Source organism: Chlamydotis macqueenii, chromosome 2 (assembly GCF_036417535.1).
Source record: "Chlamydotis macqueenii isolate bChlMac1 chromosome 2, bChlMac1.mat, whole genome shotgun sequence".
NCBI classification, from domain to species: Eukaryota; Metazoa; Chordata; class Aves; order Otidiformes; family Otididae; genus Chlamydotis; species Chlamydotis macqueenii.
Genome location: NC_141557.1, coordinates 8386991 through 8531169, shown reverse-complemented (window position 1 = coordinate 8531169; position 144179 = coordinate 8386991). Strand labels below are relative to the sequence as shown.

Here is a 144179-nt window from a genome sequence, read left to right as displayed (position 1 = left end):
TCTGTTTAGTTTATAAATATATATATATTTTTATTTGTTCTTTTGTTTTGTTGTTTTATTTGTTGTTGGTTTTTTTTTTCCTCCTCTCCTGGATATTTATTTCTTTGGTATTTTGAATAGATGTTTTAAATGATATGAACCGGACCTTCAAGAGCCTTAAATAGTTTCTTTGATAATTTATTATCATGTGAACTGTTCTCACAGGGGAAAAAATTATTTTGTGAGGCCAAGCAAAACTGCGCAGAGTCTATTTTTCTACATGTCATGTGTGTCCTGACTTTCAGAAAGAAATTCTGTACTTTCCCATCTCTCCATTGTGTTGCTCCTTCATTTCAGCAAGTCTAAAAAACAAGCGAACACACAAAAAAAGACAAACTTCGTGGGGGTCCGTAAATTATATTTTTATACACAGAATTGTAAATTAGATTTTTTTGAGAGATCAATACTTAACTGAATCACATTTCGTTTTTTGAAATAGTGTAAAATATGAGAATATATTATTTTAATTTAAATAGTTTCAAATGTAACGTCATTTCCTGTATTGTTTTCCATGTTTTGCTTTGTAAAGACACCATTTGGCCACGTTCATGGAAGTCAAGACTGTTACACAAACTTTTTATTTGCAAAAACCGTAAGAAACCTTGTTATTTTTAACTTCAAAAAAATTTATTAGAAAATAATATTTTTTAAAAAGCGCACGTGGCGGCAATTCTGTGACGATGGAGACAGTAGTTTGTACAGAGGGGAGAAAAGGATGTTTTGCATTAATAAATTGAGAAATAACTGCTGTAAATTTACTAAAATGTATTTTTGAATATTTTGTAATAGTTTTAATAGTTTTATAGAAATAAAATGTGCCATGCACAGTCTGGTTAGTATATAATAACTAAGAGTTCCTGGTGCATCCCATTTTTTTTTTCCTTTTTGCTTATTGGTTTAGGAAACATGATGCTTAAAGGAATGCCCATTATTTTATTTAGATGTGTTGCTTATAACTTTTAATTTTGGTACTTTAATTAAGGAAATGAATCCATCACATCCACACGTAACCTGGAATCTCTTGTACTAACAGTAGAACCTCACTTATTCGCACAAGTGACAGGGAGATGCAGTTTCCCTTCGCTGGAGCCCCGTCTCCCCGTCCGCGCTCAGACGATGTTCCCCTCTTCCAGCTCCAGCCCCGGCTTCCTGTTCATCTCCTGGTCTGGTCCAGAGACTGCAGATATCTCTTAAAATTGATTTCTGAAGGCATTAAATGTAGTTTGCCCTTTGAAGCATGTTAATCTGAAGACAGGCAGGTGCCTTCACCTTGTGGGAGCAACACTAACTTTGGTGAATTAACTGAGATTCATTTGGCTGAAGCTGGAAGAAGGACATGACCATCAGATTTCACTGGCCACCTCGCCGGAGTAACAATGTGGGGCATGGGGCCACTGAGAAAAGAACAAAACACCCTTTGCCAAAAAAAAAAAAAAAAAGGGATAAAAATTTGTTCTTTTATTCTGAGAGACGTTCCTTAGCTGTAACGCATTAGAGCCCATCCGGAGACACTGACGGGTGAACATATTGGAGATGTGTTTTAGAAGATGGATGGTGGGACCAGTGCTGCGTCCTCTGCCTGGTCCCAGCTCCAAGCCCCATTGAGGGGCTCGTCCTCACCGGGTGCTGATGAGTGAGGTTCTGCTGCACCGTGTGCTCCTCCCCGGAGGGTTTCCAGGATCCCTTTAAAAATTTTGCAAAACATTGTGTGTGCGTGTGTGTGCACGTCTGTGACAGGATCGTGCCGGAAGGGAGCTTTCCTTGAATGTCTTCTCATCTTTTCTTCGGTTTTCATTACTCGCTGGTCTAGGATGTTCATCCATCGGGCAGCCTTTTGCTCCAGAGATGCAGCCGCTTCCTCCATTGGGATAGACAGCAGCTCCAGGTCTCCTTCTGGGATGTTCCTGCCTGGGACCACCACTGGAGAGTGCAGACCATGCCCTTCCACACTCAAAGCCTGGGACCTTCCAGAGCAGTGCCAGCAGTTGGTGACTGAGTCCTGGAAGCGGGTACCCCCGTGTCAAACCCTAACGGATGGATGTGATCTCTCCTTCACAGCAGCTTCTAGTCCAGGGCCACCTCCACCCTATGAAGTTTGGTCATGGCTGGGATGGTGAGACTTCAGTGTCACAGCTGGCATGCTGCAGCATTGGTGTGGACCGCCAGGATGGGAACTGAGTCACCCTACTGCCCACCTGGTGTGGCGCATTACGAGGGACTGTGAACTGCCTGGTGGGTGCCGGGGACCCACCATCCGCCCCGGCTCGGACTCCGCCATCTCTGTCTCTAGGGTCTGCTGGTGCATTGGGCTGTCAATGTAGTTGGTTTGAGGCATGCGAAAACATGATTGAGGAACAAAAGAGTTTCTATTGTAAGAGTTTGATATTTGTATGGTGGTGTCTGAGCACCTGAGCTCTCTTACCCCTGTCTCTGAACAACAGCTGGCATTTTGTAAAGCCTTTATACTCAAAAACCAACCGTATTGGAGCCTACCTTCTCCAGAGGTCAGGCAATGGAGGTCTTTAGGGATGCCAGTGATCAAACTTAAAGCTGTTGGCTTGGGGGCTTTGGTCTAAATCATAACTGAGATGAAAAAGAGCCCAAGTTTGTGTCAGGGTAGGGTACGTGTCCTGGTAAGGGACCATATATCAGACATTGCCATGTTTAATCTTCACTAAAAGGCCGAGACGACCTCAGAGATTGGTGGCGTGAGAAAAGTTAAGATGCTGTCTTATAGTAGGATCGACCTGTTTTGCCAAGTAAACAAACGCCATGCTGTGCTCTCCATCGCACGTGTTTCGAGTGACTATATGCCTCCCTCACCGTACATTTATTACATCTCTTTCTTGGGCGCCTCATGTCTGTGTCACCCCTCTGTGGTATGCATTTGTTAGATGGACCCATCCAACCTATAGCTACAGCTCTCGTATGAAGGATTTACTGTCATACCATTGTGCAAAACTTCTAGAAGTTGTCACCATCCATTTTCAGGGTCCAAGTACGGCAATAGTTTGTATAAAATGTACACATAGCGGTGGCTACAGAATAGTTTATGACTAAATATCTATTACTGTTAAAATAATGTATAAGAATGTACTTGAAACTATTATACTTGTGCTCTGTTGTCTGAATAATTAAAGAAATTACAGAGACTTCCTGAAATGTCTGTTATGTGATGGCATTCTTATCGCACATTCTCAGCTCTGCGGTTTTTCCCACTTTTGAACGGGATGTGGAAAGCCCAGCACTGAGTCCCATGAGATATGGCACGGGATCCTTCAAGCATGGCAGGAATTGTGCCCATGCTGCTTCACGTGATGGTGGCAAGCTCACTTTTTCCTGCCTAGAGCCATATAGACCATCTAGCATTCACCTGCCAAATACAGCGTGGCTCTGCAAGCCAACTCATTTGGCAGGGTTTTGTGGGGAGACAGAAATGCCCTGAAGGTCAGCCCATCTGTCCTCCCCGCCTTCCCCATCCAAGCCAACGTGAGAAGTGACCCTAATGAGACTGGGGCTACTTCATATTTATCTGACCGATCTTTCACACAGTGCCCTGGTGCTCAGACACCAGGTAAACCCACCAAAGGGAAGCATGGGTACCCCAGTAAAAAGGGGACCATGTCCACTGTGCAATGAAAATCCAAGCCGATCTCTGAAGTAAGCCAGGTCTTTCACATCCAGGTAGCCATGCTGTGCCACAGCCAGCAGCTCTTTCTGCCCTCACATAGGAAAGTTTTCTTAGCTGTATCTTTTTACATATACACGCACATACATGTGTACATATATCATATTATTATCCCTATATTAAGAGCTCTGCATATCCTACTGGGCTATAAATATGTTTACATTGGCCCTCCCAAGTATTTCACATCAAGATGAGGTTGAGCCGGTGATGTAAATCAGCCCAGTTGGGTGATAATTGGGCAGCAGTTTGGCAGCTCCAGTATAACATCTATTTCAATTACAGGGGGAAGGCAATCAGCAAGAGCGTTTTATTTTACTCATTACCCCAAGCCATAAGGGACCACTAGATTTCCTAAGCTTTTGAAATTCTCTCTTCAGCAGTTTCTGCCTTAAAACTAGTGCAAACTTTACCAGAAACAAAGGTCAATTTTCCATCTGTAGAACATTTCAGAGCTTTCAGTGGAGCAGTGTTAATGTGATCCTTGGCCTACACAGGCTGAAAGGGAAAAAATAATCTTTAAAAAGTGCATCTTTACAAGTGATGTGATTGTCTCAGATTTTGATGGGAGCAGGATGAGGCCTGTAGGCACTGTTTATGCTGAGACTGTTAAATATAATTTTTAACACTTTGCATTTGGGTTGTTTAGGCTTACATATTTAAATAATTTCGGGGTTTAGGACCAAAAAGAAGAGAGCAAACCCAGGATATATGAGTTTAATAATCCTGTCCTGCTTCCAGTAAAATCAAAAGGGGCATCCAGAACCGATCTGGGTGCACAGGGAGTTGTGCTGTCACCTTAAAGCCCAGTGCAGGACCCTATATAACTTCTTTTCCTTCTATTTTTAAGTGAGAGCAAGCCAGATCTTCAGGCAAATATTTCTGCAAATCAGGAGTGAAACCACAAGGTCGGAAATCTGTTTGGGGTAAAAATATTTGTTTTGATGTCCTGTGACCTAAATGTGAAATAAATATTAGATTTGCTCAGTTTAGTGTAAACAAATGTCTGTTCGTATTACCAAGGAGGAGAGGTGACAAGGGATGCTCTGCGTGGTGTGACTGCAGAGGGTCCCTTGGCCACCAAACTCGCATCCGGCTGCTGCCCAGGGGCAGAAGGGCTCGGACATGGGTAGGGGAGCAGGGATGCTGCAGGAGCACCGTGCGCTTTGTGCGGCTCTGTCCAGCTCGCTCGGCTCCAGGGACGGCATGGAGATCCCATCCTCTCCCAGCTCATCCCATCGCTGGGGCGATGCTTGCCTGGACCATCTCCCTGGGACACCATGATGTGTCCCTTGAACAGCAGATGTTCTCACAGGAACAATATACTTGGGAACACCGTATCATTCCAAGCCTTGAGTCTTTGGATGGCATTTGCTACAAGGGAACGGATGATAAATCTGTGTGCAATTACAGCAACATCCTTTTGGTATCATCACACACAGGCACTATGTCGCAGGCCTTTCACAGGGTTTCGCTGGGTGGAGGGAGTTTATTTTACACACAGGGTACAGCTCAGGCTTTGACTACTTTGGAGCACTAAAATATTTCATGCGTTTTTTTTCCAACAGTTCAGGTTGGAAGGGGTCTCTGGTGGTCCTGGGCCCCATATGGGGTTGGCTTAGAGCAGGCTCCTGGAGGCCCTCTCCTGTCTGGTCCCATGCATCTCCAAGGATGGAGAGCTACCACCCCTCTGGGTAACTGGTGTTGTTAAGTATGCTAACATTTTGCCTAAATATTGCAGTATGACATTCTATCTACTGAGAATCTCCCTTTATATTCTCTTTGTATTTCTTCTGAGGGGAAAGAAACCCAAGGGTTAAAACAAGAATAGTTTTAAGAAACCCCAGGTTCAGAATCTGGGACATTCAGAGGTCTGCTGAGCTCTGCTGCTGCTCCTGCAGCCTGCCCCAAGCAGAGGCAGCCAAAACACTGCGCCCAGCTAACCTCTGCTCTGTAAGTCAGCCCCATCCTTTTCTCTACAGCAGTAAGCACTGTTTTTAATTATTAGACTGTGATGAGTGCAAATAAATACTAGTCTCAGGATTGCTCATGAACAATTCCCTTGGAATAGTCACCGGTTTGGTGTAAGCTTTGTTGGCTTTGCCAGGTGATGCCCTGTCTACTCCACAGAGGTTTTCTAGAGAAGCAGGAGCCTCATAAATGTACAGTATCAAACAAGTCTGTTCTGGCACAGTATTTGTATGAATAACCATTTTGTGCTAAAACCGGTGGAAGCTACGGGGTTCACAGGCATCAGAAAGTCCAACTGCCATTCAAATATTTGCAAATAATGAATCATGTGATCCCACAAATAACAACAAACCAACCTGGTTGCTTTCATTGAGGAAAATGATTATGAATCACTGTGTACTGTGGGCTCAATCCAACAACCACCAGCGTCAAAAGGAGTCTTTCCACAACTTCAGACAGGCAGGGAGCTGAGCTGTGTTTGCTCAGCTTTGCTCGGTGTACCCCTCGCTTTCATATTGCACGACTAAATAATAGAATTTATCAGGCAAGCAGGAATTCCCTAGAGCAGCCAAGAGTGGGCAAATGTCATCTCCTGCCTGCATGTGTGCAGCTCCCACTGATGTCAGCAGGGTTATGTATGGGCAAAATGAGGTCAGGCTGTGTTGTCCTACTTTACGTGCCCTGTGGTATTACACTCAATTAAGTTTTGTCTCCCAGGACGCAGCCTCCCTCCCACTTAAGTCACCAGGAACTTTGTCACTACACAACAGTGCAGGAGGAGGCATGAAATACTGGTCTTTGACCTGAAGAGCAGTAAGGTTTAACTCATGCCTTTAGGAGCATGCAGCTGCTCTTTGAAAAGAGGGGCTAAATTCAGTAGGGAAAAAAAAGAAAAAGATAATCCATGAAACCCTATGTGGGACATCTTCAGGAGAAGATAACAGCTCTGTAAGCTCACACACAGACTTGCAGAGCACGGTGGCTTCAGCAAGACCTTCTTCCCAAGGCAGCGGGGCATCTTTCCTCTGCCAACAGCTCCCTGCAGTCCCTTGCAAAAAGATCCTGAGTATTTTGGGCAACACTTCTTCAGCAGCGCAGGAGAATCAGCCACATCTTCTGTGTGGGTGACCACAGGCTAAGGCTACTTTGAAAATATTAACCACTGGTTATGAAGTGAAACTATAAATAGCCGTAGGAATGGCAGCTGAAGGAGAAAGCAGTAAAAATTCCCTCATTACAGACAAACAAGTTGCCAGGATGATACTGTGCTTTGAGTGAATTGGGTTTGGTCTTCGCTCCTTTGATGGGGTTTCTTCTGATTTTGAGCAAGTAGCTTGTTGTCTCTCTGCCTTCATCAGAGAAGTGCAGAAAAACATCTCTGAGGGTAGTCTTTTGTGGTCTATGTGGTCTGCATGATGAGAAACACCGTGACTCAGATACCATCTACTGCTTGCTTGTCACTCTGAGGGATCTCCTCTCTGTGTACATGGTGAAACCCAAGGATGATGCTTTACATGGTGGCTTATTTGAAAACCCTCTTATTTAAATATTTGTTAATAAATTGCCTTTAATTTTTAAATCTCTCACAACTGCCAGTACTAGGCATCTTTAGATATAAAATAAGCATGTTTCCTGAGGGATTTTTAAGTCCATTCTAAATACCTTTGGAAAAGAGGCCAGCTGGTTCTTACACGGTGTTAAGCTCTGCACCACACACAGAAGTCACAAGAAGGATCCACAAGGCAGTAGTCAGCTCAAGGCTAAGACACAAGTTTGGCTTCTGATTGTGTTTCCATGTGTCTCGTAGTGCAGTCAGTGGGGCACGGAGGGCAGTTGGGGTCCCCCTGAAGTAGGTACCCACTGGTTGGCTGGAGAGGTTTCAGAGGTCAAGATCTCCATGGACTGATGAGAGAGCTGAGACACCAAGAGCTCACATAAACACCTGCCACTGTGTGTTTGGATGTAGGTGTCCTAACGTAGAACTGAATCCAAAATGTCACTTCAGCCCTCTATTTTCTGCAGATGGTCCCCATGGGGTGCTGGGTTACATTTAGGGCCTCCTTGACTCATCCAGCGGTTCTGTTGTGGGGCACCTGTTGACTTCCCCCAGCTCTGCAGAGTGACAGAGCTCTGGGTGTCGACATATTCACTCCCCCTCTGTGTCCATGCTGGGGTAAGCCCAGTGCAGTCCAAAGCCAGAGCTTTCTCTGGGGCTGGTCCTCCACTGTGGGACGAGCTCAGGACTTCAGAGCAGCCGCAAACCTCATCGTCTCTCTTTCCAAGAGCGAAGTACACTTGTTCAGCCTTGCCTGTGTTGGTATAAACACCGTGCACGTACTGTGCAGTTAATTAAAACTATTCCCACTCAATTTTCCCCTGGGGGAAGGAAAGGAGAAGAGATAGATGCTCATGGGAGAGGTGCTCATCACATTGCTTAATGTAATCTGGAGGGGGGATAGGCAGCGCTGTGGGGATAAAAAAACCATGGAGGCCTGAGGCAGCACCATGGAGTGCATGGGGAGCTGTCCCTGGAAAGACATTTCCCTTAATGCAGCTACTGTTGAAAGGAAGCAGTGGTGTGTTTCTTGGAGAGAAAACAAAAGACTAAGACCACTCGCTTTCCAAGGCGAGGAGGTGTGAATGGAGGCTTGCCTGACACCCACCCAACACTGACTTTTTGCTCAGGACCTTTGGGATGTCAGGAACCTCCCATGGTCCAAAGCCCAGTTTTTGGCCAACTCGTGGAAAGGACAGGAGAAGGCACCAGCGGCTGGGCGTGGGCATGACACAGCTGGATCTGCGCACCGGTGCTCTGTCTCGGTGACTCACCCCGATGCCCCAGGAGCCGTCCAAGGCGTCTGACACAGAACAAGAACAGCCTACAGCTCTCCTGCCTGCTGCCCCCTGGCCTACTCATGGAGACACCAGGGAGTCTCTTGGAACTCTATTTTGTGGTCTGTGGATGCAAAAGGGCTCGTTCAGGGAAAGTGAGCGCGTTAGCCCGTGCAACCAATGCCATGACACACAGAGCTGTTCTCCACCTCTGGGAGAGGCTTGATTCCCAAGCACAAAGACAGGCATCCTCTGCCCTGAGCACAGGACATGGGATGAGCCCTTCTGAAGCATTTTCATTTTGAATCAGCTCCAGTGTCTTGCTTTTGTCAGTGCTTGTGGCACTGAGCTGGTGGTGCTGCCGTGGGAGGAATGTAGCTGGTACCCACGAGCATGTGGGGCTGTTCTGTTTCATCAGGTCCCCCAGTTCCTTCCAGTAGCTGTTGAACACTACTGGGTGCAGAAGAAAAGGTGAAGTTTTGCGGGATCTTGCTGGTGGGCCCTGGCTAACGCTGCAGCAGAAGCTGATATATGCACAGCAAGAAGGACCTAGGCACCACCAAGGGATTTCCACCTCCCTGGCTCAGATCCCAGAGGTGCAGGGAGGACTTAGTTTTTCCAAAACAGGAATAAACCAACTACACTTAGCGATAGGCAGGATGCTGCCACTCATCAAGGCAGGGGGGTGTTTCTTTGCAGTCCCTTGTCCCATCAGGGGCTGAATGGGCGGGTGGTTGGGGTCAGCAATGCCAATTCGGAGGGAGTTGTGGCACGGCATCCTCATCTGGGCCTCAAGCGCTTGTGACTCCACAACAAGAGGAGCCAGCAGGGTAGGGCGCTATAAAACCCAGATGTCCAAAATGAAAGAAAAGTCAGATTTCATGCTATAGGTTCCCAAGGAGGCAAATTGTCACTTTACAAATTTAAAAGAAGTCCAGTTTGGGCTCCCCTTGGAGTTGCTGTTTGCAGCAGAAAAATGTTTCAAGTGAGCGTAAAGCGTTCGGTTTTAGGGTTGGTTTTTTTTTCTCTCATTGAGGAAATGTCTGCGCTTTGGTTATGAATTGAAGCTGAGAATGAAACACAAGCAAATATTATTTCACCTTTGGGTATAACAGAATAAGCAGCAATATTAGAACATCTTCTTGCAGATTTATAAATCAGAGCTACTCTTTTCCTGTTTATAGAGATCCTGACAGGACAGAAGTATTTATTGAGAGTTAAATGATAACATCTGTTATTGAGAATATCAAATTCAATGGAAGATGTTTCATATTAAAAAGAAACTCAGGGCCAACTTTCCTCTTGATGAGCCCAGCTTTATAAACTTTTTTAAAGTTTCACTCTTTACATCAGAATAAAATTAAGCCCAAGAAGCTTCCATAAACAAGTATTACACACATGTGCAAAAAGAGTTTTCTTTTAAAGAATGTCTCAGTGAAAAAGAAGAAGAAGAAAGCAGAAACCAAACCCCAGACCTTTTAGGATTTGTTCCTTTAGGTGGAATCAAAGTGACCTCTAGTGATTCCCTGTTAACCATGCAGCTCGGCAGCCGCTGGCTCAGAGCACGAGCGGTGCAATGGTGCGATGCTCTCTCATCTGCTATAAATGCAGTCGATACCCAATTAAAGCTAAATTATAGCAATTAATGACTGTTACAATGACCATTCCAACAACTCAAGCAGAAAATATTTTCCCAAACTCTACCGTTTCTTCATCTGCAAGTCGTGCACTGTTAAAAGAAGAGGATTGTTTTTATTAGCCCATTAAAAATAAGCCACATGATGAATTTGTTAGTAACTGATCATCCATGTGTCTTGTGGCACTGCTGACGTGCTGTTCTTTGGGAATAGGCAGGGTAGGGTGCGCTAGATTTGCGATTTGGTTCGTTTGTTCCTACTTTTTGGAACAGACACAGGCTGATTGCAAAATGATTACCAGTTGTGCAGCCAGGATGGGGTGCTCCTGCAGGGTGAGGCCATACCCATCCCTGGGTTCAACCAGGCTGGACAAGAGGAGAGAGAGTTTCACCTCTCCAATGTCATCCTTTCTCTCCCAAACTATCAAGTTTTGTTGTTTTTTTTTTTTTTAAAGAGCTCAGAGAGATGATGTTACGGTAGGGGAAATTAAAAATATGTATCAGCCAAATTATGTTGGTTTACCATGAAAATCAATAAAAAACTGGGTTAGAAATGGGGGGTGATGCAGGGGAAGCTCAGCCAGGAGCAAGACTGTTGCATGCTCTGGCCTAATATCCCCCAGGGTTATTTCAGGGTTGAGGAAGGCAGCAAAAATCATTGATTCTTTTGGCACAGGAGATGGAGACAGGCACAAAGGAGATGTTGAGCTCTGCTGAGACTCAAAACACATATTTTTTTAAAAAAATATATCTTCCTTAGGTTAGATGTGTCAATCTCTGAACTGGACCTGAGTGAAAAACAGAAGACTATTCCTGTCAGAAAAAAAATCACCCAACTGCTTTAGTTTAATATGTATTTTGAAGAAGTTAATCTCCAACCTTCTCTTTGATTCTTTCCCTCCCTATCTCCATTAAAGACCACGAGATTTGGCATTTGCTGGAAGAAGGACAAGAATGTTGCTTCCCTCTTGCTCTCTTTCCCTGTTACCGGCTCTCTGCGATGGTCACGCTGAGAACAAATTGCTGTTTGAATCCTTTCCAGGGCTGCTTTAGCATTCCCTGTAATTTTCGCGGAGGCTCTGCTGCGGCCGCCGTAATGAAACGTGCTCCCTTGTTGTGGTCAGTGCTATTTTCGTCACCCATTTGCAATAAAGCTTGATTTTTTTTTTTGCACAGATTTGTCAGCACTTTCCTCTCCCACCAGCAAGTATTATTTAGGACATTCCTAAGACACTTTTCAGAAGGACTTCTCATGGAGATGAGAAATTTTGCAGCTGGTGTCATTTGACTTGCCGGCTCGACCCAACACTCTGCCTGGCTCACCAGCCCTGCGAGGGATGCCGGGGGACCCTCCTGCCTCTCTGGGGGGTGTCCATGGTGTAAAACTGGGCTGTATTCCTGATAATTACTACTCTTCGCCCCCCAAAATGCCCAGGTTGGACCCAGATGCTGGGCTGTTACTAATCGTCAACCGATGGTTTCACCTGCTGCTGCTCAGGAGCATCTTCTGGATTCAGCCTCCTCCATCCCAGGGCATGAAGAAACTTGAATGAGTGAAATTATACACATGTTTGTGCAGGGCTTAAAAACTAGCCAGAGAAGATGGATTTGTCATCAAACAATGAATGCAGCTCCCAGAGAGACCTACTCCAGGCTCTCTGCTCTGCCTGGATAAGCCTTCTTCAGAGCCACGGCTGGGGGTCCAAGTAACAGGTCCTTTTCACGTGTCCCTGTTAAGTCAAATATGACTTGACCTGTGTTTGCTTTTAAGACTTAGAGACTGAAGGAAAACATTTTTATTTGTTGCGAGAAGCAAAGCAAATAAAAGCAGGTAGGTAAGAAGAAGCAGGGTGCTCAACGCAGGGTGATCTGGCACTAACTCTGAATTTTCTTTTAGACCTAGATATCTTTATTGATGTTAAACCAAACCAACCTCTTTCTGTATTTTGGTTCATTTCTTTCCAAAAAAAAAAACAAACCTTGCACATTTTATTAAGATCCTTATTAATTTTATTTTCATTTTGGATAAAAAGATACAATTTTAATGAAACGCGAAAGCTAGAAAAAAGCATTTTATCTTGAAAGAGCCACTTTTTGGTAAAGAACCATTTCCTTATTTTTAAAACCAGGGTTGTGAGAATCCAAAATACTTGCACAGCTTTTGAGTCCCAAACCTGAAAGATGTAAAAATATAATTTATTTTATAGATGCATGCTGTGAGTTTGTTTTTCCAGCTAAGGAATGAGAATACAGAAGCTGGTTTCACTTTTGTGGTCTAATAGGTCAGTGCAGATTTACTGTTTTGAACATCTGCAGCCATAAATACACAACAAAACAAATTGTTGCTGCTGCTGTGATCCAAACCCCAAATTAAAAACAAATACAAATTAGAAATCCCCTTTAGAAATCCCATCTGTCTAGAGCTGCTGAAATATCATCGTGATGACAGAACTTCTCAGATAACAACAGTGAATAATAGTTGGACTTTTAAGAGTATTTTTACCAAACCTCTTTTTTGTTTGTTTTGAACAACTGAACACTTAGAAACATTTTTAAATTTCTGACTCTGAACCGTGTGATTGTATGTGAATTTCTGATTATGTTGGGTTTTTTTTCAGGTTAGCTTCCAGCCTTCATGTTAAGAAGGTGAACCTGAAATTTTGGTGACCTGGAGGAAAAAAAAAAAAAAAAAAAGGAAATTAAAATAAAACTTGAGTTTAAAATGATCTTGTATTTGTATCACGGTAAAGTTTGCACAGTTGACGTTGACATCGGGAGATGAGTTAAAAGTAGCACAGTGGAATATTTAAACACTTCTTTGATGCTGGAAGCTACAGAAAAGTATAAACCAGCCAGCTGGAAACCAGCCCTCCCAGCTCAGCCTGTCTACAGGAGCATAGGTCACCCTGGTCCTCCACGGGCACTCGTTGGAAGGAAGTGAAACATGATGGTATTGCATGTTTTATAAAAGGTTCACCACTGTTTGAAGGAAAGTTTTCTTAAGGAAAGTAAGTTTGACAATCTGTTCCTTAGAAAAGGTCCCATTGGATTTGTTGGAAACTAAAGCAATGGTGGAGTACAGAAACTAGTCAAACAAAATAACAGTGCATAACGTGCTCCTGCAGACCTTTCACAGCTATCTGTGGAGTTTTGTTTTTACGGCCCTGGCACCCAAGAGTGGACTTACTTAGAAACGCCGGAGGAGGCAGTGAGTGGGAGGAAGGGCTAACACTGGGGCTGGGGAGGCCCCTCTGCTCCCACTTCCCCACCATCTCCCGACATGGGTTTCCAAACGGAGCCAGTCTCCCTGACTTCTCTTGTACCAGAGGAGAATGAGTCAGATGGAACCCTGGCTCCAGATGGGGCTGCCCAAGCTGCCAAGCACATTTCGGGGCCAAAAGCAAAAAAAAAAAAAAAAGTTTGCCAACAAAATCTTGTGTTAACTGAAGAGACAATGTCCTGACGTGTTGCCTGAACATATCATGAAGCCTTTGGATGTGTTGAAAGTAATGACTGTTCTCCCTGCATCTTCCTGGGCTCTTGTCTGTGTTTTAACCAATTTTGTGATGCCAATGAAGTGTTGAAAATGCATTTCTAGTCCTATTTAGGTGTTATTGCACAAAGCAGAACCAGACACTAACGTAACTGCAGGCAGATCACACTCCCGGAAACAAGCTGGCAAGTCACTGCCCAGCAAAGAAACCCATCTTTCTGAAGGTTTACAGGGAAAAATTGCCAAAAGTCAGGTTCTGTAGCTTGGCTTTGCATAGGAAAAAGCTAAAGGTTCTTGAAATATCCAGATAAAGATGAAGCTGAGCAAGGATAACTTTGTTCACCCTGCAGAGAGGAAGAAATCAAAGTAACTGAGGTATGAGTATGGCTTGAAAAGTTCCTTGCCATGGTTTGCAGGAGAATGCTGATGTTGAACACGAGAGCAACAGAAAAACGGCTAATGATAATGAGGGTATGTATGGAAAACGGCTGCATCCACCATGGAAATGACTTGTTCTTTGATACCCTTAAAACAAGAAGTCTTGCTGCTCTCCATCCAAGAGCAGGAGGGAACCAACATGTGAGATGGTGCACCCAGGAATGACAATGTTAAATAAATCCATCAGGCTGTCTGTGTTGGCAGGTGACTGGACAACTGTGAAAGTAAAAACTCTAATTTGTGGTAGGGACAAAGGGGCCTGAGTAATCACAAAGCAAATATCTTGACCCTAGCATTGCACAAGAAACAGAACAGGTTTTAGACTAAAGAAGGATCAAAGATAGAGAGCCAAACAGAAAATGGGATACATAGTAATGGATTGATTGGGTCAGTTAATGTAGAATGGTTCTTTGATAAAGTCAGCATTTTTATTTTATTTTTAGACAGAACAATTGATCTAAGAAGAATTCGCAATGATGTTACGTTAGTGCATGCTACCTAAGCCTGGGAAGATAAAAACAAGTATGCAAGCTGAAGGGTTGGCATTGAGGGGCTGTGGAGGGTTCACTGCGAAAATGGAAGGAGTAGATAAATGGATTTCCTCAAGCATTGATTATTTCACTCATCTATTCTAATACCCATGGCAGAAATTTAGGAGTGCGCTGTGGTGGGTGACAAGACAAGAGATACGATGGTCAATAAAGTGACCAAAATGCTTGTCAGGAAGCATGAGATGACCTTGACTAGAAAATAGAAATGGCGTGAAAATGAATAATCAAAAGTGCTCCTTCTGCTCATAAGGAGTAAAACCAGTCATTTCTATTAGAAACTGGAGGTAAGGGAGGAGAAATGGGTCCTACAGGCGTTAGCCACCTCTGTGTAACTACCATGAATGTGGCACACCCATGCAAAAAGCTAAGACAATGCTAGAAGTTATCAGGTAAGTTATTTCTGCCAGTTAGGGGAAAAGCTTTGGGAACCAGCACATACACATAGGAAGGAAGAGTTTTTGAAGCTGAAGTTTTTGCTCTGGATTAGAGTGAGTTTGATGATGGCAGAAATGTAGGAAGAAACCCAGGGGGTAGTGAACTCTGAAAGATGAAGTCTTAGAGATGAGTCCTCTGCTGAAAGGTCGTCCATCCTTCATGTATGGGTGCAGGGCCCCAGTGCAGGGTCCAATTTTGGGCTGTTCCCACGTGAGGAAACAGAGTATACCGGTCAGAGCAAAGACTGGTTTCTCTCCAGTATGGTGAAGGGACCTTTGCCTGGCCAAACCTTCAAGTGCAAAAAAACCATCCCAAATATCTGCCCCCAGCCCTGCGGGCCTGACCCGTGGGCCTGCCCAAGCCGCGGCCTGCTGCAGGACCCACCAAGCCTAGGCAATGCTCCGAAGTGGCTGACAGAGAGAGCTGAGATTGCAAACCTGTAATTATTTAAGATGAACTTGCATGCCATGTTGGCGCTTCATTTTCCGTTAGATTTGCTGGCTTCGTGCTTTGATCAATGGGCAGGGTGCTTCCAGGGCAAGCGCAGGCCCTGTATTTGAGCTCTGTATTCTTTAATATACCCACAGTTGTTATTGAACCAAAACCTTCCCATTTTCAGCTTCACACTGGGTAAAGAAAATGACAATTAACCTGATTTAGTTGTGAGTTAATTCATTTAATCTCCAGGTGACCCCAGTCTTGAAATTAATACCTCTAAAACACCGCTAAATAGCATTCAAATCTCTTCCTTTAATTACGTGTATAATGAAGCTCATTTAGAAAACAGCCAGAAGGATGGAGACCACACTGCAGGCTTTACGCCTCTTTCCCACTACCATGCCAGTCACTTTTTTCCAGGTTAAATTGACACTCAAGACTTTGCTCTCCTGCCCTGGATGCGGCTGTGCTGGCAGCCCAGGGATGCTCTGCCACCCTGCACAGCCTCCCAGCACCATCTGGTCCTAAAACCAGCCTTGTACAGCAGCAGGGCCTGGGAATTTTCATCTCTGCCAAATAAGGATAAGAAATGGCCTCGGTGGACTCAGTTTGTGGTCTGTTGTGGTTTTCCTTGCCATCCACCAGCAGGTAAAGATATTTCACTGGCAGCAACAGCTTCTCATCCCTCCCACCCCTCCCAGCATCAACTTCCTCTCTGCCACACATCAGCCAGACTCCTGCATCCCGCAAACACTGTAACTCAGCAACAAAACTGAGATAAACTATTGTTTTCCATATGATCTCTGTAACTCTGGAGAAAAGGAAGCTGAGGGGAAACCTCATCACTCTCTACAACTACCTGAGAGTAGGTTGTAGGGAGGTGGGTGTTGGTCTCTTCTCCCAAGTAACCAGTGATAGGACAAGAGGAAATGGCCTCAAGCTGCAGCAGGGGAGGTTTAGTTTGGATATTAGGAAAAAATTCTTTACTGAAAGAGGGGTCAAGCATTAGAACAGGCTGCCCAGGGAGGTGGTGGAGTCACCATCCTTGGAGGCATTTGAAAAACATGTAGAGGTGGCACTTAGGGAACTGGTTTAGTGGTGGACTTGGCAGGATTAGTTTTATGGTTGGACTCGATGTTCTTAAAGGTTTTTTTTCCAACCTAAATGATTCTATGATACTTTGGCTTCCTTCCCGGAGGGGGGCTGTGAGCTGGATGGTGTTTCCATCAGCAAGGATGACACTACAGCTTGGGGAACCTTCTCCCCTGAGGCTAAAACCCAAGAAAAGGACTGAGGACACACAAATCTTGCTATGGCCTCCTTTGGCCACAACAGTGATGGTGACAGAGGAGGCTGAACACCCAGAATGGGCTGCAGCCCCACAGTGGTGGGCAGTGAAGACAGCATGGGGGGGAGCAAGGCTGAGTCTGGACGTCCCAGTGCTGGGGGGTTTGAGCTCTTCTGCCATCGTGGGGTGGCATGCATGGGGCACCTGGGCTCACATGTCCTTGTGTAATACGTAGCTTTTTACTCATTCGGGGTTTTGGCAAGATTAATGTTTTCTTCCCGGATTACTTTGGATGAGCATCTCAAGCTGGCCAGCTCTCATGCACAGGTCACCAGGTGCCAGCTGGCTGCCATCTCCAGCACCAGGAGCCGAGTAACCGGCTTCCCTGGGTGTTTTGCTTGGTCACAGGTCACAGCTTTCTGGGTCCTGGCATGGGGCATGAGTGTGGCTGGCTCGTGGCCACCCCACAGCATGGAGATGTGTCCTGCAAGGAGCATCCTCGCTGCACTCCATGCTGCAGTGGGCTGTGTTTCCAGAGCTGGTTGCCTCCTCACCTGTTTGTTACACTTCTGTCTGAAGACTGCTGAGGATGACGGGGGTGGGTGGGGGGAAGAACAACACCTAAACCCCTTGTAATTAGTTCCTGAAAACGAGTTTCAAGCCTGGTTACATCTCTGGCTCAGTCTGACCTAAGGTTTTTTTCACACCCTTTCCAAAATCACGTGTTAAAACTGGTTCTCAGAGAATATTCTGGGGTGTTTGGTGTAAACAATGCTGGTTTAAAACTGCAACAAGGGGTTCTTTGGGTTTTGTTTTCTTTTTTCTGTATTTCCCTGGGGTGTTTCTAATAATGGCATAAGGACCATATTCCTGTGGGAAATGTGGTCTCGCTTTCCCTGCCAGCCCCCAGCAAGCTTGGCAGTGTCCGGCTGGGCAGTGCATCCACCCACCGCCCACCTCTCAGCACACCAGCCCCTGCCCAGACCCCTCTCCCAGCACCTCTGGGCTTGGCACGAGCACGCAGAACTCCAGCAAGACCAATACCACATTCAGCATCGCTCCTCCCTGGAGGCCTAGCATGACTTCTGCCCACCCCATTGCTCCGTGTGGGTCCATGTCCCTCCAACATGAAACCTTATTGTTGAGACAGGAGGAGGAAGGAGAAGGTGAGCACTTAAAATGCAAGATGGATTAGAGATGGTTCTTCCAAGAACCTTCTCCCAAGGTTCTTCCTGGGATGGTGGACTCCTTTCCAGGTGGGCTTGGTCTCCCTCCATCCCACCACCCATGCTGGGAGAAGCAGCACGAAGAGGGCAGAGGGTTTGGGAGGGGAGTAGGGAGGTGCCGTCCTGGAGGCAGAATTTCTCCCCACGCCTATGGGAATTGCATCAGGAATTGCTGGCCTGGGGATGGGCGAAGGTGTGGTCGAAGGACATACACCAGACTTAAATAATTAACTTTACAAGGTTGAGGAAGAAGAAAAGCCCTTGTACCATCATGCCCAGCATGAGTCCTTGCAACCAGGGCCAAAAATCACCTTTCTTAAGACTTTCCAGACAGTTGGCAGCAGCCATTCGCTCTGTCTCTCACACTGGCACATCATCCCTTAAGATACACTCACCAACATACGGCAACCTAAAAAAAACCCGACGACTTTTGTGAAGCTTGGTTTTCATGTTTCTTGTCACGGGCAACTTCACATCTTCACTCAGGAAGCAACCCCAAATAGCTTGGAACTAAATATCAAGGTTCCCTTTCCTTCTGTCACCCACTCCACACTTGCAAAACCCCAGGGGATTTGAATAGAGCATGCCGGGATTTTTTAATTTCCTGCCAGGTTTTAGATGCTTGAAAACACTTGCCTTCAAGACCTTGACGCCAGGGAGGGGAGCTGGTAAGGAGGTGGGTGCTGAAGGCTCCTGGAGATAGGGATTTAAGGACATTTTGGAATGCGGTGAGAACGGGACCCACGTTTCCCCACGGGCGGAGCCTCTACGGTGTGGCGCAGCCCAAACCTTGACCGGGGCCGTGTGCTGGGGGTCCTATCACCCCAACCACTTCTGCTGTGCAAAGAGATTTTTAGAAAGAGCAGAAGCAGCCAAGTACACAGGAAAAAGCCTGAAGGGAAATAAACCCTGAACTACTCACTTTTTCCAGGAGGGAGGAAAACTCATTTCTTTCTGGTTGTCTCTGCACCAGAGTGTTTTGTCACTTGAATCATGCTCCAGCATTGAAGGCTCCTCCTCACCTTCCCTCAGGTCTCCTCCTGATCCCTGGCTTGAGGGACACCTTCACCTGACTCCTCACCCTTGGCTGGCAGTCCTGGGTCTGAGCCATCTCAATGCTCATTTTTCAGCAGACATGTGAGGCTGGGAGAGCCACAGGGCAACCACTGGTGACCAGGACCACGTGCTTGAAGGGCACTGGTCGTGGACAGAAGGACAGAAGACCCTTCCTGGTTAGGTTTTTTAATTTGGTGGGATGGCTGGTTTTGCAGATGGGATTTTTGGGGTTCTTTGGGAGTATTTTAGGCTTTGGGAGGTATTTATTTATGCTCTTTGGATAAACCAAGTATTTCTCTGCTCAGTAAATCATCCTGTTTTGTTTAATCATTCCGACAGAAGGAGAGAGAAAAGCGATGATGCAGCAGCTCCCAGGTACATTTTTTAACCCATCTCTTTCCCAGCAAAGAAAAATGAGTGGCTCCTTTCCTGCTGTGAAAGAGAGACACCGCCACCACAGCAAGGAGAGGATGCTGCAGCTGCTTCCCTCCAGCTCAGTGGAGATGCACCCTCTCTCATGAAGACCACCAGTGTTGGTCAGGGGCTGTCACTGGGGTGGCCATGAGGCTCGGTGGTCTCTAACACGCTGCCTTGTCTCCCGTGCCCACCTCATCTCCTTCCGAAAAAGCTAAGGAGGCACCTCAGGAGGGAGCTAAAACGGTGACACGTTGCATGTGCACTAAATGGCTTGTTACAACCCAGGGGACCTCAGCCATTTCATTGGTGAAATTCTTGTCTCAAAATGCAGAGTCTCATCAGAAACAGCAGCTTGAGAGAGGAGTAATAGAAAGGAGATTGATGCAGAGCCTCCCTGAGTTGATCCTCCTCTGCTGAGGCTTCTCCAAGCCCTGTTTGCACCATGGTGTGTCATGGCAGCTATCTGGTGACCACAGCTGTCATCTTTTAAATAAACTAGATGAGTGATGGTGACAGTGTTGCCAGGCTGTGGCCAGAGCATCCTCCCACCCTCCTGAGCTGACCTGTGATGGTACCTGCTTTTGCTTGGGCAGTACACAGCACAACCCTGGATGGGCTCTTGCTCAATAACAATTAATTTCGTCACTTGTTTCATTGCATCCAAAGTGTTTGCACCCTCATCGGTGCAGTAACATAATAAAGCCAGAGAAACATGGTGGGATTCAAATCACCACCATCATGCTTATTTTTGTGTCTCATTCCATATTTTTTGCATTATCAAAATGTTCAGGGTTTGATTTTTGTTTTAAAAAAAATAATAATATGATTTTGCTTCAGTGTGATCTGCGAGGATGCGGGTTTTGCACCGGAGCACTGCAAGTCTTCTCCTTCCCAGACCTAAGTCAAAGCATTCACCCTCTCCAGCCTGCAAACAAATGCACGCATCATATTTGTTCCCTGCAATTGATCAGAAAAGAAGAAAAAAAAAAAAAGGTGCTTTTAGATCCTAATGCACATCTTGGCAATAAGAAATACAAGAGCTTTTGCTTTGAAATAAAAAGGGCTAAGAGACACCCACCAGTTTTAATCAATAATGCAGGGAATATTTCGGCTCTCGGGTCATCCCTGCAAGAAGATGTTGTGTCAAGGTTTTGAACATCCCTGGGAGCAGAAAGATGGGGGAGATGCCCCAAATCACCAAAGGGCATCACCATATACAAGAAAAACCTTAGCGCAAGATGCTCACGAGGGGTTTAAGCAACCAACATGTAGGCACAGAAGCTGTCGGAAAGGATCCTGCCTTCTCCCAGGCCAGCCCCTTCATCAGCAGCATTCAGTGTGAGGAGCCATTTCACCTCTCTGAGAGGGGGTAATTATTTCTTGTCAGTTAGACTCAATCACTGAACTCTAAACAGCTGGCGGTAGAGAACCATTTAGCCTCATTTACCACCCTGATAGCCTTTTAGCTCTTCCACATTTCACACCGTCCCTGCCATTTTGCCTGTAAATTCTCCCTTTAAAAAAAAAAAAAAAATCATAAAAATTTATGAGGGGGAAAAAAAAAAAAGGGATAAAATGAAGGCGGCTAAAAGAAAAGGTACTAAAATTTTCAAATGAAGATGAGGTTACGTACCCCCCGCTGTTTGAAGTGCAGTGATTGAGGGTCTCACTGATGAGGGATGATTACATTCCTCCTGCTCCTCACCCCCATTAGATGCGACGTGCGTCCTCCCTCTGGATATGGCTGATTAGCTGGAACGCAGGGAAGACCTAGGAACAACTGCATCTTCCCTGTTTTGATGCGATCCATGAATTTTCCTGACCTTAATGAGTGAAGACAAGCCCTTTCCAATAAGCTGGCACCTTCTAACAGGTTTAGAGCAGTAGGAACTGGGGAGGTATCACTTTGCAGAGAGGTCAGTCTGTGGCAGTCTTTAAGATGGAGAATATAGAAAGAAATGATCTCTTCATTAAATTAAACAGGGTTTGGCTTCCAGGACTGGTTTTGTTACTCAAAAAATCCAGGCTAGAAATAGAAAAGGACATATTTGCAGCACAGGGGTTCTCAAACAGCACTCTGGGCTCCACTGACCAAATCCCAGTTATCTCCCTGGGACCCAGATTTCGCCATTGTTTGCAGAAGCCCCGGTTTCAATAAGGTTAATAACGATAATAATAAAAAAAGAAAAGCAAATGGTAGGAAGCGACAAAGAATAGAGAGATATCAGGGCCACTGAATATCTGCAGAGAAATTTGAAATCCACCCTGGAGCAGCCCCTCTGTTCTATTAAAGACCTACCTAAGCACAAATTGTAAGGATTCAGATGGCAAGCGTTCAAAGTGTTATTTGTAATTTAATTTTCTACCAGCTCTCCTTAAGGTGTTAGATTCCAGAAAGATATCACGCACCTTTAACAATTAGATCACCCTTGTGAACTATGTTTTGCCTGTGTGCAAAATACTTGATGCCGGTCAACTCTGCTAACGCAGCTATTACGTGGAGAGCATCATACGCTCTTGAGTATCCCGCGCAGGACTGCTTTGCTCTGCGCAGCGCTAAACAGACACTCCATACCTGAGAAGGTGCCCAAACTCCCTGTGATGTATCTTGGAAAAAACAGCTTGAAGACCCAAGCCTCCTCTGTGATGAGGGCTGCAAGCAGCCAGCCCCCTGAATACCTTTTTACCACCATCAAAACAAATGTAATGTCTCCCTTTGACCTTTTTCTTCGACGCCGTTAGGTATTTCCATAGCCCTCAAGCCCCACCAAGTGGGATCCACATTAACTGAGGCCGTGGAAAGCACACACCTGACCCTCTGCATAGATGCACAGAGGAAAAATCCTGCAAAAACACTCTCCCGCCACTCTTAGCGGCTTTGCTGCAAGTGCGATTGTGTGATGCTGTACAGGAATACCCAAGTTTCAGAAGACACAGCCCAATTTGTTAGCGACCCAAGAAAATAAGATTAGAAAAGGCGGGTGGACTATTCATTTCACTGTTGTGAAAAAAAATCCTTCTCATGGAAGTAGAACCCTCTCATCAGTAGTTTAATGAAAAGTGGTCGTTAACTAGCTAGCAATTAGTGAAATACAGGACTAGTGGAAATGCTCAGCTCCCAAGTCCTCTCCAAAGCACCTCGAACGCTGACTGCATCTCCACAGAACCAATTTCCTGGGTCAGCATCTTTAATTTTTCACCAGTTGAAGGTATCTCTTCCCCTGGGATCTCTTCAAAACAGCACGGATGGGTGAAAATATTTAATGTACATTCAGCAGTTACCAGAATTGACATTTGAAACCAAGGAGCAGTGGCACCGTGTGACCAGTCAATTCTCATTGAACCTGTCCAAGGATGTTTTCTGTAGCTTAAGCCCTGGTCTTTGAAAGGCTGAATGTGTAGAGCAAAAGCAGAGAAAAATCTTTGATAGCTGAAACATTCAAAAACCCTCCCTGAAATAAATACTCACAAGGGGGTTTTGACTTAGTGCAGTAGGGATGTGGTGGATTGGGCTGCTATTTTGAAGTCTAGCACTAAATCTGCATACTGCACATGCTAACAGTTCAATTCCTTAAGTGCCTGACCCATCCCTCCTAAAAGGCAGTCGTATCCAGCTGTCTGCAATTAATTCACTGCTCTCTTTTCTCACCAATTTTTATAGCAAAAATCCGTATTTATTAATACCACAGTGCATGCTCTTGCACTTTGCAAGATTAAATTTAATCTCACCTCTATTCTAATTCTGTAGCTCATCTCTAAGATGCTCCAATCCTCCTGCTCACCCAAGCTCTCCCTCATGCATTTTCCAGCACGCTTGGTGAGCACACTCCAACTCTTCCTGCCCAAATCATTACAAACTAATTAAGGTCAATCAAGACCAATTTTGAAGCACTTCATTAGCATTCTAACATTTGATTTTAAAGGTTGATTTGTACCTTCCTTGGTCACTCCCTTTCCATCCCTCCAATAACTAGTTTTTAGCCCCACTGATTTCCTCCATCACTTTGCAGTTGTCAGCCTTCTAATTCTCAAAACACACCCCGGTGTGAATCCTGCACACAGCGTCTCACAGAACATCAAGAGCATCAGCAGGATGCTTTAGCTTCTGAAGACCACACAGACTCATACTCCCCATCCCGATCTGTGCTCTCAAAAAGAGCTTGTTTTTCCCCCGTGCTGTGCAATGGTTAACATTGCAATAGTGCACCCATGAGTCGGTGCTCGGCAGTGTACCAGCTTCACTGAAACACAATTTGTGCCCCAAGACTGCAGACCAGCAGAGGCAGGGGAAGAAGGTACAAACAAGCAAGGAGATGTAACTCATGAGGCTTGAATTGTGAAGGTTTTTGGCGAGGTTTACATTTGCTTTGAGCTTTCTGTAGAGGAAGAGATGCGGAAGAGGCAATGCTGCAGTCAGATGGATATTTACAGTGTGCTCATACTGTTAATTCAAAATAAACACACACGCTGAAAACTCAGTTGGAACTTTGTAAGCAAAGATGACTATTCTTACATTGCTCACTACTAAAATTGCTGCATCAGAGGTATTTTTTTTACCTCAATGAGTGTCACCACATCGTAGGTCACTAGTATGTCCTCTGTGTAGGTACTCACAGAAACAACCAACTTGGAGTGTCCTCAGTCTGCCCCCAGATAATGATGTTCTCTTGAGATCTACCCCCAGCAGTGACGTGACACTTCAGCAGTGCTTCACTGATAACAGACCTGCTGGATCACAGCCAGCCACTCCCAGAGACAGCAGGGCAGTAGTGGGATTTCTTAATTCAATTTTATGAATAACTTTAACAAACTACTAAAAAAAACCCTATGAAGTGCAAGGCAGTCGATTCCGACCTCTTTTCTTGATACACAATACGTCGGTGGAATTAGCTTTCATTTATGTTGACATAATTGTGTTCAGAGTATAATTGATGGTGACCACACTGAGCTTGCTGAGAGCTCCTCCTTACGTCATAAACTAAGATGGGCAATATCTGAATGTAGAGATCTTTTATTAGACATGTCAGTATGGCTGAAGAGAAGCAGAAAAGCTTCTACACTCACAAGCTTTCCTCCTATATCCATGTTACGAGATCCTTCTTAGCCTCCGAACCCTTGGAGTACTCACAGAAGCACAAGCCTCCTTTACCACCCCTCGGTCACTTGTTTCTCCACCTTTGCACAGCTCTGAAAGCACGCCACGCTACAATGTTGATGTAAAAGTAGGGGCTCAGAGATGCTACCATAATAAAAATGGTAAAATAATACGGTATGTGAAGCTTCTTCTGATAAGCTGAAGTTCAAGTTGTACATCAAGCGACAACAGAGGAAACAGGATAAAAATCAAGTTTTATTGACATATTTTAGGTACAATAAATATATTTACATGTTGACATTTTAAACATAGAATTACATGTAAAAAGCTTGTACATGAGATCATCTTTGTGTTTCCATTTTTACATTCACTTAAATAGGTACGACAAAGATCTCGTATGCAAGCAGAGGATTTGGCATAGTTCAGTACTACATTTAGGAAATTAGTAGTAAACACCTTGTGCAGATGATGTTGTAGAAAACATGAGGCAGACGAACCCCCAGTGGAGTCAGTATGATACAGTCGGCTGCTGAATTTATATCCTGAACTGCTAATAAACAAACTCTGTAATCCAGATTAGAGCAACACATTTGAAGTGATTCTCAAAACTCCTACACATACACAGTGTTTCACACTTTACAGGTTAGGAAGGATCACATTCAGTAATAGTAATAGGAGGTAGAATTGTGTCGACAGTGTTCATATTTCTACGTGGCAATAAAAAAAAAAAAAGTGCTATTACTATCACTGAATTCAAGAACAGAACTCCTGGAAAAGTGAAAAGGATAAAAGAGTTGTTAATCCTGTTCACTTGGCTTGCTGCAAATGCTAGAGCATGCACACAAAATGTTTTAACTCTCCAACACGGGTACAACTGCAAAGCAAAAGGGTTAAGGGTTAAGCGACGCTCCTCCAGGGCTTTGGGATGGGCAGCATCTCCTAAGGTGTGACGCCTGTAAAAGCAACCTGAACTTTATGTATCAAAGTCTGCAAAGAGGAGTACAGTACGATGTGCTGTCAGGGTGGGAGGCAGAGGCTTCGGGCATCCTCAAAAGAGCCAAAAGATCAGAAAATAGGGCAGAAGACTGAATGTTATGCATTCAGATAGGAAAAGCTACAGAGAGATGCATAGATAGTCAAAAGAGTAGGAAAGTAACAAGGATACAAATATCCTTGTGGGAATGGAAAAATGAGGGCAGATGAGATGGAAGTGAGGTAAAGCACAGGGTAGAGGCAAAGGGTACCACAGGAAAAAAACAAGCTGACTTATTCTAAGGGCACTTTGTATCAGCAAAAATTGTATGCAGCGGTACAGAAGATCAGCTGTGAATAAATGAGCGTTACCATCTTGTCTCTGCTGTATCTGTAAGTGAAAATGTGTATTAATTAGAGATTAAACCATTGAAAGATGTTTCACCGCCTGCAAAATAAATCCTGAAAAAAAAAAAAAGTTTTTTTATTATAAAAAAAAAAAAGACCTGTAAGGTTCCAAAGCCAGCCCGAGAGACACTAGGAAAAAATACAATGCATATTAAAAAAATCATTAGGTGCACACAAAGCAAATCCTGAATCACTGAACAACCATAACATTAATACAGCAGTGTTCGTTTTAAATTATGATCTTCCAGCTGACTACACACAACATTGCAACACAGCCACGTTTAACTGTACACAGCTTCTTCTACAAAACTATTCTTAAACTGTAGTACCGTTTAAAATTTTTTAAATGGTAAAAATCACTTAACCCAAGTGCTGTTACATTAAATAAAAGCAGTGTAACCTGTTGAAAACCAGTGTATATACAAAGCCCATTTCCAGTTAGTTAGAAAAAATCAGTGCATCCAACCAAGAAGTGAGAAAGCAACACAGGTACCTAAAAGACCCAGTGAGATTAACTTTCCCCATGAGGTTTTTTTTTTAGTGCAGTAAGGACCATACTTCCCACCAAAATAAGCACAGAAGTAGAAAATTGAGGTGTGCTTTAATAAAAAGCCCAACCTTGCAAAAAGTAGCATTATAAAGAACAAAATGATCCTTCCCAACCATGTTATACCAGAAGATGGTATACGTGAGGATCCAATATGAATCAGTGTTTTTGTACACACGACCCTGTGCTTATGTAAATAAGTCATCTGTATGATTAAAAATCAGGTTATAAAAAACCTTACATAAAATCCTTAGGATTTGATACTCATTGTAGATAAAATACTTTCAAGCATTATCTTTATAAATTAATTAGAGGTTAAGGCATGATTTAAGGTAACACTGAAACAAAAGCCCTATGTTACCCTAAATGACCTTTTCTGCAATCTGCTCAGTATTGGTTTCCTTCACATTCAATTTCTCAATCAACATGCTGCTAAAAAAGAAAAAATAAAAAAAAATAAAAAGCACAGAAAAATAATTTTTAAAAAGGTTTGTATCCCTCTGAACAAAAATGCCTTTTTGACAGCGAACAGGTGAAGCCAGATTTCTGCCTTCAAGTATCACGACCCACATTACAAACAGTGCTACGCAAAGGACAAGAACGACACAATACTACACTAGAGAACAAATCCAGATATGCCTCAAGAAAGACAAAAAACAAGTGAAAAAAATCCCCAATAAATGAAACCCTGCACCCCCCTGCCCACCCCCTCATCCCAGCTACACGGGCACCACACCCACACACACACAGACACGCAGTTACTGTGCGCAACAACAGGAACTGCCTACAGCAGCTTCTGGGAAAAGTGCACAATTTCAAGCTAAACAGAGAAAAAATACTATGTTCAAAAAATATATTAAAAATTCAGCACCAAGTAAAAGGATTTTTTCTCATTCCAAGTAGCTACATAACGTTAAGAGAAAATAATGAAGACCCTCAAGGTTATTCTGAAATAACCTACAGTTTTATAAAAAACATCTCTCATCTATATCCTTGCAGTGGAAACCTAACATCAAAGAAGTAAAATGCTCAGTCTGCTTGGCATATTAATGGTTGGAAAGATTTTTTTTTTTTTTTTTAACAGAAATTTGGACATCTGAAGTGAATTTTCAGAATTAATCTGGGGAATAAAGAAGGTATCTGAAGATACTTTACAGAGGGGGTGCCAGTATTTACTTTTCTTTCCCAAAGTCCCATTAGAGATGTATGTGGGCCAAGAACAATATCCCTGTCTAAATTTATTCTCTGCCACTGCTTAAACATTTGCATGGCAGCTCCTTCAGCTATGAAGATGCTACAGACCCATCCTCCTCCTGCCTAGCACCAGTTACACCCAGCTATTCAAACGCTGCCCAGTGTTCCATCATACAGCATACGTGCCACATCAGTTGCTAATATTCTGATGAACCAACGTGTTACATGACCAACTCGAATCACGTGTAAAACCAAAATATCCCAAACTTTTGAGAACAATATTACACGACAGACCTAATTCGTACTTGTACAGCACAATGGAACAAACCCATAAACCCCATGCCTTGGTCTGACAGTGCACTGTATTTCCCCTCAAAAGTTAAAGGACATAGATTTTTTTTTTTTTATTAAAAAAAGTAAAACATTTTACTAAAATACCACAGATCATAGGGTCAATCCAATTTTTTTTTAGTCAAGGCAAAATATGACTAGTTATAAAGTGAATTTTTCAATGCTACAAGATGAAAACAAAATAATTTGAAAAAAGCTGACTCCATATAATCACCTACTGGAGTTGCCTATTAAAATAATTCTAAAATTAGGCTAATAAAAGCTGTGAACAAATAATACACAGATCAGGATATACGTATTGACTTACTAGCATCTTTATAAAAATTTGAAGATATACACAAAAACACATCAACATTTATGGAACTGTATCCATTAAACTTAGATTTAGAGTTTAAGACAACACAAAAAACTAACAAGGAGCTAGGATGTGGTTGACTGTAAGCACTTTGAATAACATTTTAATTTTCAAAGGTCAATATTTACATACTACATTAAACTTCTTTTTTTTTTTGCATTTTGCATCGTATTTTGAATGCACGATACAGAAAGAACAAGATAATGGTTGCAACAGATCTTCCAAGTTAACTTAAGATGCTCAGATTTAACTATGTGCTGAAAGAGAACACGGCAAGAACACATCCATCTGGCTTTACCTCTACTTCCTTTGGGGTTTTTGGGAGGAGACAAGTGGATCTGAAAGAGCTGTATTGTCCAAGCTGATAATTGCCAAAAGACTCACTTTTAAGTTAGGATTTGAGAACTAATGGAACACAAACACTGTAAGAAATGACTCACCTAACTGCTACTTTTGCTACTGAGTTTAAGATATTAGAACGAGATGGTGACACACAGGGTGTACGTATGTATGTATGTGTATAATAAAATGCATACAGACATACATACATAGTGTGTTTACATACAGTAAGATACCCAGGTACCACAGTAAGCAGCTAAAATTACCAGTGATCCGCCAGTACTCTCTGCCTACGCACAAGCAATAATCTACCGCAACCGCCTTCAAAGAGGATGCAGCTAGTCATTAAACAGGCATTGCTTACGTTGCCTCCTACATTTACGCAGAGCTGAGGCAACTTCACGTCTTTATTCTAAAGCCACATATTTGTTAAAAAAAATTTAAAAAAAAACCCAACTGAATAAAAATTCTTAAAACTTAAGTTGGCTGAACTTCAGCCTCTTTGGGATGGATCCAAAACCCAAAGCAGGAGCATTTCTACAAACTACTTTGACTTTTGAATCAAACCCATATTGTTAGGCTCCAAGAAACCCTCTATCCCCAATAGCATTTGCTTCTGACAGGACAGCTGATCAACTGCAGATGTTCCTACTGCTGAACTCAGCTGCTGGCCTGTCTGGCGTTTGCCTCTAACTCAGATTTCCAGACACGCACTATTATTGCTCCACTCCGAGATGTCTTCCCATCCTTCTCATTACAGAGAAGTTGGTCCCTAACAGTGGGATGAATAACTGTTTAATGACTCATTTTAAAGATAAGCATTTATTTCTTAAAAATAAAAATTACATAACCTGAGGAGGCAGCGCAGGGCTCCTAGTGCTCATGGTGTGAGGAGATGAACAGCACAGGGTAGATCACCTCGTGTGAGTCTTCAGGGTCAGCTCCCACCAGCCGCTTCCTACCTGCAGCTCATTCTCTGTCCTGGGCTTGGGTCTGCCCTGAAGCACTAACAGCACTTACGTGCAGTAATTGTGCTGGATGTCATCAAGTATTATGCATAAATGGGGAACTATATAGATGTATATAAAACTCACTTCCACGCAAAAGTTCATGATGTTATTGTGTCTTGTCACTAAGTTGTAAATGGGCTTAGAGTATTCTTTCCATTTTTTCCCTAGTGCAATTATTTACAAAGCACCACGTTATTCTGTATTATTTCAGTGAACAAAGAGCAGTTTTACCTACATGACTTTTGACAGTACTTATTATTCAATCATTCTTTTTAGTAACTTCTACCTAATTGAAAATCTGGACCAAAACTGTAAGAAAGTCAATTAAGTCTTTGCAATTTGGCTACCACTAAATCTTAAAAAAAAAAAAAAAAAAAAAAAAAAAGTGCTACTATAAATGTGCTTATTTCATCCTTCCATGCTTGGCATGCCTGCTTTGGACCCCCTTCACAGCTGCTGCATTACATACCAATAGTGTTCTTCTGCAGTCACTCAGGTAACAAACCTATAAGGTTTCTGTAAGTCCCCCCGTTCAAATCGTAGGTGGAGTACTTAAGAGCACTCCTAAAATAAAAGATGAAGCAAAAGCTCACAGTCTAAAAGCTAAGGAAATGTTCATAAAAACTGGAATCCAATATAAAGATGGCATTTTAATCAGTTTATTCAGAAGTAACGGAAAAAAAAATTGTTCCTTTGGCAACACCATCTAGATGGTTCTAACCAAAAGGAAATATTATGGATTTTACTTAGATTAAAACAAGCTCCTTAATGATTGCACGTAATTTTGGGGAACTGCCACGTTCATCAGTGGATTCACAATGTCCTTATAGTCCTGTATTTATTGGGAACAACACATCAAACCAAGTCCTTTTAGTTACGGGTTTCTTATGGTTCAGCATTAATCACAAAATAAATCTCAAAGGAAAAAAATACTAATCAAAATAAAGCATAAGGCAATCATGAAACACTAGCCCAAAAGAACTAGGAATGCACCACTCTTCCTGCGTAACATTTTTGAAGTGAGCCACTAAATATTTCTTTTTCCTTGTATCTGGCAACATCATTTAAAATAACCTAGTTACAACTTGGGAGTTCACTACCCCACAATGCTACTGAAGGGCAAAGATACTTGTTTTTAAAAAACAAGGGAAAATACAGCAATGTTATTCCTACACAGGGTTTTATGGAATAAGTGGAGTTGGAAGGAGAAGATGGAGGTCTGTGTTCGAATAGAAAAATGCAAAGATAGACTTAACATATTTACAAAGATCAAAACCACAATTTTCCAGTGTCACCTCCAAAGCTTCTCAGCATACTGCTATTCACTGAAGTAGACCACGTTTAAATCTACACAAGAATACCTTCTGTGCTCTCAGATACACAACATAGGTAATGTGTTTTGTTTAGAAAAGTGAGTTTTCATTCCAATACCTTGCACTGAAGATAAGAGCAACCATTATCAAATATTCTTTGCTATGAAGAAAGTTTTTAAATCTTTCGATGTAAACGTTCTCTCTCAAGTCACTGTGGCCACACAGTAGGATCTTGAAGAACAGTGTCTACATGCACTGAAAGCATTTTGAGAAAAAATATCTGTAGTTCCACGTGGTTACAACAGAACGTGAACAAACCGAACAGAAATTCCACCTTTGCAGACCCTCTCAAGTTCAGCTCTTCTGGAGGACATCTTGCTGCTTTCTGTAGTTCAGCACAGCAATGAAAGATTAAGTGGAAAGGTTTCACAACCTGATGGTTTTGCCACTGTGCCTCGTGTAGCTCCACAGTATGCTTCTGTTAGTGTCGGGATTTCTCTCAGTAGGCATCACTCAACTATCAGTGCCACATTTATGTGGGACAGATCTATCATGTGCCTGTTAAAAGAAATTTAAACCTGGTAGTCAAACTGATTCTAGGAGTGGAGAACAGACAAGGAGGTTCTATGAAGGTCACTAAAAACAGATGTGTGATTAGATTAAGAGGAACATTGAGCAGAGGAGAATGATTTAATTTTTCAAAGGGAGGGAAGGAACCGAGGCGGCAGCAGTGCTTAATTATTTACCTGTGGAATTTCTGTTGAAAGGCTAAAGCATGTGCTGGCTCCTTGAATTTTGCTATGGCTTTCCGCTGTTGAGGAAGCATCTGTAAACTCTGCAGAGACAAAAAGCCAAAATATATTTTTAATATTCATTTAAAGTTCCATTTAAAAACAAACTCAGTTTGCACCAAACTGATTTAAGCTTTGCCATATTTATTTTCACAGAAATATATTCCGTTATTGGTGTCCAGGGAATGGGAAGAGACTTCTAAGACTGCAGTCAGGGACCCAGCTGAAGGTGTTTAAGCTGGAGCATTAAGCAACTGCACCAACTGGAAAACCCAGACCATCAGTCATTAAGGAAAGGTCACAGTTCTTCAATTCAATCCATACAGATGAACCAAACCCTGCAGCCAAACTCCCACCAAATGAATGAGAAACATTCAACTGGGCAGGGCTCAGCTTCCCACACAAACAACTGGGGTCATTCACCTGTTGTACATTAAGGATCAGGGCTTTCCACAGGGTTAATAGGACAGAAACAGGAAAAAAGTGGTAGGTTTTGATCTCCAGACTGCATATCCTCACACTGTTAACAAAAACAACTGGCTAGCTTTTGGCAGACACTAACCACCACACAATCCTCATAAGATGGCTTAGGTCACCACTTCCAAGTCCTCCTAGCAATGGAAAACCACATAACACATCTACCCAGACAAGTCCATCCAATATGTGCTTCCCATACCATGAGAGCAGCATTTCACAATGCTGTAACTATCAAAAAAAACCCCTATGTAGTATTGAGGTCTCCCAAAACTATAGCATGCCTCAGCCACTACTTCGGAGAACTCACGTCCTTGCTCCCTGCTGCAATGAGGAAAGGAAATGCAAAAAGGAAGTCCAGGCAATGCCAAGATGATCCCAGAGAATAGTCCTGTGACCTTGGTAACAACAAGTTATCAGACTTCCCAAGACTGAAGTTGATGCTTTGAGTTAGCACTTTAGTTATTATAACATATTTTTCAAAAAGACATCTGAGAAATTTGAGATAATGAAGTTTTACACGTTGAATAGACACACACCCAACAATCAATGACAACATGCAACAAGTATTCACCATCACAGAATATTCAGGGTGGAAAGATTACGATCCTGTCATCCCACTGCCTGTGAATGCAGGCCACAGAGATTTCACAGGAATGAGGTTAAAACAGATCATCTGAATGTTTCCATTGTAATTTTAAAGCTCAATGATTTGAGTATCTCACAACAAGTTTTGGATGCTTAGCAGCCTATGCTGCAGTAAAGCAGAATTGCTCTGATTCAGCTTCCAGTTTCCAATTGTTCTTACGGCATTGGATGCAGAATTAAAGAATTACTAACATTCTTTTCTGTCATAAGTTACTACATAAAGGCAATCCTGTCTTATACTAAGCTTTATATATTTTAATATATATACAAACATAAATATACACAACCATATGTACGTACACACGCACCTTAAAATTTCTCTAAATTTCATTATAACCTGCTGAAGTACAAACATAATTCCCTGCTCCTGCATCTTGCCTGGAACTCAGCAGCCTCCCCCCATATTTGGGTCATTCCAGCACTTTGATGGTTAGTCTCCAGGATTTTAAACTTCACCTGCAAAAACTCTGTAACGTCACCTAGACTATCAAAAAAATACCACATATCTTTAGACAAACTATTCCTTGAGAAACCACATACAACCTCACTCATTGATACATTTTAAGGGTGATATACTTTGAGATCTCTCGGTGAAAGAATTTTTAATCAACTAATGTGTTGCCTGTTCATTCAGCATTTTAAGCAAGATGTCAAATGCCTAGATGAAATTTGCTACTAAATCTTGACAAGAGAGATATTTCTTTGTATCTAAGCCTGAAATTCAGCTCTAGGCTCTTTCTTTAACTTATCTATCTGTGATTTCGAAGTAATTAATTTTGTCAGCAGCTACCTTGCACCTTCTTGTAATTGACAGGAAACTTCCCTCTCACCAGGAAAAAATCGCAGAAGCTGTGATTCACTTCAGTCACTCCTGGGATTTCAAAGCGAAAGCTGAGGAAAAGGTAAAAGCTTCGGCAAACCTGATAAACATCGGTGGGTTAATTTGCACTGTATAGTTTTTGGAAAGCTGCTACAATGGAAAGATTTAGCTAACTCACTGCAACTTCTTAGTTTCTGAGCTGGTAAGAATAGCATTTAGCTTTAAAAAAATAAAACAAAATAAAGCAAATGATTTTTGGTTTTTAATCAGAAAGCTCTTGACAAGCTTAAGCACATTTTACCAATGAGAATACAGTCTGCAGAAAGTGCCAACAAAAGACCTTTGACAAAGCTCAGTTCTCCTGGAGGTTTTATCTGCTGGAGTGGGTGAGGAGGTGCTGAAGTTTATGTTCTCCTCCTTGACTGATGCCACTTCTATTATCATTTATAGAACTGTATCTATACATTCTCCTGACACCACTTTTCTGGCTAGAAAAGAACTGAGGACTAAGCAAGTCCTATCACTAAGGACCTAAGTTTGAAAACTAAGAATTAATCACAGACTTTAAATAAGATTTAGAAACAAGAGACTTGTAAAAGTTGAAAAAAAAAATCTCTGAATTGCAATTAAAAAAAGAGAAGTAAATCTCTTCCTTTCAAAGAACTTGACACTTTCAATATGACAAAATCTTCTCTGAATCACTGAAAGGACTAATATTTCAGAGAGTAGTCAAAGAGGAGCTGGGAAAGAACCCAAGGATGCATCTCTTCAGTTGTACCCTGCATGTCCTGCTGTCACCTGCTTCTCTCTCCTCTCCTGAACCACCTCCAGCTCTCGTGCTGACAAACAATCCTCACAATGTCAGGTTTCACTCAACTACCACAGGAGATTCTCCCGTTATGCTCCAGACCCCTGGTGTGATCAACTGAACAAGAGAAGCTGCTGTGACTTTTTACACAAGAATTGAGCTATTATTGCATTAATACTCTAAAGATGCACAAAAGCAAAATGTGATTTTGCAGTTTATACACCCATAACGATAAATTATTAAGAAGTTACTCAGTAATTAGTATATAAAAAATTGATTAAAGGAAGACATTCTGGTATAGTGCAGACTTATTAGCGAAATTAAGCAAAGTATCTAAATCTTACTAAAGACAACTTATTTGTAGTTTCATATGAATTAATAAAGTTTATTGACTGAGTAGTTGGGTATTATGTCACACACTTTTTCTGTTGTACTACTGTGTTGTTTTCCATAGAAAAAAGTCCCAAACAATTAAAACACTAAATATGTTTTAATACTCAATTGCTTTGGTAACAGGGCATCAGTTCTTGGACATGTCTATTGAAAAGCACCTTTACTAGATTTAATTTCATTTTTCAATACAGCTAACTGTGGAAACAAAAAGTCAGTCCATCTGATTCTTCGCTGAACTGCCTAAACACCACCCAGGGTAAAGGCAGTAAGCCTATGCTTTAACAAGAGAGAGAACAAAGGACTAAAATAAACAAACAAACAAACTAATGCTACACAAACAGTACTTCTCCAGTTGGAAACTGTCCAAAAATCTTTAATTCAAATAGTTTTAACACAAATTCTCAGCCCTCTCTGTGCTCAAACTATGGTAGTGAAAATTATGCAGAATCACGTCATGTTTGTTTAGGTGTATTAGGTATATACACCTTACTAAGGTATTTTAAAAGTTCTGGTTTTGTTTTAACAATAAATAAATAAGGCAATTACTAAGTAAGTTACTTTGATGAGATGAACACCACAGCCTGAAATACTGGAGCTTGGAATACCATAAATCTTTGCTGGCAAACACTTAACATCTCAACATGAATCATGATCTACATTGTGTTTTCAAACAAATCCTCATCTACCATAACGTGCAAATATTAACATGATTCATCCTACTGATCTCTTGAAAATTTCTGTTCTGATTGTGGGATAGTATCTACTTACTTGCACTACTATTTAAACTGAGTTTTACACTTAACAATACAGATTGGCAGGCACAGAACAGGTAGGTACAACTGTGCTGGAGCACATAGATCCTGAGCTGCTGCTCTCCCACTGTGAGCAGACGGGTTATCAGCTGGGAATACAAACTAGTGTTCCACTGCAGTGGAAACCTTCAGGAAAATAACTGCATACTCATCCTACTGGATTATTTCTGTCGTCTTGAATTCGGGATGATGCACAGTTTAGAGCTGATTCTGCATTTAGATGATGTTAACAGCGACAGTCATAGAATCATAGTCTGAAGAAAACACATTTTTTTTAGTGTAACTTGTAGAATTTTATTAGCTGAAAACGTGGTTCAAAGCATTAAAGACATCACCAGCTTCTGATTTTTTTTTTATTTCAAATGCACCTCCTAAGAAAATACATATGAAATTAATTGGTTCTGCGTATCATTCTGCTACTTCATTACTTTAACACTCTTCGTTTTTTTCCATTTTTTAGAATAATTTGGCAGTCATTATTTTCAGTGCTAAAATTCAGTATTTCTAGCATCCATAACACTCTCAGGATATCTTGGGTGCTCACATGTTCATTACAAGGTGATCTTGAAATAACCTCCTAGAAAGCTGTTATTTTTAATCATACTTTTTCATCAGACTATCCACTGTATTAGCCAGCAAATCTGTAAAGAATGCTCTAATAATTTTCCAGAATTATTGGTACCACTAACATATTTCATTAATGTAAAAAGCCATATACGTGCAAGCATTCATCTTTTATTTCTAAATAAAACCCAAAGTACTGCATTAGCTATCGTAGAGCTTGCACGAAAACAGATACTCACCTATAATGTTTCAGTATTACTTTTGTTTCCCCACAACATATCTAACTTGTAGTTCCAACACACTGTACATCAGGACAGAGTTAAGCTTTTGTGATTTCTTTTCATACTGCCTAACTACTTGCGGAGAAGACGTTACAACAAGCGAAACAGAAGTTTCACTTAACAAAAGCTCTTCTTTTGCATGATTCTCTACATAACCAGATCAACTAATCTAGTATTTGTACATTTTTACCTATTGACCTTGTTTACTTCTGAAATTCACGACGTTTATTTGAAATTACTACATGTTTAAAGATGAGGGTTTTTTTTTTTATTTAGAATCTAACAACATGAACAGAAACTACTTTATTTTAAAGTATGCAGTTAAGTCTTATTTTTGGACTACTGACCTCAATGACTGCTATAACTCTCACGTGAGGCATGAAATGACAGATGTCTCTCCTAATAAATCACCATATGAGAAGTCTTGAAGCAAGAGCTAATAGGAAACACAACAGTTCTTAATCCCTAAGAAAATATTTCTGCTTGACAATGTTTAATATGGATGAGATGTACAAAATTCTAGCTTGCTCAGAAAAGGTTTTGTCCATCATTTGAACCAACAAAGCTAAATGGACCTACAGCAAGTCTCTGCAAAAACATCCGTGCTTCCTGAGAAGTGCTAGCCCTCTTGCAATACCACAATTCCAAAAATGCCACAAGGATTGCCACAGGGGACCATGCCAGTTCAAGGCATGGTTCCAGGTTCAAGTCCTTATAAGCTAGTGCTATGGCTGATACCTCAGTGCCACAACACAAATCTCTTGCATACTACCGGTAGTAAGTTGGGGCTTTTTTTCCTTACAAAATGTAGAATGACTTCTAGTTTGTACTCTAACTCTTGAGTAATACCCTACTAAAGGCATAACCGTATGTTAGAGACAGACGTATTCAAACATCTATTGAATACTTCTTTCAATAACTTTCAGATACAGTGAGCACAACAGATTAATGGCATTTTCTGACCTTGACTGGATGCCAGGTACCCACCAAAGCTGCTCTATCACTCCCCCTCCTCAGTTGGACAGGGGAAGAGAAGATACAATGAAAGGCTCACGGGTTGAGATACGGACATGGAGAGATCACTCAGCAATTACTGCCACAGGCAAAACAAACTCAGCTCAGAGAAATTAACTTAATTTATTGCCAATTAAATTAGAGCAGGATAATAAGAAATAAACCCAAATCTTAAAAAACACCTTCCCCACACTGCTCTCTTCTTCCCAGGCTTAACTTTACTTCCAATTCTCCACCTTCTCCCCACCCACGGTGCAGGGGGATCGGGAATGGGGGGGCTGCAGTCAGTTCGTCATGTGCTGTCTCTGCTGCTCCTTCCTCCTCGGGAGGAGGACTCCTTACACTCTCCCCTTGCTTCCGCATGGGGTCCCTCCCACAGGAGACAGTTCTCCATGAACTTCTCCAACACGAGTCCTTCCCACGGGCTGCAGTTCTTCACAAACTGCTCCAGTGTGGGTCCCTTCTACGAGGTGCAGTCCCTCAGGAACAGACTGCTCCAGCCCAGGTCCCCCATGGGGTCACAGCTCCTGCCAGCAAACCTGCTCCAGTGTGGGCTCCTCTCTCCGTGACGCCACAGGTCCTGCCAGGAGCCTGCTCCAGCACGGGCTTCCCACAGGGCCACAGCCTCTTTCACCATGGTCTGCACCACAGGCTGCAGGGTAATCTCTGCTCCAGTGCCTGGAGCAAATCCTCCCCCTCCTTCTTCATCAGCCTTAATGTCTGCAGAGTTGTTCCTCTCACCCACTCCTCTCTCCAGCTACTGTTCCCCAGCAGGTTTTTTTTTTTTCCTCTTAAATACATTGTCCCAGAGGTGCTACCACCATCACTGATGGGGTCAGCCTTGGCCAGCGGCACATCCACCTTGGAGCAAGCTGGCATTGACTCTGACACAGGGGAAACTTCTCACAGAAGTCACTCCTCTAGCCCCTCTGCTACCAAAACCTTGCCACAGAAACCCAAGACACACCTCTGAAAAAGTAATTCTGTGTGCTGGTTTTAGACCTGAGGCAGTATCACAAAGAACCTAAGAGCACTGGACAGGTCTTCATACAGTATTAATGACAGTTGTTCTCTCCTTTTCAAAGAATAAATAATACTAAATAATCCTTAGTCTTTTGATCTCCATTATAATGACAAAAATATGAGTCTATCTTTCCTGAAGTGACATGTCTCATTAGGAATTTGACCTGAATTTAGTATTATTCTGTTACCTACTGATTTTGAAAGGCCAGTCGGGGGAGGCAGGGAATGACTGGTCATGCAGCACTGCCTCTGGAGTCAGGCTGGTCCTACCAAGTACCACTTCACCTCCCATGTAACAGTGGGACGCTCATGTTTCCTCCACAGGAGATTCCTTGTTGCCACACTGTGCTCGACTAGAACCTCCTGCTATCATGAATTCCTAGGCTGAAATACCACAATCCTTCCAAACGTCACAGCTCTCAGAAAACAACTTCATTCACATCTTCCCTTTAAGTTGACCTAGTCAGACATTCACTAGAGGATAAAAATCCCTTCCTGGATCCACTCAGGTGTAAAGGATTGACAATACACACAATAACTCCCAAGGGATTTCAAATGACTGGTTACTTTACGGATTTGGGTGTACAGATCTACGGTACAGCACTTCCTGAGACCAAGCTGAGATCAGAGATATTCTGGGCATCTTCCCGTTTGATTCTGGAGAAGGGAGATTGCATTCTGACATACTCCCAGCATTAAAAATAAAAAAACTGTTTTAGGCTAAGGAGGAGTATTTTACACGGAAAGGACTTAGGCAGCACAGAGCTCATACTGATCTCGAGTATCTCCTTTTTCTGCTTCCTTTGGCCCTGCAATGGGAAGATGCAGATCTTGTGCTGAATGGAAAATGCAACAACCATCCAGCATTTCATGATCACTCATGCTTTTGATTGAGAGTTTGCTTTCAGCTGTCTTAAAACATACTATCTAATTCAACAATTTAAAAAAAAAAAAAATCAGAAATTCTGGCTTTTTCTGCAACTGAACTATTACCAATGACTAAAGCAGGAGTATCATATAAGGACCATTCACTCTGCAGACATTTCTCTAAGCCTGCAGACCTACACCGCCCTCAAATTTCTCCTTTACACACACTCTGTAATTAAATTTACACTTCCAAAATGTTAGTGAAAATAATATTTAAATAGCCTGTATGACAATAGCAGCAGAACGATCTCTAGCTAAGCTTCACTGTAAAACAAAGAGCCTTGAGATAAGCAGCCAGATATCCATGAGGAGAAAGCAAGAGATGTCTTGCGGAAAGCAAACATCTTAGACTCCAGAACTCTCAGAGGTTACACAAAGAGGAAGATGTTAAAAAGGAGGTAACAGCTCTGGGAGATGGCAATCAAGCTGGCAGGACTGAGACCAGAGCAAGCACTCACTTCAGTTACAGGAGACACGTGGGGAAAAAAAGTTTCCTCCTTTACTCGATTTCTTTCCCTGAAGTAAATGTACTACCTAATAGACTGCACATTCAGTTCATCAGTAAGTTTGGGACCAGGAGGGGCAGTCCATACAGCTGCTAAAAAAAAGGGTCTATGTAAAGAGAAAGTGTAAAATTTCATAACCAACATGATCTGCGTGATCCAACCTGCTCTGCAACAAGTCGAACAGCAGCACGGCAGGCATGTGCTAAAAAGAAAGATCAGATTCTATTTATTCTTACCTCCCATCAACAAATGCAAATGCATTTTTGTTGTCCTCACAGCGTCCTGAAACATCTTTCCTGGGGCACTTCCTAGCCACTACCCACAGGCACAGAGGCTGGGACATAATATATTTATTTTATTCTCAGCTGTTGCAACTGATCTCTTCAACCTCCTGTCCCTCTCCTTCCTGCTTCTCTGTCACCTTTGACTTCCTAGTATCTGCCTTTAAAAGTGCTCAACTTTCTATCTCCGTATGCAAGATGAGATGAGAAGAAAGGATCTTTTGACATTGAGATGAGCATCTCCACGTCACGTACTGCTCTACAGCAGAGCTGAACTGGACAGGGTCATTACAGAGCCCCTCTTCTCTTCCCCCAGCCCCAAGGATGGAGCAGGACTGCCCATGTCTTCTCCCACAGCTTCTATACCAGCTGAAAATGTTTTTATAGGCAAGGAAGACCACACAGGTCACCACGCCAGCCCCACGCACCTTGTGTGCAGTGTCACATGGAGGACTGCCCTGCTGACCCTGCAAGAGCACTCATGTTCTGGGCACGCTCATCCACGTGCGCTTGCCATCTCCACCGATCAACCTTTAAACCAAATTGATTGATTTTGAATGCAGTGTCAGTGGAGACAGCTGCCTTTACCCTAACTGAGCACTAGGTAGCACCCTCACTCTAAGAAAGCGAAGAGAAGCACATCAATACAGCAATTGTTTTTCCCTTCTGAGACCAGAAATTACTACATTATCAGAGTAAAACTTGTATTTGTAAAACTGCTCCAAGTACAACTACAGTTGCAACATCCTCATCACCTCTGATACAAACCAGTAGAAATCTTAGAGTATTTTTCCTTTTTTTTTAACATTAGAATTTATGATCTTAAACCTTCACAATAGTGAGATTTTGCACCGATCGTTTACGTTTGCAAACATTTGATATAAGACAGTATGATTAAAGATGATTAGGGAATACTTCCATGGAACAATCACTCAGTATTCAAAATAAAGATCTAGCAAATGGTCCCCTCTATCTACTACCAAATAAAAAAAAAACATTAGTAACTACTAATAACTAGCCTCTTTAGACAGTATAGACATTAAACCCAGATCCAGGAGCACAAAAAGAGTGCAGAGTTTTTCCTGACCCTTCCAACTTGTTAGTAATCTACTTTTGCAAGCAGTTCTGGATGGATGTGTCCTGAACGTCACTGCTCCAGCACAGTCCCCAGAAGGCTCTACTTTGGTGGTGTGCTCAGAAATCTTCTGTACTTTCCAACACTTTGGAATGCATAATTTTATTTATAGTACATTATTGTTTTAGATTCAGCACTCAGGTTTTACTGCAAGTACATTATTCGTATCTGAAAGCTTATCCCCTCTAGAAAGAGTCTGACAGCAAACCATATGTTGAAAGGAAGTACTTCTCCTGCTAATTTAATCCTGTTTGAGCTGTAAAATGCAGCTATAACTAATGGGCTGTTCCTGAAGCCCCAAAGATTTTCTTCTACTCAGTATCTTGAGAATCTTAATGGTATTTTTTTTCTCCTATGTTAATAACAGAGCAGTTTTAATGAAGCAAGGATGAGAATTAAAGTTTTCAGTGATTAGGCAATAGAGGGTATTTCAAAGCTCATATATGGGAAAATAGAATTTTCCCCATTTCTAGGTATGGAAGGGAAAAAATTGTGAATTTCCAGCTTCCACTGTACAAGTCTCCTTCGTCTTCCCTTACGTATGCCCAGCTATTCCCAAACCCTGACTCACAGAACCGCCACCTCAATGTCAGCTGACGGCAAAGCTAGGAGCATTGAACATCATCAAATCGAAGGAAGTTTTCAACTTCCCTTCTCCAGATTTGTGCAAGGTTCTTGTACCTCAATAATGATACTGACATGAAAAAGATAAAAATAAAAATCCAACGCTTTTGTACCCAGAAAAACAAAGTAATCTCTTCCTCTTCAATGATAAATTATAGATTTTTTCTTTTCTGTAAATATGTTAAAACACTATGTTATGTCAGGGAAGATTCTCCTCCTAAGAAAACACATGCAGGATAAGCACACTGCAACAAAGTCAGGAGCTAAACTACGTGTTTGAAAATAGGTGCTGGTACAGGACCAATTGCTCTACAGATGCACTAGCACAGAAGGTGCAGATTAAGCAGAATTCCTGCACTAGGTGGGACAAGTGGTCATGATCTAGTCTTTTTCTAAAAGTGCAAAGAGATCACTGGGAAGTATGTCTTCTTCTCTGGGAGCTATGAAGGAGCCCCAGTGTGGCCATTCCCATGTCTTGACTGCAGCAAAATCGATTCACAGAAGGCAACAGTGATTACTGTGAACAGGGACAATGCATTTTCAAACATTTTGTTTTCAGTTCTTGCCTTACAAGGTACTTAGAATTACTGCTGCCTCTTCCTCACCTGATGCATTAACACTTCTGTGGTAAATCATGGTACCGTGAAAGAAAAACCAAAAAGAGCTAAATACTGCATATCTCACTATCCACACTTGGGAAACATCACTCATTCTCAAACAAGCCAGGAAATTTTTAGCCTTCTAGAAGTCAGACTTGAAATTCAAATGCAGAATTAGAAGAAAAGCCTTCTGCATTGTTAGCATCTCTTTCAAGTGATACTTCTAGATCTCTGATAAGGTGAAAACAGAAGTTTATTTAGAAATCACAATTTCCAAAGGCACAGCTGATGCTGCTGCAAGAACACAACTTCTGTAGGGCACAGGGATGTATCAAATCCCACTGGAAACTTAAGTTATCAATTTTTTTTTCCTATAAGCACATCCTTCTAAATTGGTCTGTGACACTGAATTGAAAGACCAGCGTCTGGAGTCTGCTATGAAACAGCAAACACTGAATAATTTTTTTAGCACATTCTCAGTAACTTCTGTCAGCTGTGAGTATTTCCTAGCAGGGTTTCTATTCATCTCCTTCTGATACTCTCATGGAAGTGAAGTATACACTGAATAAATGTGCTTTGGAACTGTATGAATAATTTCCTAGAGTACTACAGAACATGAAGGGACAAAGTATTTTGTGAGAGTATTTTTGCTTTCACAAACAAATTAAACCTCTTTGAATTGATGACATAAATAATTCAGCATGATTCTGTTTACTATATTGGGAAGAAGTGAGGCAGAGTGTACATCTTTATGAGAGCAGTGTGTTCTGCAACAGAGAGATGATCCCACTCATAAAGAAGTCTCACAGAATAACTCCAATTCATGCATTGCATTTGTCTGAAAGCGTTTGTCCTGTCAAAAGGAGGACCCAAAACTGAAAAATCCACGGAAAAAAAATTCTCATGTGTATGTTCCATTATTCATTGACTAATACTTTCAAAATGTACTAACGACGAGTCAGACAGGGCCTCCTAAATCCTTCAGTGCTTTGAAAACCTCCTGTTTTCCTAAAGTCAGTTTAACTGATGTATCAGTTCCAGAAGGGAGTTTACAAACAGAAGCTTCACAATATATGTGTGTGTGTGTGTGTGTGTGTTACAACCTTGCTCACAGGCCCCTCCAGAAGAGAACCTTCTGAAAAAATAAAAGATAAAGAAAATCCTTCAAAAGAGCCTGTGTTTTCATCTGAAAAAGTAGATGGAGCTACGTGGTACAAAATCTCCACTGGGTAGTGGTCAATAAGCACTCTTACCCTAGGACTGCAATGACAGGAATGGGTAAATGTCAAAAAAAGACGGTAGGTGCAAGTCATCAAGAAAAGAAAAGGTAACCAAAAATACATTGGCTTTGATATGATTGTTTGGCTTTAACAAGCTCACAGAATGGACATGCTCATATCATCTAAGAAAATAACACAGATAGTACAAGAACTCCAAAATGAAGGAGACTCTCTTGCAGCAGGAATGTGTTGATTAGCAAAATCCTACCACACCTCCCGTGCCGCAGTATCATCACGTGCTTGTCTTTGCTACCAGGTGTAGCATGTGTGGGTGGGGGTGCCTTCAAACATAAAATACCAATAAACACACATTGTATTTAGTGTCAGGGAATTAATTGAGCTTTCTGGAATGAAAGCCTTTTGGCACAAAAATGATAAACCGAGGTTGACCTACCTGAATGGGTCCCACTGACATCAGCAGGTTTTTCAGTTGGACATCAGTAGTTGATGAAGAAAGCCCTTCAACTGACACAATACAGGGCTGAGGTTTGCACTCCACCACTCGCAGGTTCTGTTTATTTGGCATCAAGCGTCCTCGGCCCATCTGGCCTGCTACTCCTCTGCCTCTGCCATGCATAATGACCTGCCAACAACAAAAGTAACGGTATTCTGATTTACTTACCTACTGCTTCTGCTCACTGCATCTGACAAACAATATAAAAAGTTGGCGATTTACTTAAAGATTTGATTAAAGTACGCATTGATTTAAACCAGCTTGTTGCTGTTTGCTGATTTGAAAGGCCACTCATTAACATATTCATCCACTGCTTATACAAATCTGTTTTAGAAGGACAGCTAGTTGTACGTTGAGTTACATATACTGCATTGAGGCTAAAAGCCTCAGCTTTAGCACAGACCAACCAAGCAGTGGAGGGTCTCAGACCAAAATATATAACCTAGTTTTCAACACTGCTCACATTAGCAGCATCTGTTCAGCTCCCATATTTTGAATCTGGCCAAAAATACCAACCAGTGATCTCTTCCCATTTTTATCTTCTCAACCTACAGGTGAATTTAATGTAGCTACAAGATCAGCAAACTGCTTCAAAGGACATCCAGTCTCTATTGCTACCAACTCTTGGTCTGTTATCAGGACAGGGTACTCATATATAGTAAATAACTTTAAAACAACTTTTTCAAAGTTCCCTTTCCACAAATCCTGTAGAATCTGGCACCACTAAAGGTTCAACTAAAGGTTGAACAGTTGGAGAGAGGAAAAATAACAATGAAACAGAGTAACAAACATTAAACAGAGTTAACACTTAACATTGAGTTAACACTCAACATAGTTTCTCAATTCCTACTTGAAAAACCTATGGAGGGTAACAACTTTTCACATCTTTCTGCATCAGCAAGGAATCTTTATCCTTATATGAAGCAGGAAGATTATGGCCAACCGTTCAAAACCAAGAAATAACTGAAAAGTCAAAACACCAGCTATTTTCAGGGATCATGCCTGTTTGCAAACACAGAGAAGACATGCAGAAGACTGCCACCTGAATCCTCTCCCTGCCTCCTCCAGGGTAAGATCAGTGCAAAAATCAAGTTACAAGATCACCAACTGTTTTGAATGATACTAACTTTGAGGATTGACCAAAGAGCATACTGAAACAGTCACTGTGCACTCCTAACACGTGCAGGAAACAGCTGGAATAAAAGCTTAAGCACAACTTCAGAAAAACTCTTGGTTTTAAAGACAGAAAGCACATTGGGTACCATCTCCTACAGTAGCTATCTTGGGGTGCACGCTTTTCCCCCAGGGAGTACTGTGCTGGCCAGAAAGTCAGCAGATGAAACAACCTCCAGGCATTTCCAGTCTGTGCTGGGTACAAACAGGCCTCTTTAGATTAAAAACTTTATATGCAATTATGCATCTCCTGGGTCACGCAGCCCTGCACTAGCGATTGACAAACAGAATGCTAGTTATTAATAGAGCTACCCAGCTAGAGAGTAAGACTTCTAGCAGCAATATGGATCTAAAAAAAAAAAAAAAAAAAAAAAAAATCACCTTTTTAGGTTGATGGATTCCCTGGATGTTTTTGACTCCTTGAGGAGGTGGTGAATGGATCTGTGCCTGCTGCTGCTGTTGGTGCTGCTGCTGCTGCATTCCCTTTGTCAATGTGACCTTCCGCACTGGCGGCTGTTTCGGCTCCGGGGACTGTTGAGGCCGCTGGGGCTGGCCTTCTGGGTGAAAAAAGCCAGCATCCTCTCCCCCCTGCTGAAATCAACAACACAACAGGCGGCTCAATGTCCAGGCACTGCAAACTCTCGCCCTGAGCAACCTCCTGCCACGTCCAGCTTGCTCAGTGCACAGAGAACACCCGGCGGTTTGACTGCTAACACAAATCGGCGGCTGTGGCAGGTGTGTGCAAGGGCTCAGCCTGGAAATTAGGCTTTAGTCTAAAATAAAACCATGGTATCTGATGTCCAGTTTACTTCATTCAGACTTTATTATAATTACAATGTTCAGGAATGTCTTTTCATATACAAAGAAGCAAGGTGTCTTCATTTCTCTTTCCAAATAATTCTTCCTTTTTTTTTTTTCCTTTCCTCAAGATAGATACACACACTGCAGAAAGAGGAGCAAAGAACTGTGACGGCTGGAAGAACCAGGCAAATACTCTGCTCACCTTGAAAACTCTACCTCTCTTTAGTTATGAACTAGTATTTATTTTGAAGTTCATATTTATTTTGCCACCTTCTATACCAGCAGCTTTTTAAGCAGCCTTCTCCCTCAAACACTGTCGGTACTTGGAACAGTTCTTTCCCAAGGATTGTTTGTTTGATAAAGCTCCTATGACACATATTTATAACCATAAGCACAATGAAACATCATCTCAGTCCCTCTCTCATCCAATTTAGCTCCTTCCACTACATCACTCGGTGCAATCAAGCACAGTTAAAGCATCAGCTGAAAGCACTAAGAGAGAAATTACTCCCTTCCACTGCCTCTACCCAAACAGTTAAGCAGCTTCTACAAACAGAAAGGTGATTCTTGACTTTGTGTCCTGCTATCCAGATCAGCTCAGCCCCTGAAAAACATCCCATGCAGCAAGTGTCAGCAGAGCCCAACAGAAAATCAGGTATTTCTGCATCTATGAAGTGCTGCACAGTTTCAACAGCAGCATCTATACCTTAACTAGACTCCAATTTTGTAACTGAAGTGCTTGCAAACATCACATCTGCACACAGAAGGCTTCGTTAAAGTCCCTAACTCACCTCAGGTAAACCTGTAAAAGCTCTCAAATAGAAGGCATGTCTGAAGAAAAAAATAATAATTGTGAAAGCATCCTTATTTACATATTCCCCCCCCTTTCCCTACATATTCACAAATCAAAACTCCATTTGCATTTGTAACATGTCATGAACCACAGGGCTTCATGTTTCTTGTGGATAAGGAGACAAAATACAAGGCTGCAGAAGGAACAAGTTCACAGTCTAAGAGTGAGATTATTTTGATTGAGAGTATAAATCATTACATCTCTACTGGGATTACAGAAAAGCAAAAGAAACACTTACTGAGGACTGGTTACCAAGTCTCTTCGCTATCATTTGAAGATAAATAGTCTGGCACAGGGGTTATCTAGGATAGTCTCATGTGTGCAAGTTCACTAGCGCAGAATTCACATCCCTAATTTAAACTCGAGAATCGTGAGTTAAAACCTAATCTCAGCTAACTGCCTGTGGTCAAAGCCAAACCATCTCTTTCCAAGCAAAAAAGTGATCCCAGCACATCGGAAGAGCATTTGACACTTTAGCCCTCAGGTACAAAACACATCAAACATGCTCATTACTGAAACTTCAAAAGCAAATGATCATTTCTCATAAGAGGCTAGGATGGCCAACAACCACCCAATATTTAACTACCAAGTCAAATTATCACCAAATAAAACTGTATAAACTAATCATACAACTACAAGTGAGTCACAACACACACCAGTTCACACCGATGAAAAATCTGATGGGGTTTGTTCCCTGCTAGGGCCTCAAATGGCACCTTTGAGTTTCACTGCTAGCACGATGCTCCTGCAAAAGTCTGAAAAGGTAGAAACATCTCTAGACTTTTTAACGAATCAATACATTTCAGAAATAAAAAATTTACGCAAAACAATAAAGAGAGTCCACAGTGTAAAAAAAGCAGATGGAGCAAGGTCTGCTTGTTCCTGCAACAAGAAGGAAGAAAGGGCAACTGGATCAAACCTCTTTTTAATATCGCTCTTAACATCTCCTGCTGTTTGAGATGACTTGAAGAGGGGAAGCAGAGATGAACCTGCAGCACTTCTCAAGAGAGGTCTGTGAGTGAGCTACTTGGTGCTCAAGGACTACAGATAGCCCTGGCTTCAGCTGAAGACAAAATCTGGTGTTTTTTTTCAGAAAATAAAAACCAAGTGTGACTCCTAGGTCACTATGTGCCTAACAACCAAGACACAGGCTCAGATAAATTTTAGCACCAATTGCTTTTTCACTGCTTGAAGACAAGACAGCGCAAGGAGAAGCACTGTCTGAACCAAAATGAACAATTTCTGTGGTAGTCTTCAGGTGCAAATTAGACTCACCACCAACACCACCCTTTAAACTACTTCTATGCAAGACAATGAGCAGCTTCTTCAGGCACGCCAATGAAGAAGGAAGTCAACCTAAACACCCATCAAGAACTTCTAACATCTGGACTTAAAGCTATGAAACCTCAGAACATTACTCACAGGTCACAATCATATGAGAACATTAACATCTTGGAGAAAAGATACGTGATTGTAAAGATGACTGTACACATGTTGACTGTTGGTTTTCACTCATGAGGTATACAATAAGCTGGCACCCAGAAGGTAAATCAAAACACACAGCAAAGCTACAGGCAAGCAGGTAAGTGAACTGAAGCTACCCAAAATCACATCTAAATCATAGAAGCTAAATTGCTACCATCTCTTCTACTTACAACATCTCAGCTCTAGCTCGTTTGAGATTAACTTTTACTTTTCCTAAAGACAATTTCTGTGTTGCAATTTTTAAATGAGCTTACATTACTTCCCTCACCAAATTTAAATGTGTAGTAACAGAAGGAGGTACTAAAATTTTGAGTCTTCTCTTGCCAAAACACATTTTTATCTGAGTTTTTCTATAGCAATTTGGGATGTACAGAGCAACACAATTTTTCAGAGATGCATCTATTCATCATCATGGCCTGCCTCATACAATTTGACACAAAAAGTGCTGAAATCAGGTAGAATACTTCTAAGTACACCACAGAGACCTTAGATTGACTGATATAAGCTCTGATTCTATACCGCGAATTTCCTCTAAAGTCCTCTGCAGAAGAGTGAATTTCAATTTTTTATCTGCAAACCAATAAAAAGTGTTTTACTGTTATTGCCTACTGCTTAATTTCTATATTATAAACTATTCTGACCTTCAAGTTTTATAAAAGGTCCACCTTCTTAACACATAGCCAGGAAAGAGTTCTCTTAAATGAAACTTCATCATTATTTGGTAAATTCTGGAGTAATGAAAATGCCTTTTTTTTTTTTTTTTAAGTGGTAGGAGTTCTGTTCAGGGGAAAGTATAAAAATTATCTTTCAAATTTCAAGTAGTGCAAGATCGTCAGTTAATTTCAAATACTCTGTGTAATTAAACAAAATTCAAAAGATTGAAGCAAAAGTATTTAATCTACATGGTCAACATTTTTTAAACTTCTACCACGAAAGAGTCTTCAGTTTGATCTGAAACTGGACTAACAAAAAAAAAAAAAAAAGGGACATTATGCCATTCAATGGCCATGAATTTTAGAATTGATTCCCTGATACTTATCGAGGCTCTTTTTCAAGAGTGAGACTCTTTCACTATACATATACAGCGTTGTGTTTTGAGAGACATGAAGACCATTCTGTCAAATGAGATCACAAATTCTAAAAACAGAATTTTGTGAGAGTCTGCTTGAATTTAGCAAGCTGAAGCTCTCTATCATAATCATTATGACAGTTTTACAATGAAGATGAAGTTTATTTGCCACCAACATTAGCAGGACAAATTTATTTATAACAAATGCTTTAAAATGTACTGACAAAAATGCCTATTGATACTGTCAGAGCTGCTTGCAATTTGACAGATCAAATCTTATTTTCATTCTTAAACCCCATGAAGGAATGGTATCACCAACCTGCATTCTGTAGTGAGCAAATTGATTAATCCCCCTCTATAGAAATCTCAACTCTTGATTACACCTATCAGACGTTAAGCAGCATTATTCTAGAGTGACAACACTTGACAAATTCCCAAACCATTTTTCTCAGCCTTTGTGGCCCTGCTAGCTTGTATTAACCCTGATGAAAAATTAATTTTCCTTATCTTCTGCTAAACCCCAAAATCCAAATCCGCCAAACTGGCAACTCTTTCTGTAAAGGTATTATGAAAACCTCTAAAAGATTAATTGCATGTCTTCAGGTGACATTAAATTAATTTCTGTACTCGTGACAGACATTTGATACTCCGTACTGAGAGGACAGATAACATTGTCAGGATACACAGAAGGACAGTGGTGCAGTGTCCCAGGGCAGCCTCTTATGAATTCTCCTTTCGATAAGGCCATACTTCACTGTCATTGGCACTGTTAGTGATCTTGCAGCCCATAGACCTCACTGCATAGGTTTCTATTAACGACGACAATGCTGTGTCTATCCACGTAATCTTTATAAAGCTAATACAAAATCACCCAATAGGAAAGGGATGTGCATGCCGGATAAAGCACTTAAAGGAAATAAACTCTGGTTGATTTGTGTAAAAATAACGCAGAGAAGCAAAATGTTTTTATCTTTTCTTGGATTCACTATAACTCAAATTCTCCGTAGCATGGTGAAGGCTTAAATCTTGCAGGGAAATCTCAATCCAAAAGTGTCTTATAATTGATTTCCTTTAAAGAAAGGAGAAAGCCCTCATCTGTTACCAGATTAAGTCAATATTTCTAGAAATGAAATGAGTACCTCTACAGTATCACAGTAGTTAAGACGGGAAAAATCCCCATCCTTTAGGTTACTAAATTCATCTTCATTTAAAGGACAAGAGAAATTACTATTCATCAGTTATATAGATTTTCATATGTACACTTGTATTTTACTGTTACTGTGACTGACTATAGTAAGAAAGACAGACACCTACACAGACAACTGTGACCTCCATGTAAAAAAAGAGAAAAAAAAAAGCCAGTAAAGCAAAACCCATGTTGAGCAAAAAAGCCTATAATCTAATATATACAAGTATTTTCTCACTACAATTATCAGAAACCCATATTAAAGGCAAAGTCCTAATAGAATCATAGAGTAGCTTGGGTTGGAAGGGACCTTTAAAGGTCATCCAGTCCAAGCCCCTGCAAGGAGCAGGGACATCTCCAAACAGATCAGGTTGCTCAGAGCCTCATCCAACCTGGCCTTGAATGTTTCCAGGGATGGGGCATCCACCACCTCTTTGGGTATTTTTCTTTGACTGGTGCTCCAAATGCTTTACCACTTTGATAGGGCCAGTTGACAGACTGGAGACCTGGGAATAGGAAGCCTAATCACTCGCCAAATACCTCACAACCAAGTGACATGACCAAGCACTGTTTCTGAACAGCTGAAGATCTGTTTTCAATCTGTCAAATACCAATGAGAAACATCTGGAGATTTTTTTTAAGGGGCTTTTAAGGTCTTTTTTTAAAATTCAATAATAGCAGTACTTAAACTCCTGCTCTCTAACCAGGCTAGACACCCCTACCTGATTAACAGACAACTCATTATTAACAATAGTTTAAGGCATACAAATTGTATGGTTCTGACTCAGAGTACACACAGAAATAAGCTCCAGAAGTGGTAGAACAACCAAAGCAATCCCTGTTCACAAAAAAAAAAAGGACATCCTGGTGCTGGCCAGTGAAATATGAATTATTTTTCCCAGCCCAGAAGTTTTGCATGGGGCAAACTTACCTCAAACAAGCGCACCCAGACTAAGCAATAAATAAATAAAATGCAGAAACCATTCCCTTCCCATAATAAAAAGACACTGTTAAGCTGTTTCAGTGAGCCATGATGTGATGACTATCTTCTCTTCTGTGCCTAACGGTGTATGAAAAGTCACAACAGCAGAATAAAATGTCTTGTGGGGGAAAAAAAAAAAAAAAAAAAAAAGGCAGCTAATTCCATTTAATCCCATGTACTAACAAAATTCTTACCTTAAATATCTCCTCATCTGCCTGAGTGAACTAAGGCATGGAGAAGGACTGGCCAAAGAGATGCTAGAGAATCCCAGCCATAGCTGTGCTACACTGAAGTTTCACTGGGAGTGCCAGAAACACAGTTGATGAAACAAGAATGACAAGCAATATCAATGCCAAATCACAACTACGTGTTTTTCTAGTACAATTATCTACCAGTTAATTATGAAAAAAATATAATTTATGCGTCAAAGCTACAGCAAAATCAAGGTTCTGGACTGGGAACTTATATTACTATCAGAAGAACCTTCATTTTTATGTTTCTGTCTGAAAAACACATAATGAAGCTGTCAATGAACATGTTTTCAGGCAAAGCTTCCTGGTTCCCTTTTCAGTTGTGAGTCTCTGGGACAAGTTTTTGCACCTAGAATTTTAGTGATATCTGGAAACACAAAAAAATGACCAAGATAAAAGGCTCCTGTTGGAAAACATCAGTGATTTAAAACACCTGATGGCCCAAAGCTGCAGGAGGAGCACTTCCCAGCCAGACACCAGCTATGGCACAGAAGGCCAGTACAGGATATGGGAAACCAGTACAACTGGAGCTTCCCTTGTCGCTCATGTCTAGTTTTTACATCTCATTCACTTCTCAACTCCTCTCCACTTCTTGCAGCCAGGCCAGGCCGAGTTGGGCCCAGTCGGCTGCCCGGCAGGAGGCCAGAGGGTGAGGCCTGCAAGGCCCATGAGGCCTGTGCCTCCCACTCTCTGCCCCCGGCTCAGCTGCTTCACACCTTCTCTCCTTTTTTTTTTTCCTGTTTTCCCCTTCTTAAATATGTTATTGCAGAGGCATTATCACGGGACATTCTGCTACCAATTGGCTCGGCCTTGGCCAGCAGCGGGTCCGCCCTAGGCACGGCCGAGTCCACTAAACAAAGGGGAGCGACTTCTAGCAGTTTCCTACAGAAGCTACCACCTTAGGCCCCCCCTCACTAACAAAACCAGAACACTCATGTGCCTTGAAGCTTAAAACTGGGAAGCCAAACCCCTCTGGCATCTTGCCCTAAGCTCCGTGTACAGTCTTGACATGGACAACCCACATTATCTCCCTGAACAACCATTTACAGCGTCAGGATCCTCCTGACCCAGTCACCTCTGCACTAGAGGGATATTCCAGGTGGTCAAATACCATTTAACAAAGGCATCTGTGACTTCTTGAAATATTACATTTAAATTGGACAAATCTGCATGTTTTCCCTTCAAAGTTCAGAGACTGCATTCAACTAATTTTCATTTGAAAGCTAGCTCTGTGTCTTTGTAATGTACTTTAACAATGTTACAACTGCCTCTAGTTATTTCCCATCAGAAAACTGACACTCCAACACCAACATCGTATCAATATGAATTTTGCACTGTAACACTTCCGATGGCAGAAAAAACCCTCCTTAGAGACTTAACAAGAGCAACAAGCAATATCAAACACCTTGCTTTCAGGGTGTTCAGGAGGAAGCAGCGTTCTTCAACATACAATTTAAAAGTCTCCTGAGGAAAAGGAGAAACTTGTTCTGCAGGTCTACAACAGGAAATACTTTATTGCACTTTAGTTTCAAGTTCTCCACAGCAAAGTTAAATTCAATTTAGGTAGATATATCTTCCCCCTTCCAAGGATTTTATTACAAACCCATAAAAAGTACTATCTGCATCTGGTTTGGTCATCACCTGAAGTCCCTCTAGTTGCTAAGTGTCCTCGACTTCCCTGTCTTTTTTTTTCCCCTTTTCCTTTATTTTTTTCCTCAGGTGGACTTAAGAAATTCATATCCATTTCTGAAATATTTCCAGATTGAAATCTTGCAGGTTGTGGCAGCCACAGTCCTTTTTCAACAGCATTTACATTAGTACTGCTTCAAAGGTCTTGCCCATTGTGACATTCTCTAAGTGACAAACATGGTATCTGGGGATTCAGATACCACAGTTTCTGCAGCTCCTTCAGTCTGCTGCCAACGGAATGCAGACATTTATCCACACCTCCGTCAAACAGTGGGACAGGAATAAACTGCAATGCCATTCTGTTTCTTAAAAGGTAATAGTATGGTATGCAGCAAGAGTTCCTGTGTTGTTTCTCGCAGCTGGTAGCACTGCAGAGCTGGGTGAAGGGCTCCCTCAAGAACCTGTCATGCACATGTCAAAAATCTTAGTGTTTAATTCCTGACATATTTAGATGAAAGGCGCTATAGAGCTTTCAAGTCAAATATTTTAATTACACTTGAACATACACATGCAAGCAGAAACAAGTACAAACATTAAGCAAAGCTGTTTGATAGGATTACATTACCAAACAAGATACATCTCAATCAGTATCTTTTTCCATATTTAGAACTCCATATTCATGTCTTACACTTCTCAGTTACTTTAAATATGAATAAAGTTGTCTATCTTCCATTCCAATTCTGTTTTTCTTTTTACAATCCGAGGACATTTTTTTGTGACAGGCTTTTCAAAAAAAAAAAAAAAAAAAAAGAAAAGAAAAAGAAAAAAAAAGAAAAAAAGAAAAAAAGAAAAAAAGAACTTGTCAAATCTTTCTTCAAGCTTTTCAGATGAAGCATCATCTCATGTTTTCAGGAACTATGATCAGCAATAAGACACTGCTTCTAATCCAACAGGGAATACTGAGATTTTAAATTTTTTTTTAATATATATGTATTTATGAGAAAAGCTCATTGTGCAGCTTTCCACAGAGAAAGATTGGTATGTTCTTGGAGCAGCGTAAGAATCAGCGTTTTCAGGCCTTTGGGACAGCCACACATCTCTCCGAGCATGGCAGGCCATTTTCTGGCTAGAGAGAAATCACCCAACAACAGTATAAGACAACTAAATGATACAAAGATTTTAAGATACTACCATTTCCCACAGAATTTCCAGCTAAATGAAAAAAACATGTTTAGCATATATTTAATGATCTTCAGATATTTTAAGGCTGTAGCTGATACATATCTGTTCTACCAGGACTAAAGAAGCTTCTAATACATTGACTTAAGGAATTCAGTTGCAGTTGGTAGTGAAACTATTTACCAACAGACTGATCACAGAGAGCCCAAAGGAGACCACCACAAACAGCCAAGGCATTAGAAAACATACCTCATCAAGAGGGAGTGAAGGATATGAGTGCTCAGAAACAGTTAAGAGATCTTTAAAGACAGAGCACGCCATGAAGAGGGGTACAAAATTTTTTCCCATATCTCTCAAAGCATAATACAGTTCGTCATAGATTCAAAACTGCGGCAAGAAAATGTGGTTTAGTAACTGCAAAAATTGTCCTAAATCTACAAGTGAGGCACTGGAATACAAGGTGAAAGAAATCTCCAATAATAAGATCTCAGAAAAGGGTTTGCGAACTCTCAGGAATGCTAAAAAATTCATTCCCTCTTCAAGACAGAATGAATTATTTCTGGAGTCCTTTCATCTCTATTTTCTAAAATTTTATGATCATGTTTTTAAGTGACTTATTAGGGTGTTTCTTCTCAACAAACATTCTACAACCTCACTGAGTTCATTCTTCTATGTATCTTTAGGATTGACTTCAGGCTCCTCACCAAGCCAAGGAAATCTCAGACACTTTCTTAGCAATATACACTGGCATCAATATTCAGCAAATGTGCTGAACTCCTGTATCTGGAAAGGATGGCTCTGAAGACGTGCCACACAAACCATAAAGCAGACCAGACCATCAAAAGACCTTTGGGCCTCCCTGAAAAAAAAAAACCAAAAGAATCCAAACCCCAGAATTCAACTGCTAAAAACTAAGCGTTGCCTCATTTTCCAGGAACATAACACTTAAAAGAGTAATTAAAACTGAAAGCTATTCACTGTACTGCCATTCCTGCAGAAATTACAGGAGTATTAGAAAGGGATGGGCATATCAGTACTGGGGGGAAAGGGAATTTGTTTTAAAAAGCAACAGACAAAATGTAATGATGGTACCAAACATACATCACCTTGATATGCACTTAGTCTGACATACAGGAAATGCTGAATCATCTTCTACCTCCCTTTTCTTTAAGTATAAGAAGCCTTAAATTAAGGCCTCTTATACATCAGATAAAGTGGACAAATCAAAATATTTATTGGAACTTAATTAGTAATTCTTACAATTCCACAAAAATATTCAAAAAGCAAAATCCTCTCAAGAGAGAATATTGTGAAAACAGATGAAAGGCCGTTTTACCTTAAGTAACAAGGGATACTTCTACTTGGAGGTCAGATATCATCAGTAGTACTGCAGTGCCCAGCAATACAAACAAAAATAGTTAAAAGCTTAGATTGGAAAAGATATTGCCCTCAGAGAAGAAACTATTATCTTCTGACAGCATTTGTATACCATAAATCTCACCAATACACCACGTACATCATCGTAACTGTTAAAACAAAAGCATCACCAGCCACGCAACACCATTTAATCCTGTTCTACAGACGGTCCTACTAAATCTAGAACAGTCCTTGCTACGAGCTCCTGGTTTAGGTCAATTTCTCTAGACAGAGTTAGTATGGGTCTGGCCTAAATCAGCTTCTTCAACTGACAGCTCTACTATTGTGCTGTGCCAGGCTAGCAGGCTGAAAGAGAAGGGACTTTCCAAGTCTTTACCAACACGAAAGAAGAGAGCTTCAAAAACAAATGTGCACTGTATCTAATCGCAAGCCATCTCACCCGTACGTGGGTATTCAACACACCTGTGCACAAGAGGTCTAGAAAGAAAAAAGGGTACAAGTGATGAGACTGAGAGCAACGCAGGGCTGCTTAACTGCAGGATCAAGTCAGTGCATATAGGTAAGAGATACCAGCCACCCCTTTGGCCAAAGGCAGGGAATTAAGAAGAAGCGCTATTACATGCTAAGCAGAATGCCTAGGAAAAATGAGATTTAGCTTTTGCTTTGTACTTAGGGTTGAGGCAAAAAGTTGTGAAAATAAATAAAACATCTGGCAGGACTAAGCACTAGAAATGGAATATAAATATGATCTGTGATCTTTACAATAGTCAGAGCCCGAGTAGCTTTTAATTCTTTAAAATCCTGCCAAAATGGACAAGATTGGCCTCCTTGTTGCTCAATTTTTTTTTTTTTTCTTTTTTTTTTGTGCGGTCACGGAAACAGTCATAGATTCAGCTTGTCACTAACTGATTAAAAAAATAAATCAACTATCTTGATCATTGTTAAACTGTTAATTGCAATGCTTGCTTTTATTCTTTCACAATTACAAGGTAAACTTAAAATTTTCATGGCAATATGAAAAAAGTAACAAAGGCTACATGTAAGCAACCTGCTTTACCTTGCTAAAACCTCACTATCTGCAAGTTAAGAAGGAAAGCTTCTGTATACAACAAAAGAGGCGTTACGTGTGCATTTAATAAAGCTAATTCCTGCTGCTTATCATGAGACTTATCTGTAACAAATCATTTATGGTTTTGGAAATAGAGCATTATGATTAAAACTATTTCATTGTGAATGCTACTGTGGGCACTGATAACCATGTGTTACGAAGAGCTGTATACAGTGGTGACTGGCATTGTTTTGTTTCACCACATAATAAAAGAAGTTGTGCATGACTGCTTTATTCAATTATTCATGAATAACAACCCTGTCATACCGCTTGCAGGCCACTGGGATTCCTGCAGATACATTTATATAGAAATAGTTTTAGCCCAACAGAATCAGTTTCTTTCAGGTTCTTGCATTTTACTCTTCTGTACTTAAGTTATAACGTCTGAGGAATTAGATGTCCTCCAAGTCAGGCTGCTGTCAGCTTTATGCAGTCAATAAGGCCTTTATGTTCATATTTTGAAGGACTACATGGTCATCATGCAGTCCACAATTTTAAGTGAGCATAAAAAGTAGTTAAGACTGTCATTGTGACTTCCTCCCCATTTCCACAGAGTAAAGCCTAGCCTCCAAGGCCTTGTTCAGTCCCTGTTAACACACTGTTCACTTCATTACTGATTACAGTAGGTCTGCAAGTTTCCCTAATTAGTGGTCCGAATAACTTAAAAAGCATTCTTCCAAAAAAGCACCTCCAATGTACCACAGCATTAAACCACACCACATCCTCCTTTCCTCCTCAGCGTAAACCCAAGGACAGACTTCACCCTGACAACACGATCTCACTATGTCCCCTCATCTCAGTTTCTTTAAAGTCTTAACAAATTAACTTGTCTTTTCATTAAGACAGAAGAAATTTGTTCGAGATACTTTCTAACCAAAGCCCCAGATCTTAAATATGCACACTGCCATCAAGACCAGCATTGTGAGTCCTCCACAACACCAGTGCTCAAGGGACACTCTGCAGATAATAGACCCCTCATCAAAAGATAAGGAAATCTCATTTAGATGCAGAAGTGAAACGGTAATGTTTTAAAACCAGCCTCCAACAGAAAACATCCCCCTCCAACACACTGGTTAAATTTTCACAACACGCTTCCCAAGAAAATAAAAACAATCTTCCCTTGAGCACAGAAATAGCACTAACATCAGCATCTGCACACAACTAAATTAGGTGGCTTCTACTACCAAATAAGCAGATCCTAGCTTTTTAACAGAAGCTTAAAAACAGCCACCCAAATCCTCCTCTCTGACCAGTTATCAGACCTATCAACCTTAAGCAGAAGGAGCTCAGCTGAAGAGTCTTTCAGACTCAAGTTACGACTTAAAACTTAAAAGGAAGGAGTATTATTTCAATGTGATTTCAGTGATAACTGCCTGGCAGCAAAGAGTTGCAGGAAACATTAATTTCTGAATAGCTACTAATAATTTACAGTTCTGAAAATATAAAATATGGACTACTAGGTCTGCTAAACTTGCTACTTCCCTCATCAGCTTCAGCTTATTTTTTATTTTGGGATTACACAGAATGAAACACACAAAAACAAACCATGATGACACACACACACCAGATGAGCCTTGGAAACTTACCCCTCCTGACAACTTAATCACCCTGACTTTGCTGCCGACATGGGGCCCATCTCCACTACCACTGTTTGTCCGCTGCATGACAGTCCTTTTCACGGCAGGTTTCAGCTCCTGGGGCCTTCCTTGTACCGAAGCCACTCGAGCAGTCTGTGTCGCGGGCAGCGACGCTGCAGCAGGTTTTGGCTGTAATACTTTTTGCGGCGTCTGAGGCTGACTCAGAGGCACTGTCCTAGTCTGCCTCAGCTGTTTCACTGGCTTCATCTGCTGTCCTTGATACTGCATATTTGCCCCAGCCTGTGGGAAATCTGTGGGTTTCGGCGGGATATTTGGAATTACCATATCTTGCTTTTTAACAAGGAGTCTGTTTTTCACATTTTGCCTGGTCTGTAAGCCGGAGTGGGGTATGTAAGGGCTGCCATTGGTGGGGAACTCGGAGTCGTCGTCCTCCTGCTGCATGTAGGACTGTTGCGTGGGAGGTTGCTGCTGCTGCTGCTGCTGCTGCGCAAGTCTTTCAAGCAATTCTCTCTTTCTAGCACCAGCCTGCTGCTGCCGTCTCAACTCTTTTTGTTTCAGAATTTCTTCTCTTAGACGCTTCTGCTCTTCTATCTTCAAACGATACAGTCTAGTCTCTTCATCTTCATCTGGATACTATAAATGAAAATACAAATGAATTTACAAAATTCTCAACAAACGCCCAGCTTCATCAAAACAACATTAAACTACTGTTTCAGATGTTGGAAAGCTGTAACTCTCTGAAGAGCTTAAGTTATTCCTCATACCAGACTAAGTGGAGTGTATCTGCTGGTAAGGTTTATTTGCTATTCATTACAGACAAACATCTCAAATGAGGTTTAGCACTTAAATATACTACTTTCTAGACAGAAAAAAGAAGGAAAAAAAATTTAAATTAATACTAGTTAAGAAATCTTTTCAGATACAAAAAAAAAAGTTTTACAAATTGGAATTCATTTAGAAGTTTCTAAAACCAATTAAACTATTAACATAATTCAAGATATCAAAATATGTTTCAAATGGAAACTAACAATACAGAGGCAATCCAGTGTCACACAGGTTTTATCTTGCTCTCTTCTGACAAAGTAACAAAAGGTAGGGTGGTAAATGACCTGAAAGGCCCTGATTAGAACTATTGATTTTTCTCACAGAATTTTCAGCCTGATCTCAAACTCATTTGTCACACAATAATTGGTTATAATGAACAGCACAAGTCAATCTCTCTGACCTTGAACTCGTGCACTCTCTTCAGAATCAAAATGTTGCCAAATGCAGTGTTGGAATATTAATGGTATACAGAGAATGCCTTTAATATTCCAGCCCTGGGCGCTTCTGAAAGTATTATACCATCAAATAACCTTTCTAAAGATTCTTCAACTTTGGCAGAACGTTCTTACAAAAAGCTGTATAAAAATGGACAAGAGTCAAGGAAATGCAGATTCTCATCATCCTGGAAAAGAAATCAAATTGCTCTTGTGATACAATCACACACATTTTTTCAAAATTACAAAGCATACTGCTCCATTATATTATTTTTTTCTTTTCAACCATTTGAAATATTAAGCTACAGACTTGAAGCATTACCGCTTACGAATGGTAATGAGCACAATATTCTAGTCAAGACATATTAACCACCCCTGGCAAAAACAGGCTTTCAAAATAACAATACTTTTCATATTGGTAAATTACAGCATGAAGAATGCCAAAATATTTCTCAAAAACTGGGAATTTGTGAGGAACAGTTATTTACCTTACAACAATGGGGTGCAAACTCCTGTCAACATAAACACAATTTTTTGCACATACACGACCCAAATGTGCAACATTTTTTTTTCTTTTTTTTTTTTTTTTTAAATTCAGATGTTTTTACCCCTGGTATGCCCCAGAATCCTCCCAAACCCAAGAGGTGGGGGAAGCAAAATAGATTCAGCCATAAAGTTGGTTCACAGATATAAAAGTCGTAGAGTGATATTTGTACTCACAGAATGCAGATGCACAAATACTGAACAATCATTTCCTTCAGCTGTAACTGCATCTTCCTTGAGCATATATTGATAGGGATTATTCCTAGTTATTAAAAATTAGCTGCACATTTCACACTAGCAGTTCAGCATAAACAATGGCTAAAATAAGATTTCAACAAACTTGGATTTTAAAAAATTGGGGGTTTTGTGTTTTTGTTGTTTTTTTTTTAATACAGGCTACAGATCAAGGATGAGGACTAACACTGTCCTTTTTAGAAGAACACTTCATACATGAAAAGGTTCTGATTTTCCTTTTCCAACTACGATGGTGGTGATTAATGACTAATTACTGTAACAACTAGATTACAGTCTTTGTTCATAGATGGTAACAAGAATGTACTTCTACAGGAGGAAACTCAAATATTTCATCTTATATTGAAAACTGGAGACTCTGGATTGTCGTAAAAAAAGAATATGACCCTTAGGAAATACAGTAAAAGGATAAGACCCTTAAATATAGTTTGCATAGGATGACAAAATACAGATAAACTCCAGATAGGAGGATGTGCTGTGATGCAGATCCTGATGGAATGAATAAAATTTTCAGTTATTTTCAGAGACAGCAAATACCTCACAGTTCTTGAAACTGTCCAATAGAAAACTTGTTAATAACTTAGTTTATTCATTTGCTTTAGATCAGAATATGCCACATTTTATCTAAATAAGCTTGATGGATGCCAGTGAGTCACTACCAATATTACTTTTGGAGGCAGCAGTGTATTTTTTTTTTTTTTTCTGATGTTCAATTGAGGATGTCAATACCAGCACGAGTCTGCATGAGAACAAATCTTCTGTCAGCTGTCCTTTATTATCAGGAACTTGTCTGCTCACTTTATCATCTAACAAGTTCTGAAGGCCTTGGAAGACATAGGTCATGGTGTGGCAAGTTCGAAACACTAACTCAAATGTTACACACAGCAGCACCAAGACATGCGCTTTGTGGCACACTTGACTTGTGCCAGCAGACAAGGAATGAACATCCTGAGGGACTCCGACCAACATGCCCATGGAACATGCCCATGGAACACCCCTTGGGCAGATACACTGATTCCAACTACACTAGCATTAAACACAGAAGTCAACTGACAAACTATATTACCAACACATACAATGTTAGATGAATGCTTAGTAGAATATCGAGGCAACTTGATCTCAAATATAATCTGAAATTTTCCTTTGAGGAAGTCAACTCAATACTTAGTACTGATCCTATGAAGTCAATCCCGTTTTAAAGGGCAAGGTGTGGAATTAAGGGCCAGGAGCTCTGAGGTTATGACAACTGCAGATCAGCCTGTTAACAGGCTACGGGTAGACCTAAAACCTTTATCTTGATAAGCAAGTTGCTACTACTGTTAAATTCTCAGTAAAATACCCTTGCAGCTAGAGGAAGGCCAAACAATATAAAGGCCCTGTGATAATTAACAAAATATTTGCATTAGGACTCAGGTTCCATGGAAATTAGTTGCGCAATGACCCAACAGTATAGATGCAGAATGACAGCAAACTCCTTCCTGGGATGAAAATAGGGGCAGTTAAAACTCCTGCTCAGCTTTAAGAGCAGCTCATGTATACTATACTACAGAGTGTGAGGGTGTATATGATCTATGATACCTATAAATGACCTATAGTATGTAATAACAAGCTTCATCACACAGAACAGGCAACACAGTATATCGCGTCAAGATGGAAACAGTATACAATGCCTATTGCTAATGATTTTCATCCTGTTAGTTTAACAAGCCCAGTGTAAGTTTCTCCAACAAGCACTGCTCAAACAAACCAAACCACAACACCCCACTAAAAAACCACTACACAAGCATTTTGCCCAAAAAAAGCAACTGGGAGAAAGCAGCCATCCTTCTAAGCTGTCAAAGTTCACAGCTTGTATTTGGAAGTCTGCTGCCAAAAAGCAGTATTGTCCGTAGGTGAAGAAGCAGAAAAACATAGTGCAGCCTTTTTCTTGGATAAACTACCGATACCTCACACTTTTCTGCAAGAAATTCCACAACATGAAGAAATAGTACATTGTATACGGCTCCTACTTTTACAGAAGGCTACAGACTACGAAAGGCCAGAGCTGTAAATCAGTTCCCTTGGTTTTGTGAAGGTGGGTTTTTGGTTTTGTTTTTTTTTTTGTTGGGTTTTGAGAGTTTTGTTTTTTTTTTTTAAGTGGAGATTCTCATCCATCTTTGAACAGTTCTTGAACATAATGTATTTCATTGTGGTTTGAACGGAAAACCAAGTCTTAGCTATAGGTTTTTCTTCCGCCTTAAGGTCCAAAGCAGCTTTGATGGAAAATGTCAAAAGAAAGTGCTACAGGCTGCTTTTCTGAGTCTAGCTGAAAAGCAGCAGTAAGAGAAGCAACAGTCCTACATAATTCTCCAGGAGAACTTAGCATGGCACTGTTGACTGAGCAAGACAGGAAAGATGCTCTAAAACAATGGATTACACTTTCTACTGAAATTTAAGTCAGTAGCTTACTTTTCATATAGTGAATTTAAAAAACAAACCAACACCTTTTCAGAGGTCTGCAGACTTTAGTAGTAGTCAATAGAACTAAACGCAGAGACTAAGAACCAGATACTGTTAAGTGCTCTGGTTTGCTGTCAAGGAACAAAAAAGGAATCATGCAACCAGGCCCACCCGTGTCCCTCAGCAGAATGTGTCCAAGGACAGAGCACTCAAAATGGTTTGGTCTGTGGCATAAACACAAATCTACTCAGCAGGTTTGTATTTTTTCTGCTGTAGCATTAGAGGCTAGAGTAATCTGTCTAAAAACTCATGACAAGTCTTCACTAAAAGAAAGGCCAGATCCAAACTGCATCAACTCAAAAATGCTTAATATTGCCTTCATTCCTCTTATCCTAAACTGACTTCAACATGAGCAGAATTAGGCCCACAGCCATCACCCATACTTCCCAATTTTATTGACAACATGGTTTTTCAGATTGAGGATATGCAAGTTTGAATCTTGGAGAGTAACAGCTATTCTAAACAAAGGCATTTAAAGTCAGTATTTTGCAGCCTCGCAGGAACCGGAACACAAGCATACCATTAGTAAAGCAGAAAAACAGTTTTTGATCTTCTAGTCACTTAGGTTGCAAACCTTTCAAATAACTATTTTGAAGGTGAGCAAAGCCCTTAATAGCCAATACTGCTATTTTTTTTTGGTACTTCATGAATGATAGGGCATTCATAAATATGGCCACTGACTCTTCAGGAAGAAGGATGCAAAGAAAAGTCTTAATAATTTTCCAGTTGAAGACACTTGCAAAATAACCTGCCCAATTCAGTTACGGGCAATACAGCTAGAAAAGATGACAGAACTTAACTCTTTCTCATGTTCATAGAAAGCAAAAGCACAGGAAGAAGTTAGCCAATTACAAGAAAAACACACAAAAAAGACTGCCTAATGAGAGAAACATAATAACCTACGTTACAACAACAGTGAAGAGTATGATTAAATGCTTGGAAATGAACATTACTAGTGCAGCAATTCTATCTGTAGAAGTGACAATAAGCAGTGTCACTGAACAAGACTATCACAGTGGCACAGCTGAAAAGGGACAACTACTACTACAGCCTGTACTTGATTTGCTTCAAAGTTCACTTTACTAATGTCCTGAAAGACAGTGGCTTCTCTAAGAGGCACTGCAGTTTCTGTGACTTAGATTATTCCAAGAGACTGAATTGAGGGGAAGGAGATTACTACATCATTTTTTTCTAAAAATCGAAATTAAAAGCTTAATTTAAAAGAGGATTTTTTTTTTATTACCACTGAAAAGCAAGTACACAGGAGGTCAAACACTGCTAGCTATGTGTTTCTTTTGTGCCTCATTTGTGAAAATTAGTTATGATCATCCCGAATTCAAGAACAAGACTGAAAGCTAATTATGAGCAGCTTAAAGGGAAGACAGTATTATCACAATTAAAGCTTTCAACAGTTGTTGAAGAAAACCTGGTCCTTGAGACAAGATTCACGGTCAACTAAACTACACAGATTTAGTGTTCTGCTCAGAATAACCTAACATTCAGAAACTATACAGGGTGCATTTAGCCGTCATGTTCCTCTGGTATCTCCTGATTAACAGCACCATCAGTGAAATCCTACCCACTCTCTCAAACTAACAGCGCTCATGGAGAGTCTTCTCTAGCTTCCAGGAGAATCTGTGCAGGGAAACGGTTATCTGTTCACACTGCATGATTCAGTGGAGTCCAAAACACAGACATCTCATTTTCTGATTGTGCAGAGTACTAGCAGAACAAACAACATAATTTTCTCCAAAATGGAAAACTTAAGATTATCTCCTATTTTCCCTCACACCAAAAGGTTTCATAAAAGATTTTCTTCAAGAGCAAGAAGTTCAACGGACAATACAGCTGCAACCTCCTGCATGAGTGCTCTAGACCCTAGAGGAGACCGAACAGCCTAAAAGGAAAACGGCATGAGGAAGACAGCTCTCCAAATAGTCTGCAGGCTTGGGTTTGTTTTTTTTTTTTGAGTCATAAGAGCATCACAGGAAATGGGAGAGAAGAGGCTTTCTGACTTAGAAGAGCACGATTACCCAAAAAAAAAAGGGGATCATAATCGTGGAAGATAAAAAAATGAATACAACGGGTATTTCAGAGGCTTGTGTCATTGATGACCTTTACTCAACCTCTGCCTTCTCATAGTAGAAATTACTTCTCCTCTTGCAAAACAGGTTCACCACAGCCTTGCCAACCTTCCAGACTTTTTTTTTTTTTTTTGTCAATGGAGACTGGTTTTGCTATCACATTAAGGAGAAAAGTGCAATTAAGAAGGGAGGCCTCTCGTGGCATCAAAAAACACTGGGCGAATAATATATTAAGTGTGCTTACAGTTCACAAGTCAGACTAGCTTTAAAAAGGTGGCAGTTTTTTGTTTCTTGTTGTTTGTTGGTTTCGGGTTTTTTTGTTTGTTTTTTTTTGGGGGGGGTTTTGGGGTTTTTTTTGGGTTTTTTGTGGGTTTGTTTGTTTGTTTTTTTAAAAAAAAAAAAAAGCGCCTTACCTCTGGTTCAGATTTTACTTCTGATTTTGCTTGGCCCACTGGTGTGATTGCTTTAGCTTTCATCTCAGGCCTTCCCTGTGAGTTTCCAACACCAGCTACAGACTTGTTGGCAGACATCGTGCTGGTAATGGGTTTGACCTGAGCAGCTGGGGTAGAGGTTCGTCTGTTGTTGCTCATTTCCATAGCGTGTGACGGTGCTATCGGCAACTCACGCAAGTTACTATTTCTTGGAGCAGTTGACTGTAGCTGCTGATTTGGACGCTTGACAATATTTTGTGATGGTGTATTCTGAAATGCAGAAAAGAAAAAAACTGCAGACTTCCACTACAAACCAGACTAAAGTCTTTGTCTGTCACATTTTCATTATTTAGTCAAAGCTGGGGAAAAAAAGGCTTTTCAAAGAGGCACATTTTCAATGGGAGAAGAAAAATTATAGAAATGAGAACATTCTAACAACAGTTTTGTTTTTTTTAAACCTTGTTTAACATCTTTATCTGAAATTGGCTTCACTGTGTGATTTCCTTTCCTAATCAAAGCAACTATTCTGAACTACAGTCACATTGTTTTGAGCACTGCTGCAGACTGCTGTGCTACCCCAACCTACTGAGCAACAGAATATGCTGCATGGGAGTAAACTCACAAGACACGAGTGACGCTGTCTGAACCAGAAAGCTTATTGGCAGTGGTACAGGGAGACCTTCAAACTGAAAGACGGTGTCAGAGAACTAGGCTCCCACACAATCACGGGCTAACAACAGTTTTTAAATCTTATTACGCAAACCTATCCTCCAAACCCCCTTTATTAGTAGTTCTTGGGAAACTGCATCATCTCTTACTGGACATAGATGAAGAAAAACAGTGAAGACTGGAGGAGGGAAAAAAAAAAAAAAAAAAAAGATGAGATACATGTGATATTTTGGGATGTAGATTATAAAATTATCAAGGCAGAAAAAGAGTAAGAAATGGTGAAAGAAGGTGACAGAGCAAGACAGGATAAATGAGACTGAAAAATCAAAACCTGTGCTTACAGGCCTGTTACCCATGCAGAACTACGCAAGGCAACGCAGACGTATGTGGTACTTACATGCCTTGGCTTCATTGGGCCCTGTCGCGGCTGACACTGCATCCTGTTGTTATTTGGTTGCTGCTGCGTGGCCTGCATATGAGGCCTGAACTGTGGCTGGTTCATGGGCATCAAGGGCTGTGGTGGCCCCTGGAGATGATGATGGTGTTGCTGTTGCTGCTGCTGGTGATGGTGTTGCTGCTGCTGCTGGTGATGATGGTGCTGCGGAGGCTGAGGTTGTGGCTGAGGCTGTAATGGAGGATGCAAGGGACCCTTCAGATGAAGGGAAAGGTTATTTGGTTTTAGTTTCAAGGTAATAAAACTCCTGAAAAGTAGCTCCAGCCTCCAAAATCCTCAAAACATCTGTAAGCAGCTATGGACCAGGCTAAACGAAAAACATACTGAGTAAAACACAGACTAACAGAAGCTGTGCAAAGTAGTTCCACACTTAAACCTGTGTAAGTCAACAGCTGAAGTGGAAAAAGACAAAATGCAAGGGTTCCTGCTCTCTGCTCCCTTTTCTAATAGCTGTTTGGTTTTTGGTGGGTTTTTCCCCCTTTTGTTTTTTCCCCAACATTACCAGAGTTCACGATTTCCCCACGTTCCAAACACAGACACCATGAAAAGATCCCACGCAAAGCCCACTGAACACGCCGGGCCCTCCACATGCCTAAAACATTCACCCACTTCAAGCTACGATTCAGCTCCCTCCCGGTTTGCGGGAGGGCCCCGGCTCCCCGCCGGGCTCCGCAGCTGAGCGGCAGAGGGCGCTCCCGCCCCACCGCCGTTCCCGGGGCCCGGGCCGCTCTCCCTCCCTCCGCGGAGCAACAGCAACTTCAGGAGCCAGGGCCGGGCTGCAGGCTGGCCTATGGGAAATGCCGTAGTGCTGGCAGCTGGGGAGAGCATCAGTTCCTCTCAGGCACAGCAATCTGCATCGTACCTGTGATCTCAAGTAATTCTGCTTTAGTTACGTTACTCCTGTAAGCCTAATGAAGCAGCACTGGGCCACTTCACACATCCCCTGTAAGCCCCTTCCCATCCCAGACCCCTACCTGCATGCTGGGCTGGGTGTGCGCGGTGAGGAAGGGCTGTCCCGGGGCCTGCAGGAACTGCTGCCTCGGAGGGATGAACGGCCGCGGAGCTGCAGAACCTGGCTGGTTGAAGTGGAGAATTCCCACAGGACCTTGAGGCTGCATGTTCGGCCGTACTGGTCGCTCTCTGGGAAACACTGGTTGCTGGCCCTGCTGATTAAAGGCTGGCCCAGGCTGGGTGAACGGCATCGGACTTTGTGTAGGGACAGGATGCGCGCTATTAAGAAGCGGGGGAGGTGGCGGTGGTGGCGGGCTTCGCTGCTCAAACAAGTGATGGCTTGGAAACCGTGGATCTGTGGGAACCAGGTGAGCAATTAAATGACAGCCTCCCTGGGATACAAACATGCTTTCAAAACAAAGCTCCATTTCGATTTGGAAAAGTAGCCTGAAATTTGTTGAAAGCAAAATCATACAGGTTGTTTTAATTTTAAGAGCTACTCTTAAGGTTATGTCTCCCTTGCTTCTGCCACTTGTGCATAAAAGGAACTGATGTTTGACCAGCACAACGGGTACTTTGCCGGAATTAGCTATACCTTTTAGAAATTCTGCCTTCATGAAATCAATGAAGGATTCCAGGATTTATAGTTTAAACCACACAAGAACTCATAAAACTTTGATACCATTTGCTGACCAGATTTTTAGCAATTTTTTACATATTTCATAAGTGTAAAATGTCTACAACATATACATTATATACACATATATTACGTATATATGGTATATGCACATATATCTCTATATACACCCATGCACTTACTATCTATTTTGTTCGCTATGCTGTATCATTAACCTTGGATTTCTTACAGTACGCACACAGTTCAGGCAGTTTAAAGAGTTACCAGCAGAAATCAAAGTGGATGGAGAGTACTAGTTATCTACAACGTAACAAATTAGAACAACTTCATTGCAACAATCACTTAGATATTATTTTTATTTTGTATCTGTAAAATATACAGATTGATGGTGGTTACAGATGGATACATAAAATTACATCAAAAAAGTAAAAACATACCAGACCACCAGAATTTTTGGCAAGTACTAGCCTGGCTACATCAAACAGGATCTTCCAGCCTTTAGGTTCTTCCAAACACTTCATGTTATATGATACATATAAACTGCATAGCCATTTTACAAAGAGTGGATTTTCTATGTTACCGGCAATGAAAACGCTTACCTGCTATGAAGAAAGGATCTCTTTCCTGAGGAGGTGGAGGAGGGAGTGGTGGTGGCGGTGGTGGTGGCCCTCTCCACTGGTCCTGCATTGGCAGCCTTGGGGCTTGGGAGAAGTTGGTAGGAACTGGTCCAGGTGTATGCTGTTGAAAGTCTGGAGGGCCCTGTTTAGTAAGGCAGAACTAAGATTAAGACTACCATCCAGGAATTTATCTATTGCCTGCTATAAGTTTTTCTCTTAAAAATACAATTGCTTTATGAGTTACCTCCTGTCATCTATACAAATTGGCAGCCCTTAGTGAGTCATTCTTTCACAATGGAAGATATATTAAACCCAAGAACAGTATCTTGAAATGAACTCACCATGTTTTAATAATCACTAGCACCACAGGAATGCAATTTCTTCTCAAGCTTATTGAAATCCATGCAATTATTGACTTTCTTTCCCACTAATCAAAAAAAAAAATCTGAATGTCTACTTTAGAAGACATTCCTGACATTTATCTTCTTAAACCGTGCTATTCTTCACCATCAATTTAGTACAATATAAGCTATAGAAGTGAAGCAGCTTTACTTTAAAAAAGCAGAGGGGTTTGAAGGATAATTTATGGCATCCAGAAAATTAAAGAAATCATCTTTCAAAAGAAGTAATGGGAGAGTAACACTTCCATCTATTCACAACTTGCATCTGAAGCATCGTAAGAAAGAGGGCAAACTTGTCTTTCCTCCAATAAATTTTTTTTTAAGTATGAAGTGAGCCTTTACATATTACAGGAAGAAGAATGTTAACTGAAAAGCAGAACTTTGCAGAAGCCACAGTTATTTCAGTAATTCACACTACTATAATTTTTCTTTTTATATCAAAAGTTGACAAAACGTGCTGGCAACTTCTGCGAACTGGAAGAAGCTATGCCTCACAAAAATCATTATATTCACAAACATTGCTTTATTATGAGCACATCAAATAAGTAATGAAAATAATATAAGAATATCCTTGTTTTCCTTTTCATATAGATTCTAAAGTTAGTGGTGGCACCTGTTCTGCCTACATCCCGTGCTGAAAACAAGCTTTTCAAAACAGATTTCAGACCAAACACTCCTTCCTAGACTGAAGTATGGTCCATCAGCAAAAGACTAAGCCACTAAATTGCAATGGTATTTCATTTATCTACTGAGCTGCCCTCACCACCAGCATGTACGGTCTCACCCCATCCTATCTGTATTGGAAAAATATTAGCATTTTAGCAAAAGAATGTCTCACACAGCAAAACCAGGTATTTGCCCTGGAAACTGAAGTCTATTGTTACCGAAGTAGCACAAGCCAAAGCCGCTTCACACCTTTCTACCAGCAGGTTACAACTGGGATTGTCAGGGCCCAAACATGTAGATGAGAGCTGCTGAGGATCACAGCCATTACTAAATCTGTGGCCTTCCTGAAAACACCTAAATGGGGACATATGAGATACTAAGACTTCTCATTTGGAAGCGTGACTGTGACTACTTATTTTACGCCATTATACAGCCATCAACTGTAAACACTTTATCATTTCTAGAGATTAAGGGGTCTATATCCCATTGCCAGTGCTCCTAGTCAGTCAGTCTCCTGTGGGTATTTCATTTAGTGGAAAGACATTACACTACACTCAAGCATGACGGTCCTCATAACATACATACTGTTTGTAGGAGGAGCTGCTACACTTCTGCAAGCGAACAGTTACCAACGCAGAATATTCTTGCCACCTCAGAAGAGACTAATGCATTTGAATTTCACAGGCCATCTGCAAACAGCAGCAGCTGGAAGAAGAGGGAGCTATTTGGGAGGGAAAAAGTGACATTTATTTGTCCCATCAAAATCTGTTCAGGTTTAGCTGAATGAGACTGTTCAACTGCATTGCCCTTCCCTGGTGCTGAGCAGGACAGTGCTGGCTGCCTGCCAAAAGAGCCACTGAACACAAACCTTGAAGATCCTGACCCTTCACTCTCAAAATGCACCTCTACTATCACCACAAGTAAGAGCTACCAGAGGTACTTTCTAAACTAAGGTTAAACGCACCCCCTCATCTTGGAAGCCTTGGCAATAAAAGGGTATTTCTCAAAGCATTGCTCTTAGAGCCATTGGTCACCCTGGGGAACACACAACACTTTTGCAAGCCACATGGCCTTGAGGGAGGCACCCAGCAAACCAACTGATATTTAGCTATTTAGTTATTAATTTATCACTGCATAATGCAGAAGGTCATTGCAACAGCAGCAGAGGAGAAACCAGTTCATCAGGGCAGTTTTCAGACATGATGTTTTTTATCTTGCATCTTATTTACTCCACATAGTCACATGAACATATTGTACCCAGGGAGATAAAGCAGTCTCAACAGACAACCTGCTTTTTCCTCTTTTCTGAGAGCTTGACTTGGAAGCTCTGAAATTCTCCCTGTATTTTTCTCTAGACACAATACACACCTACATATATCTTAGTTACCTCTAAAATAGCCAGTGAGAAACAAATTATATGGAAACTTACTGAAACCTGGGCTAATAAAGCATAAGTATCACATATTTGCCACCCAAGCTGAAGAACTGGCAGCAGTAATGATCTGGCTAGGTGCTGTGGTTTTGTTAGTGAGGGGGGGCCTAAGGTGGCAGCTTCTGTAGGAAACTGCTAGAAGTCTCTCCCCTTTGTTCAGGGGACTCTGCCGGGCCTAAGGCCCTGCTGCTGGCCAAGGCCGAGCCGATTGGTAGCAGAATGTTCCATGATAACGCCTCTGCGATAACGTATTTAAGAAGGGGAAAACAGAAGGAAAAAAAAAAAAAAAAAAAAAGAGAAGAGAAGATGTGAAGAAGCTGAGCGAGGGCAGAGGCGCAGAGGGGGAGGCGCAGGCCTCATGGGCCTTGCAGGCCTCACCCTCTGGCCTCTCGCCAGGCAGCCGACTGGGCCCAACTCGACCCGGCCTGGCTGCAAGAAGTGGAGAGGAGATGAGATGGATGATGTGAAGAGATTCTGAGAGGCGTCTGCCAGCCTGTTGTGAAGAACTTTTCTTGTGAGAGGAACGGCTGCAAACGCCACGGTCAGTTCAGAAGGAGGGGGAGGAGTAATGCGGCTCCTGGCCAAGATTCCCCTGCAGCCTGTGGTGACGACCATGGTGGAGCAGGTTGTCCCCCTGCAGCCCATGGAGGTCCACAGAGGAGCAGAGATCCACCTGGAGCCCGTGGAGAACCCCACGTCAGGGGAGGCGGATGCCTCAAGGCAGCTGTGGCCTGTGGAGGGCCCGCTGGGACAGCTGTTCTGGAGAGACTGCACCCCGTGGAAGAGATGACCTACGCCAGAGCAGTTTCATGAAGGACTGTGGCCCGTGGGAGGGACCCCACAACAGAGCAGGGGAGGATGTGAGGAGTTCTTCCCCTGAGCATGAAGCAGCAGCATAAAACCATGCGTGATGAACTGACTGCAACCCCCATTCCCTCTTCCCCCCCGTGCTGCTCAGAGCGGGGAAGGTAGTGGAGATAATGTTAAGCTTGGGAAGAGGGAGGGGTGGGGGAAGGTTATCTTGTTCTCTATCTCATTATCCTGGTAGTTTTAGTAATAAATGAATAGTTTTTCCCAAGTCGAGTCTGTTTTGCCCGTACCAGTAACTTTAAGGATTTTCTCCCTGTCCTTATCTCAAACCTCGAACCGTTTTTCTTATATTATCTCTCCCTATTCTCTCGGAGGGTGGGGGGAGTGAGAGAGAGACTGCGTAGTCTGGTCCCGATCGGGGCTGACCTATGACACTAGGCTTGTTTCCAAGCATCAAATTGCACTGCAGTGATCACAGTCTCCTCTACTTGCTTCTTCCAAACTTTGACGTATTCTGCCCTGGTCAAGGTAACAGATCCTTATCAACCTCTCCCCTCACTCCCAAACTTCAGTTTTAGCGCTAGGCTACAAAACACCAGCTTAAGCTACAAAATAAGCACGCGCCTCCACTTCTATGACCAAATTTGTAACCCAGTCTCAAGCATCTTCCCCAATATTAATTCTTCATCTAATTAGCCTTACTGTTCTCCTAGTCCTGCTTGCTCTTCAGATACATTCTGTCATCCTCACCATGTCTTTGACTGCCTAGTGGTTCCTAATCCCAGTGCATCCAGCTTCCCAGTTCCCTGATTCCAAGCTGGTGGTCTTGTCTTGCGGCAGTCGCTCAGGCACTCCTATTTACCTCACCAAGACCCTGTCTTTCTTGCCCACACATTTAGTCCAGGCAACTTCCCCTCTTTTTCCTGCCTTGTTTTCTCCTGGAAGGAGAAGTAAATGAGAGCACAGGGTGAAAAAGATCCTGTACTTATATTTTAAATAACACTTGTACCAGCTCTCCCTTTCCTGCCAACCCATATCTGTCTCATCCCAAAGCAGCCCTGAATTGCAAATGCCTGGAAAGTGCTGTTGAATTTCACACACCTCCTATGTAATGAAACATCCACAGTGCAGTCAAACTCAATTTTCTTCCTTGAAAAACTGAGCAACAATAAAAATATCTAAACAACTCATTTAGACATAACAATATTTTTCCACCGTTTCAATCTTGGAATGAAAGTATTTGGAAAATTTCAACCAAAACGATTCAGAGGCAGGCAACCAGCACAATATCTTGGTTCAAACCACAGATGTCTGGCAGTACTACACATGCTGAGAGCAGCTTTCTATATCCCTTCACAAGAAAACTTTAAAATCTTAGGAAATAAGCTTTACCTAAGTTTTAGAACTTAGTAATACAAAGTTATTTTAGATCTAAGAAAGGTCACACTTTGGAGAAACTATAATACTTTAATTTTTTTTTTTAAACAAACTAACGACCAGCAAGAGTTTTTATTGTTAAAAATACAAGCAAGGCCCATTTCAAGTGCCCTTCAGTAACAAATAATTAATTAAGAAGCAAATATTTACTGTCCTCTAAATACTTTCACTGATTTTAAGATAAACTAACAGTTATCCAACTCTTATGCAAAAAGTGCTATCCAAAAATCCTCAAAAATACCCACCAACATAGACTGAGAAAATAGTTTTTGCTCTAGTTTTACTAGTGGTATACTTCATACAATTATATCCCACAACAAAAGTTGGGTCAAAGTAACTTCAAAACAATCCAACAAAATCAGAGCAAGAAGGAAATAGTTGAAATTTGGAACTCTTCCTGTTGGCCTCTCTCTTCTTTCCATTCCTCACAGTTAAGAATTCTGGGGGTTTTTTTCCACTTGCTTTTTAAGTAAGATCCCAGTTAAACTTTGTGGCTGAGAAGTTTTTAAAGGTAATAAATATTTTCTAATCCTAAAGCCAACCCTCCTCCTCCATTTTGCACTTAAAGTAACATGTAGATCGTTTTTATATCCTGCAACGAATATGAGTTGTCAGGATTCATTAGTGCTGAAACAATGACCCTTCCTGCCAGAGCACTTACTCCACGCACAATGGAACAGAAGATCGGGTTTTTTGAAACTTCAAAGTTTCAAAAGTGGCAAAACTACAGAAGTATGGCTGATATAAATCACATCACAGTAAAGTTGCATGCTATACAGATAACTGAGGATCGCTAAGAAACACCTACTTATCTGATCACTGAAGAGGTTTTGACTTTATGTATGTGACATTTTGAAGAACTACTAAGATATGACTGATCACATTTTTTGGCTGATAACCAAAGGCCAATCAAGCAAAATTAATTGCAAAGACATGTTATTTGCTGAAAAAAGCTAATAACCAATATTTGCTTCTAAAAAAAAAAAAAATTACTTTGATTCTTTTCTTTCTAAAATCCATAAAAAAGACTGACCTCAACTTTTTCTCTAAACCAGCTTTGCTTCTATTATCCCTGAACGGTGAAATAAAATTCTGCCCTAAACTACAGTAACATGGGCAGGGGGAAGCTTGTGTTTTCAGATTTTACACTGCTGAGATTTTTTTTTTAAGTTTTCAGGACAATTCCAATAGGAATTTGACTGTGTGACGGATTAACTTCATTCACTACATGTGAAACTAAAACTCTAAGGTTCAGTCAGAGCTACTACTTCCAGATACACACACACACTTTTTTTTTAGTAAGAAAATATGTAAACTACTGTGGATTCTTTTCTGTTATGAGGTGCTTGTCTATTATTCTGAAATACCATTTACATTTGTATTTATTTTTTTCAGTTTAATAGGAATACACTAATACTACAACTTCAACTTTCACTTGTGCCACACACTAATTGTCCTGCAAACAGTACAAATTAATATAACAGTTCTCCATTACTTAAAGTTTTTGAGGGTGCTGTTTTGGGGTTTTTTTTTGCTCAAGAGTAGTTAAACTATAATTCTAGGAGTGGATTATTTTACCATTAGTGTTAAACTCTACATTCAGCAAGTATTTGCTGCTAATAACCCCCAAGTGCCCTCTGGTATTTTGTAGAAGAGACCAGGCGGAGCCATTTAACTTCAAAAATTAATGAAGAGCAGGTGCAAAAGCCAGTTTTCATAATGGTCTATTTTTGATAAAATAAGCATACTGTAACATAGATGCATAATAAATCTTTATATGCACAGTAGTTACTCTCATTTTTCATGGTTTTGCTATCCGGACAGTTTCAAATTACAACAAACTATTCAGGACACACATCAACTAAGACTTCCTACAAAAAATAATTTTAACTATTACTTCACCATCATTAAACCTTTTAGGAAACTTCTCTACTTAATAAATCTCGCAGTCTTCAAAACACCTATATTCAAGTTAATAGGTTTCAATCTAACAAAAGGAAGAATTACAAACGCCCATATGAGAAAGATCTGGCAGAGCACGTATGGAAACTTTTTAGAGGACCTTTCTCCCCTTCTCATCATTATTGAATTTTATATATATAGTATCGGTATTATTGATTTAGTATCATTAATATTCATTATTTAGTATAATTAATATTCATTACTTAGTATCATTATCAGACTGATTACTTAGTAGAAGTGCAGCAAAATGCAAGGAAAGACTCTTAAAATTGAGTTTTTAGCTAGATTTAAAGCTAGTTGCACGAAAGGCACAGAATTAGGAAACAGCACAAGTCCTGAAGCAGACGTATCAGTCATGCCACAGTCCAGCCCTGAAGTCTTTAACCACTATGTACCCTTTACAAACCTGCAACCACTTCAGCACTCTAACTCCTTCTAAACTACCACCTGCAGTCCTGGCATTAACAAGTATTTCAAACCTGAGAGAGACACTGTCATTTGGGAAAGCTGGAGAGCTCTTGAACAGCCTCTCAGCAAGGCTCTGTGGGCTGTGAGGGGACACAGCTCTGGCCATTCTTGCTTTTCTTCTGTGAAAACCAAAACGTGACGTCAATACCTAAACACTGAAAGCAAGGTACTGAACATCAAGATTTTTCTTAAAACTACCAAAGAAAGTAATTCTTGGTCTGTTGTTTTTCCTGGTTTTAAGGAGTGTGTTGAACTCTATTGTTTAATTTATTCTCGTGTAATTTTGCTTTGAAAATTCTTACATATAATCTTTTTTTTTTTAATACAAGAACTGAGGTATAGAAGGAAATTACATTTAAAATAGGGTTCTGTGTCGTTTTCCAAAGAGATGACAATCACAGACATTTTAGAAATACTTCAAAGGAGAAGATAATGGCATACTGAAATGCTAATGACAAGTATTTTATTGTCTTAACACTTTAGCTTTGTTAAGTTTACTCTGAGAAAGAAAAAAAACCCAAAATGTACCCACTCGTCCTCCCACACACGCTATAATTTACAGCACCTCAGATTGATATTTTCACACAATTCCACATGCTTGCAGGTTGTACAATTTTCCCTTCTACTAGCTTCCATTATTCAATATGGCTAAGGCATAACTTACACCTTATCAATCACTTCTGGAAAAAAAAAAATGCAATGCCAACTTGTGTCTCCAATTCATTAGAGTTGTGAATAGCTCATTGAACATGACTTTCACACACTCAGGCAATCCCACCTCCTGAAAGAACACGAGATAAGGTTACTTTAATCCTTTCAAAGAACTGCACTATTTTGCCTTCCTTTTATCCCTTTAAATATCCTTCCTAGTTAAGAAATTAACATTCTCTATCATACAATTCTTACACAAATTGTACTTTTACTTTTCTGCATCTCTTGTTAATTACATGATGTTATCTCCAATAATCTATTCATGAAGCACAGATAACTTTGGTTACCAATAAAAGAGAAAACTTAGCATAAATTGCTTAGCACAAAGTTAATCTCATAAAGCAAGGAATAAAGAGGATCTAACAGCTATTATATGACTTATCAGCTTCTCTAAAAGGGTCACTCTACTTTTTTTCATGAGACTAATTAAATACCTTAACAATGTCATTGAAACTTCATGAATCTTTCAATAAAATACACGCTGCCTCTACAACATGTTTTCATTTATTAATCTCACTTAAAATGCAAAGAGCTAGGAGAACCCCATTGACAGTTAAGCAGGGCCACTCAGTTAATTCTTCTTATATGGTTTAAATGCAAAGAATAATGACCACTATAACCTATGACAATTAAAACTATAGCCATCTGTCACAAGATGCTAATCCTCTTATTTCAGCAGCTACCAGACTTTTTGAAAAGCTTTCCTAAAATGTCTACCTTCTGGTGCAAGGAACTGACTTTTCATCCTCTTGTGTAAGAAGCCCTGCTTCATGTATCTTTTACATAGTTCAAAGATTTTCAAGTAGAAATGTACATATCCCACAAACCATGTCCCTTCACACTCAAGTTTCACAGTATTCTCACTTACTGTGCACAGCACACAGAAAGGGAATGATTCATGGAAATTTTATAATAAAACTTATTTTGGTATTTCCTTAAATACAGTCTAAATGACTCAGAATGTCCCTGTGATGTCTATGACACTCATGTAACTCCATTGAGGCAAACGAAAACCTAGCAAGCACCATGATTCTCCCAATGTATTTAACATTATAAGACGACCTTATATAAAAATTCATGCCTTAAATACATTTCAATCAAGGACAAATTAATGTTCAGAGTGATCATAAAACTCAAGAAGATGATTGTATGCTACCTATACACCAGTCTTTTCAAAGCTTCTGGAATATATTTTCTGAGGGGAAAATGCAAGGAGATAGCGAGCGCTGGTTCAAGTATGTGGACTGCACAGATTCTAGTATTACAGGCAGTCTGAGCCTAAGAGAGAATGAGTTGATACTTTCCTCAACTGAGCCAAAAGTAATTTTTAATATTAAAATGTACCACATAACTTGGATAAGTTTCTATTTGATAGCACACAACTCCAAGAGATAACAAAGTATGTTGGAAGGTTTAGGTACAAGTCCAGGTCATCTGTAAGAGAAATCACCAGTGCCCGATTTCACTGTTGAAGGTCCCAAAACAGAATTCAGCCATCATGTAAAACCAGTACAAGGAAGGAGAGAAAGGCATGGAATCCCTTGTTATTTAAGCCAACTCATGAGCAAATAGCTAAAATAAGGACACAGGCAATACAGAAAAAGGAGGATACTCCCAGCATACTACGATAATCCCAAACAGTTCAGGAGACTGAAGTTAAAAATTAGATTAATTGTATATTAAAAGTATCTTTTGTCAGCAAGTTTCAGGGTACCCCCCCAACACCTCAAGAAGGGACATATTCAGGTTGCAAATGGAGACAAAAACACTCCCAACTTCAGTGTGTTTCTGTAAGAGAAGCAAAGCAGAACGACCCACAAACAACCAGTTCTACACAGGGGGACTGCTTCACAGATAGGTTTCTTGACCCTCCATCTGCTCTAGCATGGAGGTAAACGTTACAAAAGGAAAATCTGCAGCACAAGTGGTCCCACTCAAGAACAATCCTCAGAAAACACTACTAAATGAAATGCAGGCATAGGAAAGATGTTGTTAACGAAATCCCAGCTCTAGGTTTAAATTCCTAACAGTGCTCACGTGTAGAAAAACTATGCTCCCATCCATCTGTTTTTTATAGATGAAGGAAGAGTGTCTCCAGCAAGGAGAGACATGCCATGATAAGAAATAGTGTGACAGACAAGTTGTAGCAGTCTGCACTGTCTGAAGGAAGAGTAAACCCAAATCTCCCAGATTAGAGCACAATCCTAAGTAGTATTTTAAACAGGTGTTTTAAACTAATTCATCTGGAAGATTCAGTTTCACTTTAGTTTGTAAACCTCTTCAGGGGTGTGGTGTAGAAGAGTGCATGATCATTTTTGTTTGGTGCTCTCAGCTTTTTAAGATTAAGTACAATACAAACAGAAATTGGAGAAAGAGTACAAGCAACACTAGTGCCACTAAGAATGACAAACCCTCCCTTGAAAGAACAGAATTTCATAATAATTTTATTTAAAGACAGTAAAATCCTTCTGCACATCTTTTGTGCCAAAAGCTAACAGTTTTAGGGATGTAATAAAAAATTAGGGATCCAAAAGTTTTGGACCTTCTCTGCTTTCAGAACTAATGAGATAAAACATCTAACAAAATCCACACCTTGTTCTTGGACTTATCAGAAGCTACTCTATGGAAATATTATTACAGTGTGTGTTTACATAGTGTATCTTGGTGACCTGCAAGTCACTGATGATTAGAAATAAATCTGAGGTCAGAACTAAGCTGGATCATTAATACCAAATTCAGGATTTCTACATTATACTCCAAGCTTGAAGGTGCAGTTACAGTTAATTCAAAAACAATCTGAAAACCTCAACGATAAACACATGTGACCTGGGGGTGATGCTTCTCCCTTCAACAAAAAATGCTCAGACTGCTACAAAAAAAAAAGTCAAGCAGTCAGCTTTATAGAAGACAAATATTAGAACTGTTACTAACCTGAAACTTCATCTGTGTCAGAAAATAACATTTTGGACCTCACTATTTAGTAGTTAAATTACTCTATTCCTGATTTTTAATTCTGTCAGAAAATCTCATTTTTGAGACGTTTTACACATTTCCGACATCGCAAACACACTGATGCAAGATCTTTACATACCCAGAGCTCCCAATGTGTCTGCAGGTTCTACTCATATGTTGTGTATGAAGGTCTGAACATTTTTTCCTCTTTGGGTATCCTCAGTCAACCCACAATATTCCTCTAAGTTACCTCATTGCATTGTAAGTGGTAGTACGACTTCCTGTTTAATAATGAATGAAGCATATTTTCCTCTCACATTCTAAAGAATTAGCAAGAACTGAAGGTGCAGAAAGTGAATAAATACCAGTTTATAGTTCTGTGGTTTGGGGTTTTTTTTTTTTTGTATTGTGATGACACAAATGTGTCTTTTAAAAGGACATTTTGTCAGGTGAGTGAAAATAGCTTAGGAGAACTATACTATCATCAAAAACTCTCTAATATTATAATAAGCATATTTTAGCTCTCCATTCAGTGTTTAAGGATTAGATTACTCTTACTGTATTGTAGCAGGAAGTCAATTGTGTATTTTAACTGGATTTCTTTATGAGTCTTGACTTTTGCAAAGTATTTCTTTAAAAGTGCCTAATTAATGGCTACGTAGCTATATGCATAGTACTTTTTCCTCTTTGCCTCAAAAATTTATGCTTTGCTTACAAGGCTTAAAAAACTTCAAATTTCCTTCATACAAATATATAACAAACAGTGTTCATACCTATATATTGATCTATATATAAAAATATGTATCTAAACAAAAACTTTTTTACTGTGAGAGTGACTGAGCAGTGGCACAGGTTGCCCAGAGAGTCTGTGGAGTCTCCATTCTTGGAGATATTCAAAAGCCATCTGGACGTGATCCTAGGTAACCGATTCTAGGTGGCCCTGCTTGGGCAGGAGGGGTGGACAAGATGACCTCCAGAGATCCCTGCCAACCTCAACCATGCTGTGATTCTGTATTTAGCAAATCCTAACACTGAGACTGAAGAAAATGTAGCATCATTAACACGGGGGGGAGAGGAATAAGGTAAAACAAAAATCCTACAACTCTCGTTTCCTTGGCAGTGCTAAAGAGCAATCACTTAACAGAAAGGTAAATGATAACAACTACAAAAGATAAATGCACAAGTTTTCTGTCTGGTTTTAATACCTACAGAGCACGTGCACACTGGTGGCAAGTATGACAAGTTAAAGGGTTACTGCATTTAGAAGTCATCTATTTCTCTCTTATTTAATAGCTGTTACCACCATGTTTAGCTGCTGCTGCTCCTCCTGCAGATGGGAATTCATTGATATGATTAAATTTGATGGTATGATAATGTATGGTAATCGTGATTAATCAGAAGCCCACTAGCAAACGGAGGATGTTGGGTATTATGTCACCTGCATTTTAAACTGCATTCCCTCTATGCCAGCCTGACAATATTTGACAGCTGGAGGGATCTCATGCTGCATCTGCTTGCTATTACCTATAGATCTGATACGAGAAAGTGCCCATCATTCCTTCACTATCTTAAGTGCTGTAATTATATGGCTTTGCAGTCAAGTTGTGAAAATAGTAAGTGTTAAAAATGAAAGCTTTTTGCTAGCTACTGAACAAGCTCTGTCTCACATCTGCAAGGGCTATAATCTGAAAGAAATGTAATTTGATGCAGCACTCTCACTCAAACATGATTTGCATGAAATGCTGTATAAAGCGCTATCCAAGAAATGTCAATCAACACCACCTGATACCATGTATCCCGTTAAATGAAAACAAAATGCTTTCTACACTACCTGTGATCTGCCACTGCTACACAGTAATAGAGTGAAAATTTCATTTACTGTTACTCATTATAGTAAAGCCATAGCTAAAGCAGAATAATTGTGAGGAAGTACGAGAATCATTTTCACAAGTGGCTTTTTATTTCCATTAACAGTTTCTCTCCAAATGCATAGAGCTGCAAGCACATACTGGTTATAAAATATCATTAGTCAAAATCAGTTTAAAACAATTGCGTGTACTCAGACGCAAGACCATTTAAAATTGTCCTTTCGGTAAGCACTGGAAAACACAAGCCAAGACCACAGTAACAGTTGCTAAAAACTCTTCTTGCTCATAGCAACTCACAATCAAATTTGAAATGATGGAAAAAATTTAACTCCCTATTTGCATTTCCCACAACAGCAAAAACTATTGTAAGTTTTGTTTCCAAATGCACTACAAATTTTTGGTTCTACACACTGCAAGAGGTGTTACATAAGGGCACACCCACAGACCCAAGCAGTGTAATATCCACTGAACTGACAAGCTTGCTAAAATGGTGTTTGCAGGCTGATTCAAGTCAGTCCAAGGGCTACTTTGGGGAAAAAAAGTAAATCATATTCTAACGTACCTTTTATAATTAGTTTGTAAAGCACTAATAAATTGTTTGTCTTAAAGAAATGTTTCGAGCAAGTGGCAATGAGGGACAGCGACCTCTGTTCTGAGCAACAACTGGGCACCTGTTTAAAAACCTCTCAGATTAAAGCATAAAGAAGTGTTTGAAAGCAGTGTTTGAATTTTAACATTTGAAAGCTCAGAATTTGTCAAACTACAGCTTTCAGAAATGGAAAAAAAAAAAACCTGAAAAAACCTAATTAACTGCCTTTCATAGCATCAATTTAAGACAACATCTCACGTGTGGAGATCAAGTGGAAGCATGTTGAATAAGAATATAAAGAAACTTCACTAAGTTTTTTTTATAGTTTAAGGGGAAAAAAAAAAAATCAAGTATTCTTTGCGATAAAGATGATTTTGAAAGAAAACTGTAAGGTAAGTTCCAAAAACAAATAATGTAAAAATCCCCTGGGAACTGAGAAGACATGTGACATAGAACATTCATAAGGGCCTGAGGACAAGTTGCTCTATTAAAGTCTTATTTTCACACTGAATAAAATATAATTTATGGCACATCATTCAACTTTTTCAGACTTTAATTCAACAGTTATCTGAAAGGTACATCACACACTAAGGTGTCCTTTCAAAGGAGAAAAGCTCTGTGCATTAAAAAGTATTAAAGCCTTCCTGGCATAAATGAGTTGGGCATACGCTAGAGCCCATTCATCTTGTGCTTCGTGCCACTTCAGTTTATTGCGAACTGCAGCTCTGAAATTCAAGTTGACTGAAGTTAATAAAATGTGTCAGTGGGATGGACACCTAACCCAGCTTGCCCCACACCCAGGCATGTCAGGTTAAGGATAGCAGTTAAATTGAAATTTATCCCAATTTCCTGAAAATTCTCCTGGCAAAAGGCAGACAGTTGTGTTAACATGCTCTGCTCTCTCTGCAGCCGTTTCAGAGGAGGATCTAGGACAGAGACAGAGGGGGAATGGCCCCATATCTCTCTCCTGCCTTGAGTAGCGTGAGGTAGGTTCTCCCCAACCACTTCTTCACTCCAAATACTTATTTTCCGGCCTCAGATTTGGATGCTAGGTAACCCTCACAATTCCTGGCTGAAAAATTCTGACAGTGAAAAACACCCTTCCTCTGCCATGTTCTACCCCAAAACAAGCAGGACAACATTTGTTCCACTTTTGTATGTCCTTAAAAAACTGCACATAATTGTGCCGCATATTAAACTTACTTCCATGCTCATTAAGTTAAATAAATGTTGGAAGCAAAAATTCTTCATAAGTTTTTCTTTGGGCAAACATCGAAATATTTTGGACACAGAATGCGTTAGTGGACTCACATAGAGATGAAAAGATCTGGACCATCAACTTAGCTCATAAAAACTGCCATTTGAAAGCAAACAATTTTGCTAGTTTTACATAAAGTAAGGATCTGGCCTCTACAGTAATAAGTTAGCAGCAGCCTACATATAAGGTGTTTAGAAATACCTCTTCCATGTTATATCTCTGCCCTGTATTTTACCCCACCCTACTTCACAGAACACAGTAGTTGAAAGACAAACTAACCCAGATAAACAGCATGGGACAGAAAAAGCAATGGTCCCTCTTGTGTAACAAGAAAAGCCACAGGCTCTGTGGCTCACAGGCTCTGCTTTGGGGCATCTGCAAGAACTAATAATTTGGTCAGAAAACATATGAAAAATTCAGGAGACCCATACAACTGGTCTATGAATAAAACCTCATGAATGAAGCTGACAGTCCTAACAAAGTAGACTGTTATTTGTGAAACACCAACCATGACACCGAGACAGCAATTCAGAGAACCACATTTTAACCCACTTTAAAGCAAAGGCATATGTTAACACAAGACCTCCAGAAGGATTCAGGCAAAGAGTTAGCTTAATCAGTTTAAAGAAAACACACAGTTGGCACTTGCACAGTTCCAGGTTAATTCAAGTACCTGGAAAAACATTAGCATCAACTATGCTTGAAGCATGCATCACTATCAACTACAGTCACCCAAAGAGTATTTTGCAGTTTAGACAGGCATAGAAGCCTTGGCAGAACTCAGGGCTTCAAGTCTCAGTTAGGACAAATTCACCATGTTTCTCAGCTGCTAACATGCCTCAGAACCATCACTTATTCAGTCCTAATCAGTTGAACATAGCTCTCAAATACAATTCACACTAAGTCACCTTGAATGCTTACAGAGTAAGAGATAGACAACATCCTTGCTTGGTACAAGATTCCTGTAAATGTTAAAGTAACTTTAAGGAACACAAACAGTTAATCCCAGTATGTCCTTTCTAGTACTTCCACTCTAAACATTTAAGGGGTTAAGCTTTAAATAACTGAACAACAAGCCCTAGTCTGAAATATTAAAATTTAGATTCAAAGTTAAGTGAATTTAATCAGTCCCAACGTCAAGCAGGTTCAGTCCTGATCAACATTACCCTGACTTAGCACTACATTAGTTCTTATAATTTAGAACTCACACCAGCAGTATGCCAACATGCTCATTACAACTTTGTTCAACTCTTCAATTACATCTCTCTGCAAAAGGTTGTAAGAATTAACCGTTACATGGTTACAACTCACTTCATTAGCCTCAAATTAATAACACCTGGTTTCCAATGGATTTACGACTTGCAATTGATTAGCTCTGATTGAAGCTCTTCCCATGTTTGGAGCACACACAGGCCCTCTGTGCTGAGATGTTTCTCTCCCAGATAAGACAGGAACTCAGAGGCAATTTTGCCTTCAGTGAGGGCACTAGCCCCTTTTAGGTCTCTGCCTTGCAATAGTTTCATTACCTTTAACATTTCCACCTCTGCCACATTCAATCAAAACAAACCTTTCAGTTCAAAGTTAAATGGGAAAGCAGGTTAGAAATATTTAATTCTAACCCCGCAGTTTTAGAAACAAAGCAACCAGAAAAACCAGTTGACTATTATCCTTTGATTAGACAATCCTAAAAACAAGAGCAAATTCAAGTTATTACATATCCAGAGATTCTTCCTACAGTGAGGAAAACAATGAATGAAATAGTCTAGAATACTACTTTGATCATTTTCAAATGGCTTGTCAAAGTTGTCTAACCAGTGCTATACTGCTATAAGTCAACGTTTATATATAAACAAGTGAATTATACTGGCAAAAAGGCATTTGACATGTAACAGAACAAAAATAAAGGTAGTTCTGCAAGATAAAGCATTCAAGACAATTTGACTTCAGCTCAAGAGCTAACATACTACATTTAATAAAGCAAACATGAGATATGTACACAGTGACACTTAATTCCTAATCCTAATATGACTGATAACCTATGCAAAATTTATAAAGTACTTCAGAAGGGAAGTCCATATTATACCCATTTTGTAAATGTGTGAGTCACAGAAAGATTAAGTAACTTTCTCAGGGTCATATAGCAGGTTACTAGCTGAAAGAGGGGAGAAAAAAAAAAAAAAAAAAACCAAAAAAAACCCAACTCACTCAGGGCAATCAAAACACAGTACTGGATCCTCTTAGTTAAGCTGGCCCTCCTCCTCTTTATGAAAAAAGAACTACATTAATTCTTTGCTAGTGCATTGCTTACATAAAAAGGCAGGAAGCAGTCAAGTATTTTCCTTCAGGCAAAAGGAGCAAGAGTCCTACCAAAAGTGTTCAATCTCTTATTCAATTTTAAGAACTGTTGCAAAGAAGATTAGCTAGGTTTGCAGTACTTCGACTTGCTAAAACAAAAGTGAACAGAATTAAAATCTAATTTCACACTCAATTTAAAAAAATTAATTTCCAATTTTTCTACACTAATGTAAACACACTTCAAAGATGTCAATTACAATGCCTTTACAGACATTCCTTGTCCTCCAATTTCTTTTCCTCCCCAAATTGTGTTTAGTAGAAAAGCAACTTAGTATCAAAGGAAAACAAATGCAAGACAATTGCTTTCATAAAAAACCAATTAGAATTGTTAATTGTTTTAAAACATTAATAAGGTCTCCACGTAATACTAAAGGCTCCTGAAGAAAACTATTTCCTTTGAAACCACAATATTTTTGAATAGAAAAATATCTCTGGTAAAGTCTTGCTGATGAAATTATAAAACACAAATTTACTTAAAGAAACCATGGCTTTACTGCTTAATCGTTTTATACTTCACATAAGAAACGGCAATTTTATAACTCAAAAAATATTCTGTGTCAAAACCAACCAGGTATGCGCATGGCAATCAAAAGTCACAGCAGGTTTTTGACATCTGCTTCTTTCAAATACATCTGATCTCTATGCAAGTAATTTACTGTGTGATACTACACAGATGTTCCAACATCTACTTTCCTCCTTCAACACTGTACGTGTTAACATAGGATAATTTTTCTATGTTTTATATATTTGGGAAACAAAATATATAGGTCTTTATTTGGAAAACTTGGAAATATTCAAAGCAATATTGCATGAACTATTTTTTCTTTTGCTTATTTTGATATTCTACAATCCACTTGTCCTAAAAGATTTAGGACAACAAAATTGTGAAATTATGACAAAAAGTCTAGAAGTATACACTCTCTCCATTCACAGGATTTAAAAAAATTATCAAGTGAAATTAGCCTCGTGAAGCCAGCTTCTTTGTATTAGAAGTTAGAAAAATACGAGAAAGCAAGGTCATACAATGCCATTCCCATCTTTAATATAAAAATATGAGGACATTTAAATGCCTGAAGTAATGATAAAAATGAAGTATTGCTGATTTTTACAACAAAAATACATATACTGCTTTCTAAGCTTAGGGATTATTTCAAATAGCCTTTCATTATATCAAATAAAATAAGGATTCTATTTATACAGAAAGAATCAAGTAATAAAATGAAGCCCATGTGCCTTAAGACAAGATGCGTTCACATCTCTCCCACTGGAGAGACTGGTTCAACAATTTTACAGTTAAACTGAATTAATTCTACTCTCAAAAATCCATTGACCTTAAGCTTTTAACAAACATTTTCAACTGCAGAGTGTATTGTCAATATTTACAAATCCTTAAAATTATACTTCACTAGAACAGCTTTTATTTGCTATATTAATATTTCCTTGCAAATGTATGCTTATCCATATCAGAGAAGAAGAAACACCTGGTACTCACAGGAAATCTCTGGGGTCCTACAGCAGGTCTTGGCTGGGCTGGAACTGGCAGCAAGGGCACTGAAACAAGAAGCACCTTTTAACACCATTTGTTTTACCTAACAGTTGTTGCTGTTACTTCCAAAAGCAGTTGCAAAATTAAAATTTGCTGCATTTACCTGCACATGTCACAGTTCTTACAATTAACTTCAAGCAACCATTCCCTCCCTGCAACATGCAACAGGGCAATTAGGATTCTCCTAGTCAATTTACATAATTAAATTCTGCCTTTTCCAGAATTAAATTGCTCCTTGTTGCAGGAAGGAAGACTAGAATACTTATTTAGCCAAAGACATCTCTTAGACAAAGCTGACAGAGACTCCAACGATAATTTCATGTTTCAAGTAGAAGGATACATGATTTAATTTGCCTTCTCAACTTCACACCCCTCAAGATTTCCTAGGTATCTCCCAGTCTCACCACCAACCTCCCACAAGAAGCATGGACACAAGAGACTGTCTAGTATAAATCACTGTCCACAGGAGGGTAAAGTAAGGCATGCAGCGGCAACTAACAGCAAGCAAAAACTACTTCATCTGGCCTTGCCACCATAACAGTATATGAAACTGTGATCACAGTTTGTGTAAAGACAGAATGATGATCTCAGATCAAAGTCCACCATTTCACAAAGAGACACCAAGAAAAATTTATTTTTCCTGAAAAATAAACTCCAAAATTAGTATTTCATGGAGATTAACATGGATGACTTTTTCCTACAACTGCATTTCAAAAGACTAGTCAGAAAAAAATATTTCCCAAAACATTCACTTAATATTATGGCATAACATACAAAGCATCTACAGTTGGATGACCTTGGGAACTAGATCTATATTTGAATTCCCAGTACAAAGTGTAATGACAGATCTCCCGTTTTCCAGAACACTTTTTATTTCCTAAGTTGTCCAAGTGGTTAAAAATACAAATGTTTCAATGTTAATCAAAAAACCTAGAGAAGTGAAATAAAGCATTTCAAACAGTATTGTTTGAAATTTGCCCATTTACTAAAAATTTTTAGTAAGGTTATTTTTTCTTCAGTTTGTTTTTAGCACTTCTGAAAGCAAGAGCAAAATGTTGCCCACACAGGGTTAAGCACTGACTTTGCAGACCACTACCGTATTACACTTCAGAGCAAGAAAGACGTTAAGAAGTGCTGTTAGGTCAAGGGAGAAGTTGGGTGCATTTCCCAACACAGGAATTTGCCAAGATGCCTCAAAAATTCCTTTTTCCCTTGGTAACTGAGGCACAAGAACGAATGCATCAGTAGTTATTTTTAGTTCATGTCCATATTTGGCTTCTATCCACTTTTGTCAAGTATTCGTGGGTTTACTAGTTCAGGGACCGATGGGGTAAAAATTAATTGCACCAGTCTTTCAGCACCAAAGGACTGCCTGCAAACTTTGGATCAGGTTACACGAGAAAACTAGTTGAATAGTCTCATCTTGGCTTCTAATGAACATATGTCGATATCAAAGAGCTATGGCCACCTGGAAAAAACTGACAGTGCTCTTGACAGATTGAGGACTAAAATAGGTTGGTATTACAGGTCAGAGAGGCACTGAGAAAAACTGCTAAGGTGGAAAATGTAGAGAAATGTCAAATGAATGGGGCACTCGTGTCTATTTCAGTATCCTGCCTCTGGCAGTAGCACATAGAGAGATACACATTTATATATTTTAAGCAAATGAATTTAATACTCATGAAAGATAGCAGTTCAAGCTGTGTGCCCTTTCAATCCTTGGACGCTTGCTGAAGCAGCAAAGAAGTCTCAAATAAGCATTCATTTTCCTGACATCAAATCTTCCACAGGTTTGAAAAGTATGTTTCAAAAATAATACACAGCATGTTTTTAAGACGTTATTTTAAGAAGAATAAACTGCTTTCGGCTGTAAATTCCAATGCTATACCTGAAAAGATGAAGCAGCAATAACTATATTGATTATTTAGGAGAATTACAATGTAATTTTTTTTTAAAAGGTTAAATGGTATACTAACCGACCGAGCTGCCATAAACTGCTCATTGGTTCAAGTCAATTTTGACAGCACCACAGTATCCTTGAAATAGTTATCTATGGTATAAACACTAAGGGGAAAAAGCCTCAATACCTATTATCACAGGTTGAATTATTATTTCACAGTACATCTAAATACAGTCTCCTCCAGCATTTATAAATTGATCATACTCAAATCTGGACGTGCATTCAGCCAAAAATTACTACTTACAACTCAAAACTAATTTACAGAATAGGACACACACAAAAAAGAAAACTATGTAACGAGTAAGTAGCTAAAAGACATGGGATTCAAATGCCACAAAGGGCACAACTGAACGCCAACTGAACAGTATCTGCAGCAGATACATGCAGAGGCTCACATAACCATTTGAGGTGTTTCAGAGTAAGCCCTTCTTAATAATTTATGAAGCTCCAAAGACTACAAATAGAAATTTGTTTGAAACAAAACTGACTTGAAAGTAACTTTTTTTTTTTTTGAACCAAGATTCAAGGCTGGGCGGGGAGCTGGTGGCCACTGTAGGAGATCTGCCTTTGAGACATCAAAGGAATAAGCCAATTACAGGTTTCTTCAAGAGTGCTGCAACTCACTTTCAGGCTGAAGTAACTGGCCACTAGAGCTCTTGCACATGCTTTTTTATTCACATGAAAATGTCATAAAAATTTACAGGAGGTTTGAGTCTATTTTAGAAAATACTGACATACTCAACACATTTCAAGACCAACTCAAACTAAAAAGATGTTGAGAAAGTATATTTCTACGATTTGCATTTACAAGAAGTGTCCCTGGTGCTGACAATTAGACATATGTGAGCTTAATCTTGCCATAAATTTAAAGAGCAAAAAATGCCAGTCTACACTAAAACATGACAGCACACCATTAGAATTACCAGAACCTAAGTGTGTATATCATGCACTTCCACATATGGCATTTTTAGCTTCCAGGCATCACATTTTGAACAACAGAATCCCAGTAAACTTTGCACCTGACTGTATTCTCCAATGTGTAAAAACCCTCATGTGTCTGGAAACACATTCAGCCAAGAAAGGGCAGGACATCATCAAGAACATCAAGTCAATCTGATCCTTCATACTTCTGTTACCCTGAAATAAGTGATACTGCATGTGAAACACACTCTAGTGTTGTCAACTACCAGTCTTTGCTTATTGGGACCTCAAGCAGACAGATTAAACTTGAGGGGGGCTTATCAAGAGGAAGTTCAGAACAGCTCTCCCTACACTGAAATTTCTGTCTACCATTTGCCTGCAGTGACTGCTTAAAAATTCATCTTAATATGCAAATACCGTTGCAGATTTTAGAATTATGCTCATCTTCCCTGAAGAAGACATTCTCCTTAGGTGTGCAAATGTACACTTTCATGTAACATAACTGTACTGCTGTAGACGAAAAGACTGAGATGGCCACTATTCTGAGCCACTGCACAAGACTCAGATTCCCATACATGCTCTCCAATCATGAAGATTACAATTCTACAGAGATTTAAAAGACTGCATTTAATAGCATGCTGCACACCTATTAGCAGAAATATTCAGTAGCCTTGCCAAGGATTTCTTCAGTAAAATGGACAGCACAAAGGTATTTCATATGAATCAGCTGCCATCAATACACATAGCAAAGATCTTCCTCACTGAAATACAGATCTAACACCATTAAAAATTTCATTCTCCGGGACTGCTCATTCTGAGAGGACAACTACACTTTTACCAGTCAAGAAACGAATGTGCACACAAAGTTTGCAGCTATTAAAAAAAAAAAAAAAACAAACAAAAAAAAACCACAACCACCCTACAAATTCAATATTGAAAATCTAACATGCAGGAGGTACAAAACTTAAATACAGAAGACGTTGACTGTTTCACAGGGACAGAGAAGAAGCATCCAGAATAGTCTAAAAACCATTTTTTTGCTTTTCACAGAACAGTAACTGTTGCTTTGGAAATGTTAGGGAAATGCACAGAAGGCATAAATCCAAGACTAAAGGACCTTTTGGAGTGCTTCCAGATAATCTGTCTTGATGCATAACTTGGTGGGAAGCACTGATTTTATTAGACAGGGAAAGCAAAATAATCTCTACAATGCAGCTACTATGAAGCCATCTGTGAGAAGGCTAATAGATCTCTATCAACTGGCAATATCCTACCCTGCCAAATTCCTACTTTTCACTGGTCAAATAAATGGAGAAAAGATAGCACTGGCTTGGAGTACTGCTGATTTGAAGGGGAAAAAATACAGAAAACTTAATGGTAAATACGTATAAATATATATTTCTTTACTTTTTCTAGTACCTACAGAATCACACATCAATGCTATGTAGGTCTCTTTTTTTAACTTCTCAGGGATTAAACATTTCCTAAATAAGCAGCAATGTTAACATCTCTGCTAAGAGCTGCTCTAAAAAGTGTAGCCCAAAGAGTGCTTGTGTTAAGTTACAGAAAAAATGTACTTGCAAGCTGCAAAGCAAACAATCACAAATGTGGCACTGAAAGGACAACCAAGGGCATGTATCGTGTCAAGTAAGGACAGTAGCTGCTACCTTCCACAGAGCAATGACAGTGCAAGGAGTGCCTCAGCATACTCACTAAAGTAGGTGGGTGGTCATTCTGTGAATGCTTGTCTGAAGTTGGAATGATGTGGGAAATTATGATCTGCAGTACTTATCTAATTTTGAAAACTGGCATTTGCTACTTTTAAAAAGCACATTCTCTTTCCAGTTTCCATTTTCATTGCTCTTTGCAGGCTTTACAGTAGAGTAACAAAGATGACAGTTGAAAAGACTTTACTATTTCAGTTGGCCACAGCCGAACAACATTATGTCTCACTTTAGGCAAAACGCTTGTTTCAAGGTTAAGGAAAAAAAATAGCAGCCTGAAGCACATTTCCATAACATGATAAACAGATTGTTGCATCCCTGGCAAAGAATAAGATGAGTCATGCTTGCATGACTCAGATGGTGTTCAGAAAGCTCACCTTGTACAGGTGTCACTACTGTCCCCTTGAAATGCGGATTTATGTGTATGTTCTTCGGTTGTTGAGGTGTCACTGGAGGTGGAGTCATCATTATTCTAGGTGTTTCTATCTGAGGGGGCATATGTAGCCCTGGAGGAGGAGAAGAATGATGCTGATGCTGCAAAGGAAGCAGAGATTGTAACTGTTGCTGCTGCTGATGCTGCTGCTGTTGTTGTTGCTGCTGTTGCTGCTGTTGTTGTTGTTGCTGCTGCTGTTGGTGCTGCTGGAACAGACTCCTAACAGGTTGCTGGTGTGTTGGAATTAACCTCTGTGAATGAGTCTAAAGTCAGACAAAAGAACAAAGTCAATAGGCTTTAAAGTTAAAATATCTTTACATAAACCAGCAAAAAAAACCAAGAAACCTTTGGAGAACAATTAAGGCCAAATAAGAACAGAAACATCTCCTTCCCATATCATCACCTGGAACTGTTAAGAACCATCAGCACAGGAAAGTAAACGAACAATCACAGACATTCATGTGAAGGAGCGGACAGCAAAGCAGCATACAGGGAATGCAGACATTCATTCACTTATTTTTAACAGTCAAGTTGTCTAGTTCTTGTATGTTAGGGTTTTGCATATGTCACTGGAAATCACCATCAACTGCAATAAGGTATGTGTGATGACCACTAGAAGTCTGAAACTAGTATCAAAACAAATCCAGAAACTTTTATGTCCTGTATAGAAGAGCCTCTTTGAGAAAATAGCCCTAACAGAAGCAACAAAAAATCAAAATAGAAATTAAGCTAGATTCTTAAGGTATCAGTGGAACCCATCTACCCATACTGCTTGAAGAAAAAACTACCTTAAAGATACCTTTCAAAGGTACCTTCCATAACACAGAAGAAAGTCTCCGGCTGCTCAACACCCTCAAACACAAATGGCCAAAATCAGTTACAACAAAAGAACTCAAATATTATAATGTTTCTCTTCAGAGACATTCTTCTACTTCTGAACTCACTGATACTAGATATTAGTCTTAGTTCAGTAACTTCCAAATGGTAGCGCACAGAGAGTCCCAAATAGTCAACCTTTTAGTTACAAAGATATAAGACATCATTTTTTTTTCAGCAGCCATATACATAAAGCAAAGCAGCTACGAAGTATGCACAAGAAAAAGATATTGTAATGAGCACAATGTTTACAACATTTAAGATCAAAATAACTAGCAAAGATTGCAACAATACAGAAAAAAAAATTATTCCACCCTCACTGTTTTAAAAGCACAAAATATTCTACTGCAGGGCTCTCAACCACTGAGATACCCACTGACTCCTGCTAGTGATGAGCACCTAGAGTTACTGCTGTTGGAAAAAAACTCCTTTGTTTAATACAGATGACCTTGTTCTGCAAAGACATACACAGGCTTTGTTCTAAAGTCTCAGCTTCCAGTACCTTCTATGACAGTTAAAAATACGTGTGGGCTACCTCTTGATCACACGCTTGCTGGGGTTTGTTTTTTTTTGATGGAAAAAGTAATATCTTATAGTTTGTGATACAAAGCTTGGGCAGGGTGAGGGGATCATAAAGTTAAATATAATCTGAAATCTCAATATATTAATTTAAATAGTGGTAATTACCTTCCTAAGTTTTCATTTGCCTCCATAGTAGCACAGTAGGTATACAAATAGATTTCAGAAGTATCAGTAAAAATATTAGTTTGACAAAAACCAAGAAATATTTTACAGAATAATATTTTTTAAAACTAAATTACTATTAATAATGTGGTACTGGTGCAGGTAGAGGATTTCTCAGAGGAATTAACTTTTTCCTCCATCCTTACACAAACTAGTAGGTAAGCTTGATCGTGTTGTGTGAGTTGAAATCCACTTTTCATTTGGAGGCCTTGAGATTCCTCAAGTTGAGGCTGGTAACGGAGCTAAGCACATACTTTCACAGTCACCACGTTATGCCAAGCCCATCTTACCTAACAGTGCCCTGGAAGAGCAAAATTACACACTGGAATATATATTCCATTTTTGTAAAGATTCACAATTTAGAATGCATTTCTCCATAATTTCCCGACAGTACGTTCAAAGAATACTAAGGATTAAAAGGTACCATTGTCGATGGCTGGTTTGGCAGCAGCGCAGGCCTATGATCCTTCATTCTTCCCCTATCACTATTGTCTCTCCTTTGTTCTCCCATTCCGTGGCACATAACTGAGCCTCCTCTTCGCCCTCCTCTCCTTGAGCCATACCGTCCCTGTTTAAGCTGTCTTTCCCTCTCTTCAAATTCAAGTAATGCTGCTTTGGCTTCCGCAGAAAGTTCTGTTTAAAAGAGAGAATGGGAAAAAAATTAGCTTCATGCTGAAAAGATGGAAAATATAATGGAAAACATTGCTAGAACTATAGAAGCACTCCTGCAACTAACAAAATTTGCAGGCACTTTGATCTCCTTTAGGTGGCATGTTAACATTTCGTTAAAGACATCTTTAAAAGGAAAAAGCACACAGATACTTTGTCTGTTGAACAGGCAAAAAGCAGCAGGTAAATTAAACAACCATGAACAAAAAGGTTTGGGGTTTTTTTTAATGCTATTGAAGTTTGCCTTATGCTGTAAGACAAGGCTGCAGTTCCTCTCACATTTGCATTAAATAACATCTCACTTATCTGAAGAAATGTCAGGCAGCACAGTGAAGCCCCCAGTAGACTTCACAATAAAGGATATGTTGAGTCTTCCATATAAACAGATTTTACCCACCAGACTCTTCTGCCCATTGGCCTGTTCCAAAGAACAACTTTCAGAAGTTGTTTTTGAATATGTTAACTACTTAATATTTTATCTATCTGAAATGTTTTTGAATATGTTAACTACTTAATTTTTTATCTATTGTATGCAGCTGAAGAACCAGCTGTACTTTACAAGTTATTTCACTTACAGAGAGCGTACTTCAAAATCTGTGCTCAGCTCAAGTCAAATACATGGTCACTGATAACACCCACTCAACTCACATCACAGATAAAGACCAGAGAACAGATGGTACTCAAAGACTGACAAATTTGGTTGAAACCTAGGACAATGCTGATAAAGTTAAGAGAAAACCATGTAGTTACAGGCCCAGGTAATCAAATTACTTGGAAATGCAGAGAAAGTCTACATCAAACTTCAGGAAACACACCGTGACAGCACAAGCAGTGCCACTCACTGGGCTGCAGTTACCTGAAGTGGATAAACTTCAACCCAAACATGCAGCTGACGATTTTGCCATATGCAAATCAGATCTCTTGTTACCTCTAAAACTGACTTCTGCCTCTAACAGGGCAAAATTAAAATACTCTTCAAGAAACACACTCTTGTCAAATAAAAACACATTTTGAATACATATAAGTGGCAGTTAGTGCAATAATTCAAAAGTCTGCTCTTAACATTAAGAGACTGGGTACAGGGACCGCTTTTCAGCACAAAGTGGTTTTACTTGCCAATACTACACATAATGGCTATAATATCTGAAGAACAAAAATAGTTTGTTTCTGGCAGCTGAGACACTACTACAATGTCTCCACATCACTACATATCCTCCATCAAGAATATATAACTAAAGCAATTAGAAAACTATTAAAATTTCTTGCAAGTCTAACAGATAAAGCTACTTAAACCACCATCTTAAACACCTTCATGAGTAATCTCAATTAGACTTTGAAGTTGAGGATTGACAGAATGGCAGAAAAGGGCGAGTGCTGCGCATTCCTATTGTGACAGTTTTTCCTTACTGGTCTACAAAAACCACCTGCACGACTGAGCTGTGAAGACTGTAAATTTGCATGTCCCAGTTTTCAGAAGTATTCAGCACCTCCAAAAGGCACGGGCTTTTTGATTTTTAGAAGAAAAGTTTAGAACTTGCCAACTGTCTAAGAACACAGGAAAGATGACAGATTCTTGAAAGCCCAGGATCTGCCATAAAGCTTCCTATTTAATTTCTGCACATTGGTGATAAGACAAGTTTATCTTCCTCCTTTTCCCTCCCCTCTGTGACACCACAATCAAGTAGCATAAAGCTTTAATTTACAATCACACCAGACAGTTTTATGAAATGCTACCTTTGCCCTAGCACCTGCCTCGAGAGATTGGCAGAGCTCAAGACAATCAGGCTTTATTAAGAAAATCTCATAGCATGCTTAGCAAGGGGCAAGGAATCACACTCCCCGCAAGTCTTAGTATGGTATTAAATGTGCACACTATGGATCTTTGAGGAAAATTAAGACAAATGTACTGTTGTCCAAAGCAATCAAAAGCATTAGATGTCACTAAAACAACCACCTTATCCATCCCTAGCTGTCAGCAATGGAAAAAGCTGGTTTAATGGGAAAAACACAACTCTGATTTAAAGATTCCTTTCTGTCCACACCTGAAGTAAGTTTAGCTTCTTCACAGGCTTGTAAATGTGAAAAACTAACATGGCCGGCCTTTTAGTTGGTCTGCAGGAAAGACAGGCTACTTTTTACCAATTTTTTTACCAGCACACACTTGTTCTCATCTTGACTGTACAGTTCTCTCACACACAGTTAATGCAGTGAATCAGCAATTATTTTCCTAGTGTCTCCAAGTGTCAAGATTAATTTCACTATCGCTGGTAATAAAATGGTTTCAAATGACATCTTTAATCAGCAAGTAAGAATGCACTCCTCCAATAGAGACAAGCTGTCACAAAAGGTCACCAAAATGTGACAGGATGGAAATTACGTTTGTAACTTCAACTGAAATGTTAATTCCTCTTTAAGTGTTTTCTCAACTATGTTCAGATTTTAAAGTAGAGAGATGTAGCTCTGCAATGAAGTTTCATTTTTAAACCAGAAGCATCTGTAAAAATTTGCTCTATAATCTCAAAAGCAGGTAGATATTTATATGCAAACAAGTATTTCTTGCTGCTTAACTTTCTACCACACAATCATTTGGTCTCTTAATCAACAAATTAACATGAAAAATTAGTATGAACGGAAACCATTTCACAAGAGCAAGATTCTGTTTTTGCCAAAGATTAGTTTCAAAAAAAAGATCCTTAGTTTATAGGTTCATCCACATTTGCATCACCTTTTCCTTACACCTCAGAGCTACATCCCAATTCACTTGAAACTACACTTAAAAATAAATCATAGAATCATAGAATGGTTAGGGTTGGAAGGGACCTTTAAAGGTCATCTAGTCCAACCCCCCTGCCAGGAGCAGGGACATCCCTGACTAGATCAGGTTGCTCAGAGCCTCATCCAGCCTGGCCTTGAACGTTTCCAGGGATGGGGCCTCCACCACCTTTCTGGGCAACCTGTTCCAGTGTTCTATAACTCGCATCATAAAAATTTTTTTCCTAATTTCTAATCTAAATCTACCCCCCTCTATTTTAAAACCATTACCTCTCGTCCTATCGCAACAGGCCCTACTGAACAGCCTTTCCCCATCTTTCTTGTAGGCCCCCTACAAGATCTAACAAATCTAACTCAAACTGCTGTTCCTTTAACAGTCAAGCTCCACTACAGGTTCTCTCCTCGTTGCCTGGTCTTCTCTTTACATTAAACTATAGAGTAAATCCACAGATAGATGAAAATGCATGCAACTGTCATTTACCTTGCAACTACACACAGAGATTAAGCTATTCCAGTGCACCCTTCTTTTTAAAATATTCTGTTTCGTAAAGCCACTAGCACCTCTTGTGTAAATAAGATATGATCTGTATGGTACGCAGAAATATGGTCTTAGGGTTGAAAACACATTTGGAATGCAACTCAGCTAAAATATCCCTTGCCCATATAGACTACTCAGTGCCTCTAGAGGGTTCCCTTCAGTCTTAGTCTAACCAGAATCAATTCTTGATTATTAAAACAATGCTGAATAAAGGTCCTTAATACACACTTTGCCTGAAATTGCAAGTAAGAGCAGCTATTTGCTAAACACAAACAGTAGATGAGAAAGACCTTGACTCAAAATCATGCACTGACATCTCTGACATAGCACATCATGGCCTACATGAACAGCACTGTCAAAGTTTGGTTCAGCCTCTGCAGCTGACTCCTTGCTGCTCATGAACAAGTCCTCTTAGCCACAACACCTTTATTACATAATTAAGGCTGCTTAATTTTTCCATGTACAGTAAAAGTCCAAATTCTTTGCAACCAAATTAAAGAATTAGTAGGCTATGCAACTCAAGAGAAAAACTAACACCCTTTGCAAAGCAAGATTTTTAAGGTAAGAGGAAAATTTCATCAGGATGAGCTCCAGCAATCTAGCTATGTGCTCTGGGAATGTGATTCCAAAATGCTCTGTTGTCTCAAAGACACTGACTCATCTGTAAAGAAAGCAGAAGCACCCAGCTTCCAAGTTCATGCTGTGTGGCACCAATCTTAAAGCAATCCTGTGTGAAGAATCCATGTCTGCAGCCTGGCAAAACTTGAAGTATCATCAAAAAAATACATCTTCTCCCAGTGGTATCTGACAATTAGCCAATAGTATCTGACAATCTGCCTTCATTACTAGTTCACCCCTTTTGCATATCTTGATTCTCTTCAAAAGAGCAGGGCTTTTTCTCCATTATTTGAACTGATATTTTGGGTCAGCAGCAAAATTACGAGAATGGTATACCCTTCTGAAAGCAAAACTTAACTTATGCCTATCTTCCTAATATGACCGTTTAAATTTGACTTTTTATTATTTATTATTATTACCATCACCGTAAAGCCAACATGAAAAAGCAATATCGTTACCCCCAGTGCAGCAGGTATATGCCAGAGAATTTTAAAAGCACCAGTATCAGATACTTGAGTATCCAGGGCACGTGAAGGGCCTTGAAGTTAACTCTCAAAACCACAAGCCAATGTGATTTTATTTATTTACTTTTTTTTTAATAGACTAAAGCAGAGCAGCTGCAAGAAAGTTGCAAATCCGCTGCTTCTCCTGAGCTAGGAGTGGCAAATGCCCTAACTACATGGAGCAGCATTCCTAGAAACACACTTGTGTTGTGCTACACAAGTAAGAAGAAAATACACCCTTTTACACACTGCCTAAAGAACCTAGGTGGTAGAAGAGATCCAGATCGTTTCACGTTAGAAAAGCTGAACGCAGAAAACAGCATTTCGATATTTTTCTAACACACTCCCCAGCAAGTTACAATTTCTCTAGGCCAATCCAACACTAGTAGGAACACAACAGGTTCACAGCACGCTTATGTTCCTGGAGAAAAAAAGCAAACATGCACCTATTTCACAGCAGAACACAAGTATAAGATTTGTGTTATTAACTGAAAATCTTTGAAGGATGGAAGTCCAAAGGAATTTCTTAAAATGTATTCCACCAACATACGTAATGAAGCACAGATCAGATAGCTGCTGCTTGAAAACAGGAAAACTTTCAAAGACACCACAAAGGTCTCAATGAACAAACATAACACAACACGATATGCTTAAACATTCTTCCCAAGGAGACAGACACTACACATACTACAACAGACTATATATGGCTTAGGACAACTTAGATACAGGCCAGGCTAAGTTAGAAGGCGACTATTCTATCTTTCGCCATTAAACTCTTTTCTAAAAGTTTTGGCAAGTCTGTCTTTTACTTTTATTATAGCTCTTCAAAACAATCCACTGCCACAAAACCTCACCTAAAGTTTCTGGAATGTTTCTCCTTTCTCTTGTCACATCCGAGAGCCTAATTATTGTTCCTTCTTTCCGTTCAGTTTTGAAACGTAATCGTCCAGACTCTTCATCGTCATCCTCCTCTTCATCAGACAATTCTTTTGTTTCTTCTTGAAGTTCCAGAGATTCAATAGCTGCCTGAATCACAAAATACAGAGTACATGCAAACTGAAAAATCTACTTTCTTGTGATCATTGAGTGTCAAAGAACAAAGTTTTTTTTACAAGTCTCTTTTTTACAAGTTTTACTGGCATTATATATTATTCTCATACTTAACTAAATGAGTATTTAAGAACTTGGTGAATTTTTTACAAACAAATATATTAAGTATATAATAAGTTATATAGTAAAATCTACTGAGAAAACACATTTTGCTGCAATATTTAAGGGAATATGGAAACTCCAGTTAGAACCACCATTTGATTAAGTAACTACTTTTGCACACACAGCAACATTTTATTACTGAATTGACTAAGATGCAAAGCAGAGATACTACCAGATTCAAGTAATACAAACATTAAATCATTAACATTCTTTTTCATTTGTCATCAATTGTCAGTAGCACATTGTTAAAAAAAAAAAAAAAAAAACAAAACAACTCACACCAATAAAACCAGATAACCTTACAGGCCAATTTTATTCCTCTAGGTAAATATAACTGTACTTGTCTTTACTTTTTCTACTCTTTGAATACTTCCTACTTTTAATTCAGCAATTGATGAAGAGAATAGAGAATACAATTGGATGAAATTGGAATACACTGAACTTGTATATTGGAATACTACTCCCTTTTCCTCATTTAGTTTCCAGTTCTCTCTATAACAGATAACATTTATTTAGACGAAACAATGTCCCAAATGAAAATGGATCCCTCTCCTTCAAATAAAAAAGAAAATTTAAAAAAATCAATTTCATTTTCTTGTGCTTGCATGATAAAATTAATGTTCAGAATGTTACACAAGTCATATTTGATTTCCAGAGTTGAAAATTAGAAGCGTTCTAATACAGTATGATTTTACATAAAATATTTGGTTACTTTGTGTTCGGTTATTTCTTGTACAAGCCTACTTGTTCATTTCTTAAACCCTGCATGTGCATTTCAATTATTCGCAAAGCCACTAAATACATCATAACTTCTATGTGGCTTGAGGACAGTTAAAAATGAATGAAATATAACGTGCAAAAAATGGTTTAATCTTCTAATTAACCAGATTGGTGCAGTAATTTTTATGAAAAAGGCAAAGCAAATGTGTCAGTCAGGTGGACAAATACTAAGTCATATCAAGAAAAAGGACTAATGGCAGAATGGTACAAGAGACTGCAAATTTCCTTATCCAGGAGCCCAGCTTCATCCAAAATGAGACATGGGAAGCAAGATCAGAGACAGGACCTGGCAGGACAGTTCATACTTTAAAAGACAGAACACCACATGAACTCAAGCTCAAAGCTGCTTCAACTTTGGTCTGGTGAATAAATGATCTGCATACTTAGTTACTGGGCTTTTATGTGCTACTGATGCCAAATTATTTTCATTTTATCATCTCCTTATCTCAGAATGTGTTTTATCCATTCCAGGCATGTATTAAACCATTGAATTTCCTGACCTCACAAAAATGCTCTAGGATATAGCTGGAAGAATAGCCAAAGTTTACAAAAAGCTTCAAGGTTTAAATGTTAAAAATATATTTACTTTTATATAACAACTTTATTATATAAAGAAATGCAGCTAAACACAACAGACAGGACAGCAGGCAAAAAAAAATAGTTATCTTTCAAGACTGAAAGAAATCCAAATCTCAAAGGCAAACTCAAATTGAGCACAAGTAGCCTGATTAACATACACATGTATAATCAAAGCACCTCTGAGGACAGGCAGTTGAGACTCATGGAACACAGGAGGGATGCTAGCAAGGAAAGAGACACTAACATGGTTTAATAAAAATAAACAAAAACAAGGGAGAAAGACAAGGTTAGCATTTTACTTTCAGAAAAGGGACTGTAAAAGAGAAAGGAGTAGTAATACCTCTACCAAAGCTACGTTTTAAAATATCATAAACAAAGTAATTTTACTGTCCCAATGCTTGTCTTTAAAACTTTCCCTTCAGGATCAGGATTTGGAAGTTAGAACTGCAGTGGTAGTTTTGTGAAACATGCTCTCATTACAGAGCCTCCTGCTTTACTTTAGAGCATAAAACGCAGACACACCCATAAGGGGTCCATACCCCTTAAAAGCCTATGTTGGAATTCCAGTTCTCATTCATGAAAGACTGGTCTCAGTCACAATCTCATCAGTCATACTGAAGGAGACACAGAGATGGTGGTATCTGTTAACGTCACTGTTTAATATTTTATAGTAAAAACACTTGTGTGAGGCTCTACATGTGGCTCAGACTGCAGAATCAGGACTAGAATGGTTAATACAGTCTGCATTGTTCTGAAAAACTTTGCTATGCTTTAATGAAATGCTGCAGAAAATACCTGTGGAAACTCCACTGCCTTTTGATAATTATTAATTCTGGAAAAAAAACATACATCCATTCTAAAAAAAAAAAAAATGCAAGTTGTAACAGACTACAAGACAATTCCTTTCCTACACAACAGTAAAAAACATTTCCCAAACTCTTCTGGACCAGCACTCTTCTATTCTTAGCTACTTATACCAATTTGGCAGTCTTCTGGGTCTAACTCATTTTATTCATCAATGTAATGCTCATGCCACCTATTAACAAACAACAGCCACACAAGTGTCAAATATCAAAGACAAAAAAAAACCCCAAAAAACAAAGGAGCTAATGAAAAAGCAAGCACCAAGGAAAGGCAGCGCTCAAGAATGCTAACTGACCCATGTCCAAGTCCGATTACACGTATTATTGAGGGATTTATATTAGTTGCAATGGAAACACAAACATGTCTGACAGCCAACCATATGTTCTCTACATATATATAGCTCCAGCAAAGGATATGTGAATTGTGTAGGAGCACACACCCTTCCTCTGCAATTTGTTCAATAGTTGTAGCACACAAGACTTCTTTAGATCATCTTTTCCAACTTCTAGCCTAAGAGGATGCATTGTTTTGCCAAGATTACAGTATATGAATGGATCCTATGTTTCAAAAGAAGTTTATACAGGAGAAGAAACAAGTGCAGATACTGTATTAACATATACTAGTACTTACAGGATTCTATTTAATACTTACTAATCATTAATATCTCTGCATACACATAAAGAGTCCTTGAACAGCCATTTGAGGTCACTTGACTGGACTAGCCAGCCAAGGCTTCTTAGCAGCTCTCCTCAAAGGGAGCTTAACATTTCCCATTATGACACCTCGCACAAAGCTACCAAAGAGCTTTGCTGACTCTTCCTTACAAAGAAAAATAATGACCTTTCTTTTATCACAAGGTTAGAGTTTTCTGCCATCCTCATTAAATAATTACACCATAAATCCTAGTTACTGACCAGAACTCGCTGTGCTGGGTTATGATCTGCTACGGAGCGAGTGCTTCTGCCCCGAATAGCTTACCATGCAGCTGCAGGACTGATAGCCCAAAGAAAGCAGGAGAAAACCCGAACTAGTCAGCATGATAAACGCTTATCTTCGCACAGTATTCTCCTAAACATGGGATCATCAAGTGTTCTAGACAGCTTTGTGCCAGAGAGTGCAAAGATGTACAAAACAGGTAAGCGTTGTAAAGGCTAAACCAGACTCCTTCCACGTGAACATTACAAAGATGAAACAAAAGACTAGCTAGAATTAACTAGCTAGAAAATAAGCAGTGGAGGCTTCTACCTGAGGCTCACACTGAAGCAGCAGCAATTGCTCAATCCTAAGGGACCAAGAAATAACCGAGAGCAGATAGGAGGATGTTACACCTATTCCAAGGGCACCTCCACTTCACAGATGAAAAATGGGAACAAAAAAAAAAAAAAACTTAAGAGCTTCTAAATACATCTAAAACTTGGCTGTTTTGATTTGCACTCTTTTAACCATTTTCTTCCAGGCTGACAGGTAAGTGTCTTCAAACTCGAACAAAAGAACTAAAATGCCTACGTTTTGGCTAAACACAGATGCAACAATTCAACAGACATATTGGTCTTTTTTTTTTCCAAAGTCTGTATTCTATCAAAAGAAAAATAGTATGCAGCACTTCTTCATGAAACATTTCCTTGACTCAGGTCCTTATCTTTTCTTATCAGCATAAAGTAAGACATGGTATAAATTTATACAATGAGAAAGCTCGTATCATCGACTTCACAGAATATTAGTTCCAAAATTGTAAAACAAAGAAATTATGGCTTCTAATTTTAGGAGGTTATATTTTAATGAACATTTTGTAGAAATAATTAGTGATATTATTACTCTAAATATATTTGGGACATGACAACTCACGTAACTGACAGTTTCAGCACATCTATTTGCTGCTGAAACTTCTAGGTATTAGGTTTTGCTTTGTACCTTAGGAAGGGAAAAATATTTTCTGAAGCATAACTACATTTTTCAAAGAAGCTCCAAAAACAGTGCTATTTATTCAAAATTCAAGTTCTAAGCACTGTCTCAAACTAAATATCAAGTGAAAAAGCATGCCAGAATGCAATCTGGCCAAGGACACAAACTTTTCCTGCCTATTCCTCACATCTCCCACCTGAGTGCCACTTTTAACAGGTCTCTCATTTCCCTTATTCACCAGTTTCCTGCCATCATGTTCCAATTCCCCAGCCAGTCAGCTTTTCTCTTGCTTTACAAAATTTCTTCATGCAATACAGTAAGAGGTTTTATTTGGTCTTAATGTGGAAACTGCTTAAAATACAACACCAAACACTTTACTCTATCAGCTCGCTCTCAGTTATTCAGATGCCAAAGTTGAACCAAGAAATAATAATGCTGTTTATTTGTACTGCATCTATTAGAGCTCCACTCTTGTGTTGCATTTTCTATAGAAGAATGTCAACTACTACGCTTGTTTACAAGCAGTGAATGTTATGAGATATAAGGAGGACTGCTGTTATATAACACTCAACTGAAGACCAAGAACAAAAAAAACCCAAAAACAAAACAAAACAAAAACAACCACAAAAAAATATTCAGGGCTGGAGGCATGCATCTAACTACGTCATAAACAGAAGTGTATACTCTGCAAAGGTTCCCTCTCTCTATGGTATTCTCATTTGGAGAGTGCAATTATGAGCTACTGACAAATATAAATAGGCTACATATGAAGTAAAGGAACAAGAAGATGGTACTATTTTGGAAACAAGAAACCTGTGGTAATCTGCAACCCATCAGAATACAGCCAGGATGTAGATCAACTGAATAAAGATGTGACCAAAACATTCACATTACACGATGAACAAATTCTCCGAGAGCTCTATTAACAAATTCAATTAAAAACTTGCATTAGTGTTATCTTTTGAACTAAAGGAATTTAATTCTGAATTGGACTAATCTAGACAACATGATTACAGAATTCTCACTAGTTCATACTCTGAAAATGAAGCTGTGCTTTTTTAAAGCACTAAGTTTGACAGTGAATCCCATCTATATATTTAATCTTACAATATATGCAGTGCTTTCATCGTCCCATTCAGACTGCGGCTGCAGATAGCACAAACACATAAGGTTGCTTTTAAAACAGCAAAAAGAAAGTGTATATAATCCAGTGAATGAACAAAAGGTGTTAAGTGTTCCACAGTTCTTTGGAAAGGTGGATTTAATATTTAGGAAGTAGGAAATTAATTACATTAAGGTGTATTTGGAATAAGATGTAATGCTTGCAACAGTGGAGACGGTCGGTCCCTTTCAATGCATCTCTCTTCACCTACCAAAGAATGTTGTTTTATTATAATAAATTTGATACAAATACAGTATCACAGCACACCTATTTGTTAGAACGTCACAGAAGAACACTGCTATGTCTTTGAGGAATTAATTTCCTGATGAGTTAAAGCTCCAAAGAGGGAACACACTCTGACTACACTTCTCAGCAGGTAATCCATTCAATCCTATTTAATTAAGAACTGGAATAAAACTAATATTAAAGCAGATTCCTGGTGGGAAAAGGAAAAAATCCCACATCAAAAACTTGCTGCAAATTAATAACAGATATGATACCACTGTTCCAGGCCATAACTAGTGAACGTATACTTGACAGTTTTTGGCATAAGCTTTCTTCTTGCAAATGAAGGAACTCATCTTTCCCCTAATCGAAGAATTAAGATAAACTTCAAAGATTTCAGTCTCAATACAACTTATTCCAACAATCTGACCTAACATACAGAACCTTCCATGCTCACATTCCTCCTCAAAGTGGGATACCCAAGAACTGCATCTACACTCCCAACAGCAGCAAATTATCTACATGGAAAGTGAGGTACCATAGCTCTTAAGAGATTCAACAGACAGTCTACAGTATTACTATTATTATCCTACCAAAACAGGCCCCTGAAGTTTCTAATGTTGAAGCTAGGATTAAATATGGACCTTCTGAGCTCTCCTTTATATTTTTCATCCCAAGGGGGAGAGGGGATCTGATGTATCTGACAATATAGATGCTATCACAATTCATCTTATACAAAGAGTAATATCACCAATAATTCAACACTGGCAAAGTTACATCAGTTCTTACCCAGTAACGTGGACAATTCTCCAAATTCAAATTCTGAAACGACTGTTATTTTAAATTTCCATTAAATTCACACAACATACCTCTTCCGATTCATTCGTTATTGTCTGGGATTCTTCTAGTTCCTCGTCAGCTGTATATTCTTCTTGTTCTTCCATTCCTTGCTCATTATATGACTGCATGTAGTCTTCATCCTAAGGCAATAACACAAGAAGGTGAGAAGACACAGGCCAACTTTACACAATCGCAAACCCATAAAGAGATGGTGTCTGTATACATTGTTATTGTTTCCAGAACTGGAAGAGAAGTATTGTATCTAACAAAATTGCCAATTATAAGTGACATATCATTTAAGGTATAATTAGCAGGGCTTTTAACTAGACAGTAATTCCAATATTAGCAAAAATATAACTAAAACAGTTTTCTTTCAGATCCCAGCAAGGTCATCATACAGACCCCATCTACTACCGTTTGCCCCACCTACTCCTGTATTTCTACATCCTTTGATTACAAGTTCATGAAGCATACACTGCAGTTTTCTTACCAAAGGAAACATGCACCTATAGCACATATACACACACCAACATCAGATTTTACCCCACTGAAAATACAAACATTCTGAAAATAAATCTGCAAGTACTTACATAGAAATGAGTTAAATTCTCAACAATTATGAACACGAGTGAAACCCTTCCTAAGTAAGTTTGCTTGCATTTTAGAACACCTCACTGATCATCTAAAGTTTTAACTAAGGTTAAATAATTTCACTAGCAATTAAAGCCAGTGCATGTTCTCTAATACACTGCTTAAATTATATTGAATTATGCAGGTGACATTTTCTGAACTAACCTCCAATCTCTTTATTCAGGTTTAGACAGTTCTCAGTTACAAAAAGGATGAAGGAGCAGGACATCAATCACTTTGCGATATTAGCACCTTAAAGATGTCTTTAGCAGGTCAATAATCTTTTCACCTTCGAAGGACTTTATCAGATCTTGTCTAAAGCCTGGATAAAAGCTTTTGCATTAAGTACTTCTAACAATTGGCAGTGTATCTCCACCACACAAAGCTGTTTTCTTCCTTAAGGATACAATCCTCAAGGTCATGATTCTCAACTGCCTTCCAGCATGACAAAGGAGCATTACCTACCGCCAAACAAGCTGTCAACACAAACTTTGTCACAGCCTAGATAAAGAAACTGGCAGACAGTGATAATAGGTCTAATTTCCCCTCCTCCCCAGGGAGGTAAACAGATTTCAAATCAGTCTAAAACCCTATGCACGTGAAGCAATGTTATCTTTGAAGATACAATAGAAAGAAACTCACTGTAAATTCATCTAGGGGTTCATTGATTTCAAGGTCTAGCACTTCATCATCTTCTCCAGGCTCTTCCCCATATTCTATCTGGTCTTCTGTCAGTTCAGGATCGTTGCCTTCATAATGTCCTTCCTCTGCATACTCTGAAGCATATACCTCAGGTGCTTCAGATTTGTCATAAACAATTTCATCTTCCCCTTGGTCATACTCAGACTCATGTTCTATTGATCGATCATTGATGGTCTCAGAGAGTTCGTATGATGTAAGCAGGCCAGATGTAGCATTGAGGCTAACTGTGACACCTTGAGAACTATGGTATAGGGGGGAAAAAAAATTCAGAGGTTGAAGCATAACCATCAACTACTCACAAAGACTCAGCAAACAAAGCCAAACACAAATTCTCTAAGTTGGTGGACAAAATTATTCCTCACACACTATTTGACTCCACGCCATATTCTCAAAATGCATACTGTACCACAGCTTATCACCAGCTGCAGGCTATTTGACCAGGAGAATCAAACCAACCAGACGGTTTAGCAGGTCAAACTGGCAAAAGCCCTGCTTGGTAACCAAAGCAGACTGGATTCAATTTTAATTCCAAGACTAACAAAAACTACACAAAATTACTACAACTGCAGCTGGTTTTCCAGTCTTTCAAAATAAGCTAGTAAATTATTTTTATTAAATGCATTTACATTGTTCTTTCGTGATTATCTTGAATTCAAACCTACGTTTTTAGGACAGATTTAATGTTCTACTCAAAACAACACAAAATAGTCAAGAACTGCCATTAAATGCCCTAGACATTCTGAACTAGTATTGGCACAGACATTAAAAAAGCAATCAACATAAAAGCTGAAAAAACTATAATCTGGAGGAAAAGCAAATCTCAGAATGTACTGTTTACAACAGCTAGTGCCATCAACACATAAAAGAGTGCCTAACCAACAGCAGACTAGTTATAAAAGCAGGCAGTGGAAGCTGCCATTGATTTGAGTGCTCTGGGTACAAGGAAAACAAAGATTTTTTTCTTTTTTTTTTTTAATTACATTCCTAATATTCACTATTTTCATAAGTTTGGGGGAACAAGATCCAGGCATCTTTGAGCTATTTGCATCTATCAGGGAAGATCTAACATGAAAACCAAGACATTATGCAGGATTATTATTATCCTCCCAACTACAGAGACATAAGTGAGTATGAAGAGAAACAGTGGGAGAGGGGAAGGGAGTGGAGCAAGGCTCTCGCTCCCTGGCAATATAACTACTAAAAATGCAAAACTGGTCTACAGAAACCTGCTTCCACCAAGCACTGTTATCACACTTCAGATACTTTATCATCACTCCTGCAGTCACACAGCCATCTCTACTGCCCAGGGCTCACAAGAAGGAAATCCAGAGAAGAAACTGCAAGGACTGTAACTGGGATTCCCCATTTTAAGGGAACAGTCAAATCCTCATTCATGCAGGGAGGAAAACAGCAGTCACTGTAGAGACTGATGGTCTGAGGTATTTTACCACACTCTCATCAGTCCAACACAGGGACAGGACTCCTTACCCTACTTCCAGCCAAGAACAGAAAGGATATCTCAGAGCAATACATATATATACACTTTTTAAATGTGTGTATATATAACCATATCCATCCAGACCACATGCCTTCATAGCACGCAACAAGTGAAGGAAAAGCTGGCGAAACACAAAAGCTCTGTAAACATTTATAAACAATTGTAAATACACAGGAGATGAAACAATGTCTTTTTTATAAGCTTTTTAAATAGATCTGAGATAAACTGATTAGATTCAAATTAAAAAAAATTATTTTACTGAAATGCTAACAATGCCAATGAACACATTATACATACATCTTTAAGTAGCAGCTAGGTAAAAAGTAGAACTATGTTTAGTATATACTAACAACTTCAGTTTAGTAGTTATTAGTTATCCGTAGTAGTAGTCACTAATAGCTTTGAGTTATTCAAAATACAAGATTCAAAAAAGAGATACCGAAATTCTTGTTCCTCTTCATTGTCACTTTGCAGAAGATCATCATTTAGCTCTTCATCTGACAAGTCCGACTGATTCTAGGTTTCAGAAAAAGTCAGTCATGAACATAGAAAAGGATGTAGACTTTTAACTAAGTACTGAAACTATTGAAACTTCTGAACACTCGGTATTTTTTATGCAGAACACATCTGAACTAAGACCACCTCTTCAATGAGATTACTTAATTTGATGAGAAAAGACAACAAATCCAAAAATAATTCTTTGACAGTCTTATGGAAATTTACAAAACTCAAATTTGCCTAGCTGTCAACACTTTTCACTGACGCATTTCCAAATACAGACAAAGGTGACAACTCACTTAAGAAATACCAGGAATAAAGAAAGGCTAGCTTTAGTGCTCATCTTTAACTGCTTTGTAACCTTGATGCATTAGGCAAGTCAAGAAAAAACACTGCTACTAGAGTTCCTAGAAAACAGAAATATTTAGGAGACTGGAGGAAAGGATATGATGATATGAAGGAAATTTTTAAAATATGATTAGTTTGTAAGTGAAGAAAGAAAATAGAAGAAAATATTGTGCCTTTTCTGAACTCCTCCTAATTTGTCTAACATACTTTCAGTTCCTTAATTTATGTTTGGTTGGGGTTTTTTTTTTTTTTTTTGCTTTTTTTTTTTTTTTTTTAAATAATTACCCACTAGGATGAGGTAACTGCAGTCCTGCTAAGCAAGATTATTTCCATCCCGAAAGTAATAGGGACAGAAAGGTTATACAAGGGTAGAATTATCTACAAGTACTGGGATGAGATTAAGTAGTACCAAGTTTAGCCTACATAGCTCAGGGAAAATTCCCTGAGAAATCTATTATTACTCCATCATACAAGTCCATATCCACATATACTGCTTAGAGCCCTGTAACGTGGAAAAAAAGTGAGAACAGAAAAAGCGCAAGAACACAATACATTGGAGAAATCTCGTATTGGTTAGTACCCATATGGCTTTTTTTTTTTTTTTAAATAACTTTATCAACTCAGGTTTCAACTCCAAAGATGTAAACAATATAAATGATTATCTTTTTTTAGAATTGCATAACACACATCTGCAATCTCTACCCTCCTGGAATTTTATTTTATTTTTTTAACCAGTATATGAGACAAAGGACATGGGGGGACTCATTTCTGTTCTCCAGTGCTACTGCTACCATATTCTTCCCTCACTGTAGAAGGGGAAATCCTCTGCTTGCTGGTTAGACAAAGTAGCAGTAGATTGTGTGCAGCAAGTGGATGTTTAACAGACAGCATTGATTGCTTTTTTTATTTACTCTCTGGCAAATACTGCTTGTATTTTGATAAATAACTTTTAATAGCCAGGAAACTGGCAACTGAAGTGAATTCTCCAGAATATTAATCAGCGCTCAGGAGGCGCAACTGGGCTTTTTCTGTTTGTTTTTTTTTTTTTTAATTGTTAAGTCAAGATGAGCTACACAGAAACTGATCTAGAGAACCATCTCCTTTTTGAACAGTGTGTTATGAGAAGAAACACTATCTCAAAAAAAACCACATTTGTTCTAGAAGTTGTATTTTTAAAAGCCAAATTTGGATGTACTTCACAAGAGGAAACGGAGCTCTGGGTGCAGAGCACCCTGGCAACAGGGCAGATCTCAGGTACCTGTGTCTGTCAGGCTTTGAGGAGGTGACCGTAAAAATACGCAAAAGGCCATACCAAACAACTGAAGTGGGTAAGTTGAAAACATTCACTCTTTAATATCTGTAATGATCCACTTTAATGCACCTCTCTTACCTTTTTGCCAGTTAGCAAATCCTCTCCAAGTAAGTCATCGTCAAGTTCACTGGAAAACATTAACAAATTTAAGAAGTTCAACCTTAGAAAACAGAAGCAAACACCATATAGGCCATGTGCCTTAAAAAAAATAACTTGAGGAGAACTGTTACACAAAGCTTTCCTTTCAGCAAAACATTCAGCAAGCTGAAAAAGGAGACACATATTTCAAATGAAACAACAGACCATACATATTAAGTAAGATTGTTGTTACTCAGTCATTTCATTTTCATATGCTTTCCTTTCTTTCCATTTTCCTCCAACTCTAACACAGCACATGGACCTAGAAAAAGTGCAAGCATTTAAAAACACTGTTTGTGAGGTCCCCACTCTAGATCCTTCAAGGCTGTTTGGGCTTATTATCCAAACCGCTGTTTCCCATCTCTCCAGGAAAGAAGCAAGTGAGACAGTAATGTTCTCTAGGCAAAATTCAGTCTACAGGCCACCATGTGGCCCAAGCTGCACATCAGCAAGGAGGCACTGGGGAGGCCACCTGGTGTGGGAGGCACTTTGGTCTAGATGTTTCATAAATACTTTATTCCCTCCTCCTCAAGTTGAGGGTAAGGTCAAACAGACTTCTGTAGGATGACAAAATCAAATGCCTGTTTCACCATCTTGGTAGGTGTGGCTCAGAGTTCAGGAAACACAGAAATACCTGGCTTACAAAACTACTGCCATCACACAGCATCTGTCCCACAAGTAGGATGCAACACGAAGAACTACAGTCCAGATTAGTTAAACTTTAGGACAACTGTTTAATCTCATTCTTCCTTCAGTGAAAGAATTATCTAGTCACAGTAATAAACAGATTTCCTCTTCTATAATAAACACTTCCTACTGACAAACACCCGTATTAGTGCACGCATGTCCTAATACTGAAATGAGATGCCAATGATTTGACACATAAGCTATAATTCAATGTGAACCTATTTCTACCAGCACACCTTAAAAAAAAAAAAAAAAAACACACATAAACGACCCACAACAAGCAAAAAAACCTGTGCTTTACATAGTACATAAAAATAAAACATCCCAAAGTGAGAATGAGCTACAGGAACAGAATGGGACTATGTGTAAGAGTTCCTTCAGACTCTACAGGAAATACTTGAAAACAAGGAAGCCAATCCCAAGACATAAATCAGTGCTAAAAGTTGTTTTTGCAGATGGATACATCTCTTTCAGAGCTGGTTACTGCACAGATAAAGCAGAGGAGGAAATAAAAATCTTGTCAGCCCTTAATAGGATGTTATCATCAGCACACAGTATTTGTCCATAGTTACTGATCTCAAACAGTTCCAGGAATGACTTAACATTAACAAATAGCAATTTTTTTTGTGCTCACTGCAATATTAAACAAAAATTGGGATGCAAGACATCATACATTCCAAAGAGCAAACTGACTAGAATTTAAGCCCTTTATTTCTGAAACTGAAAATTCTACATAAGAGAAATTGTTTCAAAAAAATTTAGAACCAAAATTGAAGTAGGAAAAAGTCACTAATCTCTTGAGCTGCCAGTAATCTGACAAATGTACCAAAACGTCTGAACATACTTCCTAGCACTACAATCCTGACTACACTGACAGCTTTTAATAAAATTGCACTAGAGAAATTCCAAAAGACAGCAAGAGAATGTGTTACAGCAGCATTCAAAGACAAAAAGCATGTTCAGATAGTAAGAAATTCAGAACAAAAAGGAATGGAAAAGAAAGCAAAATAGGGCTATTCAATATATTACAAAAAAGTGCCCCCAATGTGATTTTTTTAAAAGATTAAACATTTGGTCAATAGAAGTAATTGCATACATATTCTATATTTTTTTAAAGCTCTCGCTTATTACTCGAGAGTCAAAAAAATAACACTAGCCCATAAATCAAGCTTATAACACAAAAAAAAGTATTGCACAGAATGGTCCTCAAAACCTATTAAAATATGTCATTCAATATTTTCATTGATAAATCAAAAGAAAAATCATCATTGATAAGTTTTTGAATAAACAAAATAACAGTGAAAAGCCTGCACAGTAAAGCAGATCTATCTCAAGCTCCTTTTAAAATAGTCAAATCTGAAGTTATCTATCAGAAAAAAGAGGGACCAGAATTACCAGATCTAACTATTAAAAAAAAAAAAAAAAAAAAGAAAAAACCACAGATACTGGAAGATCTTAGGCTAGCTGAGAAAAACAGACAAAAATGAATGGTTGCAATCTGATACCACACAAGAGCACATAAAATATACTGTACGGGAATAAAAGTACACATCTGTGACAGTTCCAAAGGTAACTCACCCTCACTATCATCAAGACACAGATCTTTCAAAAAATCACAATTCTAGGTAATTAGGGTTAAGATAATCTAAGAGTTCACTGCTCTCACGAGAGATGGACTCATTTCCTCCCCCTTCTCAACTCTCAATACTCAACATTCCCCTTACTGAATAAATTCAGCTCACCAAATGAGGAAGAGAAAATAATGATAAAAAAGACAAGACAACAAAAAGTGGAAAGTTTTCTGCCAGTGTGGAGAAACGAATAATCTCCGAGAAGGGTCAGAAGAAGCAAATTTCAGCAAAAGTCAACTACTAAATCAGCCCTGTCATCTCACAGGGTAGCACCAGAACTGCATGTTTTTCCCAAACCTAAGCTTTGGGCTACTTACAGAGATAAATGTATACATTAACAGCCCATGATAAAGACGTCAGACTGGGCCTTTCTGGCCTCCAATTTCATGAGCATGCCTCATTAAACATGAGCAGTAGCAAGGACACAAGTGTTTCAGGAAAAGAATTTGTAAAATAATGTAATGGGAAAAATTCTCCAAGAACAATGTTACACTTGATACTCCTAAATAACAGGGACCTTCCAACTCCTAGTTATCACCCTCCAGTGTTTGAGAAAGGAAAGAGATCTGGAAATTCAAAATTATTTAAATGACTGGGGGATGGGACTCAGTTAAGTAGCCACACAGTACAGAGTTGATGGTTGATTAAGATGTATGACTAACAGCATAACCACCTCACCCTCCTCCACAGAAAAAGTGATTTAGGTTGCAAAACAAAGCATGAAGGATTATTTTTTTTTTTTTAAGTCTGCTGTGTTCATTTAGCCTTTTTTTCCATCTTCAAGAAACTTTGTCCTATACTGAATTAGGCAAGTAGCTAAAAAAATTCAGGTAACAGGCAACAACACACCCTTGTACAGCATTTGTAATTGATCAGACAATCATAGAACCTAACACTTCCAAAATTAGCTTGGAAATCTAAAAAGAACTAAAAATAATTTAAAAATATAATAAAAATTCCAAGACATGCAAATAAAATAATATTCTACTAGATACAGTTGTAAAAAAAATTTCTGAAATTATCAGGAAGATGAAACTCTGGAATCTCCAATACTGCACCTGAAATCACTTCCCCTACAATTTCACTAAAGAACAATATTATTTTTTATCATGTATCTTAAATTATACACAGATAATAATAAACATATAAACAAAACCTTTTTGCTAAAACAGAATCCTTGCACGCTTCACAATCTCAGCTTACTGAAAATACTCTATAACCTTTCTCAAGTCCTACCACAATAACCGCCACAGGGAGTTTACTATTAGCAATAAGCTTGTAACTTCTGATACAACGGCTGTTTGACCCTTCCACATTTTCTGATGTGGTAAGATTAGAACAGCTAAAAACAAATGTGACCAGCCAGCATCTAAGAGCCCATCTATTCATTCCATGAAGTCAAAGACAAAACACTCAGAAGTTATTCCAGTACAAAGCATTTTGCCAGTAATACTGTTTTCAGTGTTTCTGAATACCCAGAGCTGGGGCTGGGAGGCAGTACAGTGAACCAGCCTAAACAAGTTACTTTAATTACATTCTCAAATCAGATCAGTTCCTTGACGCAGTTCACAATCCAACCCACAGCTGGCATGACAGACAGCAGACACCCCTCACCAGCACACAGAACATCCTCTATATTGAAGCTATTGTCCAAATTCCTTATTCACTCTTGCTCACCTCCTATAGCAATGAAAACTACCCACTTAACCTAGCAGAAAAGCATGGAAGAGGAAATTAATCCCTCTGGAATGATTATAAATGTAGAGCAGCTAGGGCTGCTCCAAGGGCTCAGCTCAGTGGAAAACTACTTAGGGTAAAATTTGTTTACTATAGTCACTTGAATTATTACTAAAAAAGACAAAAATCTGTTTGAAACGTATTTTTCCTCCTTTTTACAGTGAAAACCACTGGCAAAGTCTGAACAAGTCTCTCTGTTACTAAAAATGAACAATAAAAAAAAGCAAACCCACAAAAAAGTGAAGTTTTCTCCCACAAGGACAAGTCTATCCTTGAGTCAGGTCTTCCCCAACTAGAGTGCCTTCACATGAAAGAACATGCTCTTATTCTCTCGTACAATACTTCTAAATCTTTACAACAGTCATATTTTTTCAATAGAAGCCCATACATAAGCTCCACTACTCTCCCTCAATGTAAAACTGAAGTAGGATTTTGAGGACAAGAATTTAAACATTTATTGGAAAAAAAAAAAAAATTAGTTGGGCAAATTCAAGTACTAGCAAATTCTAACTATTTAAACCACTGAGATAATCTAAATATTTAAAAGGAAAATCAGGATATTAATTGTGAAGTTAATTACACATCACAAATACTTTGTATTTATCCAATTTTACATGGTATCTCTTCACAGCACTCCCTATATTCCTCAAGGCAAGTATATGGTTGGCACAATCTGGCATCGGCTGACACACGCGTAACAACCAACATCTTCATTAGTGTGCTTCAAATGTGTGCTACTCCAAGTGCTAGAATACAAAATGCCAGAATGGGAAAATAGAGCTATGTAATTCAGCATACAGAAACTGAACATGAAGATATTCTACCTACCTGTCCCAGTCGTCATCTCCAGCTCTTCTTCTCCAAGACCTTTCTGCTCCAGGCTTATCAAACTGATCAAAGTCATCATCTGTAAAGAAGGTGAGTACATTAATTAATTCTTACTGAAATGAAAGGTTTCTGAAACAACCACATAGGTGGGATTTTTATATGGGGTGTTGTTTTTCAGAAGACACAAAAATAACTTTTTCTACTTTCCATGGTAACAGGAGGCAAACAGACAAATACCAACATGCTTCAATAATAAAAAACCATAACTTTCTATACAGCTTTCCCTCTTCTCACTATTAAGGTGAGCATCATCTGAGGAAAACCGAGTACGAGATAAATCACTGGAAAATTTGGCCAATGAAGGTCATCCCAGAGACAGGAGCTCCCCAGAAAAGCACAAAACCGAGGTGCAATAGAAACTATGGGAACCACGTCTGCCAGATTTCTGCTTCCCTTGAGGGCCACAAGCTCATCTATCCACACTGAGTCTGCAAAGGTACTTTGAAAATAGGGGTGAACCTCAGGTTAGCACAAGGCAGGATGGTACCAGCAACCTAAAAGAGGGAAGTCAGGTATAATACACCATCAATTATCTCAACTGGGTTATTTAAAACACTAGGAGTCATTGAAGCAGGTACACTGTGTACCTAAGCATGCACTTTCAAGAGAAAATGAGTGCTCCGTGTGTTTCTGTCAACAAGTACCCTCACTTTAGTCTATCAAATCACAAACTACTTTTGTATAACTTCGTTTGCAAATGTCAATTCTGCTACTTTAAAATATAAAACTTCCATTTATCTGCAAATGACACGCAAAGCTCATCTGCTGCGTTCAGACATCCAGATGCCTCATTATCTGTAAACTGCAAGCACATACCTTCAGAAACACTCAAACCTCACTCCCCCTGCCTGTGGTTACAGCCCAACAGAGAACGCGTGCCTGGAATTAGCATACTTTCATACATTTTAACGATTTCAGTAAGAGTCAAACAAGCGAGCAAATAAAAGTTATGCCCAATATCTGGGGAAACTTGCAGTTTAATGGTCTGCAAAATACAGGAGGTTGAGCAACGCAGTCCTTCCAGCCTTACAGTCAGAAATGGTGATCACTAAGATGTCATATATCCAGTCATTCTCATGACTCTACCTGTACTCAACTCTTCGACCAAGGATCAACTGTTTTTTGTGTGTGTGTTTTTTTTATAATGAACCTTCAAAACCAAATCTGTCTTCCACTTTAAACTCAACCCAGTATCCTTTGAATATTCCCTACATGCAATGACAAATCTATTCAACTTCTTACTTTATATAATCAAAATACAGTATTAGTAATTGACAGAAGTTTAAAAGGCAGTAAAAACACTTAAAAGAAAATTCAGTTATTGCAATGTCATTAAATTAAAAGCTTTCAAACCAGAAATTTCAATCACAAATAGCTACAAAAATAAGACTGCTCAGTATGAATTAAGATGCAACACAAGTCAAGTGTGGCAACTCTTATTTTGAAACAGCTGGTAAAAACAACTCTTGAACAGGTTCCCACCTTTATTCCCTACATACTTTCATGTTTTAATTAAAATCTCCTATATTTAAACTAATTTACATGGGTCAACACCATTGAAACAAACAGTTGTTTTAAATTTCTCTGTTCAAACATCTACATATTGCAACCTCCTTCAATTCCAATTCCTATTTCACCGACAGGGGAAAGCCAGACAGATAGCCAAGCATTTACTGTCTTCCTCTTGAACACCTGAATCATCCAATTTTGTGGTCTTTGAAAAAAATGTCACCTTGCTCTCCTTATGGTCATTCAAAACCATGCTGCAGTGATTATCTTAGTGCACTGCCATTTTAAAGGCACAAATATCCTGCACTGTCATTGTTCTTGCAGCTGGACTGCAGTAATCCACTGAGTTGATGTAATCATCTCCAAAGATTTTATTTTTATATTTTTAAGGTAACGTGACTGGTTTTGCAGCAACCTAAATTACGAGCGTCCACGTATTGACTAACACAGCTCAAGACAACGGCCACCATCAGGAAGACACTAATTTACTTTTAAGCTATGCTTGCTTATTTGCAAGATATTATATTTTTTTCATGCCAGGCACCACTTTTAGAACTACAGAGAGCTATATTACAAACCAACATCACTTGGAGACAAGATCTTAGCCCTTCAGCACACAATTCTTACAGAAATGGACCTTCACATCAGCCAGGTTTAAATCTAGAAAACACAAAGTTACATGCCAAACCCTTTTCCTCTGTTGAGATCTCTCTACACCAAAAAGAAATACTCTTCAGTATAATCTATAGTACTTTTCCAGGCACATATTTAAGTTTCATGGCCATAAAATTGTTTCAACCCAGTATTACTGCCAGTGAAGAAACAATACCAAAATAGGGTCCAAGTTCCTGCCAAGTTTCTAGTGTAGACCTGGACCTCCACTCAGCCAACATCATGAACCTCCACCCTCCAGCTCTTCTAACCCCTCCATATTTCTCACATCCTATTCCTCATTTATGAGCAGCTCCTACCAAAATCCAAAGCTGAATTACATGCACGCAAAGCTCTTTTCACAAGTCCCCTCTAGCAAGCAGGATGCACACAGAAGTCTCAAAAATGACTGGCCAATCTGTATGTGGTTACTGCAACTTACAAGAACTGTTCCACATATGTCCCCATCACCTCTTTGTTCTCGTCTCTCCCTGTCTCATCACACACTTCAGTTATAAAGATCTTTGACACAGGAAGAGCCAGATTTTCTATTTTTATGCTTATTTGTTCTGTGACAGCTGACACTGACAATCAATGTTACAAATTATGCCATTTTGACATTAAGTGTTGTCATAGCCTAAAGTAGGCTATAGCTCTCCTTTAGAAAAGGAGGTCACAACAGTCACACATCTACAAATAGCATTCATTCCCAGCTTCATCATTTGTGAGATAGCGAGCACTGAAATGGACACAGGCCTTACACTTGCAGCGCAATGAGATACCTAGAAAACCTCAGTGAGGAATCATTTTTTCGCCATTTCTGAAGTTACACATATTTTCATTTTTCTTCTACCTGTCTAGGCAATAACACTGGAAAATACCAGTAAACAACAATCAGCATAACATTTACGGATGTTTCTCCTTGAGAAACTCTTATAAGCCAATGTTTGTGCCAAGCGTGGTTGAATGCCTATAAAACATTAATGTGTACAGAAAGAGGAACACTCAGCATCAGCAGAGCACAAAACCACTGAGAGCAAGAGCCAAAGATTTTTTTTTTACTATATTGTGTGGGAGGTGAGAAGAGAAGGAAAAAAGTGAGAGGGGAATCCATAAGCATAAGCTTTTTAAGCAGGAAAACATTCACTGTAGGAGTTGGAAAAGGTTTTGTATTTCTTTCAGCAGTATCAGTGCAGCTTAGAAAGGTACTACATAGCAACTGTTGCTAAAGACATGCAACGCAATGGCTACGGCTCAAATACGACTCCAATATGGTTTCAATTCAAGGCTCTCATAGCAAAGCCCATCAAGATGTGCGCGCATTAGCTGGGTATCAACTGGAAGATTCGAACAGGTGATCACTAAACACACTAAGCCCCCTCTCTAACTTCCATGCAGCAACAGAAGGGGAAAACAAACAAACAAACAAAAACAAAAAAACCAACCAACCAAACAAAAAAAAACGCCAAACCCAAGACCTATCAAATACCCAAAAAAAGCACTAACTACATAAGTAAGCAGGACAGACCAGTTATACAAGAAAACAAGTCATCTACCACTTGGCTTTTCCTGCTGCAGCTCTAAGAAAACGGCCATTATCAAAGTGACAGAGAAGTTGCAAGATGCTGCTGAGACTGACTAACGCTGGCTGTTTTGTAAGATCAGTCTGCCTCGCAAGCCTCTGGCCAGCAGTGAACCAGAATAAGCACAAAGACAGCCAAACACACTTGGTTCCCCACACTAAAAGGTTCCTATTTGCTTTATACTTATCTGCTGGTGTAGCACCAGCAGTACTATAAGCTGTTCCAGACAGCTTGTTTTTCGGTTTTATGATACATGCCCAGAGCTGTTATCTTTTTTCCCACTTAATAAGAACAGATCATCCACACTAGAAACCCACAAAATATAAGCCTCATTTCCTCTTTGGCTATGCTGACGGTAGTTTCTAACTCCATGGACACAGTTTCAATAAAACCTTCACTAATCATTTTTCTATGTAAAATGGAAGTCCTAAGCTACACAGTCAAGTCTCACAAGCGTAGGAGGTGAATCAGCAGAAACACTGCAGAGTTCTTAACGTCTTAAAATGGTACCAACATAGCCTAAAAAGGTAGTCCTACATAGCAACTGTTGCTAAGATGGAGTATTTTACTGCAATTAGATGGTCAAGACTTCTAGAGTAGGAAAACATTTGATGACTGCATCATTTGTCTTCCTAGAAATACACCCGCATGCCTTCTGGAACACTAACCACATGCTGTCCACAAACTTTAACAGTTCAAAATTTTGTATTTTGGTTCATTTCAGTATTACACTATCATGAATATCAAACACACAATCACTTTTAGGCACTGAAAAAGCATCGAAGATTTCTCTTTATCCAAAGCAAGATGGAGGTGCCACAATGAACAAATAGTTCAATGGATAAAAGGGGTAAACAGTATGTAATACCAACAGGTCTTTTAATAAAGTAACTAAGCTGCACTGCTTTTGGGCAGAACAGGTAAGGGAGCTATTAAATAAAATAAAATAAAATAAAAACTAGAGGAAAAAAGTAATTTACTACATGAAAAAACGCCACTTCTCTATGCTTAGGTTTAATGCTGAACGTAACAAGTCCATCTTGATCTCTCTCATTCCCTGGTATCATATTTAAAACACTTGACAACTTGACAGGATTTCAAGCACAATCCTCCAGATTAAAAACAGATTACCCGCTTATCTTTACGTAATATTTTATTTCTACAGTGTATTTTTCTTCATATTTCACTGCAAAATAGTACACAACACATAGGTATTGTAAAGCCTTGACTTTCAGGAACTGAGCATACCATTTAAAAACAGACCTATGCTTCTGCCCAGTAGTGAACTGAATTTCAGTATCTCTCGCTATATGATATAGAAGAACAACAGATTTTCACCAGGAACAGCCATGTCTAAAACAGAGGCTGGCAATGTAACTGTACTACTAACAGCTGTTGCATGAAAACTTCTGGTAATAAATTGTGACAACATCTAGTAGTAAAAGCACGAGGTCAACAGGAGCTTCTGAACCTGGGCCTGTGATGTAAACCTAAGACATTACGAAGCACACTACAAATCCAGCCTCATTTATTATAGATAATCAAGCTCTCCACTCCATCATAAAAATCCCATTCACTCCTATGACTGTGTTATGCACAAGAACACCACACTCAAACACAAGCAGTTTAGTTTATCTTTTAAGGGACAGAAATAATGGAGTCTTTATATTCGTAAACAATTACTCACAGATGCCTGAAGTATTCAGTGACTAAGTCTTTACAACCATGTAATAATTGCATAACATGTCTCTCCACTAGTGTATTTCATGTTTTCTTTCCAAACTACTCCTATAGAATAGAGATTATCTTCCTCAAATAAATAAAGTAGAAGAATTAATTTCTATGGGAGATAAGTTATTTTTACCTTCTCAAAACCAACTTTTTAAAAAGAGTTTGTCACGATGCAAAGCAAGTCACTAGCAACAATAAGAACAGAACTAATTATGATATGTCGCCTGGAACTGAGGTTCTCTAACCACTGCTTGAAAGAAATAGTCCCCTTTTTTTTTTTTTTTAATAAACTACATCTAAATCCAGAACCACCAAGCCACAAAAAAACCCATTTCCAAAGTCTGCTTGGATTTGAAAATATATTTGCCTTGGAAAAAGATTTTTGAAGTGTCATAGTCCTTGCCTCAAAAATGTTGAACAGTGAATGAAGGCCAAGAGTTTAAATTAAATCCACATGAACTCAGTTCCCAAATGGCTTTGGACACTGATGAGAAACTGCAACTCTCCAGCGTCTTTCACAGCCACCAAAAGTTATAGCTAAAACTGAGTCTGCGTTACAGCAGAATATAACACAAGACCAATCACATTACTTACTTGGAGCTTTTTGATCAAGTCAGTGACAATTGTCATCTTAAATTATTCTGGAAAACTTCAATGTGACACAAAATCTGAGGTTTAGTATTTGGTGTAACAAAGCATAGTTTGGCTTTCATAAAAACAAGTCATAGTAAGGCTGTGTTTACTTTAGATGACCTGAAATGAGAGAACATTAAGAGGAACATGACTTCAGCAAAAGCTTGTTCAAGAAGCATAAAGAGATTAAAAATTGTTATGTTTTTAAGTAAACCTGCCTGCCACAAGCTCATTCAAGCAGTAATGGTTTTTGTCACTAGTCCTTAGCTGGTACAATAGCCCATGATCATATATTTTTATTTAATGAACTGGAAACTCTACAGGCTTTTGGCACTCGGAGGAGTTTTAGTGTATGCATATTCCAATATAATCCCAAGTTATAGTGACCAGTTGCATCAGCCCATCTAATGAAGTAGGATGCAATACCCACAGAGACCAAAATACAGTCAGCACTCCAGTCACTTTCATCTAGGCACAAACACGGAATCTATATGCTGCTGCTGAATAGCCTGAAGCATGACAAATTCAATTCAATTTGTCACACTGGAGAATTTTTACTACACCTTTGAATTGGACAGTGACACACAACACACAGAAAGGTGCTTGCTGTGCCAGCAGTAAAAGCTTTTTTCCAATTTTTATGCACAGCTTCACAAGAGGTTTTAAAGCCACTACGTTCCTGAGAGCACAACAGTAGCCCTCAGATTAGTTAAAATGAAACTAAAACTGATGACAGGTTAAATTTAAGCTGGAGAAATAACATAACAGGCTCAGAGGTAGAGACACATCCATTCAGCTACGCTTGGTACAGAACTTCCAGCAAGAATATGGGGTAGACACATACAGACAGGGCCCTCTTCAGTTCCTTCCTCGCCCCATCCCCTGTCTCAATTCACACCCCAAGGATATTAACACTCAAAGTCTTCCAGACTACTGAAGTTTATCAGATGTGAATTAACCTGAAAGGAACAAAACTTAGAATAGTTTTCCCTTACTTCAGTACAGCAGACCATTGAGATTAGAAGTGCTCCTTCATTTTAGTGATGGTTTGTTGTTTACCCTGTAACCATCTCTCCCTAAATGAGATTAAGGCAATCAATTTGCAGCTGGATTTTAAATAATGAGAAAAAAATTCCATACAACACAGTTGTTATGTTACATTACATTATAAGCAGATGACCACTGAATGACAGAACAGCCCAGGCTGGAAGGCACCTCGAAAGACCACCTGGTCCAATCATTTGTGGGAAAGGGAGCCTAGATGAGAGCGATTATCTAGCATTCTGTCCAATCATATCTCAAAAACCTCCAGTGATAGGGACTCCACCATATCGCTGAGGAGGTTGTTCCAGTGCCTGATTATTCTCACTGTAAAATTTAAAAAAAAAAAAAAAAAAAAAAGTTTTTCTTATATTGAGTGAATCCTCTCCTGGTGCAACTTGTAGTCATTGCCCCTTTGTCTTCTCCATGTGGCTCCTTGTGAAGAGAGGGCCTCCGTCCTCCTTTTAGTCACCCTTTAAGTAAGATGATTTCACTCAGCATTCAATGTGTTTGCTCTGGTTCTGTTTTTATATTAAAGTTCGAACCAAAGTTTGGGAACCATTGTCTTAACAATACCAATGAACTAATAGCTATAAGCCCTCAAAAGTCCCTCATCATCACTAGCACAACCACCTTGAACTTCTGTTTTAATTTAGCCACTCTAGAATTAGAAGCAAGTTGAATCAGGCTGTACAGCAAAGGAATTTGTGAAGTAATATGAAGCTGTGAATCACTTCCAGAGACCACCACTTGAAAACTTTCCAGTTCATGTTTGTGAAACTCATCGCTGAAAGAGCCTTTACCTTCATCTTTAGAAACCTTAGCTGCATCAACACAAGTATCTGGTCACAAAAGTACATATGAGTACTTTATTCTTATTAATCAAGTCAGTATTTCCCAAGAGCCTAAAACATTATGACTGACCAGTGCGTCCACACATGCTGGCTAACAGACAAATCACTGTCCTTCCATCCCATCAAACATATTTAAATGTGCAGCTGACATAGCCATTTCATTTTTCAGTCCTGCACCATATCCTTACAGAATACTTAAAATTTAATCTGCATCTTCAAAAACAAAACTTTGTCAATTGTTACCCTGCAATGCCATCAAATTAGCACTCCACTTATTTATTTAAGACATATTTTGTACTACTTTCCTAATCATTAAAGCTTTTTTTTTTTCTAAAACAACACTGGGGTGCTATTATTTCCATATTTTAAAGTCTTTCCCTTCCCCCAGAAATGCAAAAACTAAATCCAAAACACTAGTTCCTACAGTTAAAACTTTACCTGACCAAAAACATTTAGGCCAAACAATCACTTCGTCCTGGGCTTTTCACCCCATATGCCACCTTTCCCATTTGTTACCACCACTGACTCTGGACAGTAGATCCTTTCCAAAGAGTAACCACTGCTGTAACTTCTAGGTTTTTAAATTAGGTTTTACAACTGTATTTAACAACTTCAACTACAATTTTTTTCTTGAGTAGTCATACAGATGTAAATGTGTGACACCTCTGGGTTTCTTCATCTAGACTAAACAAACACTGTTTATATGGGGCAAGGATCATACTTAATTGGCTACCATTTATTGATGAGCACAGTGTTAATGCTGAACAAACAACTGCTTGTATCCACACAGTACAAAGGGATCCTACTTCATGGTTAGACACAGACAGTACTCAATAACAAAAACACTAAACTAAAACTTCATCACATAGTTGAAGTTTGTCTGTTGTATACACCTTTGTACATGAAAGCATGCTCATTCCACTTGCAGCAGTTTTAAACACAAGAACTAAAATGCTTCAAAAGTGACACTTTAAGTTACTCTGTCCTCATAATACTAGAAAAAAAAAAATCTTCTAGAGATAGAACATGCATGCAAAGTTTACTTTCACATCACAAATAATTGATCAGAACTGCTGAAACTAGCACAAAGATTTCTGTAAAATAACTTAAACATTGCAATATATTTAACACCATTATAACAATGCCCAAAACATCCAAATATTTACTGTTTTACCAATCAATACTGTCCTTCTCAGCCACCTTCTCATACTCCTCAACTTCTAAATCTGGGAAATTCTTTGTAACTTTTACCTTCAGTAAATGTGTTTAGGTACTTTGTTAACAAACTAACAATGGCAAACAGTCTGACTACTTCAGTAAGAGGTCACAAGGACAAGCCACACTGTCCTCTGTGACACCTACTTAGAGAAAAAATACTGACTAAAATCATCACAAACTTTCGCACTGACAACGACAAGTGGGTCAACTGACAACTCTGACCAGTCTTTATCACAACTGTTATCCCTAGTGAAAGTAAGGCCCATAGCACCAGAAACAGACATGTTCTCTTTTGAACACCTCTGTGTGACTGCTGCCAGTCTTTCTTTTAATCACTCAATCAAATGTTCTCATTTTAAAATTTGCTCAATATACCAATCAGAACCACAGAGAGTTTTGAGTTGTCATTTAAAATACTGTGAGAAGAAGTGTCCTTAGTCAAGAAGAGCAGAAGCATGCCTGACAGTCCTAAGGTCAAGCACTGACTTCATTTTACACTTTCCAACTGAGACCTTCTGCTTCTGGGCAGTCTGTAAAATAAATTATAACTACTCCCCAGATAAGAGTTAAGTTATTCAAACAGGTCACATACTGTAGCTGTAAAAACTATGGGAATGAATGTCTCTAACTAAACACATCCATACCACCCGGAGGTCCCACATCTGCAGTGAGCGATGAAGCTGTTGCCCCTTCCCGGCCCTGCCCCGGCCAATGGGAGACAACAATTCCCACCCTCGCACGACGCCTACTCTCATTAGCAGGAGAGGAGCCCCTGGGGCCTTGCGGTGCCAGGGGAGCTCTTGCCTGCACCCCCGAACACGCAAGACTCGCCGCCCCCGCAGGAAGCGGAGGTGGCGGGGGGCGGCGGCGCCACCGCCCCAGGAAGGCCCCGCAACCCACGGCTCCCCGCAGCCCCGCTCCGCCCCTTGCCAAGCCCCAGCCAGCCCCGCTCCCCAACGCGAGGCCCCGGAGCCCTGAACCTCCCGCCCGCTCCCAGGTGAGGCCCTCCGAGGCCGCGGCACCCACCTGCGCCTCCTCCCAGGGCGGCAGCCATGGCTTTTCACCTTGCCCAGGCGGCGGCGGCTCCCGGCAGCAACCCCGTGCCACCCCCAGGAGCGGTGGGGAGTCGGGGGACGGGGAAGGGCTCGGATTCAGGGCCCGGCGGCTCCCCCTCCCGCCGTCCCTCCACACGCACCCACCGCAGGAGAACAACAAACTACCACAACATGGCGGCCGCCACCGTCGCTGTCGCCGCTGCCCCGCGTTGCACCATGGGATGGCGGAGGACCGGTCCCTCCCTCGCGGAGAGGGCAGGCAGCGGGCGCCGCTGGTTGGTTGGCCAGAGCCCAGGCGCGCCGCACGCCGGCCATCGTCAGCGCCCTCTGCGCAGGCGCCGAGCAGCCTCCCCTCCGCGGCGCCGGCTGGGCAGGAGTGCGCATGTGCTGTAGTGCGGCACGTGCCTCGGCGCGAGGGGCGGGGAGGCGCATGCGCGCACGGGCCGCTGGGCCGGGGCAGCCGTGCGGGCGGAATGGCGGCGGCGGTCGGTTCCTTTGGGCCTTGGGGCCGCGAGGCGTGCGAGGGCTCTCGGCAAGGGCCGTAGAGTCGCCCCCGAGTGCTTCCGCACCTGGCCCACGGTTTCCGCGGGCCGTGGTGCCTGGGCCTACCCTCCGCAACTCCCCAGGGGAGCAGGCCCGCCGGACTCCGGCCCTGAGGGAGGCTGCTCTCCGCGGCCTGCCTGCCTGCCTGCCTGCCTGCCTGCCGGTGGCCGAGCTGGCTGTGGTGCCTTTGCCTGACCGGGACAAACAGCGGGGAGAGGGAACGGGAGGAAGAGGTGCTGCTTTTCAGCGTTGCCAAGCCTCCCTGATGAGGATCTGTAGATGCCTCTTGCCAAAACGGGAGGTTGCTCAGAACACCACCGAAATGCCCAGCCCGCATGAGGCTGCATTGAGGCTTCAGTGGGTTGTAGGTCCAGCTTGAACCTTTAAATTCAGTTGCGCCTTGCATGGAAAAAAGCCACACGAGTTAATGAGGGACTTAATGAGATTAAAATACGCTATGAAAGGGAGGGTTTAGACCATGTGAGGTAGATCTGCAACCCTAGCGTCTTCTAAGGCTTGAGTACGCAGGGAAGTTAACGTTTAAACTAATGTTTAACTACGGTCTGTCCCTCCCCCCTTTTCAAAGAACCTTTGAAGAGTAGATCAGTTAGAGTAGATCAGTTTGGATCACTGATCCCACGGAAAAGTTAATTCATCAAAAAGAGTTTTCCTTTTGAGTTTCGTTCCTGCCTTTTGTAGTTTTCCTTTTACCGGGGGAATCAGGACTTGTGCCAGTCTGCACAGACGGGGTTAAACACGGTATAAAATTCTGCCTCCGTATAAAAAAAACTTAGGTTACGCTACCTGTGAAGAAGCCCAATCTGATCTAAAACAGTTTAATGGAGCCTACTATAACAAGACTAGTTCAAGTAAATGGTGAAACTTTCCCAAGTGGACAAATCCTCATGGAAATAATTAACAATGTTAGTATTTAAATTATCGGCGTTATCTGATTAAACCCTCGCTATGAGAATAGGGAAGTTCTCATGTCACTTTGTTCCGGGCTCCCTGCGGACTTATCTCTGCATTGCATTTGGTCTCGTTTTTAAGGTTTTCTTCACAACTGCACAGCTAGAGGTTTATTCTTTATGTATTCCTACAAACTCAGAGCCAAATTCTGACTTTTTTTAGGAAACAGGGTGTCAGTAGGCGATGCTTGCTGATAATTTAGTACACAGTCCATTAGTCCAGCTCTGATTTCCACGGGACCCGGGATTTCAGCCATTGCTCCTTGATAGAGATCTTTCTTTTGGGTAGCTGGTTTGCAACACAAAACGATTTCCTGACGAGGGAGTTTTCTGGACCCTTTAAAGGCTGGAGAGAGGAGAAGTGTGTGGGGTGAGACTCAGCCAGCGTCAGCAGCAGCCCCTTAAAATTCACAGCTCCCTTGTCATAATTTTCTGTACCTCTTCTGTTAGAGGCTGGGAAATGAAGTGTTAAATGTAAGCAGTATTCACAATGAGCGTGTTTGTGGCATTCAGATATGTAGAAGAGTGTATTTTATGCTTTATATTTTTTCTCAATTTCATAGCGGATTTGACTTCCAGGACTGACAGTCCGAACGCAAATCAAGTTACCATTTGCTTAACACACTGATCCAGTATTACAGAGGAATAGCAGGATAGTTCACTATTACTCTGTTTGTTAATATGCAAACCCTTCAGCCATTTTGCACAGCTTTGGTACAAAAAAGTGCCCATTCCCAGATTTCTGAACTTCAGCAGGTGTGGAACAGGGACCTAAACTATGATGACAAAGACAGGTGTGCTGACGCTACTCACCCTCGCTCAGGAATTCCTCGAGTTTTCAGATTCTGGGTATTATAGTTGCTCTGGATTCTGTATAAAAAGCTTCAACTTCTTCTCGATCTTATATAACCTGTGCTATAAAATACAAGTGTGCTCATGTCTTTTCTGTCAGTGGGGGTTAACATACTTGCCGCATCTAGAATCCATAAATCAAAATGACTTCATGTGAACTAATCATCATCAATTTATTACATACTTTTGGAAGTTCTGCATAAATAATGTATTTGCCTGTGTGTCTTCCAAAGCAAATCCAGCTGCAGTTGGGAATGCAACAGATTGTCTTGCACGGAGATTAACTAAATAACTGAGCCAGAACTCAAGAAATCTCTAGTTCTGGTTCTGCACTTGCTTGCTGCGTTACTGGGGCAGGTTGCTTTGCATCTACTGCCTCAGATTTCCCTCTCTAAGCTGGGGAGAATAATGCTAAACTTCTTTTTTTTTTTTTCTGATTATTTGAAATCTTTCAGTAAAAATTGTTTTGTACTAACTTCTCTATATTAAGCTATTTCCACTGCAGTAGTGATTATTAGTTTTATTTACACTGGCTTTGGTTGTTAACATTTTTTTCCAAAATACTTAGTAGCTTATTTTTGGAGTAGGCATATTCCATTTTTTATTTAAATCTTTATCTTTGCAAGCACTCTCAAATGGTTAAAAATCACTAGTCAGAAATCCAGTAAAGCAGACTTCCGATTTTAATTCCCTTAAACATATAAAATTAATATGAGAGTATTAAGAACAATGTTATCAACAGCAAATGGCTCCTAATTCCTTAGAGAGGATGTGCTTGTGGCTTGTTTTTTAACCACGGTTATCTCTTTGTGCACTTTCATTCTAATCCCACTCACGGTAGGTTGGCCTAGATGGGTGGTCCAGTCATGGATTTGCCTTACAACATTCTTGTGATGAACCTCTCAAAGTGACATCTAACTCCGAGGCACCATCTTCCATTCAAAGTTAAGCCTGTGTTGGGTCAAGGTACTCCAAATTAGACACTACTCAGATCTTGAGTTGTTTCAGCATCATCCTGAGTGTGATGCAGCAAATGTTCTGTCACACTTGACAGAAAATTCTGGATTTAAAGTATACAAATGAGGGATGCAAAAGCAAATTTGCTGTCTTGTAGATGCCACTGGGTCTGGTCTATGACCTGTTGACAACAATAGCAATCTTAGGAGGCAGCAGTACTTCTTAAAAGATAGACACGGGTGAAAGATGCAGCCCATTCCCCAAAAGGGCAAAGGCAGAGTAGGAAATGGGAAAGACTTTAAAAACGAATAAGAATCTGTCCTGGTTCTGGCTAGGATAGAGTTAATTTTCACCTGAGCTGGGAGAGGAGCTGGAGCTCGTGGCACCTGTGGCTGGAGGACACAGCTGGATAGGTTACTAATTAGCCAACAGCTGGGATATTTTACCCAAGTTGGCCAAAGGGCTGTTCCACACCATGGGATATCTGCCCAGTCTGTAAGTGAGGAGGGTGCTGAGGGGAGGTTCCCGCTGCTCGGGAGGGGGCTGAGCATCAGGGTCCACTGTGAGCTATTGTACTGTAAATCAGGTGCTTAAGTATTATCTGTTACTGGATTTTTTTGGTTTGTCTGTTTTCCATCTTTGTTTTCTTTTCCTCTGTTGTTCTCTTAAACTGTTTTTGTCTCAACCCATGAATTTTGCCTTAGGGGAAGTTGTTTTTGTTCTTTTCCTCCTTATCTTGCTTTGGTTTTATTAATAATAGTAAATAAATAGTTTTCCCCAAGTCAAGTTTATTTTGCTGGTAATGGTAACTTCAATGATCTTTCGGTGTCCTTATCTCAAACCTCGAGCCTTTTTGTTGTAATATCTCTGCCCTATTCCCTCGGAGAGTGGGGTGGGTGAGTGAGAGACTGTAGCTTGGCCCAGAGTGGGGCTAAACTACAACAATTATTTCGGTGCCCAGCATTGGGCAACAAAGGGTTGAGATAAGTACAGATCTGACCAGAGTGGCTTGACATGAAATTTGTTATACACAGTTATTATTCTGATTATTAGTTGCTGGTGTCTATGTTGCAGTGGCTGGTCGTGTTGTGTTACGCACACTCTTACACGTATTACTTGTTCCTGGCGGTGCTGTTTATCGCCTTGGGGAAAATGGTGAGAATTATCATTTTATTGTTCTATGCAATATCAATTTATGGTATGGTAACATCAGTGGCATTTAAGATAACTTGATATCTGTATACAGATGATTTCCCCCACTCTTTTACTTCCAGGGTAGTTATAAGAGTTTTTGAGAACTTTTAATATCCTGGGGATATTCAAGCCCACATGGTGCTGTTGCTGTGTCTCTTGGATGCGTCCCAGGTCTTGTTTAGGTTTACAAAAACACATTCCACCCCTAGAATACATAGTACGTGTAAGAGCATATATAGCACAACAACATGGCCACTTCCCTTCTTAAATACATTATCACAGAGATGTTAGCACGGAAAATTCTGTCACCAATAGGCTTGGCCCTGGCCGGTGGTGGGTCTGCCCTAGACCCGGCTGAGTCCGCTGGACAAAGAGGAAACTTGTAGCAGCTTCTTGTACAAGCTGCCACTGTAGCCCCCCTGCCCCGCCCCCCCCACTAAACAAAACCAACACAGTGCCTTACTTAAGGAAAGAGAACAGACTAACGATTGTTTCAGAGCTGCGGGCAGTGTTCGCGTGTATCAGATTTTGTTACTGCTGTGATTTTTCTGTTTCCTCCCTTGTTCTTGTTATTTGTTTATCCACTTGTTGCATCTTATCTGCCTTGTTGTCTGCAATCCGCTTGATGCATCTTATTTCAGCTGTACTTTTTTTGGAGCAATGTGGCCCACAGACCCCTGAAACAGCTGCTAGGGTGGAGAATAGGGGAGCTGGTGAGCTGAGAAATGGCCTGAACAAGCAATGTGTCTGTCAAGTGTGTTATTAATGTGTCATGTGTGGAGTCCCTAGAAAGCTGGTCACCCACCAAAGATCAAAATCTCAACAGAATGCATATATTGTTGAAGTATAGTCTAAAATATATAAATTATTACTGGCTCCAACTGCCTGCAGAGAGGTTTGGGCTGTAGCTTTGAGTTCTGAACTGTGAGTAGCACGCAGAAGCCTGGGTATTGTTCTGAACTCCAGTATTAGCAATATATTTTAAGTATCCAGAGAAAAGAAGTCAAGAAACACCAGAGGAATCAAAATGTTAAACATATTACAGCATTTAATCTGGAAATTTTTTTTCTTTTCAGTCTGAATGCTGGAAGTCTTACTAAGTAAGCTTTGCTTTGTTTCTGCAGGAAGCCCATCTGGTGTCCGGGGCAGCAGAGGAATTGGGGTGAAGCTGACAATTGTAAGGCGGTCCTTCCTTTCAAGAATGACTCAGAATAAAGTGGAAAATGTCTAAGATGCACCATTCTTAGACAAAGGGGGTGGTAACCTGTGATAAACATACTGGAATAAGTAAAAGTTAGGAGTGTTTCCCAAGGTTTCCTGACAAGGAGCCAATGTACGGAGTTGTTGGCCTTGCCCAAATGCTGAGTTTTGGGAAGGGCTTGCTTTCTCTGGACACGGGCCAGACTGACCCCTTCCGCTCTATAAAGAGCAGGAAGATGTGGTGGCTCTGGGCAAACCTCAGAGCATCACAGGCAATTTCTGTGGCCCAGAATCTTGTGGCCCATACCTGTGAGCAAAGCTCTGTGGAGTCACACTGAACGTAGAGACATTGTGCACAGATATCAAATGTCAGCTATCATACATAAACTTCCAGATCAGAACTTATGTTCCTAAGAACTCCTCATACCAGAAGGCTGTAATCCTGTTAAAAGCCTCTGGGAAGTACTGCAATGCAAATAATAGTAGCGATAATTAGCTCTGCTTTAATTGATACTGTGTATTCCTCAAATGTCAGTGAAAATTTACTTTTCTAAGCCAACAACTTCTCCCCTGGAACTCTGCTGGCTTTACCAGAATTACACAAGGGGTGAATTTGGATCGTTGTTGGTTCCTGGCATAAATTATCAGCTGTTGATTCCTTGCCCTTTAAAACTTGGCAAACGTACAGGAAGAGTTTGCCAGACATGCGAGAAGTAGGTCTATGCATTTATGGGGAAATCCTTCGAGACTATGCGCAAAAGGAGTACAATTTACTAGAAGTACCCAGCTGTGAAATCCAAGAACTCCTGCACACAGCTCTAGCAAGTTAGAGCATATTTACCCTGGCCTCGATACCAGTGGTTCCTGGAAGCAGTTTTTGTGCCCTCAGCTTTATGAAAGCGTGAGTGTGATTGTAACAAACCCTGTAAATTTGTGGAGATGCTGAGTTTACAGAATAGCCCTAACAGGAATTATTTTGGTTGGTATAATCTAGAGTCGTTTTATGGCCACTCCTGTTTATCGGAGTGGCCAGGAGTTGTCGCTGCTTAACATTGAGAGTGTAGTTCTGAGCACATCATTGGCATAAATATGTAAAGATGGCACACTTCAAAGCAATCAGCCCCCTCAGTATGAACAAGATCCACATCTGGACCTTTTATCTTACTGAGCACCCAATAATTTTGATGCCCCATCCTTCATGGACAGACATCTGTGTTGTAGCACTGCTACAGCTGTGTGCTCAGACACTCCTTGGGGATTCTTTCTAAGGAAAGGATAAATGTTTTCTAGCTCTGGTTGGCTAAAATTTGGATGCCTAATCTAAGCTTGTTGTGTGAACCTCCTCTGTTTAGTTACATTAGATGGGCTGAATGGCAGCTGTTAGCTGTGGGAGATTTGTCTTGATGAAAGTGAAGGGAAATAAATCCAAACAGTGGAATCTCTATTTTGATAGTGCTGAGCAAAATTAGAGCCAGTTTAAAATTTTCTCAAAGTCTAAAATTTTAAATAAGGATCTCAAGTCTAACATTTTCCACATTTACCAGGAAAAGACTCCTGACTTGCAGAGCTTCAGTGCATATTGCAGGATCAAGCCATTTCTATGTTTGCTGGGCCTAATGGGCAATGGGTTTAGGCTATCATGGACTCCTTCAGAGGCTCAGAGGTGCAATGCATGTGATTTTATGGATTATCCATATGAACAAAAGTGGTGTCGCCAAACTTGGGAACTAGCACATTACTAGTAAACCAATTAGTGAAATGAAGCGTTGCAAGTATTAGACTTCTTTATGCAAATACGTTTGTCTATGTAGAAAAGACAGTCATTTGGACTGGGTTTTGTATTCAGAAGACCTTGCCAGTGATAGTTGCTATAGCTATTATTGACCTGTTTCTCTTTTCACCCTGATACATGTAGATGTAAAGGCAATGAGTGATGTGAACCTTAATGAGTAAAAAGATAGCCAGGATTGAGACCTTATCATGTGTTTTTTTCAGTAGCTGTGTTTGTTCCATGGGTTTCACAACATCTTCTAACATTGATTATACTATTTTTCCATTACAGTGATCGACAGCATCTATATTTTCTTTGGGCCAAAATCCACAAATCTGTCACATTCAACTAATTTCGTCACAAGGACGACTGACAGAATTAGACCCTACTTATGAAATCAGTTTCATCCGGGGACCTTAGTTTATCTAGTCAATCCAACAGATTTGTTTATCACAGCCCATCCACGTTAAGCTGGACACCTTTTCTGTAATGAGTTCCAGGAGCAGGTTATGGAACATGACCCGTTACAACGTGCTGTGGTTGGGAACAGATAGAGATGCGTTATCCAATGCAGCCGTAGTTTGAAGTGCTATCTTGTATAACAAATTATTGACTTCATTGTACGTAGTACTAGGATTTAATTAAGCGATAAGGCCCATCATAGTGGTCCTTTGTCTGGCAGATAAGGATTTACCAAGCTTACCCAAGAGGTCTTTATCTGAAAGATAAGAAAAAGGTACATAATGTGCCTTCCTCTGTTCTTAAATCATTAATTGAAAAGACCTTATTTTTAAGTTCTAGGTTGTTGTCTTTTCTTCAAGGCTTGGTATTAAAGATTTGGATGGACTTTTATATGGAAGGTTGTAACAGGGAGGAATGTTAGCAGTGGCCTTCACTGAGTGGAATTAATAGGATTTATATAGTTTTTATTCATAATGAGCTCTCAGCTCAAGTGGAAATTTTGCCTCTAATCTGCAGGAGTTTTTCCAGGGACTCCATGATGCTGTGGCCATAAAAGAGATCATTCATTGCTGATTTTAGAGTGCTACAATTACAATTATGTTGTAAAGTTTAGGGGGGGGGGGGGGAAGAAGAACATAATAGAAGAAAATGAAGGATACAGGTGATTTCAAGATGGTTCTTTTAATGGTTGTGTTGTCAGCTATGCTAAATGATGGCAAAAATCTCTGGTTCTTTACCTGTGTGATGTAAAGAGGTATAAGCAGAAAATATATAAAGAAATTAAGGCTAATACAAAGAACTGGCACTTAAAATAAGATGAACAAACCGGAAAACACAAAATCATACTACTGCTAATACTCAGTGGAGAAGAACATAGGAAATTCCAGAGAAAGGAGAGAAGAACATATGGTTTTTATGAGAAAGGCACATAAGGGCTACTGTGTGGTTAAAAACAGGACAGGATCTTTGGACTTAACAGATTTAATCCCTAATGTTACGGACACTTCTTTAGTAGAATCCTTTCATAAAGGTTCAAGCGTTTTTTAGAGGTAGCTACGCTGTTGCCTCCCCCTCCCTTAGAGGAAGGCTATTGTGCAACATCTTTATAATTACCTGAGATCTTCCAGTTTTCAGTGTGCCTGTATCCCTGGCTAGTCCATACTTGTTTGTTCTTATGTGCTGATGTTATCTTTTAGCATAAGTGACGATTCTTCCTTCCCAGTGTTTTCCCTTCCCATCCCCATGTAAGCCCAGACAGCAGTCAGCCTTTACTACGGTACATAAACCAAGCCCCCCTTGGACCATTCTGCCCTTGCAGGTGCTGACGTGACAACCACAAATTGACTCTGTACCCCTTCACGGACCGGGGACATATCAGACTCGCTGTTCGTTCCACCTCAAGTTGCTTTGTGTGTGCTCTGTGAAATTCTCCTGAATTTCCAGGCGTCTGAGAACCTAAGCTGCCAGATAGTGAAAATCCAGTAGGTTACTGCCCAAAGCAGTTGTCTACCACATAAATTGATAGTGTTGGCAGCTCTGCTTGTGAAAGACTCCCTGTTCCCCAGATTGTATTAATCATTCTGCTCTGCACCTGTTCCAGCTTGAATTCTTCATGCTTGAACAGGGGCAGTAAAGCAGGGTCTGAAGGGATCAGATTGTATTAGAAGTGCTTGGAGCAATCCAAGCCAGGACCGAGTAGCAATTATAATGAGAGAGACCCTCCAGGTTACGCGAGAGGCAAATTGCCTCAGCGGTGAGCAGAAGTTTGTAGTGCTGCTCCAAGCCTGTTTGTTCAGTAACCAGGGGATTTCATTTCCATTGTTGACAATCTGACACCTTTTATGGGCAATTGATTCACTTTTTAAAAAAAGTATCTGGCACGGAAGCAATAAGTGAGTGGAAAGGTGTGAATTAAAATGTGTACAAGGCTACAGAAGGTTACTCCGATATTTGCTTAGACCTGAAATCCCAACTGCGAAGCTGGGATTATTCTCTCTTGCTCGAACTACCCTTCGGTAACTGCCTTGTGAGCAATTTTTTCTGCTGTCTTTTTACTTATTTATTTGCAACTTTGAAAACTGATTGAGCTTTCTGCCTCAGAGAAAGCTATAAGCACAGTCCCTCACCTTAATATACCCCATATGGAGTTCCCTCACCTTGGTGTAGCCTCTCATGCCTGCAAGCCTTTGAAACAGGTCTCTCATGGCTCATACTCCAGAGAAGGCAACCGAGCTGCATCCACTGGCTTCAGCAGGATAACTTTCCCACCACGTACTTCATGCTTATTTTGCTCAGAGAAAGATTTTATCTGAGCGCTGCTAGCAGGCACTCTGCTGTCCTCTTCTTCCCTGACAACTGGGGAACATAATCAACCCCCTTTGCTTACATGCATTTCAACAGAAAATTATTTTGCTTCGTACATCTGAATGGTATCTTATAAAAAGGTGTTGGTGGGTTGTTTATTTTTTTTTTTTTTCCTTCAATCGCATTCCAGTGGGAGCTGCCCCAATCAGCAGTGTTTGCTCTCTCTGTGTAGTTGTTCCATTAAAGTAGTGTGAAAGCTACAACTGTGTGTCCACTGTCATTCTGTATTAGAAGTCAGGGGTAAGGTAATGATATGCAAGCTTGATCTTTCTGTAATACTTTCCTTGGAAGTACAGTTCTGCTGTTTCTGCTGTCAGCATGCATTTAGAATGTGGAGAGTGCTGCATGACTTGAAAGCAGCAGTAGGCAATTCCCAGTCTAAGCCTTAGACATTTACATATTTATGCTCACTTCAGCGGAGTAAATATGCTATGAATAAATCCTATTATGTTTGAGACTGTACTTACAGTATAATAAATACACAGTACAGTGGTGCAATCTCAGGTTTTCTTTCAGTGTCAATATGGGCATATATTTACTAAATTATGTATTGTTAACATTGTATTCAGCTTCCAGCAGCTGTTAGAATACCTTGTATAATATGAGAAAATAATGAGGGAAACATCCTTTAGTCTTTAAACAAGAACTGAAGAAAAAAAACACCATCTGCAGGTAAAAATTTCTGCAGGAAATGGTCAGTTGGTAAGGGCTGACTCTACAGCTGTTATTTTTGTTGTTACTACATTTGAAGTTGTGGGCATCTGAACGTGCCATCTAACGCAAGTGAGTTTTTCAGAGGACGTTGCCAGGTATTGTGGATACAATGCTGCGATGTTGCACGTGTCACAACCATATGCAGGTGCTGTGTTCTGAGGAAGAGATCGTTTGACACTGTAGAAGGTGCCTGCCAAAATTTCTAGGCATTTCCTTACTGGAAAAGGTAGCTGGCTGATGCTTGGGTTTACACAGTCCCCTCAGCGGTTACTTAAGCATTATGCTAAGATGAAGGATCCCTATGAGAAGAGAGACAGTGCTTTCTTGTTAGGAAAGCCCCTGCCAGAACACCTGATTTCTGTTCTGAGTCTTGCTATCAACCTTTCCTATGACCTTCCTTAAGACACAGCACCTTTCTCTGCTTCCCTTTCCTTCCCGTCCTTCTCAGTGCATATGTCGTGAGCTCTTCATGAGTTCATACACATAAGGAAAAAAAAATCACTTAAAATGCCAAAGGAATTTTAAATGCTTTCATTATTTCAAAGCAATGATTCTTTTTGCATGCAAATCTTTAGCACCAGCCATTCAATGTATCACCCAGAGGAGTCCCACAGAAACCAATGGGCTGTTCACTGTAGGAGGCTCTGTATTAGGCTCCACATCACTCTGGATATCTCTTTCCTTTTACAGCTTGATCCTAAATCTGCTGAAGTAGGAGACTTTTACATTACCTCAGCACAATCAGACCCCTCATATTTGCGAAGAGCCTTTCAGCAAAGCCAAAGATCAAGTCTACCTCCATCTGCTAGATGGTATATGAAGATTACCCATCTTAATTTGAATAGTTGTTTGATTTTTCCGTGGAGTATTTTACAGCATCCGTCAGGGCTCAAGATTTCACTTCTTCAGAGATGACCTGTATTGCAGAGGGAACTTCCAGACTGAGAAAGTGACTCAGAGGAGCTGAAAGTGTAACAGTTTTCTGTATGTCCTCCCACTGCAGGGTGTGAGGAGTCTCTTATGGAGAGCCTAAACCAAGGAAAAGATGCTTACAAGACTTGTGGAGTAAGAAAAGCTGAAAAGTAAAAAAAGATAAAGAACTATAAAAACTGTAAAAAAGATTACAGAACTCCAGCTAAGCACAACAGAGCTCAAGCTGTACATAGCCATGTCAGATTGTTGATGATAATTCAGGCTTTGCTGGACATAGGATCTAGGCTGAATCCAGTAACGTCTACTTGACAGAGAAAAGATAAGAATATCAATTAAATGCTTTGATATTTGCCATTGAGACCAAAATGATGTTCTTAACTTTGAGGGAAGAATGGAAAAAAAAAAAAAATAAACAAACCTCAAAAGGCATTTGATGCTCGTTTTTCAAAGTATTATCTGTGAAATTTCCAGATGGAATACTTTTTAAGAAAGACCAATTTTAATAAGCAGTTGCAGGAATAAGTTTGTGCTAATGCAGTCTGCAGCCTTGAAGATGCTGAGGACTGTGTGATGGGTAGAATGGGTAGAAGAAGAGTTATTATGGTCTGTGCTTATCTCAGAACACCACCTTTATGCAATGGTGAAGCAGCTGTGCTTACTTCAGGACATAAAATGTGCACCTTGCTTTGTGTGATGTTGGCGTGCTGTGACAGTAGCCGTTTCACTTGTCATGATTGCCCCTCTGTTCCTTTATGATCCTCAGGACTATTCCTTTATGATCCTAGGGGTAGTTACAAAAGCTAGGAAAAGGCAAATCCCATTCTCAATAAGAGTCTCCAGGTGTAATGAAATACAAAGACTTCATAACAGCATCACTTTGGTCAAAGCTTGAAGAAGATGAAGAATCGCTATGCAGTTCTACTCTGAGCAGCTACTGGAAAAAGTAGCTCAAGAAACAGAAGAAACGTCTTGCTTACTGCCTTTCATTGAAGTCTGGACCAAATTTGCTTCTACTTCTTTGCAGTTTTGGTTTAGGGAAAATAGATTTCCTGCTGTTAGTCATCAGTACTGTCAGGAAGTGTTGAGATTGTGATACGTTCACAGGCCATTTATTGAGTCAGCACAGTCTCACTTCACACTACTTACCATAGAATCATCATTTAGAAAGCAAATTAGTCCTGAAATGAAGAGAGTGGCTACGCCTATATCGGTAAAGAGAAGACATCAGAGGTTACTGTCTGGCCTTGGGGACAAGGGTACGCTGAAGTCTGTTACCTCCAAAGCAGAGTGGCCAGAGTCACCTGACCAGACAGCGCTATCATCCCCATTTTAAAATGAAGAATGAAATTATGTAGGAGGACTAAGGTTCCATAGAGATATTTGAGCTGTTACTGGAAGTCTAGAGTCACAGGACTCAATGTTGGCTGATTTTCCAGTCTTCTCCGGTCTATGACTGCAGATATACCCTCAGGGTTGCAATGCAGATCCATCTAACAATACCAGCATAAACTCATTTGGACCTGGCTCATGACCCAGAAATGGGCCAGCCGCAACGGCGTGAGGCTCCAGATACACCAATTCATCACAGTCAGCCTGCTTCCTAGACAGTGCAGCGTAGACCTTCGCAAGGGTATTGTCCAAGATCACACAGGAAGTTTGACCTCATGGCAAAATGGAATTCCTGTCCCTTAAATCTCAGCCTTATACGGGACTGTTGACTCATTGTTTCTCTGTTTAGGAGATTAGATTTCATTTCTGTGGCAAATCAAACATGAGTCTCCTGAAGACCAGTGTTCCACAGAACATAGACTGCTGGCAGTTGTTCCCAGACTTGAAGGCCCATAAAATAAATTATGTGGTTATCTATTGGAGGGACAGCAAGATACTTTTAAATCTGTAACAAATATGTTTCTAGATTGAGTCTGTTAAGATTCTAGTCCGTAGGAATTTTGCCATTGTTTTCAGTGAATATAGCCCTGAGAAATTTGAAAGCACAAAGACTTTGAGTGAGTTTTCCTTTCAGAAAACATAAGTGGTATGCAGAGAAAACTTTTGTACAAACTACAATAACTGGACAGGTTTTCTGCTGAGGATAGAGCACACCAGAGCAAACCAATATGTCTTAATTAATAACCCTGTCTACTCAGTACAACTGCAGTAATACTAATCATTTCCTGGGAAGAGTCTTGGCTGAATACAAAGTGGTTTTAGACTTCTGTTTGATTTGCTCTTTCAGAGCTGTAATGTTTTGAAGATAAATAAAAATGCTAATGAATATGTATTTGTTTCCTGGTGTAGAATATCTCAGTAAATATTCTAGGACGGTTTTGTTGTCTGCAATGAACATGTTCCTTTGAAGTTTTTACTGTTTAAAAAATGCAGTCATTACATTTGTGTCACATCAATTTACTGATTTAGTTAGACAAAGAAACTAAGCTTAGACAAAATATTTCAAGACAGGAACACTTTTCAACCTCAAATGCCAAAATACCTTGAAAATTCTTTTCAGTAGCTGCAAGATAGCTAAAAATTTATTTAACAATATGGAGCAAGCTTCATTTTTACCTGTTAGAAAAAACAACAACCCGCACCATTTTATCATCTGCTTAAACAAGAAAATTGAATGAGTTGGGAGACACGGGAGGACTAGAGATGTCCATATGAAGGTCATATGGAGGCTATACTGTGTAGCACCTGCTGTCCATCGTGCTAACTTCATGCCCTGCTGTTCAGGGAAAATGGTGACAGCTGAGATTTAGGGGCCCAAGCACTCATGCTCTGCACCCCTGGACAATACCAAGGACAAGAGCAGAACTGGCTTCATGGCCGTTCATGTGGTCTGTTTTCGGAGTCACGGCTACAGGAATGTCCTTTGACTCAGCTTTGATGGGAAGTCCAAGGTGGGTGAAGTGAAGTCTTCAGTTTTACTTCAAAAGTAGGGGAAAAAATGAAGCACTCAGTATTTAACATTAGGTTTTCATTTTATCTTTGTGATTTTTAACATTCCGGTGCCAATCAAAAGACTTTAGTGAGACATCATCCTGTTGCATAAGGTACTGCACAAGCTCAGGATAAAGTAGTTCCTGTCCCAACAAAATGACAGTCTAAAAGGTAAAACAGAGAAGATGGAAAAAGGAATAAGGGCTCAAAGAGGCAAAGTTGCTTGCACTGGGTGGTAAGAATTGAAGAATGTGATGTCCTCTCTGTCCACAGACTGGCAATAGGTTTGTGGGCAGCAGCCTCACAGAATCACAGAATGGTTGAGGTCAGCACAGACCTCTGGAGGGTTCATTTAGTCCCACTCCCCTGCTCAAGCAGGGCCACTTAGAGCAGGTTGCCCAGGACAGTGTCCGGATGGCTTTTTAGTATCTTCAGTGATGGAGACTTCACAAGCTCCCTGGGCAACATGCTCCACTGCTCAGTTACCTTCACAGGAAAAAAAAAAAGTGTTTCCTGAAGGTGATGGAGCCTCCTGCAGTTTTAGGTTTTGCCCATTGCCTCTGGTCTTGTCACTGGACACCACTGAAAAGAGCCCAGCTTTGTCTTCTTCCCACCCTTCCTGCAGGTGATATACATTGAGAAGATCTCCCCCTGAGCCTTCCCTCCTCCAGGCTAAGCAGTCCCAGCTCCCCCAGTCTTTCATTATAGGAGAGATGCTCCAGTCCCTTCATCTTTGGGACATTTCATTGGACTCTCTCCAGTGAGGCCATGTCTCTCTTGTAAAAGCAATTAGGACTACCTAGTGCTACCATCTGTGACAAAATGCAAGCTGGATTTATCCAGCAATCTTGCATTTCACTGTGTGGAACACCTGGAGGTGGTTTGTTCTGAGCCAGTACAGCTTTTCCATTTTGTACTAAACTGACACCTAAAATTGGATGACAGGGAAGCCTGAAATCAGCATTCTCCTCGTGTCAAAAGAGGAAAGATGTCTTACCAATGTGTACTTGAGATTTGAGCTATGTCCTGTTGAAATATGGTCTTGGAGTCCTGAAGAGTGGCTTGCTAGCACAAGTTGTAGTGCTGAGAAATATGGTAACTGGCTTCCTTTGCGAAGACCATCCTGCAAACAGTGTGTGGAGCTGTCAGGAGGCTCTTGCTCTCTCCTCACCCTGATGAACTGCAGGCCTGCAATGTGCTGCTGGGCAAGGTAGCCATGGGAGGACATGATCACATGAGCAGGTCTGGAGAGAGATGTGGATGAGCTGAGGGAGGAACAAGTGTTAAAAGTGCCTTAGAGTGGATGCTGCAAAGATTTGTGGGAAAACTTGAAGGTGCCCCAGGCACAGTATGGTCATGTTTGGAGATGCTATGATGGTGCTTTAAGGATCTACTGTGTAGGTCTACATGGGTAGTCTTCATGACTAAGCTGACAGAGTAATGTAAACATGGGCAATGTGAACCCCGAAGTTAACAGAGGTCTCAATCTAGTTGCATGAACTCAAAGTTTTCTAGAAGCCAAAATGCATACTACTTTCCTAACCAAATCC

General features: G+C 40.0%; 2 protein-coding genes across 9 annotated transcripts in view; one reads left to right on the top strand and one right to left on the bottom strand.

Annotated features, from left to right (window-relative positions):
- The window catches only part of SHH (sonic hedgehog signaling molecule), a 9968-nt gene extending 9711 nt beyond the window's left edge, over nt 1-257 (top strand). Inside the window, exon 3 of the mRNA XM_086741637.1 lies at nt 1-257. This exon is cut by the window's left edge and continues 973 nt beyond it. The gene's annotated coding sequence lies outside the window, so the exon portion shown is untranslated.
- Nucleotides 258-28364: 28107 nt separating this feature from the next.
- RBM33 (RNA binding motif protein 33) lies at nt 28365-127921 on the bottom strand. 8 transcript variants are annotated; one of them, XR_015257801.1, is made up of 20 exons: nt 127703-127921; nt 117397-117475; nt 112454-112502; nt 110657-110733; nt 108660-108960; nt 107417-107527; nt 100678-100849; nt 95148-95356; nt 93048-93366; nt 88012-88070; nt 69593-69752; nt 68380-68711; nt 67349-67600; nt 66265-66552; nt 59203-59847; nt 46078-46287; nt 44464-44652; nt 44283-44350; nt 31836-31924; nt 28365-31647 (listed from the first exon to the last, which is right to left on the bottom strand). XR_015257801.1 is itself a non-coding variant. In XM_086741842.1 (19 exons), exons 1-19 carry the CDS (start codon nt 127728-127730, stop codon nt 31599-31601), a joined length of 3618 nt encoding a protein of 1205 aa, XP_086597968.1. In that variant the 5' UTR covers nt 127731-127921; the 3' UTR covers nt 28365-31598. The 8 variants fall into 8 exon arrangements, 6 of the variants coding, with proteins under 6 accessions (XP_086597968.1, XP_086597969.1, XP_086597971.1 ...); XM_086741842.1 differs by lacking the exon at nt 44283-44350; XM_086741843.1 differs by lacking the exon at nt 44283-44350 and having other exon boundaries at nt 46078-46284.
- Between the last annotated feature and the right edge of the window lie 16258 nt (nt 127922-144179).

Excerpts from the sequence above, each read along its gene's own strand:
- RBM33 (XM_086741842.1), bottom strand. The coding sequence starts at position 127,730 with ATGGCTGCCGCCCTGGGAGGAGGCGCAG. Across the intron at positions 88,071-93,047 it reads AGTAGTGACACCTGTACAAG|TGCCCTTGCTGCCAGTTCCA; the intron begins GTGAGCTTTCTG and ends TTCTTGTTTCAG. Across the intron at positions 31,925-44,463 it reads TGTCAGTGGGACCCATTCAG|AGTTTACAGATGCTTCCTCA; the intron begins GTAGGTCAACCT and ends TTGTCTCTGCAG.